Below are 139,038 nucleotides of genomic sequence, written 5' to 3'. Positions count from 1 at the left end.
GGGAACAGTGGCTGGCAGAGGGCTCTGGCAGGCAGCCCAATGTGGGGGGAGCAGCCTGGCCCGAGTGAAGGCTGGTTCTTACAACCTGTCCTGCCACCTTGGGCAAGGAGCGGACCAGCTTATCCGGGAGGCAGGCAGGGGGCCTGGCGCCCTGTGGGGACCTCAGCAATCCCTCCCTACCCTGGGCCTTAATGGCTCCATGTCACCCGCAGCCGCTGTCACTTGAGCTAAGTTCGCCGAGAATATAGAACCCTGAAAACCAAGGTCCTGTCCCTCGCTGCTGTGGCCTGAGGCAGTTCACAACCTTTCTGAGACACAGAATTCCACTTGGAAAATGGCGTCGACTTCCTTGGGCTTTAGTACTTGAAAGTATTTAGGATAGTTACCCTCACAGAGGAAGCCCTTGATGGAATAGTTTGCTAAAATTGGATAATGCTGGAGACGCAGGAGACAAGGGTTTGATCCCTGGGTGGGGAAGATCCCCTGGGCGGGGAGGGGGGGAATGGCAACCCACTCCAGTATTCTTGCTTCAAAAATCCCATGAGCAGAGGAGTCTAATGGGCTATGGTCAATGGGGTCATGAGTCAGACACGGCTGAGTGAGTGGGCACACACGTGTGCACACACACACAGGCACGCACGGAAAGCATTCAGGATAGTCACCCTCACAGAGGGAACCACTGATGGAACAGTTTGCTGTAATCACCACATTATAACAACATTTATATCAATATATCGAGGGCCTGCTGGGTGCCGGGAAGGCAGGCTTTATCACCCCCCTTTTACAGGTGAGGAAACTGAGATGTAGAACAAAGGGACACATCTGATATCAAGGAGCTTGGCCCCCCCAAGAGAACCCAGCTTCCCCCAGCAGGGAGGAGCCTGATGGGTGGACCCCGGGGGTTCCCTTTGCAGAGAAGAATGAGGGAGGGGGCAAGGGGGTCCTAGACACTCAGCTGCAGAACCCAGAGACCACGCTTGCTTCCCTTAGGACTCTCTTGGCGGAAAGCAGGCTAGACTGTGAGCCAAGGTGCTCAGTAAGGTTTGGGGGCAGGTCAGGGGAGAGATGTTTTCGCTCATTCAGCAAATATGGATGGAGGGAAAGACAGTCTGGTGCTGTTGCATGCGCCTCTGGAGCCAGACTGCCAGACTTTGCACTCAGACACTGTCACCTGTGAGATGAGTGTGGCCTGGTGACTTCTGGTTTTCCCATTGAAAGTGCCTTTGCGCCTGGGCAGACCAGGACTTTTGATCACCTGCCTGGAGGAGTTACTCCACCTCTTGCTGTCAACTGTAAAAGGGCACCAGTTCTCACCTCAAGTTGCTGTTTGAAGGCAAAATGAACATACAGCCCTGGGCTCACACTCCAGGCCCGATAAAGGGGAGCAGGGCTAGAGGCATTTCATCTCATCCTGGCAGAGGCTAAGCAAGAGGGAAGGGAGGTGTGATTATCCCCATGTTGCAGATGAAAGAGACTGAGGCTCTCATTGTGTCTAAGCACCATAAAGGTCTGGGCAGATATCTCTTTCATCCCAAAGCCTGCTTGTAGAAGGTGCTCAAAACGTGTTGGGTGGGCTACTTCAGAAAATGCAAACAAGGGTGGCACTGCAGGGGACCCCAGGGTGCTCCCAGGGGTCTTGTGGGAGGGCAACTGGGCAGGGTCTGCTGTGCGTCACCAGCGGCCCCTGCAGGATCAGAACCACCGGCAGCTGCCAGCCAGGCCACAGGGCAGATCAGGACCACGTGCTCCCTGGGCAAAAGCCAAGGTCCATTGGGAGCTGACTGGCCTGGCGGGGGCACCGCCTACCAGCCCAACCAACGCCAGGCCCAGGCCCTGCACTGTGTCAGGTCCTGGGAGGGGAGAGTGGAGGAGAAGGACAGTTAAGTACCCAGCAGGTGCTGACATGCAGGGTTCTTCCCTAAGACATGAGAAGGAGGGCCTGTGGGCATCCCCACTTCCTAGGTGGGGACACTGAGACTCAGAGGCAGTTTACCCAAGGTCACTCAGAGGGTGGGCGGAGGGATCAGTCACCACTGGGCTTCACTGCCTGACTTTAGAATTCAAGATACTGGTGGCCCACGCACAGTGAGGAAGGTTCCTCACTAGAGGACCTCCAGAGCCCCCAGGATCAAGGCCAGGGAAGGAACTTCTGTTCAGAGGAGGAAGCCGCGGGCTCCACCTGGAGCTGGGGCTCTCACCGCAATCTAGGCTCCCCCGGGGCCCCAAGATCCGGGCGAGAGCGGTCACTCCCATCCCCCCGTGCACCGCCCCGCTTGCTGTGCCCTGCTGGGCAGCTGCCTCAGTTTCCCCTCTGGCGCTAAGTAGAAGGGGAAATTGCTGGGAGAGGAAAAGTGACGCCGAGAGACAGGGCCCAGGCCGATCCTTTGCTAGACCCCCACCCCAGCAGAGAGCGAGAGGGAGGGGGCGGGGCGGGGAGAGGGCGGGGTTACATAACCAGTGGCGCGAGGCGGGGCGGGGCGAGCGTCAGCGCGGGGCGGGGCGAGCGCCATTGCAGGGCGGGGCAAGCGCCGGGGCGGGGCGGGGCGAACGTCAGGGCGGGGCGGGGCGAACGTCAGGGCGGGGCGGGGCGGGGCGGGGCGGGGCGGGGCGAGCGTCAGTGCTGGTGGGGAAGGGGAGCGGAGCCCCTGGAGGAAGAGCCCGGCTCTTCCGTCCTCTCCGCACCAGGGCAGCCCCCTCCGTGCCCCTCCACCTCTCCACCTCCCGCAACCCTGTCCTCGTCCCCCGAGAGCTGGGGGACCAGGCGGGCCTGATACCTGGGGAGACCAAGGCCCAAAGCAGAATCGGCGAAGTCGCCGAGGCTGGGGCTGGGCGTGCGGAGGGGTCGAGGCCGCTCACCGGGGCGGGGGGAACCCTGTACTGAGAGCCCCTCGCTGGCTCCCCAGTGCCCGGCCTTGGCGCCCCGCAGCCTCCTTTCCAGCGCCTGACCCGGCCTGGTCACTCCCCCAGCTTGGGCCTGGCTTGAAAGTTCGGCAGCGCCTCGGCCCCGCCTCGAGGCCCGGAGGTTCCCCCGCACCCCGCCCCCACAACCGTCCCTAAGGTCGCCCGGGACCCAAGGGAGCTCCCGGCCCTCTGGAGCGCCTCCGCCTCCCCCGCTCGCCGGCGGCGGATCCTGCCTCCCTGCTCGCACTTACTTCATCCGCCCGGCCTTGCTGTTATTTATAACCGCCTCTGTCTCCCCAGCACCGAGGGGAGGCGGCTGCAGGCCCGGCGCTGAGGCCTGCACACGTACCTGGCGCAGTAAATGCGGGCCTCTGGGCCCACCTTTGGCGTGTAGATGGAGGAAGCCCTGCGCCTAAGCCTGGCAACTACCATCGGAGGTCATCCCCAGCCCCAGGTCCCTCCTGGAGGTCACTGGCTCTCCCTCGCTGGTGGTCGTGGCATCCCAGGAAGCTCCAAAAGTAGGATTGTTGGGGCCACTGCTTCTTGCAGTGCGGGTTCTGGAGTTCTGCTCCAGGTCCCTTTGTGTGGGCCTTCCAGGAATGATGCCCGGGGTTCTGCATTTGAAGAACGTTCCCTAGGAGAATCCTGAACTTTCTAAGATTTGGGAACGATCTGTCCTGTGGTTGCTTTTGGGGAAGGGAGAAAGCAGACAGCAGGAGGGTGGCAGGTAGGAACTGCCCCTGCTTTGGTTTGATGGAGCAGGATGGAGAGGAGAGGTTCAGGTCAGTTCATTTGGTCAGTCGTGTCCAACTGTTTGTGACCCCATGAATGGCAGCACACCAGGCCTCCCTGTCCATCACCAACTCCCAGAGTCCACCCAAACCCATGTCCATCCAGTCGGTGATGCCACCCAACCATCTCATCCTCTGTCGTCCCCTTCTCCTCCTGCCCTCAATCTTTCCCAGCATCAGGGTCTTTTCCAATGAGTCAGCTCTTCACATCAGGTGGTCAAAGTATCGGAGTTTCAGCTTCAACATCAGTCCTTCCAATGAACACCCAGGACTGATCTCCTTTAGGATGGACTGGTTGGATCTCCTTGAGAGACCAAGGGACTCTCAAGAGTCTTCTCCAACACCACAGTTCAAAAGCATCAATTCTTCGGCGCTCAGCTTTCTTTATAATCCAACTCTCACATCCATACATGACCACTGGAAAAACCATAGCCTTGACTAGACGAACCTTTGTTGGCAAAGTAATGTCTCTGCTTTTTAAATGCTGTCTAGGTTGGTCATAACTTTCCTTCCAAGGAGTAAGCGTCTTTTTTTTTTTTTTTTTTTTTTTGAGTAAGCGTCTTTTAATTTCATGGCAGCAATCACTATCTGCAGTGATTTTGGAGCCCAGAAAAATAGTCAGCCACTGTTTCCACTGTTTCCTCGTCTATTTGCCATTAAGTGATGGGACCAGATGCCATGAGCTTAGTTTTCTGAATGTTGAGGTTTAAGCCAACTTTTTTACTCTTCTCTTTCACTTTCATCAAGAGGCTCTTTAGTTCTTCTTCACTTTCTGCCATGAGGGTGGTGTCATCTGCATATCTGAGGTTATTGATATTTCTCCGAGCAATCTTGATTCCAGCTTGTGCTTCCTCCAGCCCAGCGTTTCTCATGATATACTCTGCATGTAAGTTAAATAAGCAGGGTGACAATATACAGCCTTGACGTACTCCTTCTTCTATTTGGAACCAGTCTGCTATTCCATGTCCAGTTCTAACTGTTGCTTCCTGACCTGCATACAGGTTTCTCAAGAGGCAGGTCAGGTGGTCTGGTAGTCCCATCTTTTCCAGTTTATTATGATCCACACAGTCAAAGGCTTTGGCATAGTCAATAAAGCAGAAATAGATGTTTTTCTGGAACTCTCTTGCTTTTTCGATGATCCATTAGAGAGGTTAGGGCAGAGCAGTTAAGGGACTGGGGGGAGGGTAGCCTGGGGGACTTGGCCAGATAATGAGTTGTGGCCTTCATGCAACATTCCCAACCCCATCAGAAAAGCCAACTAAGGGATACAACAGATTCCACCATTCTGCAAAATTGGCCTTGCCCCCACCTTATAAGGCTCAATCTAATTTGCTCATCCAAGCCCTGGGTTTGGAGTAGTGCTCGGCCTTAAGACTTGCTAGTCCAGGCAGAGAGGCAGGTGGCAAACATAGCAATTACCGTCACAATGATAACTGTGATCCGATGGAGCAATGATGGCTCACAGCAGAGTTGTGAAGGATGAATACGAGTTCCCCACGAAGATATGATACAGGAGGGGGCATTCCAGCAGCGGGAACTTCTTGTTCAACTGCTCAGAGGCCTGAAATAGCAATCTCTGAAGGAATCTATGAGCAGTTCAGCAGGTCTGAGTGTCAGGAGTATGGTGAGAGATGAGGCTGGATGCTCAGGGAGACCCTTGGCCAGGCCGAGAGGACAGATGTGGTCCTGAGTGGGGGCTTGGAGCCCATGGAGGAGGGATGGGAGGGAGGCAGAACAGGACACCCTGACAGCAGCGGTGGCAGGGCTTCCCTCCCGCCTCTTCCCTGTATCCCCATGGCAGCCATTCATACCGCCCCCACCCAGCTTCAGAAGCTCAAACTGGGGACTGCCAGGAGAGACGGGACCCCATCCCCACCAGGGGTGATGTGCTGTGAGGCCTGGAGTAAGTAATTTTGTGCTCCTGCATTTCATTTTCCTCATCTGGAAAATGGGAGCAGCACTGATCCCCGCCAGCCCCTCCTCCAGATCAGAGCATGTTTGTTCTGAACAGTGTTGAGCACAGGCCTGGTCCTAGGCATTTGCTCACCTGGTGCCTCCTCCTGCCCTCGTCCAACTGAGCCTTCTCCCCAAATGGTTCCCCACCCCATGCTCACCAGACTTCAAGTGTCACTACTTGAGGGCCAGCACTGCTAGCTCCCAGTTCTGGAGCTGCCAAATTCCTCAAAGGAGGGGGCCTCAGGCAAGTCACAAGTTCCCTCCGGGCCTCAGTTTTCTCAAATGCAAAATGAAATACTCCTGAGTGTTGGGGGAGAAGGGGCCCCGGGCAGCCCCTCTGGATGGTGACAACCTAGGCTGGCTCTCCCCAAATGCAAACAGCACCCAGGTGCAGAAAGGGCAGATGAGGACCCCTCCGCCCGGCCGTGTCCCCACCTCCAGCCCCTGCCAGGGACATCCTGTCCCCCGGTGAAGTCACCAGGGCCTGAGAGCCGTGGCCGGCTGTGGCTGACAGCACTCAGGGTTTATTTTTAAACTCTCAGGGCTTAGTCAGCTCCTGCCCCCTCCGACCCCACCCCACCTCACCCTGCCTACCCTGTCTCCCACAGCCCTGCTGAGTTCGCAGCCCTTCCTTGAAAGTTCTCTCCACACATGCTCTGCTGTCTGACCGCATCCACCAGGCTTCTGAGGGCCACAGGGAGCCAGGCCCTTGGCCAAATATCTCTGACCACCAAATCCAGACCTGCCAGAGTAATCAGATGGGCCCCTGGAGGTGGATCACAGCCCCCTGTGCCTCCTGGAGCCCACAGAGGGTAAGGGGCTTGCCAGGGTCCCGCTGCCAGGGCTGGAGGGTCATTAGGCTCTATAGACACCTGAAATCCTTGACTGGGCCTTGGGGTTGTCACTGAGGATTGATTTGGATTCATTTTTAAAAACAGCTTGTTGCCTGCGGGCCTCGAGGCTTTCTGAATGCCGTGCAGCTCAGACAAGCTGCAGAAATAGACTGGGTGCTGGGGCAGTTCCCAGAGGCACCACGGCCCTCACCCACACCCTGGGCAGGGTGCGTGTCCATCACAGTTGTCACACACTCACCCTCTCAAGTGACTTTACACTGAGGACCTGTCAGCACCCTGAGCTTGGAAACATATGCTGATGAAACACCTCTTTTATCAGTTTCATATGCTGGCCTTCTGGAGAAGACTGTGGCTGAAAATGAGATTCTACTTGAAAGATCCATTTGAAAATGGCAGCCTTGATTCCTCACACTGTTCATAGGGTTCTCCAGGCAAGAATACTGCTTTGCCATTCCCTTCTCCAGTGGTGATGAACAGGGAAACCTAGTGTGCTGCAGTCCATGGGGTCGCAGAGAAATGGACACGACTGAGCGACTGAACTGAACTGACTCCTCACAGCTGGCCTGGAAGGCTGGGCAAGGGCTCACGTCCTCTTTGGGGCTTGTCAAAAAGTCAAACAGAAGATAGAGGAAGGTGGGATGCAAACCCTGGCTCGATGGGCAGACTCCCCAAAACTCCTTATCCCAGACACCTTGCTCTGGTTGAGCCCCCATTCTCTCCACCCCACCATCTCAGGCTTACACATCCACTCCCTCCCCAGAGAGAGCCTAGAAGTCCAGGCCCTGGGAGGCAGACAGCTTTCCCTTCCTTCCAAGACTCTTTGGATACCCCCAGACGGTGTCCGCCAGTAGCAGCTGGAGGGCAGGCTGGGCGGGGCCGGGGCAGCTGGTGCCTCTCAGCACTGCCTGGCACCAGAGGCCTTGCGAGGTTTGCTGAGAGGACAAATCTGGAGCCAGGACCAGAGACCAGCCAGAGACATGCCTGCAGCGCCACCTAGTGGTGAGAAAGGCAGTCCTGCTACACTGTCGCTGGTGAGGTCATCCTTTCCCTGTAGGTTCACCAGACGAGTTTAGTGAGCGGGTACTATGATGTATGGATGGCACCACCAACTCAATGGGCCAGGAGACAGTGAAGGACAGGGGAGCCTGGCGTGCTGCAGTCCGTGGGGTCACAAAGTCGGACACGACTTAGCAACGGAACAACTAGGTACCAAGCCCCAGGCGGGCCAGGCACTGAGAATGCGGTTGGGCTAAGAAGATCCAGGGGACAGCACTCCATGCAGACAGAATGCCAAGTGCAAAGGCTCTGAGATGGGAAGGGTTTGGCTGTGACCCAGGAGGAGCAAAAGTGTCAAAAAGGGGTGGAGGGGAGGGGAAGTACATGGGGTAGGTCGCCAGGTCTCAAGCGGGCTTTTAGGCCATGCTGACAAGTTTGAGTTTGTTTCTGAGCATGCTGGGAACCACGGGATATGATATGGTTGTAGGCAGCTGTGAGGAGGACAGGCTTCAGGGTGAAAACAGGCAAGCCAGAGGAGGCTGCTGGAATCCAGGCAGGACATATGATGGCTTATTCACCATGGGGTGTGTTTGGGGGTAGGAAGACGTGGCTGGATTCTAGAACTGACAAGAACGGTGGACAGATTGGATGGGGCTGTAAGATAAAGCAGGTGATCTAGGATGACCCCAAGGCTCTGTTATGAGCACCTGAGGGATGGTGGGGTCCTTTCTTTTGAAGGGAAGACTGAGGAGAAGCAGGTGTAGGGAGACCAGGAGCCTCTGGGCAAGTCAAGGTAGAGCTGCCAAGGGGGCAGGTAGAGGTACTGAGTCTGGAGCTCAGGGGAGAGGGTGAGGCCTAAGACACCGGTGGAAGTTACTGGGGTATGGATGGCGCTCCAGGCCTGGAGCTGAGCGAATGACCTGGGGAGCAAGGCACCTGCTGACCCTGGGGCTTTTGATATTTAGAGTTCAGGGGACAGGAGGAGCAGCCAGGGAGGAAGGTGAACCTGGAGCTGGTGTGGAGAGGGTTTCAAGAAGGCCGGAGTGGGCAACTGGACCGAATGCTGCTGGAAAGTCGAGAAAGATGAGCTTGAGACTGACCCAGGCTGATGTGGCCACACCAAGGGAGTCTTCAGGGTGACCCTGCGGAGGTGGCTTCAGTGGACGGTGGACGTCTGGGGGGCCCATGGAGGTTCACTATACAGCGAGCAGCTGAATGGTGGTAGCTGGGGAGCCATGGGACTCAGTTATTCAATTTTTAGGATGGAAGGTCTTATAGTATGCTTTGGGTTGACAGAATGATCTTGTGGAGAAGGACTGATGACCCAGGAGAGAGAGAATCTCAGGGGCATTTCCCAGGTGCATGGGGACAGGATGGGTACCCTCGGGGAGGGATTGGGTTACTGGAGGCAGGGAGGCTGAGAGAGAGGGCCCTGGAGTTGGACTGTCTGGGTCCAAATCTTGGCTATACCACTGACAAGATGTGGAATTAGAACAAGTCGTTTCTGCTCTCTGAACCTCGGCTTTCTCACCTGTAAGATACAGGTGGTGATGAGAGTAATAGCTGGCACCTATGGCAGCTGGCTTCCCTGGTGGTTCAGCTGGTAAAGAATCTGCCTGCAATGCGGGAGACCTGGGCTCGTTCCCTGGGTTGGGAAGATCCCCTGGAGAAGGGAAAGGTTACCTACTCCAGTATTCCGGCCTGGAGAATTCCATGGACTGTATAGCCCATGAGGTCACAAAGAGTGGACACACCTGAGCGACTTTCACTTCACTTTTCATGGCTGTTTGCTCCGTGCCAGGCACTGTCCTAAGCATTTCACAAGTTTTAACTCATAGTATCTTCACCTCAGGGTAAGGGAGGGACTGGGCCTAGCTGGGGGGACCTGCCAAAGAAGGTGTGGTGTGGGACCATGCAGAAGGAGCAACTGGTTCTCAGAAGTGCTGGTGAAGCCTTCCTGGTGGAGGTGACAGCTGACTGGGGCCTGGAGGGATGGAGAGGAGTTTGTGAGGCAGAGAAGAGAAGAAAGGTAAGGCTTGGCTTGCCCAAACACCTCAGGCAAAGGCCTCGGGTTTTCCCCAGTCTGGATATCAGTACTGAGATCCACAAGTCTGGTGTTCTGAGCTAGATGGGGAAACTGAGGCCCCAAGCAAGGAGGAGCCCAGCAAGTTTGGTGGGTTTGCCACTAGCTCCTGGCTCAAAACTATGACCCCAGCTTTGGGTACCACCACTTGCTCTAGCCACACCCAAGAGGCCTTGGAAGGCTTTAGGGTGGGCTCCTAGAGCTATCTGAGCTCCGTCTAGGAGTTCTTCAGAGACCTGGACTTGGGGGCATGCTCCAGTCTTCAGTAGACCTGGGTCAGGTTGGCCCTGCTGACTTCCAGCCCCTTCTGCTCCCCACAACTCTCAAGCCCCCGCCCCACCGGGACTTGGAGTCAGCCTGGAATATAGGCGGGAGTGGCTGCCCTCTCCCCAACTTGGAGACCCCTGCAGCCTGGGAGCTGAAGGAGGCTGAGCCTGGTGCACCGTGCAACAGCCCCTGCCCCTCTGGGTCCAGGCGTCGGCCGGCTTGGCTGGGAGGCTTTGCTGAAGTGAGAAGCTGAGGAGAGTGCAGGAAGGCCTGGCTGGGGGGCTGTGGGCACCCACCTTCAAACCTGTCTTCCATTTCCTCTGCTGCTCAGCCCCATCTCTGGCTGGCAGCTTTCCTGGATTAGGTGCTGATGTCAGGAGCTGCTAACTGGGCCCCCGTGGCGCGGCCACCGGGAGCTGTGTGGCGCTGTCTGGTCACTGGGTATAATCAAGCAAGGGGGCATGTGTCCAGCTTTGGGGGATTTGTCCTCCAGGCAGGCGCGCAGGAGGGAGCCCTGTGTCAGGCACTCGAACGTTATCTGTGCGGCACGTCCTCGCTGTACAGAGAGGGAAATAGCTCAGAGGGTGGGGCCTGGGAACGCTGGCTGCATCCCACACCATCCGGTGGACGCCCCCTCACCCCCACGCTGCCCGCTGTGCCATGGCTGACGGCCGTCAGGTCCTGAGGACTCAGTACCCTCTGCAGCATCGCCACAATGGCAGCTGCCACATGGGGAGCACCAGCTCTGTGCGAGCTGTCTGTGAGGCTGGGGCCCATTCTGATAAAAAAACCAGAAACCCAGACAGGGGAAGTGACTTGCCCAAGGTCACACCCCAAATTGGTGATGGAGGCAGACTTGAACCTGGGACTATCCCAAGCCTGTGTTCTTACCTGCCACATGCTCACCAGAGATCTCCCAGCTGTGACCTATTCCAAGTCCACAGCCCCTGTGCTTCTTGAGGCCGCAAGAATCTCCACTCTGGGTGAGAGCATCTGTACCCAGAGTAGAAAACACAGCCATCACAACATATCTTCTCCAGAAACCTCAAGGGCACAAATCTCAGGGAAGGGCCTCATAGGCCCGGCTGGGTCACATGTTCATTCCTTGACCAATCAGCTGTGCCCAGGGCTGCATGTGTACTTAGTTGCTAAGTTGTGTCTGACTCTTTGCAACCCTATGGGCCCAGGCTTCCCTGTCCATGGGATTCTCCAGGCAAGAATACTGGAGTGGGTTGCCATGCTCTCCTCCAGGGAATCTCCACCCAGAGATCTTAGGTCTGTCTCCTGCACTGGCAGGTGGATTCTTTACCACTAGCGCCACCTGGGTCAGCTAACCATGTAGGCAGGCCCTGGAGACCACAAGGGGGCTCAGGGGTGGGGCAGGCCTGCACAAGGCCTTTGCCTAAAGATGTGACCCCATGGGCCGAAGGATCTGTTTGAGTTACATCTGCCTCCCTGGGCCTCTTGGCATCCTATTCCCAAGCTCAGTGACAGGAGGCTGGAGTGTCAGGCTTTCATGCACCCTGGGCCTTCTTGTAATTGCTTTCCTGTGTCCACCGCTTCGGCCAGCTGGTTGGGTCACATCTGTCCGTGGAACTGAGGTGTATGGATGGGGTCAGAGGCTGCCGTGGACTTGGCTCTGTGCCCAACTTGTGTGGCAGCCTTGGGGGCAGGTCACATCCCTTTATCCTCTGGTCTTAGCTTAAATGCCACCCACAAAGAGATCCTCCCTGACCCTCCCATATAAATGGTTTCTCCCAGATTCCCCAGTCTTTTCAGCCACACCACTTAACACAATCCATCATTCTCTTCTTTCTTTCTGTGTAATGTTTGTCTTTCCAAGCAGATTGTGAAGGCTGGAGGTAGGGCTGACACAAAATAGACATTTAATAAATATTTGCTGAATGATGTCTCTCTAAACTTTGGTTTCCACATCTGTGCAGGGAGTGGGGGGTGGGGAACAACATGCCCGCTGTGAAGTTTAAATCAGATAGCGCCTCAAAGCTCCCAGCCCAGGCTCACAGTCCTGGGAGCAGGGAGGAGGGGACGGCTGAGCTGAAAGGCTCTGTAAGTCATCAGAAATGGGAAGACCCGAGGGTGCAGCTGGTGGAAGGATGGGAGTAAGTGACACTGGCCAAGGCCAGTCTAGGAAGCTGAATCTGAAAAGTTGAGACCTACTCTGGGCTTGAAGCTTGAACTTTAGCCCTGCTGCTTTGGTTCGGGGGCATATCACTTTGCTTTTCTGAGCTTCAGCGTTGCTTGTAAAATGGCTATTTAAAAAAAGTCCACCTTGCCGGCCCATCTCCAAACTCCAAATGCAGGTTTTATCCTCTTAGAAACAAAACAGTTACTGGTCCCTCAAACCACAGGCGCACCAACGGCCTGCAGCGTGGGCAGCAGGGGAGAACGGCCATGGCCGCACACAGGCAGCACCAGCTCCAGGCACGCACACCCGGACGGAGCCGACGCAGCATGCAGAGTGGGTGCAGATGCGGGAAGGGGTGGAGTTGGCAGCGGGCACGGCCAAGGGTGGGCCACCCCGTTCTGCCCCCACCCCAGGAGCCTGGGCCTGTCCTGAGCAGGGGGCCTGGGAGGCCAGTGCCGAGTGGCTCGGCCTGACAGTCCCGGTGCCCAGCAGACAGCTGCACCCTGTTTAACCTTGTCCTTTGACTGTGACGGTCTCATGGTGCAGACAGAAAATGTGGCAAAAGGAAAGAAGGAAAACCTCGAGAATCCCCCCGCGAGCACTGTTCACACGTGGCCGTTGAGGGTCCCTGTCTGGGGACACGTCTCATGAGCAGTTCCCCGGCGTTCCAACCAGCTGTGCTGCACTTTCATGTGTTCTAACTGCTGAGGACGACACTGGGGCCCGGTATGTGTCCCTTCTCACTGAGCACTGTGGTTAAGGGGGCAGGGATTACTTCCACCTGACACGTGAGGAACGGGCACAGACTGGGTAGGGTGGCTTGGCCCTGACGTGGGAAGGAGGACAGAAGAGACAGCCCCGCGATTCTCGTCTCAAAATATTTAATTTCGTTTGAAAAGGATACATTCCCGGCTCCCCTCCCGCCACGTCGCTCGGGCCCACCAGCAGTGGCACACTCGCACGCACACACGCACATAAGGCCAGTGGGCTACGCTCCGCATCTGCCCCCCGCCGGCTGGGGAGAAGGGGTTTGCGCCGTGCCTCCTTCCCCGGCATGGGTGAAGGAGAGAGGGGCCTGCTGGAATGCCAGCTCCCGGGGGAGGGCGCAGAGCCCCACACACTCTGTCACATCACATGCACTTAGAAAAATAAAACCAAGTGGTGCTCTGGCGTCCCCAACACTGTAAGACAGCAATATCCACCTGGAAGTCATCTTTGCCATTTTCTAGAAAAATTTATTGCACTTAATTAACAGATGTTAAAGGAGCTCTGGGGCGGTGGGGCTGTGCCATGAAAACCAGGGGGCTTTGAGCCCTTTGCTCCCAGGGTCGCGGATGGAGAGCTGCCCAGCACAGAGCGGCCCTTGTCAGCTGGCCCCCACGCCTGCTACCCCACCTCCGCCTGGAGAACTGCAGACGCTGCCTGCCAGCGCCAGGAGGTCCCCCCAACCAGGGCGACGCTTACCCAGGGTCAAGGGTCACTGCTACGTGCCTTCCCCAACCTCAGGCTCCAGACAGGCAAACCCTTTGCCTTGGGTCAAGGGTAAGTGTTACCGTCCTCCACAAGACTGCTGGCCACTGTGAAAGCTCTCCCTAAATATATATATATATTCTATGTCTAGATATATGCTTATTATATGCATATTCTTGCAACATTCCAGCTCATTCATGATTTGTCTGTTCAGAGGTTGCAACTGAGGCGAAAGGGGGCGCTCAGGAAGGGATGGCCCGTCCCAGCCCACTGCAAGCCCAGGGAAACCCACTTACACTGGCATCTCTCATCTCTGGTGCTTTGCAGAGGATGTCAAAGACATGAGGACAGGAGCCTCAGTCTTTGGCCGTCAGCCCTAAGATGGAGAGGGCCCGGCAGGGAGTCAAGGAGACTCCCAACTCCATGAAGGAAACTGAGGAGGCACCACTCTCCTGCAAGGACTAAGAAGACACGCTTACCTGAGCACCCTTTTCCCCAGCATGTCAAACTCCACAGACCTCTCCTTCCTGTCCCTGCCGGACTCCTGACTCAAAGGGGCTCTTCTAGAAGAGGCCAGCAGCCACGCTCGTTCCAAGTGAGCACTTTGGGAAGGAACCAGACACCCACTGCCTGGGGGGCGGGGGGGTGTTGGGGGCAGTGCAAGGGGTGGGCACCCAGACAGGCAGGAGGTGTGACAGAAGAGACAGCAGGCCATCACCCCACCTCCTGGGGTCAGAGAGTGGACGCCACCCAGAGACTAAATATCCATCCCTTGGAGGGGGGGGTGGGAACCGAGAAAACACAAACCATACACTTTCTGGCCAAAGAAAATGAAGAGCTTTTAAGCTGGTGGCTCTTCTCCCAATAACAAAATAAGAAGTGCCCTCTTGGTGAGTGGCCAGACCAGAGAGAGTGTGCCCGGGCGGACGAGCTGCCCAGGGCAGGACACGGACATGCTGGATGCAACTGCCCTGTTGTGGTTACAAGAGTGGAAAGTGTTAACATGGTTTTCATAGAACCACGAAGTCAAAGTCAAGGTGGGGGGGGAGGTGAGGGGCACCGACGTCCCTCGGCCTCAGGGACCCTTGTCAAGTCCCTGGAGAGGCGGGGGTGCAGGTCCCTGGAGGGCCGTGTGCTCCCCTGGGTGTGGTCCACGGCCAGTGGATGGCTTCCCCTGCTCTTAACATCTGTTATGAAAAGTCTTTAGGGGTCAAGGCCCAGGACGCGGAGCCACCACTTTAAATAAAACCAGTGGTGAACACGACAAATGTGTGCCTGTCACCTCTGACCCCTCCTTACCACAGGCTGCCCGCCCTGAGCAAATAAATACACCCATCTCCAGGTGCCCAGCTGACCACAGCGAGCAGAGGGTTCCACGGATGTCCGTAACTAGTCTTCTGGGCAGAGCCGAAGGACGAGTCCAGCCAGCCATGAAAGGAAGGAGCAGCTGCGAGGTGGACCCCTCCCCCACGCCTCGGCCGGGCCTGCATAGGTGGCCATCTCCTGGGACCCGGATCAAGGGGTTTCTAGCCTGTGTCCAAGTCCCAGGAGCCTGTTCTTCCGCGTGAGCTGGGTGGGACCCGGGGGCCCTGCCCAGGGACGCTCTCCAGGCCGCTCACACATGGGTGGATCCTGAAGCGAGAACCAGGAAGCCCTCTTCTGCTTTTCGGGGAGAGCGGGCTCGGGCATGGCCCGCACGAGAAAGCAGAGCAAGAAAGAACGGGAGCTTCTCGAGAAACATGCCCGGCTCTCCACCCACGGCACTGGGGGAGGGTGGGAGGGGGCTGTGGAGGCCAGTTATCTGAACACCATGCAGAAGGTGCATCCCGGCTCCAGGAAGTTAAGCTTCCAGGATGAGGGGACTTTTCTGTTAAAATCCAAGATCTGAGCTTGGTCACTGGGTGAAGAAAAACAGCAGGCCCAGAGGCCCAGTCTGGTGGGACAAAGGAGACTCAGGCAGCCTCCACGAGTGCCCCGGAGAAGAGTCGATGAGCACGGTGACCAGGGCGCGGAGACCACCGCTTTGGGAGTCTCTCCCAGCAGTGGATGGAACGCACAGGGAGCCCCTCACCAGTGCCTACACCTCCCAGGCCTCGAGCCACAGAGAAAAGGGGTGAGGGAGCCAGGAGCAGTTGGGTGACCTTCTGCTGTAGGCCCAGACGCAAAGGTCATCCCCGGCTGCGTAGAGACCACACCCCCATGGCCTGGTGCCCACACAGACGCTACAGAGGAGCTGGTGTGTCTTTCTACCTCTGAGGAAGATGGGAACAGAGGCTTCTCTCTCTAAGACTTTCTGGGGAGGATGACAGACCCACCCTGCCTGGAAATGCGCCCAGCTGCCTGAGAAGATGTAAGGGCGCCAGCCATCACCACTCATTCTGCAGAGACGGGCCTGGCCTGGCCCAGGCTGGAGAAGAGGGACAGTCAGGGAAGCCTGGGCCCCCTGGAGAGGAGAGCCCGCGCTCCAGAGGTCCCCTTCTGGGCCAGCTGCGACAGCCAAGGGCAGAGACGAAGGCTGATTCGCCGCCTCGTAGATTCTCTCAAGTCCTGCAGGGAGGAGGCCGGCCCCCAGGGAAGTTGCCCCACGGGTCGTGTGTGATAATGAAGCTTGAACGTGGGGGCTCCGGGGCAGGGGCGCCACCGTGCGCCCACGACGAGTCCTAAGTCCCCACGCAGGGGTGGGTTTCGGGGCCCCGGGCAGAGGTCCGAGGTGAGGCAGCGCGCCGGCGGGGCGCGGGTTACAAGGGCCCGTACTTGGTCTCATACTTGGACACGATGCTCTTGCACTTGCCCACCTCCTTGCGCAGCTCCGCCACCTCCGTCCGCAGGGCCGTGTTCTCCTTCTCCAGGAAGGCCGCCCGGATGGTGATCTGGTTCTCCTTCAGGCGCCGGGCGTCCCGGGACCGCTTGGCCGCCACGTTGTTCTTCTTGCGTCTCGTCCAGTACTTCTCATCCTGTGGGCAAGGGTTTTTGGTAGGTCTCTCCTCTTTCCCATGAGAGAACCCACCCCTCCCCTCCCGCCAGCACTCCACCCCACCCACACTGATTCCTCTTTTAACCCACATGGTGCAGCTGGGACCTGGGGACTCCCAGGGGCCCCGCCCTTACACCCAGGGAGCGTCATCCACAGACCCCACGGAATCCGACTGGGACCACTGGTGGAAGGACGGGCCTTCCTCTTACCAGTGGTTTCTCTCTGCTGCTCCGACATACAGCACTGTCTGTACTCCTGCCTCACTCAGGCTGTGGCTGAGGGTCTGCACCCTGGCTCCAGTCCCCGGAGTTCACATCTTGGCTCTGCCACTTTCTAGCAGTGGAACCAACTGAGTTCCTTAACCTCACAGTATCTCCCCACCTCGTCTTTGCAATGGGGGATAATTACAGTAACTACCTCACAGAGTTGCCTGAGAATTAGAAGAGTTAATATATACAAGGTGCTTACACCAATGCCTGGCTTACAGTAAGGATGCCATAAAGGTTTATCATTTTCATCATTACTATTCTAAAAGCCTCAGAAACCTCTCAAGAGACAGGTATGTTTATTTCCATTTTACAGATGAGGAACCTGAGGTCTGCCTGACTCCAAAGTTTAGGTGAAAAGTCCCTTTTCTGAGTTTTTCACAGTGGGGAAAGGAAAAACTACAAAATCCTCCTCTCCTCCCCAATCCAGTTGTGAAGAGCTGACTCAATGGAAAAGACCCTGATGCTGGGAAAGATCGAGGGCAGAGGAGAAGGGGACAACAGGATGAGATGGTTGGATGGCATCATCGACTCAAAGGACCTGAGTTTGAGCAAACTCCGGGAGTTGGTGAAGGATAGGGAAGCCTGGTGTCCATGGCGTTGCAACAAGTCAGACACGACTTAGTGACTGAACAACAACCCTCAGCCCAGCTCCTATCTATAAAACCATCAGCTTGAAGGCTGCTGGCTCATCCTGGGATGGCAATGTACAGCTATCTTTTGTCCTTCAAAGTGAGGGCTTGTTCCATCCCGGTTTCTGTGGCCGAGTGAGCTCTTGCCCAAGGGCTGGGCTGAAGCCAGGGAAGTGGGAGCATGGGCACAGCCGGGAACCAGAATGGAAAGAGAAGTTGCGGGGAGTCAAGCTGGGGCCACACGCCACCCGAATGCCTTTCTTTCAACCGCAGCGGGATGTGGCCCGAAGCTCTGAATGCACGCCTGTCTCGATGTGTCCCCAAGGAGGGTGGGTCCTCCTGGAGAAATCGAATGGAAATTGGGGAAAGCCCCTTGACCCCTGAGCCCATGGTGCAAATTCACTACTACAGATGTACCAAGTTACCTTCTGCTCATCGGGGACAAAGACCTTCTTGGCCTTTTTGATCATGGGCTGGGGCTTCAGGTCCTCCTCGGCAAACTTGTGCTTCCGAGGGTTGAAGAGCTCCCCGCCGGGCACACTCGAGAGGACCAGGTCAGCAGGGTCAGGATTGAAGTTCACGTCCACCTCCACGCAGTTGGGGTCAATGGGACTGGGGGTCTCCCTCTCCTTTTCCAGGGAGGATTCTGAAAGACAGAGAGGTGGTCCTGGAAAAGCCTAGACTCACTGAACAGTCAGGGCTCACGTCACACACCCAGACACCTACTTGACTTTCAAGATCGCACAAACTACTGCTGCTTGGAGGGAAGAAAAACTATAAGAGCACCTGCCCCCCACAAGCCAGACTGGCATGTGTGATTCAATTCAACAACGCAAACATGGAAAGAATTCTTCCCTTTAGGAACAGAATGCTCAAAAGGAAACAGGGGCCTTCGAAAAAGGCAAGATTTTCCGATTGTTTTTTCCCCCCAGAAATGTTAAGCAAAACATTAAATCATTATACCCCCTTAACTTCCTGTGGTTTCACGTTCTCAAGTAATGAGAAACAGCTGAATCTCACCAGGAACTATAATGGTTTAGGGACACAGACTGAATAACGAAATGGCTTCCATTGCTGAATCCCTTGAGACGAATCAGTGGCTGTGCTCATTCAGTCTCATGACAACTCTGAAAGGGAGATGGGTGTTAACCTTATTTTACAGATGAGGAAACGGAGGCTTGGAGAAATGACAAGGTTTTCCTAGGGTCACATGGATGGTAAACTAAAATTTAAGTCTGGCCAAAAAAACAAAAAGCAAAACCCTGTTCAAATTTTATGTGTTATTGGGGATAAGTTATTTTTTTTAAATCTACACCTTTGGCCTACTTGCTCAATGCTACTTATAAGAGGACACAAAATAATTATTCAGTCAATAGATACATTATTAAACACCTCCTATATGCCAAGGACTGTCCTGGCAAAGACAAAGCAGTGAATAAAACAAAAATCCTTGCCTTCATGGAAAGTTATCCTATGGGAAAGGATGACGTTACAGAAGATAAATTACAAATATCCATACACAAGTGTTGGATGCCATGTGGATATTTGGGAGAAGAACATTTCAGAAAGAGTGAACACCAAGTGCATGGTCTGTGCACAGGCAAGTACTGGGAGATGAGAAGAGCAGAGGCCATTGGGCTGGAGTGACTAAGAGGGAGGAGAAACAGGATGGGAACAGAAAGCACAGGACCTTTAATCCCAATAAAGCAGTGGTTTTCAGTCGGGAACAAGTTTGTTCTGCAGGGGACATGTGACCCTGTTAGGGTGGAGGGGCATCTAGTGGGTAGAGGCCAAGGATGCTGCTAAACATGCTGCAGTGCAAGGGCAGCCCTTTCCCCAAGCCCAGCAAAAACTATCTGGTCCGGATGTCAACAGTGCCACTGATTTTTACTTTCCCCTTGAGGTGAAAGAAGTCACTGGAGGGTTCTGAGCAGAGGTGTGACATGATCAGACATAGGTTTTAACTGTATCGTGCATGTAAACTACTTATATCCTATCAGACGGGTTAATTACAAACAGGGCTGAGTATCAGAGGAGTGAATGGCCAGGGATCAACATGGTAACTATAGGAATAAACAACCAATAGCCAAAGTACCAAAGCATGGCAACTAGACCTCCCCTGTCCTGCTGGTGGGAGTATAAATGGCAACAGCCACTTTGTATCCTATTTGGCAACATCTACAAAAAATTGACCTGGTGCAACTCAGCTTCCCTTCCAGGGAGTATTCTGAAAGACAGAGAGACAGGTGGTCCTGAAACAATCTAGAGTGAGTCTAGGTGCAAGTCAGAATCCTTCCCATCAAACACTGGGTATCCGATGACTCAGCTGCTCTACTCCTCGGAAAATGCCCAACAGAAAATGCATACAAAGACTCACAAAATAAGAATTTTTTAAAAAAGAAAAAAAATATGGAAAAAAAAAAAGACTCACACACAAATGTTCATGGCAGTGCTATTAGGCATAACCCCGACCTGGAAACATCTCGTGTCCATCTGCTGAAGAGTAGGTAAAAACTGTGGTGTGGTCATGCAATACAACTTGGAGGGACTTCCCTGGTGGTCCAGTGGTTAAGACTCTGTGCTTCCACTGCAGGGGGCACATGTTCAGTCCCTGGCGTGGAAACTAAGATCCCAAATGCCGCAGAGTGCAGCAAAATAAAACATGGAATACCATTCAGCAACAAAAAATGAACACAGCTCTGCTACAGGCAATAACATGGATGATTTTCACAAACAGAGTTGAGGAAAGAAGCTAGTCACAAAAGAATACATACTACTTATGTCCTTTCTATAGAGAAACTGAAAAATGAACTGTTTCATTTCTATCACAGGTATAACTCTTCAGTATAAATATTACTTTATTTGTATCATGGTTTTTCTGTCACAGAAGTAGTTCGTAAGTATGTTCCATAAATCTATTTTTAGTCACTGAGGCCCACATGATTTATATATTACTATAAAGCTAGCTATAGGAAGCTACTAATGTGGAAGTGTAAATGTAATTAACTTATAATTACTTAAAAAAGAAGAGAACATAATATACAGTTCCATTTACAGATGTTCATCTATAAACAAAATGAATCTCTGGTGATGGAAATATGGATGGTGATTACCTCTGGGGAGTGAGGACTGAGTGGGGTCAGGAGGAACTTCCAGAACACCGACAGTGTTCTCTGCCCTGATCGGGGGGTAGTTAGATGTGTGGGCTCACTCTGTAGATTCATTGAGCGGTACACCTATGATATGGGCACCTCTAGACACCATACTTCATTAAGAAGGTTTACTTAAATACAAAATCAGAGGGAAATTCCACCTAGGTGGCCTCAGTCAGGTATAAGAAGAGGGTTCATTTCCAGTTCTGTCCCCTACCCACACACAGAACCAGACTTTCAGGACAACCTGACCAGCATCAAAATGAGCTGCCTTCAAACCAGAATTCGGCTGGAATCAGCTGAAGCCTCTGAAGCTGAACCATTTACAGCAAAGAAATGAGGGACAGAGGAGAGTGTTAAAAGGCAATAGAGGGATATAACCAGAAAATCCAGCATGTGTGAAACTCTATAGGTCAAACAATTCAGCTTCCTCAACAAACAAACTGCAGAGAAATAAAAAGGAAGGAAGACCCCACAGACTACAAGAGATTTAAGACACATAACTAACTGAAATGTGTGGGTCTCATTTGGCTCCTGATTCAAGCAAACTGTAAAATAGTAACATTTATGAGACAACTCTTTGGAAATTTGAATGCTGGTGGATTTACTGTCAATTTCAAATGTAAAACTGGTATTTCTGTTCCGTTTCTTAAAAAAATCCTTATACTTTACATATACATTTGATTGAAAATAATCAGATTAGGGGAATGCAGGAGGTTATAGAAAACAAGACTGGTTATGAACTAATCACTACGGAATCAGAGTGATGGTTACTGGAGGTTCTTTATAGCAGCCCTTCACTTTCATATTTGAACATTTTTCTACAATAAAAGGAAAAAAAATAGAGCATGAGAATTTCTTGGGTGCAGGTTCCCTGGGTGCCACACCAGCTCCTGGGGTCTTTCCCAGGAGACATCAGCTTATACGCCTTGAACTGAGTCTGTGGAAAGCTTTGCAAAGCCCCTGAAACAGGGACCATGCCTCCTCTGATGGGTTCATGACCCAGGGGCATGAAAACCAACCAACTGGAGGTAAAACAGAAAAAGGACAAGAGGATAAAGCAGGAATCCCAAAGATGGTATTGGTCCTGGCAGTGAAAATGCCTTCTTCGTGGCAGTGCCTGAGAAATACCTGACTAAAAAGTCAGACATCCTGGGTTCAAGTGCTGCCTCCACTTCCCATCAGCTGTGTTACCCTGGGCAAGCGACCTAACCTCTGAGTTTCCTCACCTATACAATGGGGATATCAGGAGACCTCCCTGGTGGTCCAGTGGCTAAGACTCTTCACTGCCAATGCCTGGATTTGATCCCTGGTCCCGGAACTAGATCCCACACGCTGCAATTAAAAGTTCACATGCCACAACCAAGACCCAGTGCAGCTAAATAAATAAAATGGGGATAAAAGTATCAATCTCGTAAGGAGGTTTTGTGAGGATTGTGTGTTAGTGCCTGGCACAGAATACATGTTAAATAAATGTTTGCTGTTGCTATTATTATTGCCTGAGCTTCCTATGAATCGGAGGCAAAGTGCACATGGCAGTAGAGAGAAGTACTGTGGAAAGGCAGGATGCACTGCTATCCTGCGAAGCCTCCGACTGGGATTGCTCACTCCACTGGGCTGACCATCTGCAGCAATCAACCGACAGGAAGGCTCCGGCTGCCGCTGAGGGGATGGCTATTTTTATCTCCAGCCTTGGGGGACTGTGCTGAAAGGTGGGGGAGCAGAGGGCTTCTGCTCACAGTAGGTCCAATGGGACCACGCAGCCCCCTGGGAAGTGGATCTCCTTGGATGAGGCAGGTGGCCCTGCCCGAAGGTTCATCACCAACCTGTGCTGGACACGGTTTCCGAGGGCTGAAAGACGGCGGTGGAGGAGGATGGTGGGGACGCCGTGGAGGAGCTGGCTGACTCCTTCCCTTCTAGCTCAGCCACCGGCAGCAGCAGGTTCTGCACCAGGTGGGTGGGGCTGGCAGGGATGCCATTCTCCAGCAGGAACTCATCCAGGTCCATGTACTCCAGGTGGAAAGACTCGCCATCGTACGGGATGGTTTTGTCCCAGATGGGCGGCATGAGGGAGGCCGAGACGGCCATGGTGCTGGCTGCTGTGGCCTCGTCTTCCTCCAGCTTTTCCTTCCCCTTTTCCTTATCTGCAGACACAAAACCTGTGGTGAGACATCTCTTGAGAGAGTAACTCAACCCCAGGAGGCACGTGGTGAGCCTCGCAGGGTAGAGCCACCTCTCTCTGAGTCCTGTTCCATCCATGCATGCATTTACAAGAGCCCACACTATTCTCCAGTTATAACCTGGTGCTTGAACAAGGACCACTGGTCTCCTCTAGAGATGGCAGCACACCCTCATGCGCTGCACATCCATGCCTGGGCTTCCTAGGATGCTCGCCATTATCTCTGAGGCCTGATGTAGTCCCAGGGTTAATTCAGAATGGGCTGTAGGAATAGAATCTGCTGGAGAGAGGCTACCGGCAGGGATTGGGGGGTGGGGAACGGGGTTTCTGACCCTGCTACCTCAGGAAAGGGCTGACTCTTCAGGCCAAGCACTTGCTTTTTCTTCTGTCCTGTCCCCACCCTGCCTGCCACCCACTGCAGTGATGTGTGACCTTAGCAATGTCATTTAACCTCTCCCAGCTTCAGTGTCCTCCACTGTAAGTAAGGATAAAGCTCCCCTCTTCAGTGAAGACTAGAGGTAACATCTGAAAGTGCCTTGTAGAGCTCCTGGCACACCCCAGGCATTCATTATTACAGTGAGCTTGCGCAAGGAAGGGATTGTGTTTGATTCATTTCTACATTGTGGGGACCAATATAGGAGCAGGCAAGACAGCAGACCCCAGGAAGATGAGTATACTGAATGAAGAAGGCTGGGTTTGTAAATAGAGAGGGCCTGGAGCTGTCTTTTCAGGACCTTTTTCAGAGCAACCATTTCCAGAGACCATTTGCTTATCCCTCATTGAGCAGAGAAGACTTAAGGCAGGTTTTCTTGGAAGAAAGAGATGCATGGAGCTGTAGAAGAAAGCAAGCATGCTCCCATTCAAAGTAAAACTAATCAATCAGTGGGGACATGAACCCACCTAACTGTCTCAGCCCAAAAGTTATACACGTGGATGGATATCCAAGAAAGGGCAAATTGAGAAAAAAAAAAAAAAAAAAAAAAACAGAAAAATGTGACAAGGTTGGAAGAAAATCAGAGTGACAGGGAGGCAAATGAGGGAAGTGGGAGATAAGATCATGACAAGCTCAAAATGGGTTTTCAAATTGAGGGCGACAATTTTGAACTCTGGTTTCTGAAATGACACAGAAATCAAATACGATTATGTTGGAAGTAAACCAGTCATGTATGGACTCCGAGACCTCAGACAGCCAAAAAGCAGCCTGTTGGTTCAATAAAAATGGACACACCCAGTGAGTTAAGAAGGTGGAGGTTTTGACAAACAGAATTTGGTCATGGCTACTAATACAAAGTAACTCGAATTCTTGCAACTGCCTTCTGTACCAGGCTTTGGTTTAAAACCAAACGGGAAGTAAGAAAGCCAAGCTTTGGTGGGCTGGGTGGGCCAGATGGCTTCCCTGTTCTCCTTCCGTGAGACACTGACTCTACATTCTGTTCAGAAATGACTGAGATTTCTGTTAGGTGGGGGTCGTGGGGATTAAAGGAGGCAGAAGGGAGGAGACAGAAAGAGCCATACTGGAGGACTAGTACCAAGTTCCAGGGTTTGTCTGGCCTAAGCAATTAAGCACATTGTTAATCAGTGTTTTTATAAGATGAAATTTTAATTGTAGGAGATGTTCATCAGTGGTTACCAGTGATACAGTGTAAGGACTGGTGATGTGACCTTAAGGAAACATCCTCACCGCTCTGAGCCTCTGCTTTTTTTCATCAGAGAAGTGGGGTAATACCCTATACAACGACTGCAGAAGACTAAATAAGATTATGTCAAGGTGCTCTAGAAGAATTCTGCAAATGTAAGGTGGAACTATTATTATGGATGGTTATTATTTGGTGATCTGACAGAACCTGATAGATGTGCACACCTGTCCTGGGGCAGCTTGCCTCAGCCCCAGATTTGGAACAAAAATAAACAAAAGGGTCTGTGCATATGAGGTCCTGAAGCGGAAGGAGAGCGCCTGGCCTCACCTAATGTGCTGAAGCTATTTATAACCAGACCATGACAGCCATAGGGATGGGAGTCTCAGAACACACTCAAGAAAGGAAGAGAAATGGCATTTTTAAAAAGAAAATGAATTCCCCAAGAGCGGTAATTCACAGAAGGCCCATGCCTTCCCAAATCCCTGAACGACACGAATGGTTCTTGGAAAATCAAATCTCAGAAGATTGAAAGCATACCTCAGTGCACCTGAAACTCCACTATAGGTGGTATTCCTGCTGCTCCCTGAACCCCATGCTCTCAGACCAAAAACAAGGCCAAACTTGCTTTCCACAAAAACCCCAGGGATCTTTGTGGCCTAGGAAACAAGACAAGGGCTTCCCAGGTGGCCCAATAGTAAGAATCTGCCTGTCACTGCAGGAGACACTGGAGACCCGGTCCGATCCCTGGATCGAGAAGATCCCCTGGAGGAGGAAATGGCAACCCACTCCACTATTCTTGCCTGGAAAATCCCATGGACAGAGGAGCCTGGTGGGCTACAGTCCATGTGATTCCAAAGAGTGTTGACTTGACCCAGCACACATAACAGCAAACAGGACAAAGACCAGCCCTGTGGCCTCAAAGTCTAGGGTCAGCCCCAAACAACCAGGTAAAGGGCCTCGATGGCCTCTTTCTGACCCTCATCCCTCTACCTTCTTCCCAACCTGCCCCTCAGAAGGCACCTCCCGGCTCTTCTCCTGACACCCCTCTCCACCTCAGCAGCAGCCCTGAAACTCATTTCCAAGAAATCTCCAGTGAGGACCCAGAACCTGGGGATACTCACACGCAGGGAAGAAGGCAGGTCCTCCTCCCCGCTGGGAGGAGGACGGCCATAAACGAAAGCAGTTCGCTACGGTATATCAGGGCATCTCAAACTTTAGCGGACTGTGGAATCACGGAAGTGGGGTGGTGCCCCTTAAAATGCAGAGTCCTGTCTCTGAAGCCGCAGATCCAGTGAAGGGTGAAGGGTGGGGCCCAGAAATGGGCATTTTAAACAAGCATCCTAAGTGATTCTGATGCAGGGGTCCCCAGGGCAGGCGCCCTGGAGCGTCACTGAAGTAGCTGCTGCGACCCCCATCAGCCTCCTTCACATTGCGCGTGCTCCGGACCCTCCCCAATGAACCTCCTCCCCGCGACCCCCACCCGACTGCCTCCCTCCCTCCCCCACCCTTCCCCACCAACCCCCGTGTGACTCCGCCTCTCAGCTCATCCGCTACCCCTTCCTACCCGCTTTCGCCTCGCCCTCCGGTCCCCAATCCTTCCTGCCCCCATCCCCCAGGCTGGACCACTTCAACCAGACCTCCGACCTCCCCAGCCCCGCCCTCACAAGGCCCCGCCCTTGCAGAAACCCCGCCCCCAGAAGCGCGCGGACCCCCCAGCCCCACCCCACCCTACCCCACCCCCCGCTGCCTCCCCTCACCGAGGCGCGTCTCGCGTGGGGGGTTCTCCATCAGCTTCTTGAGGACCAGAGGGAAGGAGCCCGGCAGGCCCCTTTCCCCGGCTGCGCGCCCCGGCCCTGGGCCAGGCCCCGCCTGCGGCTCTACAGGCGGCTTCTTTCCGCCGCCCGCGTCGGACATCGTGCCCCGCGCTCGGCTCGCGCGCGCCTCGCCTCGCCTCGCCTCCCCCGCCCGCCTGCCCGCCCCCCGAGATGGGACGGAGCCGTGCGACCCGCCGCAGCTGCCGACACGGGCAGCTACTGCGCAAGCGCGCAGCGGCGCCCCCACCCCCCGCCTCCCTCCATCCATCCCTACCCCGCGGGCGGACAGGCTCTGGCTTATTAATTTTTCATAAGGCCAGGCCAGCTTCCCCGGATGGCGGCCTTGGATTGGCCCATACCGCGAGAGGGGGCGGGGACAGGCACAGCCTTCCGGATTATGATTGGCTAGGCCGCCCCTGCGTAAACGCCACACGTGCGGGGCCAGGTGAGAAGCAGGGCCACAGGCCCCGCCCCGTCCTCCTCGCTGTCACCTGATTGGCGCCTGCCGGGGCCTGGGTCTGGGGGGCCCTATCCGGCGACAGCTCCTGCCCCTCAACCCGCGCTTTCGCCTTCGCCGTAACCCCTGCCCTTCTCTTGGACCACTGTAACCGCTCTCCCCTCGCATCCCAGTCTCGCCACCTTCTGGACGCGCCACCTAGAGGAGGCGGGGCTGGCAGCGGCCATGCCGGCGGGGGTAGCCTATCAGAGAGACCCCTGGGGTCCTCGCGGCCGTTTCCCTCCTCCTCGCCGCGCCCCGCCCCGCGGGTCACGTGGAGCTGCAGCCGAGTCCCGCCGCGTGGGGAGTGGGGGAAGAGGAGGAAGGCGCGGAGCAGCCAATGGAGGGTTGGGGGCGGGGCCCTGGGCGGTGCACGAGGCGCAGCACGTGCGGGGCTGCGGCGGGGAGGGAAGGGGCGGGCCTTTCTGTTCTGGGGACTCTGCCCAGGGTCGTGGTACCGGGACTCACAGCGCAGCCTTCACCCGCCTCGCCCCCACCCAGCGACCTAGAGGTTGGCTGAGGGCAGGGTTGGGGACGGCGACCTGCCCGCCCGTAGGGACGGCTGGAGCAGGCTTGGCTGCCGCTGAAGATGGTGTCAGATTCTACCCCCTGATCCCGGGTTTCTGGTGCGGGCGTGGCGGCCAGATAAACACTAGCGTGGAAGGCGCATTCTTGAAGCCGCGGGTGGAGAGAGAGTGCCCGGGCCCCGAGCCAGGGCGGGAGTACGCGCTTCCGTCCCCGCGCTTAACTAGCCTGTGACCTTGGGAAAGTCCAGTTGTTTCACTCGAGCTTGTTTCCTCGTACATAAAATGTAGGAGTTGGGCTGGATAAATCTCAAGTCCTAAACAGCTCTGAAATTCTGTTTCTGTCTAGGATCGTCCCTTCTTTTTCCTAGGGTGAGAAAAACCAAAATTCCTCCCTCTCAACATAAATGCAAATACTTCCTAGGAGTTCATCAGGAAATGGCGCGTACAAATGTCAAACATGAGCGGGGGGTGGGGTTGGGGGGGGACACACATGCGGACTCCTTTTAGGAACCTGTTCCTACAGGTCACCCGAACTTTGTACCTCTTGATAGCAGGAATCATACCCTGCCTTGAACCCAAACAATACTAGGTATTCCCTGCCTGAGAGGGCAGGGACTTTGGCTTATTTGTCCCTATGAGACCAGTGACTCTTGCCTTCCAGGAGCGAGGCTGGGGGAATGCAAGGCACAGTCCTTGATTCATAGAGTAGGTGTGTGACCACGACACCCAACTAGCTGAAAGTTGTCAGGCTGATACAATCGGTACTGGGAGTTGAAGAAAGAGGCTGGGCGCCTGAGCAAACCTGGAAAGCAAAAGATTTGAAGGAACTCTGGATGGTGGCAGAGGACAGGTGATGGAGTCTGACTCCAAAATTCAAGTTCTCATAGCCGCACTCCTTAGACTATAATCACTTTCTGAGTCTGATATCTCCAGCCTATTGCTTCATCTCTCCAGGCTACCTTTCCTATTCTATGTCTGAGAGAGATGGGGAAGAACTGATCTTGTGAGGCTAGCATAAGCCAGTTCATGTAAAATACACAATTGTTTTTGTTTTGTTGTTTAGTGGCTAAGTGGTGACTCTTGTGACCCCATGGACTGTAGCCTGCCAGGCTCCTCTGTCCATGGGGTTTCCCAAGCAAGAATCCTTCTCCAGGGGATCTTCCCAATAAGGGGATTGAACACATGTCTCCTACATTGGCAGGTGGATTCTTTACCACTGAGTCACCAGGGAAGCCCTAAAATGCACAATTGCAAACCTGCAGTAAACAAGTCATTTTCATAGCTTTGCTACTGTTGATGGGTACAAATCCACTGCTTGATATATCCATTATTCTAGAGTCAGGTACAGTGCCCATGTCAGTCTCTATTTAGTGAAAGTACTAAATTATGTACAGAGTTGTTGCAGAATTGTTGCAGAGTTGTTGCAGAGTTATGTTGCAGTGTTTTTGCAAAGTTGTTGCAGAGTTGTTGCAGAGTTATGTTGCAGAGTTGTTATTAGTGGGAATTCTGTATGTGGCTAAGATATCTTTAGGATAAACTGACCTAGAGGTTTTTAGAAACAAATTTCAAAGGACAGTCCAGGGAAATTGATTAAAACATATTATGGGGGGGAAAATGTATGAGTTTAAAAAAGACAATAGCTAGTTTGGCCAGGGAGAGACTTACTGGATTACTGTTAAATGTATATTTTCATAGCTAATATGACATTATTGAAGGAAAAAAATTCTCAAGGTATTAGGGGAAGATTTATAGTAACAAAACAGTGGAAAGTTGTAACATTTGTTTATGACAAAGGTGGTATGTAGTATGAGATTTTAGATTTAGCTTTTTTTAAAGATTAAAAAAGGTTTAAAAAAATTTAAATCTACAATTATTCAAAACGGATAATAAACGCTTCGTTTACCACCCAGCCTGGAGCAACAGGCAAGTGGCACTGGTAAGCAGGTTAAGGAGCTGGGTAAACAGGTTAGGGCTTTAAAACTTTGTTCTGATTTAGTCCTCTGTTCATGTACTGACACTCCCCAAAGAGGGTTTTTTCCCCTGGATAACCGCAGGGTAAATGGTGTGTCACAGACACCGCAGGAACGTCATAAACATGTTCTCTCTCGTGCTTACTTGCAGGCTGGGGGGTTAGCCATGCTGCCGATTGGCAGCGTTCAACAGCACCATCCAGGAGGCGGGCGCCATTGTGTTCTCGTCTTCATTCTCTGGCGGATGGGAGAAGACCCACAGAGTCCTCTCTCTGCCTCTGTCTCTTATCAGTAAAATGGGAATAACATTGCAGCCCCTCCTCTTAGTGGAGGAAAACCTGTCAGAAGCAGTTAGCTAATTTCCACAGTGTTTCATAGTGTTCCATAGTGTAATTTCCATAGAGAGCCCTGACAAAGAAAGAAACTCTATGAAAAGAACATGTTGTTACATGGTTAAGACCTTAAAACTGTGAAGTAGCACCTTTGTATTCTAAAGTATTAGGGTTTCAATGCAGCAGCTTCTTGAGGGAGGTGGGGGTCCTTGAACAGCACTGACTGTCGGGGTGAGATGCAGGCCTGGGTAGATACTCTCCTCAGCAGCTGCCTAACCCCTCGTCCTTGGAAAAGTGACTTCTCCTGCCTAAGTCTCAGGTATTTTTCTCTTGGAAACAGAAATGGATCTGCCTACCTCACAGGGTGGTTATGAGGATTACGTGTGGGAAGCAATGTCAAGTGCCAGCCTGAACGGTGTATGGCATGGATTGCGTGAGCCTCCATGCTTCCCCTTCATTCAGGTTGTGTTGGGTGAGGAGTAGGATTTTTTGGGGTGGGTGGGGGGGACAAGGTGGGTTCTAGAGTCTAAGCTACAGCAGAGAAGGGATGTGAAATGTCCATTTTCCAGAGTTGGTCTGGCTTTAAATTCTACTCTTTAGTGTTCCAGAAACTTGCTGACCACCCCAAGTTAAAATTTTAATTCAATTGAACATATGCAGAACAAGGGCCTTTCATGAAGCTATTATACCAATTTGGGTTATTTAAACTTGAAGCTCAGAGGAGCTAAAACTCCAGCATGGGAGCCTTTGGCCCCATAATGACCTCTTTGGCGTCATAGTCAGTGTCTTGCAGGACGGTATGACCCTGTCTCCTGACTTACTGCAAAATGTGACATGAGCCTGGTGTCTGCAAGAGCAGGACAATGAGAAGGCTTCCACTGAGCACTGACAAAGCCCAGTTATCTGTGTGCTTTGCGATCTCAAATGCAGGAGAACACAAAGCTTTGTTCAGGGTAGTCACTCAGTAAATATTTGTTGGTTCACTTTGTTGTTGGTGCTGGTAGGAGGGCTAACAAAACTTTCCAGAGCTAGGTCATGCACATTTGGAACATTATTAACATTAAATAACACTCATGTTTAATTCACAATCAAACCTAGAATAGTAAATAAAGGCCACCCTTACGGCAAGTCCTCCACCGCTGGCCTTGCCAACGACCGCTCCTCTTGAGCCCACATACCTGTGGCTGCATAGTTCTGGGCTGCGGTTTGTACCTTGGTCTCAGTGTGTTCTGGGGAGAGGCGGTGGGTGGAGGCCCTTCACCAATTCTTGCCCATCTCTCAATACTCTCAAGAGTACTTAGTTTCCTGTTTGGCTTGCATTTTGTCCACTGCCCAGCTTAGAAATATAGAATGATATCCACCCCAAGAGTACTATTTCCAGAGAGAAGCCCTTACCTCCAGGCTCTGCAATGTCTCAACAGCCACTTTCTGAAAGCTAAGGGTTCTCCAGTGGAGGTGGTGTTGGTAGGGAGTGGGCTCTGGAGCTGGAACATGTAGGTTTGATTCCTGCTTGGACTACTTCCTGTATGACCTTGGGCAAGTTACTTAACCTCTCTGAGCCTGAGACAGAAGGGAGCAGTTCAGGCACACTGCTGAGAATAGCACTTGGGAGCATAACATGCACTCACCTGAAGTTTATCTCTTACTACAATCCCATGTTGGGTTGTCCTGGAAACACCCCATTCCTCCCAACTGGCCATTGCCCCAAGAATAGTTGGGGGGAGGGTGGGACCTTGTAGTCAGGGAGAAGATGGCCTCACTCTTCTTTATGACCTTCAAGGCCCTGCAGGCTTTCCCCTTGCGAGTCTCTCTAACCTCACTCTTCCTTCTTTCCGACTTATTCACCTTCTTCAGCCACAATGGCCTTTTATTCCTCAGACACGTATCATTCTTGACCCATTCAGGGCCTTGCAGGTGCTGTTCCCCCAGCCTGAAAGTTCTTGGTGTAACTGGCCCTTCCTCACCCTCCAGGCTTTGGCTCAAATGTCCCCCTCTCAGAGAGGCCGGCCCTGACCCTCCGGATTGCTGTCTCTCTCCCCAGGGGAATGCAAACAGCAGGCGAGCAGGGCAGTGTTTGTCTCACTCGCTCCTGTGCCACATGCTAGCAAGCACTCAGCATGATGAATGTTTAGATGATGGCAGAGGTACTGCCCTGAGACGTGGGTCTAGAAACCCCGGGGAAACCTGTGGGTAGGGAAGAGCCTGGAAGCAGGCCAAGCTGGGTTGGAGCCCCTCGACAACTGTGTGACTTTCCCATCTCTAAGAGTCAGTCTCCTGGTCTGTAGAATGGATAATCATACCTCTCTTGCAAAGTCGTTTCACAGATGGTAATGTAAAAGCACTGAGCATAGTTCCCAGCCACACCTGGGAAACAAGGGCCGTTAGAACCAGGATTCATTTCCTTAATAACCTAGCCTTGGGACAGGCCTGTTAGGATGCAAAAGCCATCTGGATTGCTGGCAGTGTCTGGCACTAGATGAGAATGAGTTTCTCACATTTCTCTGATTGGTGATGGGTGTTGGGTGGGGGGACAGGTAGAGAAGAAAGGTAAGCCCCTGACACAGGAGGTGAAGAAGCTGGCCTGCATACTGGCCCTGAGGGTAGCCTGAGTGTATTTCCTCACCATTAGGAGATGGTAGCGAGGATTAGAGGCTTCCCAAGTGGCGTGGTGGTAAAGAATCTGCCTGCCAATGTAGAAGACACAAGGGACATGGGTTTGATCCCTGGGTTGGGAAGATCCCCTGGGGAAAGAAATGGTGACCCATTCTGGCATTCTTGCCTGGAAAATTCCATGGACAGAGGAGCCTGTTGGGCTACAGTCCATCGGGTCGCCAAGGGTCAGAGGCGACTGAGCGACCGAGCACAGCACAGCAAAATGAGGATTAGGGATAACACGTGCAATGCATGTAAGGCCACTTCTGTCTCTTCTTCCATGGAAGCAAATTTTGTGACTTCTTGCTCTGGTTCCCCCAGGCTGGGAGTGGAGGCTACTGCATAGACCGTCACTGAGGCCAAGCTCAGGACAGCCCAGATTGCTCTGAGTCCACCCTCTCTTCTGCTCACCTCAATTCCCCAAGGGGAGGTTACCCAGACCCCTGTTTCTGCCCCAGCAGGTCCCACCGAGCCAGCTCAGCTGGGCTGTCCTGCTTGGCACAGGGCTGCTGGCACCCGTGACCCTAGGAGCCTCAGCACGTGTTTCCATGGAGACAGCCCTACGTGTGTGCCCACAGCCTTGCCACATCCACTTATTTCCAGGAGATTATCCACAGAAAGGAGGGAGCGAGGGTCAGACAGCAGATGTGATGTCCACGGAAGGAGCCTAACCAGGCCCAGCTGCTGTTTGTCTTTTGCAGAGAAAACAGCATGGCATTTCACAGTTTGCAAACACTTTCTGGGATGTGTCATTTAATCCTGGCCACAAGCCTGTGAAGCAGGTATTCTTTTCACAGAATGGGGATGGAGAGAGGCATGTCAGGGATACCTGCTGGGTAGCCCACAGTGATTGCAGTTAGGAGCTCCTGACCTGGGGACCCTACCTGCCCAGCTCAAAGTGAAGGCCTTGTTCCACATCTGCTGTGCTTTCACGCGCCATGGTTCCCTGAGAAGGAGGCCTGAGTGACCAAAGCTGGCAGAAAGATGAGGTGCCAACCTCTGAGCACAGCCAAGGAGTTGGGGACTAAAAGTGCTAACGATGTGGTTTGAGAAGCCGCATCTTTCTGGAAGCTGGAGAAGAAAGTGGAGGGTGAGCAGTCTGGAACGGAATGCCTCCTGGGAGAGGATCCACAGGAGAAAAGTCAGGCAGGAGAGCAGGAAGAACGGTCCTTCGGGATCAGGGCCCACAGATAGAGGGGAAACTGAGTCAAGGCTTGGAGCACAGACCCACTCTCTTGCTAGACAGAGATTTCTCTACCCACAAGAAAACTGGTTGCCTGGGTGGCCCAGAGTGAGGGGCTACCGGGTGTTGGTTGTAGCCTAAAGACAAGGAATCTGGAGTCTGGAGAAAGTCTGCTTCCCCAGGAAGTTGGAGAGGCGGTTTACACAGCCTTAGAAGGGAGGCCCGGGGGCAGCAGGAGCCAGAGGCCCCACAGTCGGGGTTCAAGGAGCATCATTGAACCAGAAAGCAGAGAGTCTGCAGGGAGAGCAGGATCTTGTGAGAGCATGGTCTCACCATCCTCAGGACTCTCCTTGGATGTCTCCTCCCGCTGGACCCCAGGTGTGCTTTGCACGTGACCCCTGACCCTCGTGTGAGCTGAAGCACAGGAGGCAACCAGACCGCTGTCATCCTCCTCCCCGGGGGATTGAAGCCAGAGTGAGGAACGCATGTGGGGAGAGAAGCCCCTTCATCAAGAACTTTTAAAGCACAGGTTGTTCCTCGAACAGCACAGGTTTGAACCATGCGGGTTCCACTTATACGTGGAGTTTTTTCACTGAACGCATACAGTACTACCCAATCTGTGGTTGACTGAATCTGAGGATGTGGAACCATGGATCTGGGGGCGACCATAAAGTTACAGGCAGGTTTTCAACTGCGAGGGGGGTTGGGCCCTAATCCCCGAGTTATGTCAGAGTCAAGTACACCTTTTCCATGCCGGCTGGGAATTCCTGCTTTGATGGCCTGTGCTCTGTCTTCACCAAGGTGCACTGCCTCCAGGTGCATACTTTCATGGAACATTTGGAGAGTCTGGGCACTTTGGAAAGTGGCGACGTCAGATGGAGGGCAGTATTAAGAGTGAGGTCTTTGTGGGGTGGACTGACTCCCTTGAGTCTCCAACCCTCACCCCCTCATTTTATCCACCTGTCGGCATCTCCCAATCTGTCAGGGTCTCATGCTTTGGACCCCCAGTGAGAGGCCACATAGAGAAGAGACAGGAGGTGGCCTGAGACTGGTCCGTCTCCCGTGGACCAGCCCAGAGGATCAGATCCACCATCTCTGTCAGTCTGCCAGTTCTTTTTTTTTTTTTTTTTTTAACTGCACAGGGTCTTAGTTGCGGCACATGAAATCTTTTAGCTGTGGCATGTGGGATCCTGTTTCCTGACCAGGGATCGAACCTGGGCCCCCTGCATTGAGAGCTCATAGTCTTAACCACTGGACCAGCAGGGAAGTCCCTAGTCTGCCAGTTCTTGACAAAGCTCTGCCTGAGACCCTGGTGGGGGGGCGGGTTTCCCCTATGCTGGGCCTGGAGTTTGCCATCCACAATGACTGACGGGGGCTTTTCACAGGGCTCTGGGGACCAGGTGGGAGCCAGCAACCAGCAGCTGCTGCCACACTTCATAAGCCTTGTTGCCCTGGTCTGAGGAGCTGCACCCTGAGTCGCCCCCAGGAACCCTTCCCTGCCCAGGTGGGAGCTGTCCCCGCAGACTCACCAGCAGCCCAGCTGCCCCCTGTGCCCACCCTGGGCCACAGGGCCACCCTGCCTTCTCTAGCGCTCAGACCAAGAAGGGAGCCCTTCACATCCAAACGTTCCGCCTCACCTCCCCACACGAGACATTCAGTGATGGCAAGAAAAAGTCAGCCGTGGTTCTTTTCCAGGCCAAGTTTCCAAAGGGGATGGGCTTCTCCCAGGGAGCATCCAGGACTGAGTGCCGGGAGGGCATGGACTGCCCACAGATGAGGTCCGAGGGGCCCAGAGCTCCATGAGAGAGAGCCCATCGGGGACCCTGCCATGAGCTCTGGGCGCTGACTTCCTCCCTCAGGCGGTGTCTCCATGCTCAGAGCCTGCCACCCTCCTTTCCTGAGCCCGGCTCCCTGAGAAGCATGTCCAGGCAGGGACTGTGGTGTGCGTCCTCAGGCTGCAGAATTTGGGAGTGGGCTAAGGGTCCCGTGGAAGGGGCTACCTGGTGATGGGGTGGATCAGGTACCACCCCAGGGGTAGTGAGGTGTGGGGAGGGAAGGGAGAGGCCTGAGAAAGTTCCCCTTAGGGGCCACCTGGCACTCAGGTCAGGCTCTGGCAGCCGGGGGGAGCTGGGCTTCATGAAAGGCACCCCTGGGGTTTGAGCAATGAGGACCTGACGTCTCAGAACAGAATAGATGTAGGGAAATATTTGTCGGGAGGGAGCGCCCCGAGCAGGCTGGCCCCCAGAGTTCTCGTGGCCCCAGGGTTTCTCAGGAGGGGCTCGGGAGACACCTGGTGCTGGCTGCCGGCTCTGCCCCTCGTCCACACCCTCCTCCACAGGCTCCTTCGCCCCGTGTTTGCCTGTGGTATCCTAGGAACCGGGGCTTTCAGCCTGTGGTCCTGTTACATAACAGCTTCCATCCCGTCGCCGGGTCCAGCATCTCCGGCGAGCAGGAGCTGAAGCAGGCGCCCGGAGGCCAGCCTCTCCCCGGGGACACAGGCGGCCGGCCGCCTGAACCCACAGCTTCTGCCGGTCCCCTGCACCCCGACACGCGGAGTGGGGAACGTAATAAGCTGTCAGCATCTGGTGCGTTCCTTCAGCAGGGCCCTCTGGTCCTGTCCCGGTCCCGCGTGAGCCCCTCACCTGTCAGTGGCCACATGCTGGCTGCAGCTTCCCAGGGCTAGCAGACCTGGGGGGGCAGCCCCGGAGAGGCAGAGGCCCTCCCCACCGTGACCCTCTCTGCACCCCGGCCCTTCCTCGCTCGGGGAAGAAGCCAAGGGCAGACCCCTGCTGAGGACCCTCCCTAGCCTGGAGATGCCTGTCCGGCCACAGTGCCCGCAGCGGCCCCCACCCCTCGGGCACCTGGGTGGCCGGCCATTGCAGGCCACCTCCGCTCCTACCTGTCCTCTTCTCTGGCCAAGGCAAAGAGTGCTCGAGCAGGGACTTGAGGACCTCCGGCATGTCCATGGCAGGGGCCACTCCGATCCGGTCACAGCTCGACATGGCCCGGCGGGAGGTGCTCACTGGGGGAGTTTAGAAGCAGCTGGAGAGGCAGGCTCGGGCCCAGGGAGAGCCGCAGGCTCTGGAGGCAGGCGGGGCGGGAGCCCAAGGCAGCCAATGGGCAGCACGGGCCCCGGCCCGCCCGTCCACCCCCGGCTCGGCCACCTGCCAGCTCCGGCTGCAGCCAGGCCTTCCCTTCCCGCTGCCTGGCAGGGCGGGCCTGGCCCAGTGCCAGCATCAGCACGTGGAGCCACAGCGCCAATCCTCTGACAGAGAGCCTGGTGTTATCTAACTTTGCAAAGGGAAGTTCTCCCCCAGGCTGGGAGCCAGAGCCGGGCCTGCCAGGTGAGAACAGTGAACTGGCTGCCCGCCCACAGCAAGCGTGCACCGCACACTCAGGCCCACTCGGCAGAGAAGCTCCAGAGGTCAGGCCCTGTGGGGACCCGCGACCCTGGCTGCAGGCAGCTGGGCACAGAGGATGTACTGTGTTGGCGAGCACAGGCCCATGAGTGGGCATCATGCACTTACCTGCAAGTTTGTGAGTCTCGAGGGGGTGTTGACGTGTTTCGATGCTGGTCTATAGGCTGTGTACATGTACACGTGCCCTGCAAGGCACATGGTATGCGTGTGGCATGGGTAATTGGGGCTTTACGCTATCTGCAGAGCCTGAAGCCTGCTTTTCTAAGGGGAGGGACAAACCTGCAGCCTGAGATCCCTTTGGCCTTCAGGGACGGAGGGGAGGGGGAGATGAGCCAGGTGCCCAGCAGACAGGTACTGGCAGGCAGGCAGAGTAGGCGCCACTGAAGGGGAGCGGCCCTGCAGACTGGCTCAGGCTCTTCCTGGGACACCGTCCTGCTTCTCAGCCTCTGCCCCAGCCTGGGGGCTTGGGCAGCAATTGGCTGTTTGCCCCAGCCCCCTCCCTGGCCCTCTCACCAGGACACTGGCCTCTGTGGTCCCTGGGCCACTTACTTGAATGTGAGGTTGAAGCCATGATTCCGTATGGCAGTCTCCACAAAGACCGACGCCAGCCTTGCCGGAGCAGGGGAGGTGGGGTGGGGGGTCATCGGGCTCCTCCCCTCCACACACTGATGTAGCATCTTGAACAAGCTGTGCTGCTGTTTGGAGTCTCGGCTCCAAAACCACCAAATGTGGCGACTTTCACGGCTCCTTTCAGCTCTGGTTCTGTCTCTGACACTCCGGTTTGGGTGCAATAAGCCTTTGGTTCCCTGAACTTGTAGCTGATTTCTATGTCATCTTTCCCCACTTTCCAAAATCCCATTTTGCCCAAACAGCAGATATGTCAGGATGCCTTTGAGCCTCTCCTTTTCCCAGCAGCCCCCAGCGTATTCCCCAATTACCCTGTTTTCCACCCCAACGTGTGTGTGCATGCGTGGTACTCATTTGTGTCCAACTCTCATGACTCCGTGGACTGTAATCTGCCAGGCTCCTCTGTCCATGAGATTTCCCAGGCAAAAATACTGGATTGGGTTGCCATTTCCTCCTCCAGGGGATCTTCCTGATCCAGCACGTCTCCTGTACTGGCGGATTCTTTACTGCTGAGCCACTGGGAAGCCCTTTCCACCCTAATAACCCTCCCCAAACCATTTGTTCCTTCCCCAAGTTAAAAATTAATTTCCATTATTGAATACGAAAAACAGTATGTGGCTCAAAGCTCAAAGCTTTTGATAAAGGTGCACTTCAGGAATCTCATTTCCATCCCTGTTCCCCTTCCTCATAACAGATTTAATTTCTTATTTATCCTCCCAGTTCCGGTTGCCTCTGTGACCCCGGAGGGGTGGGGGTGAAGAGTGTGGAGGACCTGGTGTGCAGGTTGCCTCAGTTTGACCTGTGACTCGCAGGCTGGGGCTGGGGCTAAGTCGGTGCATTAACCATCTCTTGGCCCACGAACACTTTCATGTGCCAGACTGGCTTTATTCCAACAGTGAGTGGGCAGGTGCCCACAGAGTGTGATTTGGGAAGCAGCGGGAAGTCCCTACGTGTCTCAAATGTGCCCGCCTGCTCCATGTTATTTCATTCTCGGAAGTTCGCTCCTGTCAGACCCCTTCCAATGCACGAATGTGTGAAGCCTCTAAGACTGTGAATGATTGCTCACTGCATACCTGGCACCAGCCTAGATCTTGTAAGGAATTCAGAGCTAAATAACAGACCGGGCCAGGCAAGGCCCTGCCCTTAGGGAATTTTCATGTCATGGAAAGTCAGTCCACGTGGCACCCCCACTCACAGCCAGGGTGTCCAGACGGCGGCATCACCCATGGCTCACACAGGGGCCACATCAGCAGGATGCTGGGTCAGGCGACTGGGGGGGGGGGGGGCAGAGGCAGGGGAGGGGCAGCACACGGAAACCTGGACACGAGGGGCCCGCATGGCAGGCACACTGGGATCTCCTGGGTCCTGGCATGCCTTGGGTCTCCTGGCTCAGAGGTCTGGTGGCTGTCCCGGTGGGGGCTGTATGTGCATGCCGTTTGGGCAGAGTCCCCTAGGTGCCCAGGCAGCCTCTCATAATCAGCTTCCCCGGAGGCAGGAAGGAGGAGTTGGGGAATCGCGGTGATGGCGGTACGCACGGTGGCCCCTAATCACAGGACCAAAGGCCAGAAATGGGACTACATTCAATATCTGGATTAGTTAGCTCAAGCCAGCTCGGGCACCTTGATGAATGAAGCCACTGACCATAAATATCTAGGTTACATCGGGCATTTCTAGGCTACATGTCACACGTGGAGATGCACGTGTGAAATGCAACCAAGAAAAGGGAAGATGCAGAGCAATAAGTACACATTGATTACGATGATCTAACATTTTTAAGGCTCAAGTCCAGGCTCACCTCCCCCCAGGAGCCCTCCCCAGCTCCCCAGCGTGGATGTGGTACCTTCCATGTCACCTGGTGTCTCCCACCACTGTGTCTGTCACATCATCCTACTCTCTTCCCTACAGGCCCATCTCTCCCCACAGACTGGTGTCACGGAAGGCCACATTTTGTCTATCATCTTATATCTGTAAGATCTGAGATGGGACAAGTGTTCAGTTAATATCTACCTGAGCTAAGAGAGAACTGGATGAGAATTTAGGGGAATTTATGAGAATTTAAGAATTTAGTCCACTAGGTTCACTGAAGTACTGCTTATCTTATTCTTTGACTTTCTAAGTTTAAGGGAGGTTCTGATGCACGTTAACGATCTCTTCAGCCTGAGGACGGGTCTGCTTTTCCTCCTGGGAGCTGGACCTTGCTATACCCCTCTGGTTTTTCACAGTGCAGCCAGGGGTCCTGAGAACCCCAGAACGCCAGTGCTGAAGGGACCTTGCTGATCACCCAGTTGCCACTGGTCCTCCGTTTTTTGGTCTCTTTTGTGAGGGTCCTTGAAAACCTTCATGGAACCTCTGTGAGCTGAGATGTGGACTCCAAATGTGGAGGTTGCTATAGAGACAGACTTGCTGTATCCACGGCGCCTGGCATGCAGAAGGTGCTCCATCAAGTCAGCTGCTCCTGTTATTCATCTGGTCATTTATCAAGCATCTGAGCCCCTCCTGAGTACTTAGCCCAGAAGATTCCTGACCTCATTGGATTCACGGACCTTCGACCTCTGTCCCTGGAGCCACTGCACCCTGTAGTTTGAAATTGTCTGGTGAGAGCTTACTCTCAATTGTATATAGCCGCTCCCGTCAGGACCCCTTCCGTCACCAGAAGCCACACACAACCCAGGAGATTCGCAAAAGGGCCTCAGGCAGATACAGGGGTCTCCGACTGAGAATCCCTGATCTGGTCTGCTGTCTCTTAAAGATGAGGAAGCTGGTCCCATGTGACTCAGACCTCCCTCAGGCCCCGAGGAGTCCAGGCTGCACACAGGCTCATGTCCCAAAGCGCGTGAGAGCCCCTTACCTTTCTGGAATAAGCCACCCCCAGAAAGGGCACAGAGATAGCACAGGGTAAAAGCAGGGAAGTGTGGGTACCGCTGGAGTCCCCACACAGAGGCCACGAGCAGACAGGCTGCAGAAGAGCCAGCAAAGGGTGGCCTGTGGGGTCACTTAAACTGAGCATAGTTTGTCCCCGCCAGCGAGGCTCTGTGTGAGCCGGGGTCAGCCGGGCTGCCCTGTTTGCACGAGGACACAGACCTTCTGCCCCTCACCCCTTGGAATGTCTGCCTTGGGTCATGCCCTGTGCCAGCCAGCCGGCCAGCTCCGCCCCACAAGGCCCCCCTGGCACAAGCCTAGGAAGGGAGGAACAGGAGTGACACCTTGGGGACAGAGGTCAAAGTGCATGTGTTTATTTTCTAGAACAAAGGCTAAAAGAAGCAAGTTTCTTTCATTTTATTTTAAGAAGGACAAAAATTGTTATTAAAACATCTACATTATTATCAAGATACTAGACCTTATGAATATTTAATATTAAAGTGTGGTATTCTTAAATTTTTAATACACAGACATTTTTAAAGGACCATTAAGTTGATTACTGCCCACCTGAGAAACGCAGCCTCCCTCCCGGCCCCATCCCTAAGGGACCCTCACATCAGGGGTGCCTGTCCCCGCTTTGCCATATCTGCCATGATATCTAGTCCCTGCCTGCCGGCGGGGGGGGACACAAGCCCGCTCCAACTCTCTGAGCCTCTCGGTCCGGTTCACAAGTGAAATAAACACACTCATCATTCAGAGTGTGTGCCTGTCTCCCACCCCCCACCTCCTGCTCCCTGCCTGCCTCTGGCTCACTTCCAACCCCGTGGGGGAATCCAGCTCTGGCCAGGCCAGGGTGCCCCCAACATCCCAGGGGCCTCTGCATGGATAACAGGTTGGAGAAGAAGAAAAATCTGGATTCTAATCTTATTCCTTCAGGTGGGAGACAGACACCAAGTCCTTTTCTTTCCCTGAGCATGCATGCTCCCTTGTCACTCAGCTGGGGTGGTCTGGAAGCTCTGAGGCAGAGCTGAGCCCAGGCAGGGACCACTTCTGCCCCTGCTGCCCAAATTACCTGCCCCCCTCACCCCGCTCCAGTCCCTCAGTCCTTGCAAAAGGCTTGCTGACCCTGAAAAGCCCTCATTATGCCAGGATGGCTGCGTTTTCTGGCCAAATGCTTTATCTTTAGCCCTCATTCTTTATCATTAGAAGTGATTCCTCGGATACCACACACATATATAATATTATATAGAGCGATATATTTAATACCTGTGTATATATGCATCACGGGGGCGACATATATACACACTAAAAACAAGGCTGGTGACGACAGACTGCAACGGCACGGATCAGGGAAAACAAGAGTCATCAACATTCACGGCCACGGCCCCCACCTCGGGTCTCTCCTCCCCCTCCAGCCGTGCCACCAGCACCCAGACTCCGCAGTGCTGGCCTGCCAGGGGGAGGGGTGGGGAGAGGAAAGATGCATGCCACAATTATCAGGAAGAGGTCGGGCATCGGCGGCGAGAACGGGGTTCTCCGCGGCCCAGGGTGCCCGTCATCATATCGTCGCACACTCGAAATTCTTGTTTGAGGGGAAATAAAGGGTATTCCGTTCTCTCTGTCTCACCCCCCACCCCCCACCACTGACTCCAGCCTTGGTCCTCGGCTCCTTCCGGGGGACCCCACCTCTTGTGCCAATGGTGTGGGGCGTTCTGGAATGTCTAGGGAACCGGGGGAGGCTGGGTCTACCCACAGAGGGGGTGGGATGGAGAGGAGGGGGTGCACGCAGACACATCAGACAGGAGGGATGGGAGAGGACTTGGTGGGGTGGGGGGCAGGTGGGAGTTGGGGGTCAGCTGGGGTCCCAGGCAGCTGGCAGGGGCAGGATCAGGGAGCGGCTGGGATGGACGGTCCTAACTGTATGTCTGGGTCAAGGGGAGAAGGTGGAAGGACTCTGCTGAGTCCCTAAGAAAGAGGGGCTGTGTCCGATCCTGCAGCAGCCCATGGTGCCCATGGTCAAGTCTTCCTTCTCCCCACATCCCATGACTTCCCACCCTCCTCGTCCTTTCCCCCCAGGACCTTCTGCAGAACCTGAGCCCACGTGCGCCCTGCCAGGTACCGCCTCTCTGGAGCAGGCCATAGGGAAGTGACCTTCACTGCTACAGTCCTTCCGACCATCCTCAGAGGGAACTGTCCCTCTACAGGGCGTGGACATGACCCACCCCTGGGTGGGGCTGCCTGGGATCCCAGCTGCTGATTCAGAGACTCACATCCCTGCCGAGAGCCTGGAGGCTCCAGCTGGTAACGGGCCCTGAGTCTTGTGACCACATGTGCTTCCCAGCTGTGCCATGCCGTGTGCTGGGGATGCTGGGCAGATCACTCCCCTCTCTGAGGCCTCAGTTTTTCTATCTGCAAAATGGGGGTTGAGGATGTGTTATCTCTGAAGGCTCCGATGATCTACAAACTACATTCGGTGGCCCACAGAGAAGTAGGGCTGAGAGGATGGCCTGAGCAGAGAGCCAGGCTCCCCAGTCAGGCTGCAGAGACCATGAAGTCCAGCAGCTCCCATTCTTCCAACCAGAGGGGAAACTGAGGCCCCAGAGGGTTAAGTGACCTGTGCAGTGTCTCCAGTCCTGTCCTGGGGCTGGGTTTTAAAGCTAGTTGGGGGCCTCCTGCCCTTGTTGTGTCCTGATCTGCCCCCAGGGCGGGGAGGGTGGGGTGGGAGTGGGGCAGGGAGAAGGACCCTCCTGCTGCAGATTCAAGTGGGGGACCCCAGGCTCCCCAGCCCTGAGCATTGGGCCCCCTTGAGGAGCAGACAGAAGTTAAAGCTGTAGACTGAAGCTGGAGGGGTCAGCCAGACCCCTCCCTCCACAACCAGGAGAGCTGGGGTCGGGGAAGGGAGGCACTGCCCAGGGAGAACCCTGGGACCGAGGGGGAGGGGGGCGGGCTGCAGCTCGTGCACCTGGGTATGCACTGGGGCAGTGGTGGGGGTGGGGGCAGGGAGGATGGATGGGGCCCCAGGGTGGGGGGCTGCCCAATGCCCCCCACCCCCAGCCCTGGCTGGCCCCAGTCCTCCTAACGGGCGCTCTGTTCCCACCCCTGGCCCCTGATCCTAGGACTTCACCCATGGTTGAGAGCTGGCCTAGTCCCCGGTGCCGGCGGCAGTGGCGGGGGCCTCCGGGGCGGCACCAGGGGTGTTCCCGTCCTCCTGCAGCAGGAAGTTGTATTTGCCAAAGTCGTCGTCCCGAGGGCACAGGAGCATGTCTTTGCGGGCCTTGGCCAGCTTCTGCTTCAGCACCTCACGCCGGTCCAGCCACTCGTTGAGCTCCTCCTGCCCGTGAGCGCAGCGGCACTTGTCCCCGTCTGGGCAGGCCTTGCCCTTCTGGAGCCTGCGGGCAGCAGGAGGCTCACTGCCCAAGCCCCGTGCCCTGGTCTCCACAGGCTGCCCAGCCTGGGGCTGGAAGTCCCCATTCCCCCGCCGCCCAGCAGGGTCAGCCCCAGGACAGTGGGCCTGGCCAAGCCTTCCTGAGGATCTCACACCGGGAGGAGCGGTCCCTGCCTCCAATGCCGCTGTGGTCCTCACGCCAGGAGCGGCTGTTTCTGGACATGCCACCCCCATCTGCCACCTCCCGGCCAAGCAGAATCAGAGCCGGCCACCCCACAGCCTGCCGGGTCCTGCCACCCCCGCTCCCTGGCCCAGCCCTTCCCTGGGGGGCACCTGTCGCAGAGCCGGAACTCGCCCATGGGGAAGCGGTAGGCCCAGCCGCTGGCGTCACTGTCGGACGTGAACACCTTTTCCTTATGCTTCTCGGACTGGATGTGCTGTTGCCACTGCTTCTTGCTGTTGCTGTTCTTGCCGCAGAGCCAGCAGTGGTACCCCATCTGGCAACACGGCCACCGTGGGTGCCCACTCCCTGCCCGTCTGCCCAGACCGCTTCCCCAGGGCGACTGAAGCCCTCCCCTTGGCCCTGCCAGGTCAGGCTGGGACCAGCCTGCAGGCGGGAGTTACCATGATGTCAGCATAGTCCGTGGGCATCTGTATCTGCTTCTCCCCTTCCCGTGAACCGACGGGCGTCCCTTCCCCTGGCTTCCCAGGGTTGTGTTTCTTCAGCCACATGTCATAGGTCTGCTGCATGTCCAGGACTGGTGGGCAATAGGGGACGGAGGGCCTGGTGAGCACGGATCCTGCCTCCACTCCGTCCCACGACCCCCGCAGGACCCCAGCTGTGGGGCTGACTGGTCCACTGGAGACCCAGAGAGGGCATGGCCCGGGGCAGGGTCCTGGCAGCAAAGTGAGGTTCAGTGGGTGCCCTGGGGCCTGCTGAGTGGGGGTGTCAGGGTCAGCCCCGCCGCCCCCACCCCGCGCACTCACTCTTGTTCTCCTTCATGAATGTCCACATGTCCCTCTCCTCTGGGCTGTGTGCGAAGGAGCAGTTCCCCACGTACTGGCACTTGCGGCCATTCTGTGCGTGGATGCAGAGCTGTAGGGGGGCGTGGGGAGAGTCTGCTGAGTCCTGCTGGATGGTGTCGTGGTCCCAGCCAGTGGGCAAGCCCTCCTGGGCCCCATGGCCCTGCATCCGAAGCCCCGATGCCACCCTGTACCCCGCCCTGGCACTCACATCGTATTGCTGTGGGAAGTTGCGAATGGATGGCAGCGGCCGCACCGACACCCACTTCCTCTTGGCCTTGGACATCACCAGGAGGACCCGCCGCTCCTTGGTCCAGCTGCAGGACACAGCGGGCTATGTGACCTCCACGGAGAGCCCGGCTTTCTCACCCGTGGTGCTGGCCCCCCGCACCGCCCATGCCCCTGCCTGGCGCCCAGCTCACCAGTGCCGCGCCTTGGCGCTGCAGTACTTGAGGTCCTTGTCGGGCTCCACCACCTGCCCGTTCCTCCAGCACTGGCCACACACAAACTTCATCTGCAGGTCAAAGGTGCTAGGCCCATGGGTCCGTGGGGCACCCTGCTGGCAAGAGGGGCTGGTGAAGCCACAGGACCAGGCTGAGGCCCTGGGGTCTGACACATAGGCTGCGTGGTGGAGCCTTGGAGTCAGCAGGTCCATTCCCACTTACTGGTGGGAAGTGAAAGAGGAATGAAAAAGCTGGCTTAAAACTCAACATTCAAAAAACTAAGATCACGGCATCCAGTCCCATCACTTCATGGCAAATAGATGGGGAAACGATGGAAACAGTGACAGACTTTAGTTTTGGGGGCTCCAAAATCACTGCAGATGATGAGTGCAGTTATGAAATTAAAAGACACTTGCTTCTTGGAAGAAAAGCTGTGACCAACCTAGACAGCATATTAAAAAGCAGAGACATTACTTTGCCGACAAAGGTCCATCTATTCAAAGTTATGGTTTTTCCAGTAGTCATCTATGGATGTGAGAGTTGGACCTTAAGGAAAGCTGAGTGCTGAAGAATTGATGCTTTTGAACTGGGGTGTTGGAGAAGACTCTTGAGAGTCCCTTGGACTGCAAGGAGATCAAACCAATCAATCCTAAAGGAAATCAGTCCTGAATATTCATTGGAAGGACTGATGCTGGAACTGAAGCTCCAATACTTTGGCCACCTGATACGAAGAACTGACTCATTGGAAAAGACCCTGATGCTGGGAAAGATTGAAGGCAGGAGGAGAAGGGGACGACAGGATGAGATGGCTGGATGGTATCACTGACAGGATGGACGTGAGTTTGAGCAAACTCTGGGAGTTGGTGATGGACAGGGAGGCCTGGCGTGCTGCAGTCCATGGGGTCGCCAAGAGTCAGACATGACTGAGTGACTGGACTGAACTGACCCCCTAACTCCAGCTCCACGGCCTCTCAGCCTGGGGGCCAGGCCTGGGACAGGGCTCTGGTCTCCCGAAGGAGTGCTTGTCGCCTTATCTGGCTAGTCCCCACGGGCCTGCTCTATGGAGCTGCTGGCATGTCCCTGGGCATGGCTTGCGACCTCTTAGCTTCCTACTTTTGCACATGCCTGGAATGCCCCTCTCTATCAGGCTTGTTCTGGAAACTTTTGAAATCCAGCTTAAACACCACCTCCTTCAGGAAGCCTTCCCTGAAGTTCTCCTAGGTGGCAGCTGGCCATCCTAGGGGCTGCCATAGTACCTGAACCACCTCATGTTGACTGCCTCATCTAGTTACGAGGGCCAGGCCTGGTGGAGAGCAGGGCCTAGAGGGTGGGGCTGGAGGAGGCTGCCAGCCTGTCTGTGGGACAGACTTCTGAGCTACCCTGGACTCTTTTTTTTTTAAATATTTATTTTTATTTGTTTGTGTCAGGTCTCAGTTGCGGCATGCAGGGCCATCAATCTTTGTTATGGCCTGCGAGATCTTTTAGTTACAGCATATGGGATCAAGTTCCCCAACCAGGGATTGAACCCAGGACCCCCTGAATTTGGAGCATGGAGTCTTAGCCACTGGAGCACTGGGAAGTCCCAGCCCTGGACTCTCTGAAGCCCCACCATGTTCCTTCCCATTCCCTGTCTCAGCCTTTCCTTTGCAGGCAGAAGGGCCTGCTCTTCTGCATTCCTGCCTGGGGCAGGGTCGGAGGGCGGGCAAGAGGTGGAAGGTGTGCTCACCAGCTTTGTCTCCTACCACCTGCAACACCTCGCCCAGCTGTGCTGGCCACCCTGCCTGCCCTCCTGTCAGCTAGACCTCCCCACGCTCCCTGGGGCCTCAGATGTGGGGTCACCCCTCCAGGCAGCCCTCTTCTCCTCTCCTGCCACGGGAGGACCCTCTGTCCCTGGCACTGCCTAGACCAGAGCCTCCCCTAAGCAGGAGGGGGCTCTCACTTTGTTGGATTTTTTTTTTCTTTTGGTCATGCCACCCAGTATTTGGGAGCCTAGTTCTCTGACCAGGGATTGAACCCATGTCTCCTATGTCAGAAGTGCAGAGTCTTAAGTGCCAGGTTGCCAAGAAAGTCCCTCCTGGGTGTTGACTGACCCGCTTGCTGGGAGACATGCTGCCTGGCCCAGCCCCAGGATAACACACATCCCAACAGCAAGGTAAAATCCTGCTTTTGTAACCTGGCTAAAGCTATGTGGCAAGCCCCTCTATCCCCACCCTCTAGGCCCTGCTCTCCATCAGGCCTGGCCCTCATAACTAGATGAGTCAGTCAACACGAGGTGGTTCAGATCCCACGGCCTGGCTATAGCTGGCAGGTTTACATGTCACCGGTGATTTCGAGACGTCCTACTGATTCCTCACAGAAGTGTGAGAGGGCCATCTCACAGGTGAGGTAAGTGGAGTCCAGGGGGTCCCGTGGCTTAGCCACTGCTCTAAGGAACAGCCACGCTGGCCCAGGGAGCTTCCTTTTGAGAACTGCAGACTCAGCAGCTTCTTGCAGCAGACCTGGGGGTAGGGGTCATTCCCACTGGACTGAGCGGAAGCAGAGGCTCAGAGCAGTCACTAACCCTGCCGGGGGTAAGTGGCCTGAAGACAGAGATCTGGTGTGAGGCAGGTGCCCCTGCTGCCCTGTACAGTGGCACAGCTGCACCGGAGGCACCAGGCCCGAGCAGCTTCTACCCTGGCATCCTGTCCTTGACCTCAAGCTGCCATCGGCCCCACCCGCTGATGACAAGCGAGACATCTCATGCCCGGGCCACAGCCAGGCCTGGCACAGAAGGCCTGTTCCTGAGCCAGGCCCGAGAGTGGCATCTCGGGTGGGCAGGATGCAGGGGGGTCAGGGGAACGGCAGTGGTGCAGACTCAGTGTTCTCTCTCTAGCAGATGACGCTGCAGGTCCAGCCTGAGTCCTGCACTGCTTCCCAGCCGGGCTCCTGCCCAGGAGCAAAAACAAACTGCGTGGCGGGTGGGGAAGAGGACCAAATGAGAGAGAGGTGGAGGACAGACAACTAGAAAGAGCAGAGAGAAAGAAAAAGGACCAGGAAAGAGCGGGTAGGCCAGAAGAGCGAAGGCCGAGAGGGTCAGCCAGCCTGGCCCAGGCAAACCCCACTGGCCAGCCTGCCCTGCTCCTGGCTCCCAGCCACACCCAGGCCGGCCTTAAGAGGGGCCTGGGGCCCAGGGTCCTCCCTAGGTGACCAGTGGGTGGGCCAGAAATGGTGACGGAGTCATCCCCCACGTGACTGCCTCCTGGGCCCTGGGACCACCCCTCTCCCCCCTCTATCAGATAGAGTTACAATGACCCCTGCCTCTTGGGGAGGGTGTGAGCTTCAGGGGTGATGGGGTCCCCACAGGGAGCAGGTACATGGTCAGCTCCTGTGAGCCTCACACTGGCCCTGGAGATGGCAGGCAGGGTTCCGATCCGCAGTTTATGAATGAGGGCCCCTCAGGCTGACGGGGATGGAGCGGCTGGGGAGGGAGCAGAGCGGACTCTAGACAAGCCGTCAGTGAACCGGAGACCACCTCTGCTCCTCCTCTGCTGCGTGTGCCCCGGGCAAGTCTCTAGCGTGTCCTGAGCCTCAGTTTCCCCTCCCGAAAACACCACCATGCCCCAGCTCATGGCGGGGGACCCGGGTGAGGATCCAGAGGAATAGGAAATGACATGAGCAGTGGGGGGAAAGGCTGAAGGACACCAGGACGTTTACATGGTCTCAGAGGACTTCCAGGAAGACAGTCATTCATTACAAAGGAGGAGAGATTAACTTCACAACAGAGAAAGCTTTCCAGTGGAGGCACCTTTAATCAAGTTATCGAGGAAGGGACAAATGGATGTGACATGTCTTCAATCAGACAATCCCAAACAGATGGGCCTTTTACAAAGTGTCTGGCTCTTCAAAAACGTCAATGTCAGGACTTCCTTGGTGGTGCAGTGGCTAAAGACCCTGTGCTCCCAATGCAGGGGACCTGGATCCCTAGTCAGGGAACTAGCTCCTATAACTAAAGCCATAACTAAACCCCCAGGTGCCATAACTAAAACCTGGCATAGCCAAATAAATAAAGAATAAATATTTTTTAAAAAGTCAATGTCATGAAAGACAAAGACTGAAGAACTGCTCTAGATTAAAGGCAATTAAAGACATACACACACACAGAAAGACAATGCAGAAATACAATGTGTTGCTGGCATCTGGGGAGGAGTCACAAAAATCTGAATAATAGTACATCACTGGAGGAGGAAACAGCAACCCACTCCAGTGTTCTTGCCTGGAGAATCCCATGGACAGAGGATCCTGGCGGGCTACAGTCCACGGGGTCACAAAGAGTCGGACATGACTGAGCAACTAAGCACACGTGTATGGTACAGCACAATCCGGGTAATCACCCCAATGTGAATGTGTTGATGTTGGTGACTGTACTGTGGTCATTATGGAAGACAGTGTCCTTATTTTTATACTGAAGTCTTTTGGGGTAACGGGGCATCATGTCTACAACTTACTCTCTAATGGTTCAGAAAAGTGTGTGTTTCTGTAAATAAATGCGTATGTGTGTATGTACACACACACACAGCACAAAGTGAGGGTGGACAGCTGTAAAATGTTAACACCTGGGGAATCTGAAAAAAGCTATACACAAATTCTTTGTGCTCTTCTTACAATTTTCTGTTAAATAAATGACGACTAGGTAAAGAGATGGGGGCTTCCCTGTTGGCTCAGATGGTAAAGAATCTGCCTGCAATGTGGGAGACCTGGGTTTGATCCCTGGGTCAGGAAGATCCCCCGGAGAAGGGAATGGCAACCCACTCCAGTATTCTTGCCTGGAGAATCCCATGGACAGGGAAGCCTGGCAGGCTCCAGTCCATGAGACTGCAGAGAGTCAGACTCTCCATTAAGTAAACCAAAGGGATGGGGAATGGGGGCTGCCCCTCGTGGGGGCTGACCGCACCCCGTATGCCAGCCCAGGGTCTTACCAAGCTGCTGCTGGCCTTCCCTGTGTGAGCCTCCATCTGCTGCCAGTATTTCTTGGATTCCTGGACGATGTCTTCGTGGGTCATGCCTGGGGAGGGGGGTGGGACAGACATGGCATCCCTGGAGCTCAGTGGGGAGAAAGGTGGGGGATCCAAGAGGAGTTGATGCCGCCCTAGGCCCAGGGAGGAGCCCCACTTCCCAGTTAGGCTGGGGAAAGACGAGGGGAGCAGGGACAGCCTGCACGCTCTCTAGGCCCGTTAGTTCATCTGCAGCTGGAGATGGAGGCCTGATTCCAGGCATTGTTCCAGGACCCACAGAGAACAAGATGCAGGAGCAAGATGTGGGCTCTGCAGGATGACGGAGGCCTCCCTGTCCCCATGCCAGTGTCCCTGTCCCTCCCCTGTCCCCTGCCTCCCTGGTGGGGGGGGGGGCCTCAAGTCTGACCCCTGCTCGGTGGCCTCTAGCCCGCAGGTTCTTAGGGCTTCATATCTGGCCCAGCCTGGCTGCCCAGTCACCAAGGGGCCAGGACTTCACTGCCAGTTGGCAAAGGGCAGATACCCAAGCCTGGTGGCCCAGACCCTCCCAATCTGACTGTGGACACAGCGCACCTCTGAGGGGCAGCTCACATCCTCTTCCACGAGGCCAGCCCTCCTCCCAACCCCGCTCCAGTCTTCTAGTTCCTTCTGCAGACCCACTTTATTTGCAGTCTGGCCCTGTGGATACTGCTTCCCCACGGCGGCTTGCCAGTAGGGGCTTACTCGGCCAGGCATCTGCTTGGCACCCACCTTCTCGCTGCTGGATGAATCTCCAGCCCAGAGCTCTCCTGGGACCTTTCAGACCCCCATATCTGGCTGCCTGCTCGACCTTTCCACCTGAAGTCCAACAGGCAGCTCAGACTGCCCCACATCCCAAATGAGCCTAGATGTGATCCCCTGACCTGCTCCTCCCCGTCTCGGCACTCGGCGTCCCCCTGGGGTCAACCTGATGGCCTTCTTTGTCTCCTACATCATGTCTGGTTCATCAGCTCCCGCTGGCTCCACCATCAAAATACCCAGAATCTGATCACTTCTACCACCTCTGCCGCTGCCACCTGGGTCTGAGCCACACCCCCGGGCCCCCTTCCATCTGCCCTTGGCTCCTCTGTTCTCCATCCAGTAGCTAGAGCGAAGTCTTAAAAACACTGATCAGGTCATACAACTCTACCCGCTCAACCCCTGACCCCCGACCCCTGCACATTATATTTAGAACAATCACAGGTGGCGCTAGTGGTAAAGAACCCACCTGCCAATGCAGGAAACATAAGAGACCGATGTTTAATCCCTGTTGGGAAGAGCCCCAAGAGGAAGGCATAACAACCCACTCCAGTATTCATGCCTGGAAGAACCCCACGGACAGAGGAGCCCGGCGGGTTACAGTCCATAGAGTCGCAGTCAGACATGACTAAAGCGACTTAGCATGCACACATGTACACAACTATTTCTATCTCTATTTATGATCTCTAAAGACTTTTTCACCTCTTAGGCCTCGTTTCTGACACTGCCCCACCCCCAGCACGAAGCTGCTCTGCCCTCAGACGTCCTTCCTTCTGTACCAAGCTTGGTCCTACTTCAGGGCTGCCAGCCTTGCTGTTCCCTCTGCCTGGAATGCTCTCTCTGCCCTTCCTTGCTCAAATGCCACCTACTCTGAGAAGCCCTCCCAGACTTCCTAATCCCAAATGCCCCATCCCGAGTCCTTCTCCGTCCTCCTGCTCTGCTTTTTCTCATGTTACTGATGTACATCTGAAACTCTATCACCCTATTCCATCAACTCTCAGAAAACAAGGCTTGTTAGATGCACCATTATTTTATGTTCCACACACACAACAAAAATGTTGTTAAGTGAACGATGACAGGCAGCAGGGGACAGTATGCCTCCTGGAGCAGAAGGATGGAGGGTCCCTTACCTCCCCGTTCGACTGTCTCCCTTGCTTTCATGTACATCCCAGGGCCCTGAGGCTGGGGCCCTCCACATGCTCACTCAGGACCCTGATGGAGTAGGTGCTCAAGGAATCCCATCAGGTGAGCCAGCGAGCAAGTGAATGGCTTTTAACCTCATGGCTGAGGCGGAGCTGACATCACCGCCTCACAGAGGAGCAGTGGGGCTCGGTGAGGGGCCGCTGGTGACCAGACCACCTGGGTGGCCCATGGAGCTCTGCCTCCTGGCTGCTGTGCACTGACTCCCTTGCAGTGCCACGCAGGGATAAACCCAGGGTCTTCTGGGCCTGGAAGCCCCCTAATGCAGAGCCTTGGAGTCCTGGGATGTCCAGGAAGTACTGGTTTCTCTGCAGCCCCCCACCACAACATCACTGCCCTCCTCTGAACCCTGCAGTCCTCTCCTTCACCTGAGCCCCCAACTGAGCCCTCACCTGAATCCTCACCTGAATCCTCACCTGAGCCCCCACCTGAGCCCTCACCTGAGCCCTCACCTGAGCCCTCACCTGAATCCTCACCTGAGCCCCCACCTGAGCCCTCACCTGAGCCCCCACCTGAGCCCCCACCTGAATCCTCACCTGAGCCCCCACCTGAATCCTCACCTGATCCCCCACCTGAGCCCTCACCTGAATCCTCACCTGAGCCCCCACCTGAGCCCCTACCTGAGCCCCCACCTGAGCCCCCACCTGAATCCTCACCTGAGCCCCCACCTGAATCCTCACGTGAGCCCCCACCTGAGCCCCCACCTGATTCCTCACCTGAGCCCCCATCTGAGCCCCCACCTGAATCCTCACCTGAGCCCTCATCTGAGGCCCCACCTGATCCCCCAGTTGAATCCTCACCTGAGCCCTCACCTGAACCCCCATCTGAGCCTCACCTGAGCCCCCACCTGAGCCCTCACCTGAATCCTCACCTGATCCCCCGCCTGACTCCTCACCTGAGCCCTCACCTGAATCCTCACCTGAGCCCCCGCCTGAATCCTTACCTGAGCCCTCACCTGAATCCTCACCTGATCCCCCGCCTGAATCCTCAACTGAGCCCCCACCTGAGCCCTCACCTGAATCCTCACCTGATCCCCCGCCTGAATCCTCACCTGAGCCCTCACCTGAATCCTCACCTGAGCCCCCACCTGAGCCCCCGCCTGAATCCTCACCTGAGCCCCCACCTGAGCCCTCACCTGAATCCTCACCTGAGTCCTCACCTGAGCCCCCACCTGAGCCCCCACCTGAGCCCTCACCTGAGTACTGCTGCAGGAGCCAGACCTTGAGCTCAATGAAGCTGTGGGCGAAGTGGCAGCTGTCCTCGCGCAGGCAGCCGTATCGCACCTCGTGGCGGCACACGTCGAACTGGAAGTGCTCCTGGAACTGGCGAACCTTGGAGTACTTGAGGGAGGTGGAGCGGACGATGTGCACCAGGCACCTGGCGGGCGGGGTGGGGGGGCATGATGCAGTCTGCAGCCCCCCATCCCTGGTCGAGGCCCCCTCCCTGGTATCCGTGCTGGACACCTGATGAGGGTCTCCTACCCGGGCGCCTCCCCCTATTCACCACTGGCAGGGGAGGGAAGGGGCGGGGGTCCTATGCTTGGGCAGGTCTGCTGCGAACCCCAGCGGTGTGCCCCTCTCCCAGTCTCACCCTGGAGACGGCTTAGGACAGAGCTGCCCCAGACGCCCAGAAAGGGCATCTCCCTGGGGTTCCCCAGCTTGATGCCCCAGAGCTGGTTCTGCACCCAGAGGGATGACGCCTGAGCATCTCCTCTGGGCTGGGAATTTTAACTACCTTCCCAGTAACCCTGGGAGATGGGGATCAACATCCGCTTTATAGATGAGGACATCAAGGGTCAGAGAGACCAGAGGATATAAAACAGACCAGTGTCCAAGCTGGGGTTTGGACCCAACTCTGATTCCATCAACCCAGACTGGGGCACAGCCAAGAGGAATCAGAGGGAGCATAGGTGGGTGCTGGACCCCACCAGCCTCTCTCACTCACTGTCCGATGCCTGTGTCAGGACGGTGGAGGGCGCTGGATGGGAGTCAGGGATGTGGCCCTCACCTGCTGTCTGAGTAAGCAGCTTCGGAGCCTCAGCTTTGTCAACTATGTATCAGACACACTCACTCCTCCACACAGGAGGACTTTAATGACTGCAGAGATCATTAAAATATGTAAGAAAATGCTTGGACTATAGTAGATGCTCAGTACATGTGATTCTGTCCTTTCCAGGTGTATGCTGGATCTGAGTCTCAAATCCTGCCCCTTGCCTTGACACCCTAGGCCCACCCTATGGCCACAACTGCTCCCTAGGCATCTAAGCTGCCCCAGGGGGGCTCTCCACCTGCCCCCCTCCCTGATCCAGGTCGTGGGTCTGGCTGTGGGCCTCACTCACTTGTTGTTGTAGAAGCTGTGCTTGGCAGCCAGGTTGGAGCAGACAGACGGAGAGTCCTTGGTGCCTTTGCTGATGATCCGGGGTTTACTGTCAAAGCAGATCTGCCCGGGGAGGGGGTGGGCTGGGACCCAGCATGGTCACCCCAGAGGGACAGACTGGGTCCCTGCAAGCTCTGCCCTGAGTCAGGGGGGTGAGGAAGGGAACCCCAGGGTCTGTGACCCCCGCCTCTCTGATCCCACCACTCCAAATGCCTAGGGCAGGGATTACTCCTTATCTCTGAGCCTTCATTTCCTCAGCTGTAACCCGGGGGAAAAACCACACCTGCTCTGTCCCACGGGTTCACTGTGAAGCCAAAGAAGGATCTAACGGAACTGCAGGTGTTTTGTGAAGTCTATGCAACCACTAGGCTGCGGACTGTGGTCCCCTGAAGGGAGCGGGAACCCCACCTGCTCTAAGAGTCAGAGGAAAGGGTTGGCTGTGTGAGGGATGGGGGCTGGCCGAACAGCACCACACTCTGCTGGCAACCCAGACCCAGGGCCCTCACTTCCCAGAGATGGAGCTTGTCCCTGCCCACATCACGTGATGCATGGTGGGGATGCAGGGGCCAGCAGGGTCTCCTGTGACAGCTCTGGGGAGGAAATGATCAGCTTGGTGGGGCTGCTGGCATCACCCTTAAGACTCAGAGGGTCCAAGACACAGAAACACAGAGAAGGTACCCCGGGGAGAGGGCCTGGCCTGGACACGGGCAGGGAAGTGGGCAGGAAGGCGCCATGGGCATTGACGCCAGCACAGCTGGATGAGGAAGTGTAGGGGGCTTAGCATGAGTTCCTAGGACAGCTGAGTTGGGCCTATGGTGGCCGGAAGTCAAGAGCCAGGTGTGGTTCCTTCTCTTTCTGGCCTCAGTTTCCAACTCGGCAAAATGAGGGGACTGGATAGGATATGGGCTCTAGTGCCATAGGGTCCTAGGGGCCTAACTTTCTGACAGTCCCAGGACCTACTCATTGTAAGGGCAGGCCTCCAAAACCCTCAGGTCCCTGGGCTCATCGCCCACTGTGGAGCCTCCCACGGTCTGTGCATGGGCTGGGGAGGGGCTGGTACCTCACAGAGGAAAGTGAAGATGCCCTGGTGCTCCTTGAGGAGCTTGGCGATGGTGAGGCTGCCGCGCTTGACGCCCCCCAGCGGGTCAAAGAGCAGGTCGCGGTTAAGGGTGCCCTTCCGCTCCTCCGTCCACACGTCGATCTCCTCCTGATGGTAGGCGAAGGTGCAGTTATCCCCGTACTTACAGTCCTGCTTGTTAATCATGTCTGCAAAGAGGCAACAGGACACACGTTCCGCCAGGCGGACGGCACCGCAGTGCCCTCGCGGCCACTGCCGCGACCGGACGGGCAGGCAGCCACCCAGCGGGGCTTGGGGGAGTTTGCGTTCATCCCCGCTCCTCCACTGCACAGAGCTGCTGTGTATGGGCCAGGAAGACGGCAGGCACCAGTGGGCTTTGTGGACATAGCGAAAGTGAAAGTGTTAGTCGCTCAGTTGTGTCCGACTCTTTGCAACCCCAAGGACTGTAGCCCACCAGGCTTCTCTGTCCATGGAATTCCCCAGGCAAGAATACTGGAGTGGGTTGCTATGCCCTTCCTCCAAGCGATCTTCCCAACCTAAGGATCGGGGTCTCTCACATTGCGGACAGATTCTTTACCGTCTGAACCACCAGGGAAGCCCAGACATATATAAGTCTCTAAATAAACATGGGAGGTTTTATTATTATTATTAGTCACTAGGAAAATACCACCGGTGACAGAAGGCACGGGCCTTGGGGTCTGGCAGATGTGAGCTGGGGATTCCCTGTTATTCCTGAGCCTGAGCTGTCCGTGAAACGAGAACACGGTTGTTGTAGGAATTAAGTGAAATAATACATAAAATAATAAGTGATGATAGTAAATAAAATAATAATAAACAAACTCCTGGGGCCAGGGAGCTGGGAAGGCAGCAGGTTTATAATCTGGAGACCAGCCATTCCCTGGGAGTGGGAACTGCTTTTCTTTCTTCGTCCCCCTCCCTCACACTCTTAAGTCGGCCCTGGCCCCCAGCCAGGCTTGCTGGCACACAGGGATGAGCAGGCCGGTGGCCGAGTGACCCCACAGACAGTGGGCTCTGCATCCAATGGGGAGCCCTAGGAGGGGTGGGTCCCCAGATCGGGCACTGCTTGAAGGAGGAGCAGAGGATGACCAGGTCCCAGGGTACAATGTGTGCAAGAGTCAGGGTTCAGTGTATATGGTGACTGTGAGGGCCAATGGGGGACCTGTAGGCCTCATGGAATCGGGACTCCATCCACACTGGCTGGGGCATGACTGGAGGAGACCTTCAAGCTCAGAAATGGCAAGTCTTTAAGATCCAGCTGGGGGACTTCCCTGGTGGTCCAGTGGCTAAGAATCCGCCTTTCAATGCAAGAGGCACAGGTTTGATCCCTGGTCAGGGAACTTAAGATCCCACATGTTGATGGAGCAACTGAACCTGTGGCTACAACTCGAAAGAAAAGCCCACATACTGCAAAGGAAGATCCCACAACCGACACAGCCAAAAATAAGTAAGTAAATATTAAAAAAAATAAAGCTAGCTCTTAAAAGATCCAGCCAGGAAGACGAGCTGATCCAGAAAGCCTGGGTGGGCTACCGCGACGGGCTGGGTTGGGGGACAAAGGCGGAGCCTGGGGCAGGCTCCCAAAGTCTCAGTTTTTTCACTCAGAGTTGTCGTGAGGATGTGTGATGGTGGGAACAAAAGGGTGACACTCTAAAGCTCTGAACACTATTAAGACTGTTCAGGTCTTGCACCCAGATGGCACCCAGACGCTTGGTTGGGAAGAAGAAGAAAGCAAATGAGGTACCTGTCAAATATCCACAACATGTCAACCCAACATGAGCCAGAAGGGAGGATGATGACAACACACGAATTTTTAAAAGCTAGGGTCTGTCCAGCCCTTCCTATGGTCCAGTCTCCAGTGCTTTACATGGTTTCTCTCCACATCCTTCCCATAGCCCTTTGGGGCCTAGCAGTGTATCAGAACCGTCTGACCCTCACACCCAGGAGCTGCTGAGGCCCCAGCTTGAGTGTGACGCACGGAGGCTCTCGTCTGTCTGCAGAGCTGGTCAGGACTGGAGCTGCTTGTCCTCACGTGGACTCCATCCTCTCTGGACCACCCCTGTCTGCCTGCCTGTCTGCCTGCGCCTCACCGCAGCGCCACAGCTGGCTGTCGGCAGCTGGGCCCTTGGCTGTGCCACCCGCCCCTGCGGCGGCCCACCCACCTTTGCACAGGTAGTAGGAGCCCACGAAGCTGGTCTTGGTGGGCCGGGGCCGGATCCGCTTCCACGTCTGGTCCTCAGCGCTCCGGAGCCGGCCGAGCAGCGTGTCCCTCTTGCACTTGTGCTCAAGGCCCTCGCGGTAGGTGTAGTCGCCCGCTCTGGGGCCTGTGGGGGCGGGGAGGACCAGGACTGTGGTTCCGGAGGCAGAACTGAAGGGCGACGGGGGACTGGCCACCCCACCCCCCTGCCGCCTAGAAGCCCACTTCCTTCCTCTGGGCCTCCTGCCAGCTCCTTGCCTGTGCTCCCTGTGGACAGGGTGTCGGGGCTGGCCGGAGAATACCCTCCGAGGAGCCCCTTCTCAGCGCCCACCCCCTTTCCACCACCGCCCTGACTCTCTAGTCAGAGAGCCTGACCATGCCAGTGTCTCCTTGGAACAAAGGATGAAGACAGCCGAGCAGAGAGCAGGCTCCGTCTGCTTCTTTTCCTGCCCCAGGAAGGTGCGGCCAGCCTTCCTTAGCCTCCCTCCCCTGCTCCTTTTCCTTTTTATCCTGGTCCTCCCAAATCTTCTGACCAAGGGACTCCCCTCCCACAACAACGGAGTAGGGAGAGTCTCCCCAAAGAGACCAGGAGAACCAAGATCTCTCGTGGGGACCCATGTGACGTGGCTGGCCAGCACTTGGTAGGCAAAAGCTCTGCTTTCCTAGCAGGGGGCTGCGGATCGGGCAGAAGATGCGCTCCGTACAAGGAAAAAACCTCCTTATGGGCACAGACACCCAGCTAGACGGTGTTCTGCCCCCTGGCCCCGCAGGGCCACGGGCTTCACAAGATGACTCTGGCAGTCACGACATGAATGTGACAGGGAGGGAGTGGACGACAGCAACAGAGGACCTCTGAGGTCCTGTCAACTCCAGCCCCTCTGAGATGGAGATTTCCAGGCTGGGAAGATTTGTAACCCTGAGATACCCAGAGAATATTATTCTGAAACATCAGGACCGTGGAATTCTAGAAGATGAAATGATGTGAGTCTAGAAATCTGAAATTCTAGGTGTGTTGAAAATTGTTTACCAATGCCAGGCACCTATCTGGAATTGCTCCTACAGTCTCCTTTGGGTTTGGGGGTGGGGAGCCCAGGAAATAACCTTTTCCAAGCTCCTCTGTCCCCTAGATTCTAGGCAAGGTTTGAATTCACCCAGTGAGAGGTGGATGGAGAGGTAAATGTGGACAGGGATGCAGACTGCACTTTCTCAGTAGATATGTTTGCAGCAGCTAGCTAGACCCTGCCTTCCACAGCCAGGAGCCAGCCTCTGGGCTGTGGGGTAGCCGTGATACTGGCCGGCAGCCCCCTGAGAGAAGAGCTCTGTGTGAGCAGCATACCCCACTTCTGGGCCTCAGCTTGTGGAAAAGTAGCCCACAGGTCCGATGGTGTCTCCTGGCTTCCACTCCTCCAGCCTTTCTGGCAGTTTTGAAAGTCTTGCCCCCCCTGACATCCTGAGCTGCTCTAAATAGCCAGCAGGGCTTCTGTCTTCCCAGACTTCTCTCTGACGGGTGCACTGGGCTTCTGTCATTCTGGGATTCTATGCTCCTGAGATCCCTGGCACCTCTGGGCAGAGGGGCGGAGCACAGAGGTGTGGCCTTACCTGTTTTGGGGTAGCAGAGCTGACAGGCCTGCTTAAACTCGTGGGTGGCAGCCAAGGGGTTCTTGATGAGCAAGGCGGTGTTGGGCATGGAAGGCTCTGGCTGTAACAGGAGGAGGTTGACCATTTTAGGTGCTGGACGGTGGCCAGAGCCACCAGGGCCAGCCTGGGCACCAGAAGTGTGACACTACCCCCCAACCACACCCAAGTGCCGAACCGCAGCCCGCGACTCTCCTTCTTCCCCCAGCCCCCCAGATGGGGAGGTCCTTGTTACATGATCCAAGAATCCAACAGGGCTACTTCAGCCTAGCCGAGGTGCCTGGTGACAGTGACCTTGGCCCAGAACCTTTCCTTGAGTCAAAGTCCAACGTGAAAGGAGTGAAACAGGAGTGGCCCTGACTGGGGCCTAAGGACAGCCCGCCACCCCCCACCCAACCCATCCTCTCTCCCAAGCCCCCACGGCCTCATTAGATGGGAGGAAGGCAAAACTCAAGAGAGGTTGGGTGGCTTCCCCAGGGCCATATAGCTACTGTCTTGGCTGAGGCCAGAGTCCAGGTCACTTAAGACCTGGACAGATGCTCTCCTCAACTCACACCTGTCTGAATCCTGAGATCAGGGATGTTAAAGACCCTGGAGAGATCACTCAACCCTCTGAACCTCGATGCCCTCTTCTGGTCAGAAAAGCAAGGGCCAAGCCCTCTACTTGCTCCCAGCATGCCACCAGGCCAGGAAGGGTCTGGAAGGGCTGGGAAGAAACTGTCTCTGGCCAGCCTGCTCGAGAGATGCTGTACCTTATCCCACGTTGAGGGCTCACCCCCAATCTGGAGCCCACAGCGCTTTGCCTCCACCCCCCAGAGAACACGAGGTACCTGGGCACCCATCCTCGCCAAGTCACTCACCGAGGGGGCTGGCTTCTGAGTACCGCTCGGGGGACGATGGTCCTGTGAGTTGGCGTCCTCTGGGCGAGAAGACGCAGGGGTCACCTGCCCTGAGGGGTGTAAGGGGCCCTCTGTATTTCTGTATTTCTTGTCTGTATTTCTAACTTGGAGAAGCCATTCAGGCCACACATGCTCTCCTGTGTGGGCCATCGCCCACCCGGGGACAGAGAAGCTTCCCCGCTCGGGCACGTCCACCCCCTGCTTACACCTTCTATGCCCTGATGGCCCCCCGGGAGAAAGCCTGAGCTCCTCAGCTTGGCTCATGGTCCTCTGAGACCAGCCTCAGGCCTTCAAGGCCCCCTAACCTGCCCACCCTATGGCCAACTCCTCTGCTCATCCAACAGACCCTCCAACACCAGGCCCGTGTAGCATCACTCCCTTGGCTGGCAGGGGATCCTGCTAGCTGTCATCTCCTCCAGGAAGTCTCCATAAAGCCCATCTGTACCCCCCGGGGATCCCCATCAACAGTGAGCACTCTAGGCTAGGTCTGTTGGAAAACCGGTCCCAGAGAGGCCCAGGCAAGTCTGTTTCCTTGCAGGGTCCAAGGTCAGAGTGGTGCTGGAGGAGCCCATGGCCTTACATCCTGCCCCCAGCCCAGGACTGTCCTCCCACCAGTCTAGCGACCCCAGGGTCCCAGGAGGCTGGGCAGAGAGCACCAGACTATATCCCAGCCCTGCTCTTGATCTTAAACAAGTCCCTGAGGTCTCGGGCCCACGCTGTGGTGAGCATCACAGGAGATGCAAAGCCGGGGGCCCCAGACCAGGAGAGAGTTGCCATCCTAGCTGCACTCTCCGGAGACTAGAGACAGTCGGCACTTGGCCAGCTTTCAGGGGGTAGCGGGAGGCCTCACCCAGGAAGGAGCTGGGCTTGTCCAGGGAACCACGGGACGACCCGAAGCTGTCAAGGGCGTCCAATCGGGTCTCCGAATACGGCAGCAGGTCCAGAGAGTCCAGCCCTGAGCCCGGGGGCTCCAGGGCATCCAGCACGGAGGCTGCCAGCTTCTTGGAGGGGTCCACGACGAGGCCGAAGGAGGCAGGGGGCAGCGGGCTGGACACGGGGATGGAGCCCCCCACCACGGGGGGCAGTAGCGGGGTCCCACCGGGGAACACGGGGATCAGCTGGGGCAGCTCGCTGGGCACACCGCCGCCAGGCAGGCCACCTTGCACCAGGGACTGCGAGGTGGGAACAGAGGGAGGGGTTGGAGGAGAACATGAGTGAGGACCTGAGTGCCCAGGCCTGTTCCACAGGGTGGAGCCAGGGTCCTTCAGTCTCCCTCCTGGACGCATGTTCTGTACTTTTCATGTTCCATCCAGCTCAAGCTGCCCTCCCCGAGGCCTCAGTCTCCCCACTGCAACACAGATGTGGGGCCTTCCCTCCACCTCACCTGGGATGTGAGGATGTGATGGGGTCCCAGCGGGGAGGGGGGTGAGGGATTCCAGGAACAAAAAGGGATAGCCTTGCTCACCAGCGAGTCCAGGAGGGTATCCAGCTCCGGACCAAAGACGTCCCCGTCGGAGAAGTCATCCAGGCTCTCGGTGCCGGGGAGGGCCCTGCTGCTGCTGTCCAGGGGGGCCAGCAGGTCCAGAACGTGAGGGAAGAGGGGCATCGTGGGGGTGGAGGGGAGGGGGGCCGGGGAGCCTCGCAGGTCCACGTAGCAGTCTGTGGATGGGGGTAGGCTCAGTAGCTGCAGGGGGTCCCATCTGGTGGGAATGGGGGAGCTGGCCCGGGGCCCAGGGCTCCTCACCCACCACCTGTCCTCCTCTCCTGCCTCCCCGGAGCCTGGAGCCCTGCCTGCCCTGTGGCCTGACCCCACGGGGAGGCTCAGCTGGAGTGAAGGCAGGCCCCGCAGGCCAGGGGAGGGGCCTTCAGTCCTGCAGCGTCTCCAGACGGGCCAGGTCAGTACCCACCTCTGGGGTATGCAACACCCCCTCTCAAGGACACTGTGTAATTGTGACCCCCTCGTGGAAGCCAGTGAGGAAGAGAAAAGGAGAGGAGGACTTCGAAAAGGTGGAGCCCCAGCTGAGTCCTATGGAGGTGGCCTCGTACCTCCCAGGCTGGAGACTCGCCCTGCAGGGGAGCCTGTTTTCCTGCACCCACTCTTTTCTTCCATGCTTCAGGCAGTCCCCAGGGCAGGGAGCCCCCAGGAGCCCTGTCTGCAGGGCCAGGGATCTGCAGGAGCTTGACCCAGCTGACCTCCTGAGGTCGTGGCGAGGGAGGGGCTGAGTTCTGCCCAGGGCGCATCTCCACCCCAACATCTGGCATCAGGGACACTACCTGTTTCGATGTCATCTATGGACCCCAATCCATTGGAAGTTCCCTGTAGAGAGGGGGGACGGGGTGGGTCAGACAGACACGGGCTGGGAGGGCCCCCTCCCTGAGTGACCACCGCTGGTGTTAACCACCAGGCCGGCTGGGCAGGGGCCTCATGTCTGCCTCTCACCGGAGTGTCCTCGGGGGGAGGGGACACAACCTCTGAGCCGGTTCCTTGCCCGTCACAGGGGGGTGTTTTACCAAGCCCTCCATGTTCATGCCAGGTGTGGACAGGTCACAGCTCAAAGCCAAAAGCACCAGTCTCCTGATTGACCAGCGTCCCCTTGCCCAGTTACAGCCCCAGGCCCAACCAGGCCAGGTGGGACTGCCCTGCCACCTGCGGATCTCCCACTGGAGGAAAAGCTGGGCCCAAGCCTGCCCTGTGGGCTTGGCCAAGTCCCCGCCCTCTCTGGGCCACCTTCCTCATCTGTAAAACGAGGACAGCACAGTCACCCTCCTCCCCGGGCTGTTAAAAGGATGAGATCACTTGACGTTTGTACAGAGCTTAGAACAGAGCCTGACAAACAGGAAGTGCTGCATGTGTCTGTCGAATGTGAAACATCAACTTTTAAATCCAGGCCACCAGGAGGTTAGCCCGGGGAAGCTGGCGTTCTCGTTCACCGGCCTCCACGACTGGCCCAAATGGACTCGCCTGGCTCGCGTCCAGCTCTGGGCCATGGCCTGCCTTTCCCCACCTGCCTCCAGGCCCTCAAGCGAGCGGCTCCCTCCTCTCCACCTGCCCACATCCCGCAGCCTGGCTGCTCTGCGAAGTCCAAGGTGAGCAGGAGGCCAAGGCTGCCTCAGGCTCTGTCTGGTCCTGGGTCTCACAGTCCTCCTTGCGTCTGGCTCCCCATGCTGCCAAGAGTGCCCCGGGGCCTCGCTGTCTCCAGAGCATGGGGAGTGCCCTGTGGGCACAGCTCGTGCCATCTCTGCTCCCAGGCACGCGGGGGATGACTGCCTGGCTGGCACCTCCACACTGGAGAATCTGGTGGGGAGCCCAGCGGCCAGGCTCAGATGCAGCATCTGAGTCGGACCTCCAGAAGGTCAAGGTCAAGGGATCCGGCTGGGACTCTCCCCCTGTCCTCCCATCCCACGTGTGTCCGCAGGCCACTGTGTGGTGGTGGTATGTGGGTGTGGGAGTGTGTGGTGGATGTGGGGGGGGGGTGTGCACATGTGTACGCACACATGGCCCCATGCTACCACAGTGAGGCAGGGTCTGACCTGGTCCTCTCCACCGTGGAGTCCTCTCTGCCTGGGCTTCTTAAAGACTCCCATCCCTGTGACCAACATGTAGTGGGGGATCCATAAGGTTGCAGGGATGGGTGGCTGGCTTGGCAGGGGCTGGGGTGCCCACTGCCCCACACAGTACCATTTGTGGCCTCCCGGCTGCAGACTCAGTGGACACCGAGGGTTGGCCCTTGTGGAGCTGGGCATCCCACCCGTATCTGCTGTGACCCTTTGGCCATGATCATTCAGTCATTCAACAAATGTCTTCTCAGCACCTGCTGTGCCTGCCCTGTGCTGCTCTGCCTGCTGTGATGAGCAGACACATCCCCTCATGGGCCCCGAGGACCTGCAGGGGCTCCCCAACCCTGCCCTGGACAGACCCGCAAGGCCCAGCCCTACCCCGGGCACTGCACTCCTTTATGCCAGCCACACACCCACCCGGGGACCTGGGCGCCAGTGTCTTCTCCATTTTACAGAGGGAACCTAAGGCCAGGACATGATGCCATTTCCTCTAGGTCATGCCACCCGTGACAGCAGCAGACCCTCCAGTCTCCAAAACTATGAGCAATAAGTTTCTTATTTGTAAGTCACCCAGTACCTGGCCTTTTTTTAAATTTTGTCATACCACGTGGCATGTAGGATCTTAGTTCCCTGACCAGGGATGGAACCTGGGGCCCCAGCAATAAGACTGCTAAGTCCTAGCCAGCGGACCACCAGGAAATTCCCAGCATTCTGTTGCAGCGGCCTGAACAGACTAGGACATTCCCTTAATTTAATTGCTTTTAAGGACCCAGTATGCACCAGGCCTAGCAATTGTGATTGCAAACCATCCCGAGTGCTACACAGGCAGGTCCACATGTGCCTTGCTTGCAGCCTGGCAGGCCCCCAAGGGCGAGGACACGCCTGACTCAGCTCTGGCCCAGCGGCAGTCCAGGGCCAAGAAGGGGTTCCCTGGGAGTCTGTGGAGTGAATGAGTGAATGAGCTGTCCTACTGTGTGATGCTGGCCAAGTCCCCTCGTCACTCTTGTGCTCACTTTCCCCCTTGTGTACAACAAGGAGGCGGGACGCCAGCCATGGTCAGCTCTTCCAGCCCATCCCCCTCCCCAAGCCCTCCTGAGTAGTGCCTGTGTGGTGGGTGGTGGGGGGTCTGATGTGTGCAGGGCCCTACCATGCCCCCTAGACAAGGCCTGGTGGTCTGATCTCAACTGCCTTTCTTTCTCAGTCCTACTCCCACTCTTCCTGTTGCCATTGGCTTCTTTCTCGGGGTCCACGAGTGAGGGTACCCCCGATGGTCCCCCTGCAGTGACCTAAACCTGACTCTAAGGTGCAGGGACCACTCGCAGCACCGGAGTCACACTCCACCCCCCTACTCTGCCCCTTTGGTCCCAGGAGGCCCCTCCTGGAAGGGGGAGGTGCTCTGAGTCTCTGGGCTACTCTCAAGAGCCTGGTTCAGGCCCAAGCTGTCATCACCCCTCGTCAAGAGGCAGGAGACTGGCTGCAGTGTGAGAATGGGGACAGATTGAGCCCAACCCTTCAGTGTGATGCCTCTGGCTCTGCTGCTTGAGGTCGTTTATATCCGAGAACAAACCCAAACCTCTTACGATAGATGAACCAAGATAGGCTGGTCCTGGGCAGGGGGTGGGGTGAGGGGCGGTGGTATAGGTTGGGGGGATCTGCTCGGGGTCCTGCCCCATCCTACCTGATCTGCCACACCAGCCGCAGTGCCATTACTGAGCAGAGAAAAGGTTTCCAATTCCTGCCAGAGATTGGAGAGAGATGGGAAGAGATGGTGATTCTGCAAAGGTACCCAGGGTTCCACCAGCTGGGGCTGCAAAGGAGCCCCAACCAGGCAGGTGGGGTCTGCAGTGCCCCCCCCCCCCAAGCTCCCTGCCCCCAGGCTTGCAGGGAGTCACCTGCCCTATCTCTCTGAGTCCCATTTGGGTGTTTTCTTCCTGCAACCACGACCAGGGCAGAGGACTTCTAGGTACACACTTCTGTGGGTGCCCGGCACAGTCTCAAATACTCTCTCCTTGTGATCCTCCCATGAGTCCTCTATTGTTGTTGTTGTTGTTTACTTGCTAAGTTGTATCTGACTCTTTGTGACCCCATGGACTGCAGCACACCAGGCTTCCCTGCCCTTCACTATCTCCCAGAGTTTGCTCAAACTTGAGTCCAATGAGTTGGTAATGCCATCCAACCATCTCATCCTCTGTCACCCTCTTCTCCTCCTGCCCCCGATCTCTCCCAGCATCGGGTCTTTCCAAGGAGTCGGCACTTCGCATCAGGTGGCCAAAGTTCTGGAGTCAGCTTCAGCATCACTGAGCCCTCTGAGAGGGGATACGATTATCCCCACATCCCAGATGTGGAAAAGACGGGGGAGAGAGGAACTAACTTGCTCCAGGTCACAGCAGAGACTCTAGAGCTGTACCCTCTGCTGCATGTGGTTTCCTGGCCCAAAGTAGGAGCCAAATGAATACACATGGATGTGAACGAGCCAAACAGATATCGACAATTCAAACATGCACCACATGGGGGTTATCTGAGAACAGGTGGCTGAAGGACGCCAGTGTCAGCTGAGGCCATCTCTGGGGTGTTAAGGTCATCCAGGGCAGGGGACGGAGTGGGCTTTAACAGCTGGTGTCTAAGGCGAGCTGGGAGCTTTGGCTGTTCTTTCCTCTTCCAAGAGGCTCTGGAAGTTGTCCCAGGGCTTTCAGCCAACAGACAGGGAAGATCACCTGCTGTCACCCCCTCTGTCCTGGCCTGGCCCCAGCCCCCCTCACCTACATCTCTCAAAGGTGCCTGGCCCCCTCCACACGTCTCCCCAACCCCAGCCCCACCCAAGCCCCAGTGCCCAGAGCCCACCTACCTGGGGCCTCTTATATGCCTTCCGAACTCGAAGCCCAAGCTTCTGAGCCAGCTCCTGACCAAGCTGAGTTACACTTTCATCCTGAGAAGGCAAGACACAGGGTAAGGGTGGGTTAGTTGTTGTGCTCCAAATGCTTGTGCAGCCCAGCAAGGGGGGACAGGGTCCCCATTATCCAAGGTTATGGATAAGGAAGCGAGATCCTGGGAGGGGACGCTAGCTGCCCAGGTCACATGGCCAGCGTGTGGGGGGCTGGGGCCAGGAACCCGTGCTTCTACTGTTCCCTTTATTGTGGGGAGTAGAAAGGAATACGTTTTGGGTTTCATTTCAATGTTATCTTTTTGTTTCCACAATTCATCAAGTAACAGTCACTGCAGAAAGCAGAAATGTCAGAGAGGGAGCAAGGACTCCCCTGGACCATCACCCTAGACTCCCACCCCACCCAGAGGGAGCTTAGCCAACATGGGTGCTGTGTGTCCCTACAGATCTCAGCTAGGGACTCACACACACGTGGATGACAAAGGATGTTTAGTTTCGCTTTGTGGGGATTTTCTCTTTCTTTTTGTATATAAGTGAGATTATATTATACCTATCGCTTGTTCTACAATGGGCTTCTTTTATCAAACAGTGTCTTGGAACTCTGCAAGTGAGGACAAACAGATGGAGCACGGACACCAAGGAATGAGGCTGGGTGAAGTCTAGAAGGCGCCTGGCCCATGGTTGTGCTCAGTAATGGCACCCAGCACTCCTTCCACCCTCCCAGTCTGTACCACTGTCTGTGTGCCAAGCACAAGCTGGAGGCCAGGGACACCAGTCACAGAGCAGGCGGGGTCCAGGCCTCCCAGAGGCTCCAGTCCAGTGGGGAGACCAGTCAGGAAACAGAGAAACAGCGTCAGACGGGCAGTGGAGACACTGTGTGTCCCCCACCCCCCCACCTCACTGACAACTCCTAGAGCCCAAGGTCTGGGTCACCTCTGGTCCTGACGCCCAGTGCAGAGCAGGGCCTGGTCAGTGTTTGCCTGGGAAAACGGGGGAATTCTCTGACTCAAAGGCAGAAGTCCTTGTGTGGGTACGTCCCTCCGGGGAGCTGCCAGCCCTCACAGGTCTGGCTCCCTGGCCTGTACAGAGAGGTGAGAGCCACCCTCTCCTCTTGTAAGAGGGCAGGCCCGGGACCCAGATGTGGACCTGCTGCAGATGCTGAAGAACTCGGTGGAGGTCGGGGACTAGGTCATAAGAGAGCTTCTCAATGGTAGAGTAAACTGAATTGGAGAAGCAAGAATAATAAACAGAAAGTGTAACAACAGTGAATGTTCTGAACTCTTACTGTGTCCAGCCACTGTGCCCATGCCCTGTATGACTTTCTGATTCCATCCTCAGTATGGCCCCATGGTGCATGGTATACCATCACCCCCACTTCATGTCATTGCCCCCACTTTACAGGGGTGCAAACCAAGACTCAGAGGGGCTAAGCCCTGTGTCCGATGGCACAGAGCTTGTAGATAGGAGACCCAAGATTAGAACCCAAACCCAGACCAGTTATCTGGCACTGACATTCCTGATCACCCTGCCTATAGCCTCGTCTCTGCTCTGCCCACTCAAATCTTTCTTGCTTCTTCCAGCCTCAATCAAGCCCTACCTCCTCCAGGGAGCCCTCCAGGATCTTGACCACTCCTGAGAGCTCTCTCAGTCCTTCCTGGGCAGCTTTTACCCTTTTCCAAGCCCTTTCACACCCGTGGTTCCAGAGACAAAGTGGGAAGGGCACTATATGGACAAGGGGCTGAACTGCAGAGAGGGGAGGAGGGGCTTTGCCAGGATCATGGCTCCGTGCAGCCAGGCCTAGACCTCAAGGCTGTCTCCATGTGTCTCCCTCCAGACTGTGGGTCCCTGAAAGGCACAGATCTGGACACTCTGTGGGCGCTTTGTAAACATTTGTTAAGTTGATGGATAAATGGGGAGGGGACATATGCCTAGCTGTGCATGAGCTGGGGCAAGCAAGACCTTAGACTGGATTTTCCCATTGACCTTCCCCACCTAATGATACCCCAGACGTCAGGATCGCACACATGGCACCCCATTAGGTGCTCCCTGCAGCCCTGGACTCTCAGAGATGGGTGGAGATTAACAGTCAGATTGCTCAGGCTTCCCTGGTAGCTCAGTGCCAATGCAGGAGACGTGGGTTCAATCCCTGATCCGGGAAGATCTGACATGCCCGGGGGCAGCTGAGCCCATGAGCCACAACTGCTGAGCCTGTGCTCTAGGGCCTGTGCTCCCAGCTTGAGTAGCCCCAACTCGCCGCAACTAGAGAAAGCCGACTCAGCAGCGAAGACCCAGCACAGCCAAAAGCAAATAAAAGTGAAAGTGAGTCGCTCAGTCCTGTCTGAGTCTTTGCGACCCCAGGAACTCTACAGTCCTTGGAATTCTCCAGGCCAGAATACTGGAGTGGTTGCCGTTCCCTCCTCCAGGGGATCCTCCCAACCCAGGGATTGAACCCAGGTCTCCGGCATTGCAGGCGGGTTCTTTACCAGCTGAGCCACAAGGGAAGCCTCCCAAAATTACATATATATATATATACAAAAGAAATCAGACTACTGGGTTCAAGTCTTGACCCTCCCACCCCTCATTGGGATCTTCAGCAAGTTCCCTCCTCTCCATTCCTCTGTCTCCTCATCTTTAAAATGGGGATAATGATAGTGTCTATCTCACAGGACTCTCTCAAGGGTTAGGTAAGTTAATCCACGGTGTATGTTTAGCAGTGCCTGGTGTTAGTATCAGCATCTCAGCAGAGGAAAGCAAGGCTCAGAGGGGTGAGGCGCTTGGGCCCAGAGAGGACGGGGAGCCTGGCCTCCGCGAGCGAGGCGGCACTCACGTGGGGCAGGGCCAGGGAGCAGCGGCTGCTGCACGCGTAGGCCTCCTTGTGGCGCCCCAGCTCGGTCAGGGCCCGCGCCTTGCGGAACAGCGCCCGGATGTTCTCGCTGTCCAAGCCCAGGGCCTTCTCGCTGTCCTCCAGCGCCTTCTCGTACAGGCCCTGCCAGAGAGGAGCAGGGGCCTCCCGTCAGCCTGAGACCCTCCCTCCCCCAGCCTCCTGCCTGCACCGGGACAGAGGACCAACCTCCTCCCTTCCTCGCAGACGGGGCGGGGGCGAGGGCTCCAGGAAACAGCGCTGGTGTTCAGTCCCAATCAAGGACGTTTGTGTGTCCAGCCAAGGAGCACTGGCAGGACATGGAGGGGAAGGGCCTTCGAATTCTACAGTCATGAGCCTGGCCACTCAGAAGATCAAAGACTGTGAGTAACAAAGACACCTCCAGAAGAGGCAACACCAAGAAGGCGGCTCAGCACACAGAACATAATGTGAACAGACATCTGGTAGACCCGTTCATCCAGACCCAACTCCCCTAACCATGACCCTTGGCAGAGCCCACTGCAGAGCGCCATAGGTTCTGGGGAATGACTGAAGCCCTGAGCGAGGACAGGGAAGAGGAGAAGGCTGGAGCTGCAAGAATGAGGGAAAGGCAGAACCTGAAGTCTGGAGAAAGGAGGAAGGTGGTGGAGGATGAAGAGGGGGTTTGTAGAAAGAGACGATGATAAGGGCAGCGGTCCTCAGCCCTGAGGGTCCACAGACTTCTGCCAGGGCCCAGGCCATCCCAAGAACCTAACTTAACTCATCTGGGGCAGGGCTTGGGCTCCATATCATGACAACACTTTTTAATAAGAATTAGTCCTTTAAAAGCTCTCCAGGTGAGTCCATTGTGTGCTGGGGTTGAGAGCCCTGGGAGCAGAGGGTGGGGGCGAGGGGCATGGAGGCGGAGGGGGCATTGGGGCGGAGGGGCCATGGGGGCGTCTGGGTGGGACCAGGCGGTGGGGGAGCTCACCATGGTGAAGTAGCAGGCGGCCCGGTTGACGTGGAGCCTACACAGCAGTTCCCGGGGCAGGGCCACCTGGTCGGAGGCAGCGTAGTCGGCCACGTTCAGCCCCTCCATGTACTGCACCAGCGCCTGCTTGTAGTCCTTCTCCCGGAACAGGTCATTGCCCTCAGCGAACAGGTTCTGCACCAGCTTGAGCAGAAAGGCCTGCCGGGGCAGGGTGTGGGGATGGGGGTACTCAGGGGGTCTTTTGCACCCAGCTCTGGCCCTGCCACCCAAGCCCCGTGTCCCCCACCAGGAACACCCTGCCCTTTGCCTTTCCCGAGCCCAGCCCCTGATGCTCACCTCATATTCTTCTTGCTTTAAGGGTAGGGTCGACCTACGGGAAAAGGAGAAGGACACAAGGTCTGGGTGGGCCCAGGGTTCTCAGCCTCCCGGAGGCCCAGGAGCCAGAGCCACAGGTTAGAGGCTGTGCCTGGGAGCTGGTTCCCCCAGCTCAGACCTCAGACGTCACCTTGTGGACTGGGATGAGGGGACAGCAGTTTTGGGTTTTTTCCCCTAAATCAACACCATGCTGGCCCTCTCTTTCCTACAAAAGGATGATGGAAGGTCCTGCTTTTGCCCCAGGGCCCACCAGCCAGGCTTTTCCAGGTGCTGCTGCTGTTGTTCCATTGCTAAGTTTTGTATGACTCTTTGGTAACCCCATGGACTGTAGCACACCAGGCTTCTCTGTCGTCCTCTATCTCCCCACACTTGCTCAAATTCATGTCCACTGAATCGATGATGCTATCTAATCATCTCATCTGCTGCCACCCCCTTCTCCTGTTGCCTTCACTCTTTCTCAGTATCAGGGTCTTTCCCAGTGAGTCGGCTCTTCGCATCAGGTGGCCAAAGTATTGGAGCTTCGGCTTCAGCATCCGTCCTTCCAATGAATAGTCAGGACTGATTTCCTTTAGGATTGACTGGTTAGATCTCCTTGCAGTCCAAGGGACTCACAAGAGTCTTCTTCAGCACCACAGTTTGAAAGCATTAATTCTTTGGCACTCAGCCTTCTTTATGGTCCAATTCTCACATTTACACATGACTACTGGAAAAACCATAACTTTGACTGTACAGATCTTTCCGGATGCACATTTCTGAGAAGGAGCTCTGGCTGGCTGTCCTCTGCCTAAGAAACCAGTCCTTGGAAATGGTCCCTGGGACCATGTCCCCCCAAACCAAACTTGCAACTTCAGATTCACGGGCAGCACCCAAAGTCTACCTCGGGGGCCATTTGTTTGGGAGTCTCTGCACTTTTTCTGTCCCTGCCCACAAGACACACATAACCCCAGCCAATGCCCAGCATGTAGAACCTAACCCTTCCTGCCAGACTCAGCAAAGTAGGTGGGTCCTTAGGCATGCTCTCCTGTCTGTGAGCCGTGGAAACAATGCCAGCTCAGAACAGCTGAGCCCAGAAGAAAGTGCGAAAGAAAGGAAGGGAGAGGAAGGGCCCTCAGGGAGAAAGGAGAACGAAAGCGTGAGCCCAAGGCACATTTGTGAGGCTACACGGCAGCACTGGAAGGGAAGCTGGGGTTTGTCTTCTGGTCTCTCATGTCACAGAGGGGAAATCAGACATTCAGAGAGGGGCAGCGACAGGCCCAAGGTCACACAGCAGGTCCAAGCCAGGGGCAGAGAGCAAGGCTGGGGCTCGTTCTATTGCATGGAGCCACTGTGAATACCTAGGCAAAAAAGAACAGCTTAGGGACTTCCCTGGTGGCTCAGATGGTAAAGGATCCGCCTGCTAATGCAGGAGATGTGGGTTTGAACCCTGGGTTGGAAAGATCCCCTGGAGAAGGAAATAGCAACCCACTCCAATATTCTTGCCTAGAGAAATCCATGGACAGAGAAGCCTGATGGCCTACAGTCATGGGGTCACAAAGAGTTGGACACGACTGAGGGACTAACACAGAGACCTCCTTGATAGTCCAGTGGTTAAGACTCTGTGTTTCCAATGCAGGGGGCACGGGTTCAATTCCTGGTTGGGCAAGTATGTCATATGTCATGGAGCAGTCAAAAAAAAAAAAGGCAGCCTAAGCTGGTGAGTGACAAGTGATGACCCGGAGGTCCCCTGAGGAGGGGGAGGTGTCCCTGACTGTGACGGTGGGGCCGGCCACCCACCCTCCCACTCGCCACCCACCATCAGAAACCAGGGCCTGTCCCTCCTCGCTCAGCCCTGGCCGCCCGCCGCTCTCCTCCTAACTCATCTTCCACCTCCAGCCTCTCTTCCTCCAGCCTCAGCTTCATCTTCAATAGGTCACACCCTGTCCTCAAGGTCACCTTATCCTGGTGTTTAAGGCTCTACACAAGCCCGTCACCCACCTGTCCGCATCACCTCACGGCTCCTGCGGTGCTCGGCGCCCAGCTAAGCACACGAAGTCGGCACGCGAGGAAACAGCCATTTTCAAAGGAGCAGGCCTGACTGTATATCCTGGAGTCCCTCAGGAGACCAAGGTGTGGTTTCCTGGGAGGGTGTCCCACTGCTAAACCTCCTCAGAGCTCTCCTTCGGGAAGGGGAAGGAGGACACACAGCCAACATTCACCCCCAAGTGCGATGATCCAGAGGGGGAAGGGGCATTCTCTCCGTTTCACAGACACTGACCACAGGAAGCAGGGGCACCGGGATGGGGGTTAAAATCTGGAGCTTGGAGGTCCAGTTCCACAGGAATCAGTGACTAGAAGATAGATTCTTACGAGACAGGATTCCCAAGGCCTGTCTTGCTCTCCAGAATGGCCTCTGAGCAAAACTGGGGCATCTGACCAAGATCAACGCTCTCCTCCAGATGGAAGACGAGCCCCCTGTGAAAAAGGGTGAGGCCACAGCTCTGAGCAGGCAGAAGCCAGGAAAAGTGGCCGTTTTGCAAGTTGAGGAAGGAGAACGTGTTGTGAGAATATAAACACACAGCAGATCATGTGTGTGTGTGTGTGTGTGTGTGTGTGTGTGGAAAAACACCCAGCCTGTGCTGAAAAGGCAGGTCGTATTTTGCAGGTCTGCGTGAGCACAAAATCAGGGAGTATATAAGGATTTGTGGGGCTTTTCCGGTGGCTCAGGGGTAAAGAATCTGCCTGCAGTGCAGGAGACACAGGAGACACAAGTTTGAGCCCTGGGTCAGGAAGATCCTCTGGAAGAAGAAATGGCAACCCATTCCAGTATTCTTGCCTGGAATATTCTATGGACAGAGGAACCTGACAGACTAACAGTCCATGGGGTCACAAGAGTCAGACACACCTGAGCTACTAAACAACAACAGCAATGAGGGTTTGTATGTGCAAACTCCAATTTTATAGGGAGTCATATTTAAGAACACAAAATGAGACACAAAGAACTGCTAGACAGTCTGTCAGGGTTTGGAAAAAACTCTTGCAAATGAGGGGCTGGAGCTTATGCTTCATCAGAGTCATGATAAACGTGCCTGTGAGGGTCCATTTCAGAGAGAGAAGAGTTAATAAAAATATTTTGTGTGTAAAGAAAAAGATGAAAAAACCAACATGGCTTATGGGTACCAGGGGCAAATAATGGAAAGAAATTTGGGTTTTGGAGTCCACGAGACCTAGGTTAGAATTCCGTCGCTTAGCAGCTGTGTGACTGTAAACCAGTTTCTTAACCTCTCTGAGCCTCAGCTTTCTCATCTGCAAAATGGAGATAAAACCACCTGCTTAATTGAGCCGTTGTGAAGATGAGAGAGACGACGGATGTGAAGGGCCCAGCATGGAATGGAAAGACGTGCTCAGCAAGCAAAGACTACTGACTTATTATGGGATGTGCACAGACAAGCAAGAGAATTAACAGGGAGCGTAGGAGCATGCGGGGAGGGGGAAGGTAAAATGATACGCTGGACGAGACTAGCGGGTGGCCAGGGTCAGGTCAGGAAGCGTGTGTGTGCCTGAAGATCACGGCTCAGGGTTAGGAGCACCCCTGGCCCCTGCCCCGCCAGCCCTTCCTTCTCACTCCCAACACACAGGGCAGCCTGAACAGCAAAAGCTCAGTAAGCGAGGAAAGGGAACCCTGGAGAAGACATGCTCTGGGATGTCCCAGAGGACCGCACCCTGCCACCCCCCGACCCCCGCCGCCCCAAACACACACTCACTGAATGAACTGCAGCCCCTTCTCGATGTCCGCCTTCCGCCTCTGCCTCTCCATCAGTCTCTGCGGAGAGAACGCCGTCCATCAGGAAGTCAGCGGGGCCGGTCGCCGTCCACACCCACCTCCCTACCGTGCGTTCCCTCACTCCTGGCTCACCCCATCTCACGGGGTGTCGGGGTGTCCCTGAGGGCGGTGACCTGTCTCGAGGCCCACACAGACCTCCAGCACACAGCTCTCCCTCCACACCTGCACCCCCACTGGACCCTAAGTTTGGACAGCACCTTCGATGGGCAGGGGGGTTCGTGAAGGCCACCCGCCCTTCCCCACACATGGCTGGGGCTGCCAAACTGCACAGGACACCCTCAAGTTCAAGGGAAAATTCTTGCTTTACCAGCAAGCACAGTTTAGGGAGGAGAAGCACAGAAAATGCCAGCATGGCCCTGACTATAGCGACAACGCAGCCTCACACGTGGGCCAGGCACACTGGATCAGGCTCTCGCTGAATCTGCCAGGAGGTGGGTATCTATTTTTTCTTTTTTTTGCAGTATCATGTGCCATATGGGATCTTAGTTCCCTGACCAGGGATCAAACTTATGACCCCTGCATTGGAAGTACGGAGTCTTAACCACCGGACCACTAGGGAAGTCTTGAGGTGGGTGTCATTTTGTCCCCGTTTTACCAGGAAACTGAAGCTCAGGGGGCCCCCATCATAAGCTGGCTGGCCTCCACCACACCAGGCCATGGTGGCCTGGTACCCGCACCATCTCGGCGAGGTGGCCTGAATTCCCCACATTATGGATGAGGGGAGACCAAGGCTCAGGGGTGGTCCGAGGCCGCACAGCAAGTGAATGGCGCTGAATTCATGCAGGGATCTGCTCCAGAGATGAAGAGAGTGAAAACGGAAGGCGGGGGTGCTTCAGGAGAAGGGAGGCGCAGGCAGAGCAGCTAGGGGTCTGGTACCTCCAGAGTAAGGCCCCCCCCAACCCCCAGAAGCTGGAAGCTCCTGGCCAGATCCAAACAGCCCGCCGGGCTCCTCCTCCATGCCACCTCGGAGCTCAGCTGATCCCGCCCAGTGACAGCCCCGAGGGGGCCGGGCCTACCCCGGGGAGACGGAGTCTGGGGCACTCACTGCCCCGCTGGCCAGCACTTTCCACCCCAGCCGCTCCCAGGCTCTTTCCAGGTTCTGCCCATCAAACCATTACTGTGAGAGGATTCAGGCAAGGCTGGGGGATGGGACAGCCAGGGACCGCTGGACCCCTCCGGCTTCATATCTCAGCCCCGCACAACATCTTCAGAGGGCTGATATGCAGCCACAGGGAGAGAGTCCTCACTACCTCACTGGCAAAGAGGTCTAAGAAAGTATAAAAAACACCTAACTACTTTGGAGAGGCAGCAAGTGTACCAAATTGATACTTTCTAAAAATTCTCTGCTTCCTTGTTCTTTATTCCCCATCCTGGGTTTGACCACCTTGTCCTCACATAAGGTAAGTGGGCAGGGGGTCACTATCCCCATTTTCCAGATTAGAAAAATGGGACACAAAGAAATGAAATCTCTTCCCAAAGTCACTTAACCACCGAGCGGGCAAACCAGGCTGAAACCCAGATTGTCAGAGGCCATAGCCCTCGCCACACCCCGAGCCGTGAGATGCCATGCGGCCCAGGTCGGGCAGGGTGGCCCTGAGGCTCCAAGGAAAGGGGTGGGAGTATTAAGAACGAGGGGCTCAGCCCACGGGAACCTCGCTCCTCCCGCCAGTCCTTCCCAGGAGGGCTGGAGCCATGCCGCATCTTCAGGCTCCCAGAGCAGCACTGCTCACGCCCGTTCCCCACCCCAGGCAGGACCGGGGCCACGGGCAAGCATTCACTATGCGTCTGCTGGCCCTGCCAGGGCCTTGGGCCAGCACTCTGGACTCAGACCCGGGTGTGAGGGCCAGCATTTGCACACCACGTGACTCTGGATCTTGGTCATGTGCCTGATGGATGGGGAAAGTGGGGCTGATGGCACTCCCGATGCGCTGTCATGGGTTCAGAAGATGACACGTGCGGAAGGCCTGGCTCGGAACGACAGTCCAACAACCGTGCGAGTGTGTGCCATCCACTCCCTCTTGCCAAAGATGCTGCACGTGTTTGCTGGGATGGACCCAACCGCTGAGACCCTGTTCTCTTTCAGGAGGCAGGCAGCAGTGGCCCCAGACTGCCCGCGCCTCCCCCAGCCGGCCTCCTGGTCGGTCTCCTGGCCCTCGGCGTCCCTGTCTGTGATACAAGTGCTCATCCTCCTTAATACCCACGCCCCACATCAGGGCTCCAGCCAGACGGCCTGGGGGGTTTCCCGCCTCCAGGCTTTTACCTTTGCTTTTCCTTCCGCCTATGCTGCCATGCTTCTCCATCCATCCTTGTTAATGAAACGCCATCCATCCTTCCAAGTCCGGTTCCTCCCTGGAGCCGCTCCTACTCTCTCCAACAGCACCATCACACACTCAGTTACCCTGTTTCCTGGGAGCCTGGGGTCAGACCCTACCTTGCCCTGGAAGAGAGGCTCATTGGGTGGAAAGACAGCAGCACAGCCCAGCGCTGGCCAGGGAGCTGGGGGAGAGTGTGGGGTGGGAGGGAAGAAGGACCCGGCAGGCCTGGACCACCAGCAACCCAGGTGTGGCCAGAGTGACTACCCCCAACGCTGCCACGCCCACGGCCACCGCACCCACGGTCTCCCCATCCGTCCCTCCCCGCCACCTGGGGTGTTGTCTGCCCCCACTTCCTCAGTGCCATCACAGGGCTCTCTCAAACTACAAATCAGACCCCGTCCTCCCCAGCCGAGAGCCTCTCTTGACCTTTGCTGGTCAATTTCCCCACACCAGTGCATGCCTCATGGGAACACAAGCCCTAGTGCTCCCCCACGCCGACCCCCCTGGGCCCCATTCAGCCCACGGTCTCCTCAGAAAACCTCGGGGGTCACAGACGCGTCTCTGAGTCTGTTCTCTAGGCCCTGAGGTCTGAACAGACTTAACAGAAACAAATGCTGCCTGTAAGCATACTGTGGTAATTCCTGACAAATCTGAACCTCATGCCAGGGAGTAAACATTCTCTTTATTCTCTGCCCCAGGCAGTATGAAGGCTCCACAGCCGGTGGGCATGAATGTGTTTCTCTGACCACCAAAATCCCAAAGCAGCAGTGCAGCCACACACATAGGCTGTGCAGAGGGGTTCCGATCCCCTCTAAGCGGCAGTTTCCTGCCATGTAAATCGGAGATTACAACTACTGCCCACCTACAGGATTTAATACATAGAAGGCACTCATTTCAGGGCCTGGTACACAGCAGACAATAAATGACGACTGTTAGATCAGAATTCCTATGCTGAATATTCAAGTCAACACGTGCTGTATGTCCATTATGTGCAGATGAGAAGAGGAGCTTTTGAAGAGCCACCAGCCACCTGTGATCAGCTGGAGAATTGCCATCCTGTTGCAGGCCTGTTGAGGATTCAGCAATGAACAAAGGTGACAAAGTCTCCCCTCCTTTATAGAGCACATGTTCTGGGGGAGGAAGGACACAACGTTTCGATTTAGGGGGCTTGGTGGTCCAGTGGCTAAGACTTCCAACGCAGGGGCCCTGGTTCAATCCCTGGGCAGGGAACTAGATTCCACATGCTACAACGAAGATCGAAGATCCTGCGTGCCGTACACAACGAAAGACCCAGTTCAGTTCAGTTCAGTCACTCAGTCGTGTCTGACTCTTTGCGACCCCATGAATCGCAGCATGCCAGGCCCCCCTGTCCATCACAAACTCCCGGAGTTTACTGAAAGACTCGGTGCACCCAAATAAATTAATAACTAAATATTTTTTAAAAATCAAAGGAACAAATAGATTTAAATTGTAATAACGGACAGAATAAGGAGATAGGGTGACAGGATGCTATAATTCCATAGGGGACTCGGGAACAGAGACCTCAATGACCAGAGGATACAAATCATTGTGAATGTTTGGGGAAAAGTGCTGAGGCAAAAGGAACAGTGAGTGCAAAGATCCTGAAATAGAGACTGGTTGGCATATTTGAGGAGGAACAGGAAGGCCAGTGTGGATGGACTGGGGTGGGTATTAGGGAGCATGGTGAGTAGGAAGGCTCTCCCCTACATGAAAACGTGTTGTCATTAAACAAATGAGATTTACTTAAATTTCACTACGGCCCCATCAGGCAGGAAAATAGTGCTTCCCAGAGGCTAGGGAAGTTGTTCATGACCATGTAGGGATGGTGGGGTCTGGGTCAAAAGGCCTGGAGAGATGGGCCTCAGACAGCCTCCATAACAAATGCCAGGTGAGCAAAGACACACACTGCCCGCCCCCCCCCCCCCCCCCCAGCCCCAGGAGGCACCGAATGCCCCACATGCCTCCCATTTCCCTCCCTTGGGAAGAACATTTTTACAGGTGGTTGTTATGAATTAAATGTTTGTGTCCCCGGGCAAATGCATATGTTGAAGCCCTAAGTGTGACTGTATTTGGAGATGCAGCCTCTGAGGAAGGAATTCAGGTTTCATGTAGTCACGAGCAGAGGGTTCTGATCCAGTGTTTTGTTCTGGCAGACTGTCTAGACGAATATAGATTTTGGTACTGTGAAGTGGGGTGTTGCTATAACAAACACTAAACATATGGACGCGGCTTTGGAGCCGGATGATGAGTAGAGACTGAAAAGGTTTTGAGGTACATGCTACAAAAACCCCTAGACTGCCATGAAAGGACTGCTGGTAAAAATGTGTATCTGCTCAGTCGTTCAGTTGTGTCCGACTCTTTACAACCCCGTGGACTGTAGCCCACCAGGCTCCTCTGTCCATGGGATTCTCCATGCAAGAATACTGGAGTGGGTTGCCATGCCCTCTTCCAGGGGATCTTCCCGACCCAGGGATCGAACCATAGTCTCCTGCCTCTCCAGTGGTAAAAAACATGGACACTAAAGGTAATTCTGGTAAGATCTCAGGTGAAAATGAAGGATAAGTTACCTAAAACTGAAGGAAAGGTGATCCTTGTTAAAAAGTGACAAAGTACTTGGCTGAACTGTGTTCTAGTGTTTGGTGGAGGGTAAACTTTGCAAGCGATGAAACTGGGTATTCAGCAGAGGAGTACAGAAGCAGTGGCCTGGGTCTAAGCCGAGTCTAAGCCGAGTATAGACGTGTTGGCACGGGTCCTCCTTACTGCTTTTGCTAAAATGCAGAGAAGAGAGATGAATTGAAGAAGGGATTGTTTAACAAAAGGAATCAGAAGTATCCATATCTATATCCATAATGTATCCATATTGCAAAAAAAATGAGGAGTGTTCTGAAAAGCACACTAGAACAACTGTTTGGTGTGTGGCTGAACAACTGTTTGGTAAGGAGATTAGTACGGATCAAACCAGCCATCAGCAGAAATCAGAAACAGAGATGGGATTATAGCAGCAGAAATAATGCCAGTCTGAACTGAAGGGCACAGAGAAAACTGAACGACAGAATGAAGGAAGGCCGTCATTAAAAAGAAGGAAACAATTCCATTTGCAGCAACATGGACGGACCTAGAGACTGTCATCCTGAGTGGAGTAAGTCAGACAGAGAAGGAGAAACATTGTATGACATCCCTTATATGTGGGATCTAAAAAGAAATGATACAAATGAACTCACAAAACAGAAAGAGACTCAGAAAAGGAACTTATGGTTGCCAGAGGGGAAGGGATAGTTAGGGACCTCGGCAAGGTCATGTACATACTGCTATATTTAAAATGGATCACCAGCAGGGACCTACTGTATAGCACATGGAACTCTGCTCAATGTTATGTACCAGCCTGGATGGGAGGGGATTTGGGGGAGAATGGATACATGTGTGTGTGTGTGGTTGAGTGCCTTCACTGTTCACTGAAACTACAACATTGTTAATAGGCTATACCCCAATACAAAATAAAAAGCTTAATGTTTGGGAGAAAAAAAGATCATTTTTCTTCTTGAGCTTAAAAGAAAAAAAAGAGTAAAGAGAAGGCTGTAGGACTTCCGAAGTTCTACAGGACAGGACAACAGAGCTACTTGGCTACAAACGTGCTCTATCCTTTAAGAAAAAGGAAATACAACCCTAAGGTGATTCAGGGATCATCAGGGCCGCCTGCTCCATTCCAAAGGGCGGGGCCACTGCTTCCTTTTCTACAAACCCAGAGTCTTGGGAGGCAAAGTGCTGGCAGAGCTGTGGGGGTGATGCTGCACCCCAGAGGCCCAGGAAGGAGGAACATCAAACCAAAGAAGATGCTTCTCAGGCTTTAAAATCGAATGGAATTTGCCCACTGGGCTTTGTACATACTCAGAACCTGTGACCTCTTCTTTCCCATGAATCCCTTTGAGAAGGAGACTGTGTCCCATGTCCATCCCACCACTGTGCTTTGAAAGCTTGTAACTTGTCTGGTTTCACAGGTTCACAGCTGGAGAGGAATTCTGCTTCAGGATGAATCATCCCTCTCCTCTCAACCATATCTGATTCAGATGAGACTCTGGACTTGAGAGTTGATGCAGGAACGAGTTGATAGTTTGGGGGTTACTGCGATGGAATGAATCTATTTTGCATGTGATGAGACCATGAATTTTGGGGGAGTGGGAAGAGTAGAATCTATAGACTGAATGTTTGTGTCCCCCACAAACCACATGTTGGAAGCCCTAACCACCAATGTGACTGTTAGGAAATAGGGCCTCGAAGGAGGTCATTAAGGTTAAATGAGACTATAAGGATAGGGTCCTGATCTGATAGGATTGATTTCTTTATTAGAAGAGACACCATACAGTTCTCCCTTCCTCTCCCTACAGGCAGGCATCACCAAGAAAAGGCCAGATGAGGCCAGTGAGAAGGCAGCTAGCCGTCTATAAAAAGGAAGAGAGCTCTCAGTAGAAACCAAATCTGCCAGCACCTTGATCTGGGTCATCTACGCTCCAGAACTGTGAGAAAATAAATGTCTGCTGTTTAAGCTGCCCAGTCTGTAATATTTTGTTATAGCAGCCAGAGCAGACTAGACAGTGGTTAAAAGGTTCTCAGCTAAAGAGGGAAGTGAGCTCCTCCACGGTGAGGGTCAGGCACAGCTCGCAGAGGGCACTTGGTGGAAGAGCAAGGAGCACATAAGCCAAATAAATCTTGTTTCTTTCTAAAGAAAAAAGCCCACGGAGAAAACCAAGGCCCCAATCCCCCCGGAATCCCACCACCAGACAGGGTGGTCCCCTCCCTGGTGAGGGTCCAAATTCTTGTAATTTAGGAATTCCAAGCGGGACCTGACTCAAATGAGCTCGTCTGAGAAATACAGCTGTGAATTAAAAGAGCCAACAGAAAATTATTCCATCAATATGTCAGCATGGTATGTGACCTCACACCCAGGGGCATGCTGGTTCAAATCCAAGATCTGCTCCCTATTAACTGCATATGAGCTGCTCAATTTCTCAGTGTCTCACTTCCCTCGTCCCTAAAACAGGAATAGTATCTACTGTCAGGGGTTGTTGTGCAAGTTCAATGAGATGTTTGACACAAGATACGCATTTAATATCAACTATTTTCATTCTATAATCATTATGATTACTTGAAAAGAGGAGCAAAGAACATAAAACAGGAAATTCACAGGAAACATAACTCATTAAGGAAAGATACTCAGGGGACTTTCCTGGTGGTCCAGTGGTTAAGAATCCATCAGTCCATGCAGGGGACACAGGTTTGATCCCTGATCCGGCAAGATTCCAGATTCCTCGGGGCAGCTAAACCCATGTGCCACAACTATTGAGCCTGTGCTCTAGAGTCAGGGAACCACAACTACTGAAGCCCAAGCGCCCTAACGCTCAGCAATAAGAGAAGCCATCACAATGATAAGCCTGCACACTGCAACTACAGAGTCATGACTAGAGAAAAGCCCTCGCAGCAACAAAGACCCAGCACAATCAAAAATAAATAAATAAATAAGAGTATTACAAGATAATAAAAAAAATCAGACAGGCAAAGAATATAAACAGGAAATTCACAGGAACACAACTCATCAAGAAAGGATACTCAGAGAACTTCCCTAGTGGTTCAGTGGTTAAGAATCCACCTGCCAATGTAGAAGACACGGGTTCTATTCATGGTCTGAGAAGATTCCACATGCCCCGGGACAACTAAGCCCATGCACCATAATTATTGAGCCCTAGAGCCCTGTGCGGAGAAGGCAATGGCAACCCACTCCAGTACTCTTGCCTGGAAAATCCCATGGACTGAGGAGCCTGGTGGGCTGCCAATCTATGGGGTCGCACAGAGTCAGACACGACTGAAGCGACTTAGCAGCAGCAGCAGCAGCAGCAGAGCCCTGCGCTCCACAAGAGAAGCCACTGCAATGAGAAGACTGTTCTCTGCAACTAGAGAAAGCCCATGCACTGCAGTGAAGACTCAGCACAGTCAAAATAAATAAATATAATTTAAAGAAAAAAAAAAACACATTAAAACAAGACAACTCGGAGAAGGAAGTGGCAGCCCACTCCAGTACTATTGCCTGGAAAATCCCATGGACAAAGGAGCCCGGTAGGCTGCAGTCCATGGGGTAGCAAAGAGTTGGACACGACTAAGCAATTCCACTTTCTGGACATAACCATTAATCTCATAACCCTACAAAGCAGGAAGCATTGTCCCCATTTAATAGATGGCTCAGAGGCCTAAAGGGACTCTCCTAAACCCACACCCACTGATAAGGGGCTCCTGTGGGCCTTGAACCAGGTCTACTGTATCGTGCTTCTCATAGAGGACCCAGCGGCAGGTAAAGCAGGTAGAGTGTATACAAGCATGAACACAGACCGCAAGTCCAGTAGGTGAGGTCTGTAGCAGATCCGCAGGTGAGCTTGTCTTGTCATGAGAAGCAGATGGGGCGCCCATTGGATGACTGTCAGCGCTTAGTGGGACCACGAGTTGATGAAGATGAATGGCCTCGTGTTTCCTTTCTGACTAAAGGAGAGAGTCACGACAGACCAAGACAGACAGAGCAACCAGAGGAGGCTCAGCTGGTGTACGGATTTGAGGCTAGGATGGAAACATAGGAAACAGTGATTTGGTTTAGTGACAGCCTGGGTGAGTGAGGGAGGGAGGCCCCCAGAGCCATGAAATACGGTGCTTGAGGGTCCACACTTAGGACGTACAAGCATGAATCTTTGCAACCACTGTCTCTTCCTGTGGAAACTGAATGGGCTTCCTTTCAGCGGCTGCTTCTTTAAGCTGTTTTCCTATCACACACACAAAAAAATAATAAAATAAAATAAAATAAAATAAAATAAAACAAGACAACTCTTTTCACCTATAAAGCTAATGAAAGAAGAGAGCCTGGTCAATGAGGTGGAGGAAAGAGCACTCTCCAACACTGTCAACACACTCAGCCTGTAAACTGGTGAGGTCTCTGTGAAGCAACACCTATCAAAATGAGCAGGCTGCCTACCCAGCAGCCAGCATCACTTCCTCTGTCTGCACACAGCCGCAGGTGAACCTGCACTGGGCTAAACCAATCATAACGGTTCTTTCCCTTACCAGTGATTGGCTTGGGCAAGGGCATGTGACATCATCCCGACCAATAGGAAGGAGGGGAAATCAGCCAAGGGGCTTTTGGGAAAGATTTCCTTCACACTTAAAATGGGACTGCACCTAGAGGGGAGGGAGATGGGAGGGAGATGGGAGTGGGGGTTCAAAAAGGAGGGGATATATGTATACCTATGGCTGATTCATGTTGAGGTTTGACGGAAAACAAAATTCTGTAAAGCAATTAACCTTCAATTAAAAAAATTAAAAAAAAATTAAAATGGGACTGCAGTGATAATCCCCTTTTCTGGTGCTGTATACCAGAGTGTAGTTACAAAGATGGCAGAGCAGAAAGACAGACTGAAGGTGTTTGATGACATGTCTGACAATAAACTAACTGACCTTAGAACTGCTCCACCTCATTTGTCACTTGAGATAATAATAAACTCCATTTTGAGGAAAAAATTGTTACTTGCAGTCAAACCCCTTCCAAATGATAAAATGTCCTTTCCTTTCCACCCAGAAATTTCTCTTCCAAGAATTTAACCTACCAAAATCCTTCTTCAGTTCAGTTCAGTCACTTAGTCATGTCCGACTCTTTGCAACCCCATGAATCACAGCTCACCAGGCCTCCCTATCCATCACCAACTCCGGGAGTTTTTTCAAACTCATGTCCATCGAGTTGGTGATGCCATCTAGCCATCTCATCCTCTGTCGTCCCCTTCTCCTCCTGCCCCCAATCCCTCCCAGCATCAGGGTCTTTTCAAATGAGTCAGTTCTTCATATCAGGTGGCCAAAGTATTGGAGTTTCAGCTTCAGCATCAGTCCTTCCAATGAACATCCAGGACTGATCTCCTTTAGGATAGACTGGTTGGATCTCCTTGCAGTTCAAGGGACTCTCAAGAGTCTTCTCCAGCACCACAGTTCAAAAGCATCAATTCTTCGGCACTCAGCTTTTTTTATAGTCCAACTCTCACATCCATACATGACCACTGGAAAAACCATAACCTTGACTAGACGGACCTTTGTTGGCAAAGTAATGTCTCTGCTTTTTAATATGCTATCTAGGTTGGTCATAACTTTCCTTCCAAGGAGTAAGCATCTTTCAATTTCATTGCTGCAACCACCATCTGCAGTGATTTTAGACCCCCCCAAAATAAAGTCTGACACTGTTTCCACTGTTTCCCCATCTATTTCCCATGAAGTGATGGGACCAGATGCCATGATCTTAGTTTTCTGAATGTTGAGTTTTAAGCCAACTTTTTCACTCTCCTCTTTCACTTTCATCAAGAGGCTTTTTAGTTCCTCTTCACTTTCTGCCATAAGGGTGGTGTCATCTGCATATCTGAGGTTATCAATATTTCTCCCAGCAATCTTGATTCTAGCCTGTGCTTCCTCCAGCCCAGGGTTTCTCATGATGTACTCTGCATATAAGTTAAATAAGCAGGGTGACAATATACAGCCTTGATGTACTCCTTCTCCTATTTAGAACCAGTCTGTTGTTCCATGTCCAGTTCTAACTGTTGCTTCCTGACCTGCATACAGGTATCTCAAGAGGCAGGTCAGGTGGTCTAGTATTCCCATCTCTTTGAGAATTTTCCACAGTTTATTGTGATCCACACAGTCCTTGTAAAAGCCCGCAAATTATATTTGTATAGGGATATACTTTTTTAAAGAGTAAAAAACTAGAAGCAACCTTAATGTCCATCAGTAAAGAACTGGCTTAATCAAACCACTACATTATGGAATACAAGCAGCTATTTAATCTATAGATACTGTCATGGAGATGCCTCTGTACATGGTTGAGAAGGGAAAGAAAGAAACAGATTTCAGAACATTTGGGTTTGTATGATTACATCTGTGTGTAATGTGTGTTTATATAAAGAAGGCGTTTGAGAGAATATTCTCCAGTTTCACTGGTTCTTTCTGGGAACTAGGATCTGCCAAGAGGCAGGAGCACACAACCACGTTCCCTTCTGCTTTAAATGCCTCCGCGGGCTTTGGATGTTCTGCAGGGAGAAAGCATTTGCCTTGTAATCTAAAATACAAACTGAGATGACTGACTTGAGGCCAGCAGTAGGACAGGGGCCAAATGGGAACCAGTAGCCTGATTTTAAACCCAGTGCTCTGGGACTGCCAAAATGTCCACGGACATTTTTCCTAAGAAAAAGACCAAACCATTGACCTGGGAACCACAAAGGAAACACGATATTTTCTCACTTTGGAGAAGGGTTTGACGATGACAGAATTTTAGAGACTCAGATCTTCATCAGACCAGGCAGGGACTATGTCAGGTTCTCCAAAATCTCAACGTCTGGCCCATGTTTGACATACAGCAAGTGTTCAGGAAATGGTGGTTTGGATGAAAAAGAAATGGATGAATGAGTATCAATTCATTCAATCCAAGCATTACACAGATAAGAATGAATGAGTGTTGAATCGCTTCTCGGCCTTTTGGCTAAGATCAAGTGAGGAATGAATGTGTGTTGAATAAATGAGTGAAAAAACTGATACCAAGATAAATTCACAATCAGGTAATAATATTAATATTTCCTGAGTGATTACAATGCTCCAGGGACTGTCACGATCCCTATACACATAATATCTTTCTCTTTTTTTGGTTTTTTTTTTAATATTTATTTTTAATTGGAGGATAATTGCTTTAAAATATTGTGTTGGTTTCTGCCATCCATCAGCATGAATCAGTCATAGGTATACATATGTCCCCTTGCTGTTGAGTCTCCCTCCCACCCTCCCTTGTAGCTCAGTCAGTAAAGAATCTGCCTGCAGTGCAGGAGACCCAGGTTTGATCCCTGGGTTGGGAAGATTCCCTGGAGAAGGAAATGGCAACCCACTCCAGTATCCTTGCCTGGAAAATGTCATGGACAGAGGAGCCTGGTGGGCTGCAGTCCATGGAGTCACAAAGAATCGGGCACGACTGAGCGACTAACACTTACTTACCCACCTCCCACCCCACATAATACCTTTCTTAAGACTTGCATAATCCTATGACATCGGGACTACTATCGTTCCCAATTTGTGGAGGAGCAGGGGGCACAGAGAAGTTAAGTGACTTACCCAAGGTCACACAGCTGGAACTAGGCAGAGCTGGGATTCAAACCCTAGCAGCCTGGCCCCCAAGCCCACGCACGTGGCCATTACCTTTAGTGTCACCCATTAAGCAAAGAGACCTAGCTCCAGGAGCCTCCGTCTGTCATCACGCTCAAGTCTTCCCCACCCCTCAAAATAATTCCCTCCTCAGATCCCGAATCCCCTTCTGGCGAGCACAACCTTGATTCCCTTTCTTGGTCACATTCTGTGAAAGAGTTGTCTATGCTGTCTCCACGTCCACACTTCCCACTCCACTCCCCAACTCACGACAAGCCCACGCTCACTCCACTGAGGGTGCTTGCCAAGGGGCCTCCCATCCCAGGGACCTCCTACCTGCTGAGTCCAGGAGGGGCCAGTTTCTTCCTGGCCTTTTCTAGGACTGCTGGCTGCATCTGCTGGTCCTTGTCCTCCTCTGCCCAGGTCTTCCGCTTCAGGGACAGTGCTCTTGGTCTCCTCACTCCACCTGCTCCCCCCAGATGAGCTCTTGCATTTCATGATCTCATGAGTCATGTCGATGACTCACAAATCTATTCCTCCCACCAGGCTCACCCCCTCCCCAATATTTCAGATTCACATATTTTACCTTGTGGGAAATGCTACCCAGATGCCCAATACCCAGGCTGTTTATGACCTCTGTACCTTTCCTAATCCCAAACTCTCTACCTGAAACGCCCTACCCCTCCCCACCTGCATCCCCAGCCAACTGCCCACTCATTCTTTAAGGCCTCCAGTATGGATGCCTCCGTGTCCAGAAAATCCTCCTTGGTGCCCATTTCAGTTGAGCTGAGTGTCCTTCTGACTCAATACATTCCAGACGTAACTCAGCAGCTTCTCCCCTAATCCTGCCCCTCCTCCATCATTCTCCAACTCTAGTCATAGATCCAACCATCATCCTGCTCTCGGTCAATCTCCAATTCCAGCTTTACCACTGAAATGTGTGTCCATGCTTCTCCCATCATCTCCACAAGCAGGCCCTCCATCACCTCTGACCACTGTGTGCCCTGCAATCTGCTGCCATTTGCTGGTCAGGGATCTCTGTCTAACTCACATGTCAGCATCACTCCCTTGCTCAAAACCCAGAAGCGTGCACACACCCACATGAATGTAGGTTTAAAAAAAGATGAGGATGTCCCTGGTGATCCAGTGGCTAGCATTCGACCCTCCCAATGCAGGGGGCCCAGGTTCAATCCCTGGTCAGGGAACTAGATCCTATATGCCACAACTAAGAGTTTGCATGTCACAGTGAAGCTCTTGAGCACCCAGCGACATACAACTAAGACCCAGCGCGGCCAAATAAATAATAAATTAATTTTTTTTTAAAAAGGTGAAACGTGAATAAACTCTGTGGTCCAGTAATGTACCAATGTCATTTTTCTGGTTTTGATTTTGGCTGTATATCACCATCAAGGGAAGCAGGGTAAAGGGAACCCTTTGTTACCATTTTTGCAACTTCCTGTGAATAAAAAGTTAAAAACAAACAAAACCTTCCATGACACCCACTGCCAGGAGGACAAAGGCCAGGCTGTTCATCAGGGCACACAGTGCCCGTGGCCCGGTATGGAATGTGACATTCCAGCAACTCTGGACCATGCAGCTTCCTGTTCAAGCTGCCCGCTCTTTCTAGAACAACCCTGATTAATGTCCAGTGTTTCTTAAAGCTCAGCTGAGGTGGCTTTTTTACCAGGAAGGCTGCCTGCCACAAAGTCCACCCTAGCACAGCCCCCCAAGCTCACAAGCACAGCAGCGATCCTAGTTAACTGAAAGTGTGTGTTCATATTCCCATTCTATCCCTAAACTAGGTGTTCCTTGAAGGAAGAAGCTGTATCTGCTTTATCTCTGAGCAGCACAGAAAAATACACTCTGAGTAAGTACAGTCTCATGAAACCTGGAATAAAAGTGAAGATGCAGGGACATCCCTGGCAGTCCAGTGGTTAAGACTTTGCTCTCCAGTGCAGGGGGCGCAGGTTCAATCCCTGGTCGGGGAGCTAAAAACCCACATGCCTGGCGGCTAAAAACCAAAACATGAAACGGAAACAGTATTGTAACAAATTCAATAAAGACTAAAAGTGGTTCACATAAAAAAAAAAAAAATCTTTAAGATTAAAAAAAAAAAAAAAAGGGAAGATGCAGAGTTCAGTCATCAGTTATTGAGCACTTTCTCTTACCAGATATTATTCTGAGTTGTTTGTTCAGTTGCTAAGTCCTGTCTGACTCCTTAGCAACCCCATGAGTTGGAGCCTGCCAGGCTCCTCTGTCCATGGGTTTTCCCAGGCAAGAATACTGGATGGGTTGCCATTTCCTTCTCCAAGGAATCTTCCCTTCCGACCCAGGGATTGAACCTGCATCTCCTGTATTGGCAGGGGGATTCTTTACCACTGAGCCACCAGGGAAGCCCTGGTGAGCTTTAACTATAATGCTATACTAAGATACTATCCAATTAAAATAAATTAATTTAAAAAAAGATACTATATACCAATAGAGTAAGATACTATATATAACAAGATACTGTATATAGCTTTAAGTATAATGCTTAATCCTTATAACACTCCTTAGGAAAGTACCACTATCACCCTCATTTTACAGATGAGGAAACCAAGGCACAAAGAGATGAAGTGACCTGCCAAGGTTAGTTACTAAGTGACGGAACTGGGCTTTGAACTCTGGCTTGTCTAAGGCCACACTGCCCCCCGGGAAGCAGGCTGCAGGTGGGTTCTGGGGCCCAGACAGTGTCACCTCCCAACTCAAAAGTGCTACCCACCCCTGCAGGCTGCCTTCAGCCTAGACCTGCACTCCACTTGCCCCCCACAACCCTGGCACTCACCCCCCAACTGCGGTGTGCAGACAGGTCACACACCACACGAACACTATCCGAGCTTATGTCATCTCCACGCCTGGCACTTCTCCCGACTCACCAGGCCCTCGACGGCTACCCAGAGAGACTGGGAAGGCTTTAATTCCATGGTCTCTGACCTCACTCGTCAGCTCTCCAGGTCTGCATTTATCCCTTCCCCTCATCCTCATCCATCCCCCATCTGTCCACTGGACAACCCTCTGCTTCAGGGAAGTCATTTCTGGAGGTCACCTGCTGGTTGTCCAGTCACTTCTATGGCAGGAGTTTTGAACCTGGGTCCCAAGGAGAGAATTTAGGGGTCTGTGACCTTTTTTCAGGAGTCTGGGAAAACACAACTTTTTCCACAAACTTCTACCTGATAATGACCAATCCCCCCAATTAGGAAGATAGGCAAAACACCCCAGGAGCACCACACACAGAAATCACAGCTTTTTCCCTGCTTTTTCAGCTGCTGCAGACACAACAAAATCTTGGTTCACGCTCAACCCAACTTCAAAATTATTGTAGTTACATAGACTCACTGCTAGTTCTTATTTTTTAGTGCATTGATTTAAAAAAGAGCCAAACTGTAGTTCAAGAGCATTGATTTCCTTTGTAATCCTGTGTGTTTTTACTGTATACATCTAGAAAGAATATTCTGAGAAGGCATTCATGGACATCCCCAGGCTGCCAACAGGTCTGTGGTAAAAAAAGGGGCTTAAGAAGTCCTGCTCTCAGAATCATGTTATTTATCCCTACAATAATCTCAAAAATAGGTGCTATGATCCCCACTTTCCACCCAGAAGCGAGGCCTACAAAAGTAAAGTCTTTTTATAAAAAAATAAAGAGGCTTGGGGACTTCCCTATGGTCCAATGGTTAAGATTCTGTGTTTCCAATGCAGGGTGTGCAGGTTCGAACCTGGACCAGGGAACTAAGATCCCATGTGCAGCGTGGAGCGGCCAAAAAACAAAAAATGAGGCTTGGAGGGCTCTATGACTTGTCTAAGGCCACACTGCCCCCCGGGAAGCAGGCTGCAGGTGTGTTCAGGAATGGACATGCAATGATACCCACAGGCCTCAGCAGCCTGCAGTTTGTTTCTTTTAATTGGCCACTGTGAACAGAAACCAAGGTTCAAGAAACTTGCCCCAGGCCTCCCCTGGCGCCCCACCATAAGCCAAAGTAAAAGCAAGCGTCAGCAGCGAGGCCTAATCCCCGCCCTCCCGCAGCACCCTGGCTCCGAAAGGCTTTGATTCAGTACTTTCTTCACCTGTCTTTCTCCTTCCCAGCAACCTACGGCCCAACTGCACAGAAGGGCTCAAACCTACATCTCTCTCCAGGGGACCCACGCTCTACTCCTGCTTCTCCATCAAGACCCACCTGCTATGCTGCTAAAGTGAGACATTTGAACAATAACTCTTTTTTTTCTTTTTTTAATAGAAAGGTAACAGCAGCTTACTCTTGGGAGTTATGGGCATGCACACATTAAAAAAACAAAACAGAACTCACCCGGGGTCCCAGAGCTCCGACTGACTGCTTACTATTCTTTTTTTATTTTTTTGAGCAATTTGAAGTCACTGCTCTTGTTCATGGGAGAAGAAATCCTTGTGGTCCTAACACCTGAGCACCAAGAGTTTCATGAGCTGCTCTGCCTGCGTCATGGGCTGAAGAGAGGCCAGAGCAGTGCAAAGGGCCCTGAGCTGAGTTCCTGTCATAGCCCTGGCCCATGCCAGCTTTCACAGAATCAGTCTGAACCTCTGTTTGTCCGTTAAAGGAAGGAGCTAATGATATCCACCTTGCAAGACTAATGATGACACCTGTGTGCTCGGTCGTGTCTGACTCCGAGAGCCTAAGGACTGTAGCCCACCAGGCTTCTCTGTCCATGGGATTCTCCAGGCAAGAATACTGGAGTGGGTTGCCATTTCCTCCTCCAGGGAATCTTCCCAACCCACAGATCGAACTCGTGTCTCTTGCATTGGCAGGAGGGTTCTTTACCACTGAGCCACCAGGGAAGCCCTACTTTCTGTCTAGGCCACTCTTTTTGGGCAAGGGCTGTTCTGGACCACTCTGCTACTATTGTTCATTTACTCAACAAATAACCACAGAACACCTTTGTGTGCAGTGGGCTCTGCCAGAGCCGAGGGAATGAGATTAATGAAGTCCCTGGCCTTGGGGAGCTTGTGGTTCAAGCGTGGAAAAACAAATAAAAAGGTCAGTGTTAAATGCACAAGACAAGCAGAGATACAGATAAGAGTTACACAGAAACTAAAATAGGAAACGTGGCAGGGAGTGATGGGGGTGCGGGCGACTGGGAGCTTAGGGAAGGCCCGTCCTAGGAGGTGGCATTTAAGAGACAAGGAGCCAGTCACGGGGACACAGGAGGTGGGGAAGGGCGCACCTGGCCAGGGTGCAGCTCAGGGAATGGTCCTGAGGTGGGAACAGGCTTAGAATGTTCAAGGAAGAGACAGAAGGCCAGCTGAGGCTGCAGGACTGGAATGAGAGCAGGCCAAGCAGGAAGCAAGGGGCAGGCGACAGGCTGAGGCTGGTCAGAGAGCGACACGCGGGTCACTCTGTGCGAGAGCCAGCTCTGTGCTCCACGTGCGCTGGGAAACCACTGGAAGGTTTTCAGCAGAGGAGTGACAATCTCATCTATTTTAAAAAATATTTATTATTATTATTATTTTATATATTGGCTGTGTGGCATGCAGGATCTTAATTCCCTGACCAGGGATCGAACCTGTGCCCCCTGCAGTGGAAGTGCAAGTCTTAACTACTGGACCACCAGGAATCTTGAGAAGACCCCTTGGCTGCCGCCTTGGGGGTGGGTCCTAAGAGGCAAAGATGGAAGGTTAGTTAGGAGGCTGCCTGCTGTGGTGGTCAAGGCCCAGATCAAGGCGGGCAGTGAAGAAGATTCAGGAACATTCAGGAGGTTATTCAGTATTTATGGCCATCACACTGGGTGGTCTTTATAACTTTCAAAGTTCCTTCATTTAAGTTTCAGAGCAAACCTGAGGCAGATGGCACTGAATCAGCAAGGCCATTTCACAGACCAGAAGATTGAGGCCAAGACTGAGGAGGTGCTGGTGCCCCCCTCACGCAGCTAGTGTGTGCTGGAGTGGGGAATGAAAGCCAGGACTTTGGACTCCTCTGCCTGCAGAGGGACAGGGTATGACATGGAATGCTCCAGAGCTTAGAGGAGCCTCTCAAAAGGGTCACAGTCTCGACCTTTGCCTGCAGCCCTCAGGGAAGTGCTTGATGGATACTCACCGGCTGACCCTAGTTCTTGGTTTCAGGGAATCTGACGCCTGGTTGTTTCCCTCTCTGAGTCACGGTGTGGACAGAGCAGGAAGAATTGGAGGGTGGGTCGATCCTTGGCTTCTTTTGAGTAACAGAGATTTCTCGTATCATGAAGGATTATCATGAGGATGAATGAGAGACTAGACACAAATGTTAGATAACTAGGGTTTCCAGGCAGGTAAGAAAAGAGCTTAAGGGACTTTACTAGTGGTCCAGTGGTTGAGAATCCACCGTGCAATGCAAGGGACACAGGTTCGATCCCTGGTTAGGGAACTAAGATCCCACGTGCTGCGGGGCAACCAGGACCGCACGCTCAGGAGCCTGTGTGCCGCAACTAGCGAGCCTGCGTGCTGCAAGGAAAGATTCCATGTGACACAGTGAAGATCTCGCGGCTAAAACCCCACGAAGCCACATCGATAAATATTTTAAAAAGAAAAAGCAAAGAGCTCCCTGGAAACTGAAACAGCTTGACAGCAACTCCCTGGGAGGGCAGCTAAGATCTCAGACTCGGGCTCCCTCTGACCCTCCTGCTCTACCTCAGTCGTATGATCTGGGAACCTTAGTCTTCTCATCTGCAAAATGGGGCTGCTAACAGTGGTTGCTGCCTCAAAGAGTCTTTAAGTGGATTTGGTAATGGCAGGCACACAGCCGCGTCCAGCTGTGGTGGCTGCTGGCGCTGTGGCCGCTGTGCCCATCAAGCTTGAATCTCAGGCTCTGATCCGGAGCTCAGGAACTGCTGCTGAACTGAAGTCGACTCTAGACAGCTCCTGGATGCAGAAAGGCTGCCTCCCCTTCCCTCTAGGCCTCCAAGGCCTGATGGTGAAATGGCGCTAACACACCTGCAGAAGCCATCAGGGCGCTTGCAAAGAAACAGACTTACTAGGAGAAATAAATAAGGTGGGAAGGAGACCCATAGCTGGTGATGACAGAGAAAAGGAAAATGAGCCCGTTTTCTATGGACCATTAAATGTGATGAAAGGAGCTGGCTTCTGTGGAGGCTCCAGGGAGCTGACACATAGCTGTCACTTCATCAACCCCAGCTGAAGTTGTGGTCAGACTTCCTCAGAGGACACCTCCACCCTCTGCTGTCTCAATTGTACCACCACCAGCCCCACGAGTCTCCTGCCTCCCTCCCGCCTAGCCTCACCTGGGTCCCCCAATGGGCCAAATCAAGAGCCAGACTGCCCCAGTTTGCCCTCCAGCTCTGCCACTTACAGGATGACATTCAACCTTTCTGTGCCACAGTTTCTCCATCTGTAAAATGGAGATAATTGTAGCACCCACCTATACACGGCTATTATAAAGATTCAATAAGCTCATCCAGGAGAAAGGACTCACAACAGCTGGCCACTAGCTAGTCATTGGATTGGTGTTTGTGAAGTTACTAAAAAATTTTAAACTCCCCTAGTTCTCTCATAAAGAAAGCTGAGCACTGAAGAATTGATGCTTTCGAACTATGGGGCTAGAGAAGACTTTTGAGAGTCCCTTGGACAGCAGGGAGATCAAATCAGTCCATCCTAAAGGAAATCAGTCCTGAATATTCATTGGAAGGACTGATGCTGAAGCTCCAATACTTTGGCCACCTAATGCGAAGAGCCAACTCATTGGAAAAGACCCTGATGCTGGGAAAGACTGAGGGCAGGGAGATGGTTGGATGAGGGTGACAGAGGACGAGATGGTTGGATGGCATCACTGACTCAATGGACATGAGTTTGAGCAAACTCCAGGAGACAGTGAAGGATGGGGAAGCCTGGCATGCTGCAGTCCATGGGGTCGCAAAGAGTCACACACGACTGGGTCACTGAACAACAAAGTTCTTCTCATATGAGTCTCCTGTCCCAATCCCTGGGCACTGGGCTTCTCCCAGAGGTTACCATAAAACATCAACTCTCAGGGTTCCTTTTCAGAAAAGGAAACTTGGGCCCGGAGAACCCAAGGGGCCATGGTGGCAGAGCCTCACTTGAACCTGAACTCACACCTGCCACCTGCACTGTGGACTGTTCCAGACAACCCGCCTGTCCTGACTTTACACGCCCCTGCCTTTGTCCGGCTCAGCGCCTCTCCTCAGAATGCCCTTTCTCAACCCATCTTTTCAATGCATTATTCTTTTTTTTCCCTTTCCAATGTTTTAAATGGCACTTCTTCTTGGAAGACCTTCCAACCCCCAGGGCAAAATAAATCTTCTTCCTCTACACTGGGACATAATTCAATTTGACAAGACAATGGTTGATCGTGTCTTCCTGGCACCTCCACCGGGGCCTGGGACACAGAGGGTAAATCAGAACTGGTTTCTGTCCTTAGGAGACTCGGGTTAATCATCCGTATCCTTCTCCTTTCCAAGCTACAAGCTCCTCGGCAGTATCAAATCAGGCGCTGGCAGGGACCGGGCACTGAGCTCGGATCTCCATGCTCGGGACCCAGTCTTCTCCTTCCATCATCAGTCTGCCTTCTGAAGTCAGGCTTCCAGCAGCGGCCCAAGAGGTCTCGCACTGGGCCAGCCCCATGAGGCCATGGGACACAAGGCTGGTTCAGTGAAACTCTCTGGCCCTGGGGAGCCTGCCGACCTTTCAGCTTTGGGTCCCCACCCCTAGAGCATTTGCCAGTTCAGACTGTCTGGGTCCCTGTTGTTGCTCTCCATATTTGGGATGGAGGTGATCCAATTCTGACACCATGCAGCCCACTCAACTGTCACACAGGACTGGCTTCAAATCCAGCCAGGTGACCTTGGGTGACCAGCCACATAAATCCTGTGTTCCTCAGTTTCTTCATCTGTGAAATGGAGATAATAATGCCTACCCCTCACAGAGCCACTGGAAGAATCAGAGGGAATGTACATCAATGGCCTGGCACAGAAGCAGTGGTGCGGAGTCTATAATCCCCTACTTTTCTCCACGCCAGCCACACCTCCTCATTCTTTCAGGTTCAAGATCTACCTGCTGGAGGAAAGCTTCCCTAACTTTTCCAGGTTACCCTGAGAGCTTTCTATTCTCTCCATTCCCACCTCATGGACCCCAGTATTGATCATCTTCTTGTTCGCTCATTGGTTGACTAGAGTTAACTTTTCTCTTTCCAGCCAGCCTGTAAGTGGCAAATTCAACCCAACCCTACTCCACAGCATCACACTATATACACCATAAGAGGCTCTTGAAGACTAATTTGCTAAGGCAGGCAGGACTCTGGGAGAAGGTAAAGATTTGGAGGCAGAAAATGAGGCAGGAATCCTAACTCTGTTGTATGACTTTCCAGGAAGACCTTCAACTCTCTAAGCTTCAGATATCTGATCTGGAAAATTAAGATGGAAAAATGTCGAGCTGACATGGTTGCTATGGAGGACAGATGAGAGAACATATGTGGAAGCCCTTTTGTTATAAACTAAAAAGTGCTATTTAAGGGATTATTATGTTTGGATTCTCAAATCCAAACCTACTGATGCCTCAACTGTCCTATACTTAAGATTCAAGAGCCCAGATCATCCCACAGAGCTTCTCAGCCCCAAATAACCCACCAAAACCCACATTCTTAATTGTTCATCCTAAACAAAAAGCCAGCAGTCATTCACAGTATCCATGGAACCTCATCCCAGTACAAACGTGCATGCATGCCCAGTCGTGTCCGACTCTTTTCGACCCTGTGGATTGCAGCCCACCAGGCTCCTCTGTCCATGGGCTTCTCCAGGCAAGAATACTGGAGTGGGTTGCCATGCCCTCCTCCAGGAGATCTTTCTGATCCAGGGATTGAACCCACAACTCCTGCATTGCAGGCAGATTCTTTACTGCTGAGCTACTGGGGAAGCCCTCATCCCAGCTCAGGGATCACAAAAGTTCTCTCCCATCCTCAGATCTCAACCCTTCTGGAACAGGCTTCTCCTTCCCAGCTTAAGGAAGCCCACACCTCAAACCTGCTCTAATTGTGATCTGCTGGGCATCATTTCTAGCTTGCAGTCCAATTTCCAAAGGAAGTAAAAATGGGGAAAGACAACCAAGGTGGGTATAGTTGTATTTGCGGAGAGGGGAGAGGAATACTTAGTAGCAGAATGAAAGATTCTGCTGGAATTTTGTGTCCAACAGTTGCTAAACGTACTATAATTATCGCATTTGTGTGAGGATTCAAGGATCTGCATTCTGCTATTTTCATGGAACTTGATAAACTGCAAGCTCTGAGGGAAAATGCTAAGAAATTGGGGTTCAAAGTCTTGTACCCAGGACCAAAGTCCCATTAAGCAGCCCCAGGGAAATGAAATCCCTGACAAAGCTGCTGGGGGCCCCCAGTCCCCCACTCTGGGCTCAGCCCCCTTCTCCAGCCCCTACTTTTCCCCACTGATGGCATGTAGGCATCACACCCATCAGAGTCCATCAGAGTGAGTCCCGATTTTTTTTTCTCCTGGGAATACTGCTTTGTCTCTGGGAAAGACCCCCAAATCAGGCACCTTATAAACGTCCTAGCCGGTCAGATTTTAAGGGTAAATCAGGGGAAGAAAGGGGCAGGCCGGGAAGGGCCCTGGGGCCCGCGGAGGGTAGTAGAGGGGTCGGAGGCCGCCGTGGTGGGTGGCTCCCGGGTACCCATATTCAGGGGGCGCCCCCCAGGCGCTGGAGCTGTCCCCTGCAGCCCCTGCGCGCGCCTGGTCAGACGACGGAATCCTCGCAGGCCTCCGAGTCCTGGGACCCATGCCACGACCGGAAATGCCCCCCTACCGAGACCGCACCCCCCTTTCCTGCCGCCCTCTCCCCCGGGCCGGGCCGCAGGCCCCGGATCCCCGGGCTCGCGTGGCCGCCGCAGCCCGCAGGGGCGGCCCGTTGGCGGCCGCTGTCCTCCGCCCGCGCTGCGGTCCCTCCAACTCCCGGCGCTGCGGGGCCAAGGCGCACACAAAAGGAAGGGGCGCGCTGCCAGCGACGCCCCCGCCAATCGCCAATCCCCTCGAACCCCATCGCGGGGACCCGCAAAGCCTCCGCGCACCCCAAAGCTCCGGACGCCCAAGAGAGAGCCCCCCACGCAAGAAATTCCGAGACACCTCCCGGGGGCTTGCAGAGGCGGCCAAATCACCCAGCGGCAGGTGCCCCCGGCCGCACAATAACTTTGAAACTTTGGGGCTGGGCGCGGGGGCCGGGAGGGGGAGCCCCAAAAAGAAGGAAAGGGGGATTGCGGAGGGGGAGGAAGCTGTGTCTTTATTTTTGCAACATGCACTCTCCGGGCGTCCCCAGTGCAGCTCCGGCCGGGCCAGGGGTCTCCGCGCCTCCGCCCGGCCCGGCGCGGCCCCCGGGTCCCCCGAGCCCTTCCCGCGCCGACCGCCCGTCCGCGGTCGGGCCCCCGGCCTCTGCCCCACGGGGCTCGGGCCGCGCGCTGCACTCACCTCGGCCGGGCTGCGCTCCCCGCGGGCCTGCGCCGAGCCCGATAAATGGTATGCTATGACTAGAGGTATGATTACGTTATTATTATTAGTAATAATAAGAGTAAATGCTATTTAATTACGGGCAGCCGCATCCTGCTCCCGGCGCCGCCGCCCCGGCAGCTCCGTCCATGTGGCTCCGGAGCGCTTTACTTTCATTTCCAGCCCCCCCGGCCGGCCGCTCGCGGCAGCGCCCGCTGGAGGCTCGGTCGCCCCGCAGTCCCTCCTCCTCGGGTCCTAGAGCGCGGCTTCCCTCGCCGGGCGCCGGGGGTGGGCGGCGCGGGCCGCGCACCTGGGGGCGGAGGGGGCGGGGAAGTCCCCCTTCCTCGCCGACTGCTCATGCCTGGAATTCACCTTTATTTTCTTTGCAAGCGTCCTGCCCTCTTGGGGCTTTTCTCTTGGCGATTCTGCATTTCTGGGAGGGTGCTGGTCTCCCTGAGCGCCTCCGCCCTTCCTCCACCCCCGAGTTTCAGTTGCTTTCAGTGTAGACTCCCCCCCAAACCCTAGGAGCCTTGCGCCCTTTTTAAGAGTGGGGGCCCAAGGTTGTTGTTTGTCTAGGATCTTTCCCTAACGGATGTGAGGCCGCTTAGAAGACCCAGTGAATGGGGTGGCAAAGAGTGGGACACGACTTCACGACTGAACAAAGAAGACCCAAAAGTTAAGGGGAGATCACCGGAAGAAGAAATCAGCTGTCAGAGGCCCTGGCGCTGCCTCAGAGCTGGCCAGGTCCATGTTGGATTTGAATCTAGAGCTTCAGATCCAAACACTGTGTCATCCATCCCATCCTACCATTGCTTCCTAGAGTTCTCTTCCCTCTTCATTTTAAACACATGTATGTATATGCACATAAATTTCTTTATGGAGGGGGGACTTCCTTGGCGGTCCAGTGGTTAAGATTCTGCACTTCCAATGCAGGGAGTGCAAGTTTGATCCTTTTTAGGGAACTAAGGGGCTTCCTCTGTGACTCAGAGGTAAAGAATACACCTGCAGTGAAGGAGATGCGGGTTCAGTCCCTGGGGCAGGAAGATCTCCTGGAGGAGGAAATGGCACCCCACTCCAGTATTCTTGGAGTGGAAAATCCTGGAAAATCCCATAGACAGAGGAGCCTAGCGGGCTACAGTCTTCCGGGTCACAAAGAGTCGAACACGACTGAGCACTTGTCCCAACAGATCAGTGGTAAAGAATCCGCCTGCAATGCAGGAGACACAGGAGATGTGGGTTCTATCTCTAAGTTGGGAAGATCCCCTAGAGTAGGAAATGGCAACCCACTCCAGTATTCCTGTGGGGAAAATCCCATGCACAGATGAGCCTGGTGGGCTACAGTCCATAGGGTCTCAGAGAGACAGATACCACTGAGATCCACGCACACAGGGAACTAAGATCTCACACGCTGTGCAGTGTGGTCAAAAAAGAAAATTATTTAGTGAGGATCAATTGTGAGATTTGTAAAGATTTTATCTTTATAAATGGATCGTTTCCACATTTGTGCCATACAGTCTTAGGAACTGGAGGTACATCGCTGAGATGAATTTTAAACATGTGGCAAATGTTGGGAGGCACAGGAAACTTAAACAGTTTACCCATTTCTCACCATAATTCTGGAAGATTGGGTTTAGCACACTCATTTTACAAATGGAAAACTGAGTCAGTTCAGTCGCTCAGTCGTGTCTGACTCTTTGTGACCCCATGAATCGCAGCACGCCAGGCCTCCCTGTCCATCACCAACTCCTGAAGTTTACCCAAACTCATGTCCATTGAGTTGGTGATGCCATCCAACCATCTCATCCTCTGTCGTCCCCTTCTCCTCCTGCCCTCAATCTTTCCCAGCACCAGGGTCTTTTCAAATGAGTCGGCTCTTCGCATCAGGTGGCCAAAGTATTGGAGTTTCAGCTTCAACATCAGTCCTTCCAATGAACACCCAGGACTGATCTCCTTTAGGATGGACTGGTTGGATCTCCTTGCAGTTCAAGGGACTCTCAAGAGTCTTCTCCAGCACCACAGTTCAAAAGCATCAATTCTTCAGCACTCAGCTTTTTTTATAGTCCAACTCTCATATCCATGCATGACCACTGGAAAAACCATAACCTTGACTAGACGGACCTTTGTTGGCAAAGTAATGTTTATGCTTTTTAATATGCTATCTAGGTTGGTCATAACTTTCCTTCCAAGGAGTAAGCGTCTTTTACTTTCATGGTTGCAGTCACCATCTTCAGTGATTTTGGAGCCCCAAAAAATAAAGTCTGCCACTGTTTTCCCATCTATTTTTCATGAAATGATGGGACCAGATGCCATGATCTTAGTTTTCTGAATGTTGAGCTTTAAGCCAACTTTTTCACTCTCCTCTTTCACTTTCATTAAGAGGCTCCTTAGTTCTTCTTCACTTTCTGCCATAAGGGTGGTTTCACCTGCATATCTGAGGTTATTGATATTTCTCCCAGCAATCTTGATTCCAGCTTGAGCTTCATCCAGCCCAGCGTTTCTCATGATGTACTCTGCATATAAGTTAAATAAGCAGGGTGACAATATACAGCCTTGACGTACTCCTTTTCCTATTTGGAACCAATCTATTGTTCCATGGCCAATTCTAACTGTTACTTCCTAATCTGCATACAGGTTTCTCAAGAGGCCGGTCAGGTGGTCTGGTATTTCCATCTCTTTCAGAATTTTCCATAGTTTGTTGTGATCCACACAGTCAAAGGCTTTGGAATAGTCAATAAAGTGGAAATAGATGTTTTCCTGGAACTCTCTTGCTTTTTCAATGATCCAGCGGATGTTGACAATTTGATCTCTGGTTCCTCTGCCTTTTCTAAAACCAGCTTGAACATCTGGAAGTTCACGGTTCATGTGTTGCTGAAGCCTGGCTTGGAGAATTTTGAACATTACTTTACTAGCGTGTGAGATGAGTGCAATTGTGCAATAGTTTGAGCCCTCTTTGGCATTGCCTTTCTTTGGGGTTGGAATGAAAACTGACCTTTTCCAGTCCTGTGGCCACTGCTGAGTTTTCCAAATTTGCTGGCATATTGAGTGCAGCACTTTCACAGCACCATCTTGTAGGATTTGAAATAGCTCAACTGGAATTCCATCACCTCCACTAGCTTTGTTCGTAGTGATGCTTCCTAAGGCCCACTTGACTTCACATTCCAGGATGTCTGGCTCTAGGTGAGTGATCACACCATCGTGATTATCTGGGTCATGAAGATCTTTTTTGTACAGTTCTTCTGTGTATTCTTGCTACCTCTTCTTAATATCATCTGCTTCTGTTAGGTCCCTACCATTTTTGTCCTTTATTGAGCCCAGCTTTGCATGAAATGTTCCCTTGGTATCTCTAATTTTCTTGAAGAGATCTCTAGTCTTTCCCATTCTATTGTTTTCCTCTATTTGTTTGCATTGATCACTGAGGAAGGCTTTCTTATCTCTCCTTGCTATTCTCTGGAACTCTGCATTCAAATGGGTATATCTTTCCTTTTCTCCTTTGCTTACCTTTCCCTTCTTTTCACAGCAATTTGTAACGCCTCTTCAGATGGCCATTTTGCTTTTTTGCATTTCTTTTTCTTGGGGATGGTCTTGATCCCTGTGTCCTGTACAATGTCACGAACCTCCGTCCATTGTTCATCAGGCACTCTATCAGTCTAGTCCCTTAAGGATTAAGTGACTTGTCCAAGGCGGCAAGTCTGACTGCAGTCTGTATGCTTTAGATGGCCTCCTGTGCTTTTCACTATCTACCTTAAGGGAGCCTTGAAAAGGGGTGGGGGAAGTACACCTGCACCATCAGAATTTCTCAAGCTCTTCCTTCTGTGGATGCCATCGCTCCCCTCACTCCTCTAAGATTGACAACACCAGAAAGGCAGTCTCTGGCGTGAGAGGGATGTCCAGAAAGGAGAAGCCACGTCCACGCAGGCTCACTGTGGTGGGGTAGAGGAGGGTTGTGGCTCGTTTAAAATGAAGACTTCTGGGGAATTCCCTGGCGGTCCAGTGGTTAGGACTCCACACTTTCACTGCAGGAGGCTCGAGTTTATTCCCACAAGCTGCATGGCCAAAAATAAAAAATTAAATGAAGTAAAATGGAGACCTCTAATCACCCCCACCTCACCGCTACCTCAGAGATTCTTTTTTTTTTTTTTTTTTTTTTTTTTTTTGCGGGGTGGAGGTCTGGGCCCGGGGACTGTGCTGGAGCTGTGGGGAAAGGGTCTTACTTACAGTCCCAGGAGTGAGGCCTGGCAGTGAATGTTTTTGAGTGAGTAAATGAACACTGTATAAATGGTTGCAATTAAGGCTGTCCTGTAAGAACTTCTCTGGTGTGATCTAGTGGTTAGGAATCTACCTTCCACTGCAGGGGATGCAGGTTTAATCCCTGGTTGGAGAACCAAGATCCCGCATGCCACAGGGCAACTAAGCCTCTGTGCCAGAACTGGGGAAGCCAGTCGTGGTGGTGGTTTATTTGCTAAGTTGTGTCCGACTCTTGTAACCCCATGGACAGAGGAGCCTGGCAGGCTACAGTCCATGGGATTCTCCAGGCAAGAATACTGGAGTGAGTTGCCATTTCCTTCTCCAGGGGATCTTCCTGACCCAGGAATCAAACCCGGGTCTCCTGCATTGAAGGCAGATTCTTTACCAACAAGCTACAAGGGAAGCTCCCAGAGAAGCCAGTGGGTGACTGCAAAGATCCAGCACAGAGTGGAAAAAAAGAAAAAGACTGCCATGCACTGAGAGTCTTCCCAGAAAGGGATCTTAGCTTGGGGTTTAGGGAAAGACCTTGAAGATAAAGTGCACAATTTTAGGCTTAGTTTGAGGATAATGAGTACATTCCCCATAGGGTTACTATGAAGATTGAGTTCCTGCATGCAAAGTACTGTGTGATTAAATAAATAACACATTCTTCTGGGAAATAGTCCATAGAATTCCAGTTCTCAGAAGTGAGGATGAACCCATGAACCTAGAAGCTGAGATAGGTTATATCATAGTGAATGAAATTCAGGTGATAAAGCACGCTCACAGTTGTCCCCAGTATGCTTGAAAATGATCAAGCATACGGAAAACTGACGGAACGAGATCGCCCTGTATTATGCTATTTGTGCTCAGTCGCTTCAGTTGTTTCCGACTCGGCGACCCCCTAGGCTGTAGCCTTCCAGGCTCCTCTGTCCATGGGATTCTCCCAGCAAGAATACTGGAGTGGGTTTCCGTGCTGTCTTCCAGGGAGTCTTCCCAACTCAGGGATGCAGTCCATGTCTCCTGCATTGAAGGCAGACTCTTTACTGTTGAGCCACCAGGGAAGCCCATATTATGCTATGACTGTTAAACTTTTTCTGTATTTGCTTTATCATATATTCATCCCTCCATCCACACATCAGTCTACGTAATATTTTTGTTAAAAACAAAATAGGTAATTTTTAACTTTCTTCTCTGTGCTCTTTTACATTTATACTAATTTTTAAAATTGCTGTCAGTTTTCATTTTAAAAATGAAATAATTTCCATTTTAAAACAAAAGAACTATTAAAAGGGAATATAATCTACTAAAAGGATTTGATACCAGGAAACCCTTTATACACATTAGACCCAAATTTAAGTTCCTCCCCAGACAGTGTTTTCCATCTTACTCAACACTGGATTCTGGAATAATGCCTTGCACATAGTAGATAACTATTTGTGGAGTGAATGAGTTCTTTTGAGTATCGTTTTTTATTGAGGTTAAAAAGAAATCATTAAGGGAGCCCTGGGCTAGAACCCGGGGAGAACCTGGTTTAAGTTATCTTTAACAAATAATGTAGCAATCCCTCCCACTGGGGGAGGGAGGCAGCTCTCCAGCAATGTGGGTAAACCAGCCCCCCTCGCCTCTCTCCAGGAGGAACCCAAGGCCAGCACCCAGTCGGTTCTTGGGACTTTCTCGCTGCATTCCTCACGTGTCTGACATAGTTCAGGCATTTGTTTTTGATCTGACTAAATGGCAAGTCTGCAGCCTTGGTAGCTCTTCAAGAAACCAGAATAAATATTGTTATTTATTCCACTCAAAATTGGCAATTAAGTTTGTTTTCAGGCACCAGAATGGAATTTAAAACATTCAGTTCAAGTAAACCAAACTAATCAGAGGCAGTCTGCTTTTCTCTTCAAAACATTAAAAAAAGGGGGGGGGGGGGAGAAAGAAAGAAGGCAGACAATAAAAACTGCTGCACAATAGAGAAAGGGGTCTGGAACATCCACTCTCCTCTTATTCCCACCTCACACTCAAAAGGTGACTTGTTCTGCATGTGTAATGAAAAGAACCCTGCCCCCCAAAAAGAAAAGAACCCCAGAGATCTGTCTTCCACTATTTCTTGTCTAAATTACTGTGTAATTCAGGCAGGTTATTTGACCTCTGGGCTTTAGTTCTCCGTTTGCTGAAAAGAGAACAGGGGGGCTTCCCTGGTTGTCCGGTTGCTAAGACGCTGTGCTCCCAATTCAGGGGGCCCAGGTTCAATCCCTGGTCAACGAACTGAGAATTTGCATGTGGAAACTAAAAGTTCGCATTGCCACAACTAAAGTTCTTGCATGCTGCAATTAAGACCCGGTGCAAAAAAAAAAAAGACCCGGTGCAGCCAAATAAATATTAAAAAAAGAAGAAGAAAAGAGGTGAGCAACGGCTTAAGATGGTTCCATCTGCCCATTCCATTTCTTTTCTCAGGGTCAGGCAAACAGACTAGTCTCTCTGAAAGAGAGGGTTGGAGAAAGTCAGGGGGAGAGAGAAAGAAGATGACAGATGAGTTGTTGGAAACACTGATGTTTCAGGACTCTGTGTTGCAGGAAGTGGGACCCCTCCCAGGGCCTGAGAATGGGCTCTTGTTTAACACTTGAAAATGAATTGTCCAAGGAGACACATGCCCTGACAAAGCAAGAGATTTTATTGGGAAGGGGCACCCAGGCAGAGCGCAGTAGGTAAGGGAATCCAGGAGAACTGCTCTGCCAACGTGGCTTGAAGTCTCGGGTTGTATGGTGATGGGATTAGTTTTCGGGTTGTCTTTAGTCAATGGTTCTGACTCAGAGTCCTTCCTGATGGCACCCTCATTGCATCGATCAGCCAAGACGGATGCCAGCGAGAAGGATTCTGGGAGGTGTCTCCTTTTGACCTTTCCAGAACTCTTTCCATTGGCGGTGGCCTATTCGTTCCGTGTTCTTTACCAGGAGCTCCTGTCTTAAAACAACTCATGCAAATGGTTACTCAGGTGCCTGGCCAGGGTGGGCGATTTCAGTCAACTCAGTGTGCAAACCCCCTTCTCCCTTTTAAATCGTAGCCTCCCCCTTTTAACGGGGTTTGAGATAGAATCTAGATTCAGGAGTAACAAACAGAATCTGTGTTGCTGAGGACCTGGATTTGTGATTTTTAGCTTTGAATGTGAACCCCTTCAGGCAGAACACCTACCCACTGGGTCTCCACAGGCCCCATGGGACCCTGTTACTTCCCTGGGCTTTGAAGGCCATTGAGTTTCTGCTAAGAAACTTGCAGTTATAAAAACCCTGTGATCCATCACCCAAACAACGAGGAAGGGAAGATTACCTCAGATGTTCTGCCACCCACTTCCTTCTTCCCTTCAGGAGGTCCCCATCAGAAGAAAGTCTCAGAAAGTAAAACTAGAAGAGGGAGGCTTAGGGTCACCCTAAGGAAAATTCAGACTGATTTGATCAGGCTTAGCCAGAATCAGCTCAGGAATAACATCAGGCCTAGTTGGAAGCTTCTCAGCCTTTTCAGATGATGATTCATTTTAAGGAAACATCCCACGACCCTGACTGAAATCCAGTTCAAATGAGGAAACCTGTGGGCTGGAAGAAGCACAAGCTGGAATCAAGATTGCGGGGAGAAATATCAATAACCTCAGATGTGCAGATGACACCACCCTTACGGGAGAAAGTGAAAAAGAACTAAAGAGCCTCTTCATGAAAGTGAAAGCTGCTGGTGCTAAGTTGCTTCAGTCGTGTCCAACTCTGTGCGACCTCATAGACGGCAGCCCACCAGGCTCCGCCGCCCCTGGGATTCTCCAGGCAAGAACACTGGAGTGGGTTGCCATTTCCTTCTCCAATGCATGAAAGTGAAAAGTGAAAGTGAATTCGCTCAGTCGTGTCTGACTCTTCGTGACCCCATAGACTGCGACCTACCAGGCTCCTCCGTCCATGGGATTTTCCAGGCAAGAGTATTGGAGTGCATTGCCATTGCCTTCTCAGGAAAATGAAAGAGGAGAGTGAAAAAGTTGGCTTAAATAACATTCAGAAGACTAAGATCATGGCATCCGGTCCCATCACTTCATGGCAAATAGAAGGGCAAACAGTGGAAACAGTGGCTGACTTTATTTTTCTGGGCTCCAAAATCACTGCAGATGGTGATTGTAGCCATGAAATTAAAAGACGCTTGCAAAAAAATAAATAAATAAAAGATGCTTGCTCCTTGGAAGGAAAGTTATGACCAACCTAGATAGCATATTAAAAAGCAGAGACATTACTTTGTCAACAAAAGTCCGTCTAGTCAAGGATATGGGTTTTCCAGTGGTCATGTATGGATGTGAGAGTTGGACTATAAAGAAAGCTGAGTGCCGAAGAATTGATGCTTTTGAACTGTGGTGTTGGGGAAGACTCTTGAGAGTCCCTTGAATTGCAAGGAGATCCAACCAGTCCATCCTAAAGATCAGTCCTGGGTGTTCATTGGAAGGACTGATGTTGAAGCTGAAACTCCAATACTTTGGCCACCTGATGCGAAGAGCTGACTCATTTGAAAAGACCCTGATGCTTGGAAAAATTGAGGGCAGGAGGAAAAGGGGACGACAGAGGATGAGATGGTTGGATGGCATCACCTACTTAATGGACATGAGTTTGGGTAAACTTCAGGAGTTGGTGATGGGTAGGGAGGCCTGGCGTGCTGTGGTTCACGGGGTCTCAAAGAGTCGGACACGACTGAGCAACTGAATTGAACTGAGGTACCTATGACAGGCCAGGAGCCCAAAGAATGCTGCCCAGCTAGAAACAGTACCTTTCTAGAGGCTCTTCAGGTGAAGGAGGAAGCTGCCAAGTAGAATGTTAACTCTGTGAAAAAGCTGTCAGACCCACTGCTGTGAGGGGTCTAAAGCTTGCTGGAGGGCCCACAGGAAGTTGACTCATTCAGGTTGGAGTCACCAGGGCAAGGAAAGCCTCTGGGAGGAGGTGACATATAATATGGGCTTTGCAGGCAGAAGAGGAAAGGGAGAATGGAGAGGATCCACAACTCAGTAGTAGTGCGGACTAGAGTCTGGAGCTTCTGTTTTCTCATCTCTGCTGGGAAGGGTAACAATGATGCCCTTTTCCTTTGTGGTTGTAAAGATTAAATTAGTTGTATGTGGAAGAATCTGGCACATACTACATTTAACTCTGAATTGCAGGTAAAGCAAAAGCATAAGTGGGTGTGTGGGCTGAGTTGTGAGAGGTAACTTTGGAAAAGAAGTCTGCTTGTGTTGACAGTGCTGATCTCCGGGAACTAGAGTTTCTTGGGTAATGTTCACTTTTCTGTTACTATCCTGTTAGATGTTGGTTGAAGTGTTTATAATAAACACCTTATTTATATAATGGTTAAAAAGTTCTTTGTGAAAAGAAAAAAAGCTACTTGTGTTCTGTTACTTAAAGAATTCAAACCTAGTTAAAAGTAGCAAAAATGTTCAAAGAAATCCCACAGACCCTTCACCCAGATTCACTTGTTAACATTTTGCTATACTTGCACTCCCTCTCGCTACGTATGAATGCATACATTTTTTGAGCCATTCCAGAGTAGGTTGCAAACATGCCTGTAATTATTTCAGCATATATTTCCCAAGAACAAGGGCAGTGTCTTACATAATCAGGTACAATTTAAAAGAAACAACAGGTTTAACATGGAAACAATGCTATTATCTTTTTTTTTTTTTACAATGTTATTATCTAACATACAAATTTTTCTGTCTCAATATTGCCCTTTATAGAAATTCTCTGTACCCCAAGATCCAATCCAGGACCACGTGTTGCATTTAATTATCGTGTCTTTTTAGTCACGTTTAATCTGCAACAGTTCCTCAGCTTTTCTGTCTTTCACGACACAGACATTTTTGGAAGTGTACAGATACGTTATTCCGTAATGTGTTCCTTAGTTGGGTACGTCCGATGGCTCCTCACGATCAGATTAATTTTATGCGTTGCGGGGACTGGATGGTGATGCTGTGTCCTTCTCAGCACAGCACTGCGGGAGGTGTGCGATGAATGTCAGAGTCTTGTTATCGACGTTAACGTGAACGTTAATGTGGTTAAGGGTGGTGTGGCAGAGTTTCTTTGCTACAGTTACTATTCGCCCCCTCCTTTTAATTATCAAGGAATTTGTGGCTATTTTGGGGAAAGTCCTCGAATGTCCTTCCAATTTCATGGGACAAAAAAAACGGAAGTTTTCTCTTTAGGAAATAGACACCTCTTAGCTTGCGGAACAGATCCAGCTTCGAGTCTCCGTCAGCACCAGCCTTTGTCAATAAAGTTACGTGAACGTGAACGTTTCCGGAAGGGCGGAGCCGGCTCGGCCGCACGGCATTTAGGGAATTGTAGTCGCCCTGGAAGTTCGCGGCTCAACACCGCCCAGCGGTCTCGGGGAGAAAGAGCCAGAAGCCGCAAAAGGGAGGGCACAGAGGGACCTAGCGGAGGTGCCCTGGGACACCGCGCGAGTATTTTGGGAATGGTAGTTCGCGGGCGCGACTCTGCGGCGTCCAGCCGCGCCCCGCGCAGGATAAGCGGACCACTATACCCGACAGGCCGCGCGCGCGCGGGGGCAGGGGAAGCCGGACCGGGCCTCCGACAAATCAAATCGAAGGAAAGAAACTGCCGGCTTTCAAAATCCACCTCCCTCCGCCATCATCTGCCGCCGGGCGGGGAGCAGGTGGTGTCTGAGGTGCGAGCAGCGAGAAGCCCTTGGGCAAAGCTGACGGACGTCTCCCGGTAGGGCTGAGCATCTGGAGCGCCGGACCGGAGGCGGCGACCCCGACCTGACCTGACCTGACCTGACCCGGACCCTAAATCCGTCCCCGCCCGCCGGACGCACGCGCGCACTCCGGTCGCCCCACGCGGCGGCACAGCCTGTGTACGGTAGGGTCGGGGATCCCTTTCCTTTTCTTGTCACCTGCCTGGGGATGCAGGCGGGGGTGGCGCGGCCCTGGAACCGGACGAGGAAGGTGTGGCGCTTTCTGCGTGCCCCCCTCCGCCTTCATCCCCTGTGCCCTCGACCGCCGAGCGGGTGGGAGTTTGGGAAGCCAGGAGGGGCGCTGTCCCTTTTCCCAAGCGGCGAGACTGAGGCTTAAGAGAGGGCGTCAGGCCCACCCGGCTCGCCCAGACGGCTGCGGCGTCCCTTGTTCGCGTCGGTGTCAATCCGAGGGCGGTGCACGTTCGCCTGGGATCCCGGATGGGGCTCCGGTGCGGCCCCGCCTGTCATTCTCGGATCGAACTCGCGCGTCGCTCTCCCGCCGTCGCCTCCCAAGAGGCCAACACCCGCCGAGGACCTGGGCTGGTGCCGCCGCAGCCCCGGGGACCCGCGTGAGTCACTGCCGACGCTGGGCAGGAGCGGTGGATGTGCACGGAGGCAAATGTGCCAGACTCCTGCTCGGAAGGGGGAGGAGATGTTTGTGTTTGCTTCGCCGCGGGCCCTTTGCAGACCTTGGACTAATCAGTTCACCTCTCTGTGGTCCAGTTACCTAGACTTTATAGTGAACGGTGTGTGTGTTGCCTAGTCTTTATAGTGGATAGGATGGGAGTGTGTGTGTGTACGTACTGGACTTCTCTTCCAGCTGAGAAGTTCTGTGTTCCTATTTCATCTGGACGCCTCACCACCGTTTTTCTAGCCTTAAATTGTCCCAAACCAGATTTACAAGGAGTGGGGTGGTTGTGGTGTCAGGCTAATTTATGTTGAATTTCATCCCCTCATTCATTCTTGAAGCAGCTTTGAGATTCCCTGCCTCTCGCAGCAGATAGAGTGATCCTGTCAGAATATGTCAGAATATGCGTCACATCACAGTTCCTCTTCTGCTAGAAACCCTCCAGTGGCTCCCTTTGTCATTCAGAGTAAAAGCTTTAGTTCTTAAAATGGCCTTTGTGGCTGGAGCCTCTTGTTAATTCTCTTTCTTTATCTCTTACCTCTTTTCTCCTCCCTCTCTGTGTTCCAGCCCCACTGGCCTCCTTGCACTTCCTCTGCCCCCCCCTCCCCTTCCCCCACAAGACCCTTTGCAAGAATGTTCTTCCCCCAGATATCTGCGTGGGTCAGTCCCCAGTATCCTTCAAGTCTTTGTTTCTTTCTTGATAATACCTTCTCTAAGACTCTTAAGAGTCCCCGTGGATTGCAAGGAGATCAAACCAGTCAATCCTAAAGGACATCAGTCCTGAATATTCATTGGAAAGGCTGAAGCTGAAGCCCCAGTACTTTGGCCACCTGAGGCGAAGAACTGACTCCTTGGAAAAGACCCCGATGCTGGGAAATATTGAAGGCAGGAGAAGGGGACGACAGAGGATGAGATGGTTGGATGGCATCACTGACTCAATGGACATGAGTTTGACCAAGCTGCAGGAGATGGTGAAGGACAGGGAACCCTGGCGTGCTGCAGTCCATGGGGTTGCAAACAGTTGGACACGACTAAGCAACTGAACAACCACCACCACTCTATTTTAGATTAAATCCATCCCCCGCCAAGAAAAAAGGAAAACAGCAAAGCTCCTTACCCCTTTTCCTGTTTATTTTTTTTCTTATTACTGTCTGAGACACTAAATAACCTTGTTCTTCCTGATCACCCATTCCTCTTTGGGGAAATGTAGTGGTCCTTTCTGCCAGTCTGCTGAACTACAGGCTAGAAGCTCCTTTTTTTCAGTAACTCTGTCATCAGTCTATTGTGATGGTGGTGGTTGTGATGTAGAGACCTCTGGTCTCCTAGGACCCCCGAGGTCTGGCTGCCATGGGCTGCCCAGTCTCCTGGCCAAGGTTGAAACCAGCTGTGCAGTGGGCTGACCCCTGTGCCCTACCCCCAGAGTCATGCCAGCGAGGGCAGTGGGGCATTCTTTGGGATGGATAACCTGGATCCCATAGCCATCCGTGCCCTGTTTGAGGAATGGGACCCTCAAACAGAGAGCGCCCGACGTGATCAGGCAGGTGTGTGTTCTGGGGAGACTCTTCATAGCCGTCAGACTGGAGCTCGACTGCCGTTCCCTAGGGACCCAGTGGCTTTGCTTGGCACCCCAGCTGGGGCAGTTGGGCAGAGGAGGGCTTGTAGTGAGATGGTAACTCTGTAGAGGTTGAAACCTTTGCCTTTTTAGAACTCTTTCTTCCTCAGTGTTGTTTTTTTTCTCCCAGTGGTTTAGCGCTTGGGATTTCCTTATCCTGGGAGGTGGGCTCAGGCAGCTGAAATGGTCCTACCCGGCCCTCCCCAACCTGGAGATGCCCAGAGAGCCTCTCTTAATGCACTTTGACCCCCTCAGTCTGCAGATTCCCAGGGGAGCCCACCGACGCAGCCGCCATGGCCTCTGAAGATATTGCCAAACTAGCAGAGACGCTCGCCAAGACCCAGGTGGCCGGGGGACAGCTGAGTTTCAAGGGCAAGAGCCTCAAACTCAACACTGCAGACGATGGTGAGTCCTCGTGTGGACTGGCCCCAGAGGGACAGGCAGCAAGCGAGAGAGCACCTCCTCGTCCCACTTGTCAGGCCCGGTTAGCTTCATGATCACACTTGTCCTAGCCCAGTGAGGCTTGACGATGTTTTGTCCATGAGCATATGGTGGGCATCCCTGCCAGTGGCAGCTCAGGCCGGCAGGTGGGAAGGACCTCTTGGGGGAAATGGTCAGCAGTGAGGGACCACAGTGAGCAGCAGTCCCAGGATCCAGCCCTGCTTTCTTACTTCAGATCCACCCCCACATTCACCCCACGATCCAGAGCTGGTCTGGGAATAGTTGTTGCCTTCCTGAGAGTGGGAATGTTCTGAGCACTGCACCCCCGAGAGCAGTGAGGCTGCATGAAAACGACAGTCCAGGGGTTTCCCTGGCGGTCCAGTGGTTAAGACTCTGCACTTCCACTGCAGGGGCCATAGGTTCAATCCCTGGTCAGGGAACTAACATCCCACATGCTGTGCAGCGCAGGCCAGAAAAAAAAGAGAGAGACTCTGGGCCCTCTTGGGAGTGTGGTACACGCAGTGAATGCCCCTGAGGGGAGGGATGGATGCACCTGTCTGAACAGGCATCAGGACTGGACAGAACTAGAAGCAGAATGCAGACCCTGTCTTTGCTTCTGTGGCCAGAGCGTGGCTGGCACGGATCCACCCCAAATCCCAGGCACCTGGCAGTGAAGGCGCCTGCATCGGGGCCTCTTGAGGTTCCAGCCCAACCAGAGAAACTGGTCTGGACCTGCCTGGTTGTCCTGGTGTACAGGCAGGTTGGCTCCCATCCTCCAGGTCAGATACCGCTTGAGTCCTTGCACATTCCTAACGTCCCTGGAGGGCCTTAACCTTTAGAATTCCTCCCTGTGCATTATTACTTTTGATCCTTGCATCATCCCTGGGAAAGGGAGGTAAACATGTTGCCATTTTATAAATGAGGAGTAAAGGACTTGGGAGCCTTCAGTAACTTACTGGTCTTCAGTAACTTACTCAAGGTGGTGTAGCCCAGAATAGCAGAGCCAGGATTCCGTCGGAGGTCCAGCTGCGTCCCTGGTCTGGTGCGTCTCAGTGTACATTCAGCCCAGCTCAGTAAGTGTGAATTTGCTATTAAATGCTGGTCGTTAACACTGTGTCAGTTAGTCTTCAGTGCTGTACAAAGAGTGTCTCAGTTTATCCCCCCAAAAAGTCTGGAGGTAGGTTTCACCCCATTGTGCAGATTGGGAAGTTGAGGCCTAGGGAGGTGATAGGACTTTCCTAAGGCCCAGCTCTAAGCAGTGGAGCTGGGAAGAAAATTCAGGGTTGTCTGCTCCTAAAATCCACGCACACAACCGCTTCATTGGCTCAGGCTGGATGTGCCGCCTCCCGTCTTGGTGGTCACCAGGGGTGGGCAGCTTAGAGCCCAAACCTCTGAGGAGCTCCTGACCTGGAGTAGGAACGAGGTCCTCAGACTGCCAACAGGAGAGATGAAACACGCTCTCAGAGACATGGAAGAGCTCTGGGAAGTAAGGTTGGGGAAAGGATCACTTGTTTTCCACTTAGGGAGGGGTTAGGAGGGCTCCGAAAATCCCCGAGGATGAGCAGATAGTCGAAGGAGAGTGGGCACTGCAGGCAGGAGGACCACGTGAGTTGGCCCAGGAGCTGGGACACACAGGGTGGGCTTGAGAGAAAAGAAGTCAGAAATCCGGAAGGAGCCTTGAGCTGAGGCCCTTGAGTGCTGTATCGAGGGGCCTGGTGGTCTGATTGTGAGCCCAGAAAGGGCCTGTCTTGGCTGGGGGTGAGCAGGTGAGGTCCAGGCAAGGCCATGAAGCTGTTGATTAGAACTCGGCCCCAAAAAGTGGAAAACAAAACAGAGAACTAGGTCCTTTTCTCTGCTCACTGAGTCATGTAAGGACCAAAGTAAGGCCTTGCTGCTTTATGTAGCAGAGTCCCTGGGACTTGTTCCTTTGTGAGGCAGTCGAGGCCGAAAAGGGAAGCCCCTTCCGCACAGCCTGGTGACGGTTGGTGGTCAGTCAGGGACAGCTGGGGCCCATCCCTGGCCTGTGTTTAAGTTCTGCGTAAAGTAGCTCTGGGTTGCCGGTCAAGCGAGAGAGGCAGCCCGGCCGTGGACCCAGCCTCTCCCGTCCCTGCTCTCTGCACGTGGGTGCTCTTCCTCACACGCTCACTCTGTGACTCCCCGGCTAAGCTCGTGGCAAGCTCAGAGCTTCCCAGATCTGAACCTGTATCACTTACACGGCTTCCCCCGGGGCCCTGGCATCTCTGTCGCCTCGCTTCCAAGGGCGGTGTAAACATTCCTGTGAGCAGCCACCTTCCCTCCTGGCGAGCTGGCCTTTCCCTGGATGTTAGGGGGACGCCCTGTTGGAGCAGGTCTCCCAGAGGGCTGAGAGGCCCCTCCAGCCCTGGCCCTGAGTGCCAGCTGCAGAAGAGGCCTGGACCCCCGGCGCTCTGGAGTTGCAGCTCCAAAGGGGGAGAGGGGTCCAGGGGTTTCTCTGCCGGGGCCCTCCTGTGTGAAGTCCACGGTTGTGCACAGAAGCAAGGCTTTGGGGAGCAGCACATACGTTCTTTTTGGGAAAACCAGTCTGAAGCTCAGCATTGCCGTTTTCCCTGAACTCCTGGGCAGAGTGGCTTCGTTCTTTGAAGCCTCAGTGTACCTTCCTAGGAAATGGGAGGCTCGTATCTGTCCAGCCTTTCTCGTCATGAAGTGAATGCTGGTCACTACTGTCTAGCTGTGTGACCTTCGCAGGCACTTCCTTACCTCAGGTCACTCAGCTGGAGACCAGAGCTGTCAGTGACGACCTTAGGAGGTGTGGCGGCAGTGAGCAGTGGCAAAGTGAGACAAGGAAAGGCCCTTCACAAACTCGTGAGCCAGTGAGGAAGCCGGCATGAGGAAAGTCTCTGCATAATGATCGAGTAGCCATTCAGGGACCTCCCTGGCGGTCTAGGGGTTAAGTTCATCCCAGCTAAGATCCAGCATACCGCACACCAGGGCCGAGAGAAGAACTGACCTGGTTGGAGGTAGCAAGGGTTTCTGAGGAGGTGCTGCTGTTTTGGGGGGGGGGAGAAGACAGGTGCATGGGGAGACCCCCAGCTCTCCCCCAGCTCTGACAGCTTCTCAGGGAGCCCCTTAGAGGCTGCAGGTCACGAACTTTCTCTTTTAAAAATGCTTGTTTGTTTGGCTGCACTGGGTCTTCTTGCGGCCTGTGGGATATAGTTCCCCGACCAGGGTTTGAACCCAGGCCCCCTGCATTGGGAGTTTCTTATTCACTGGACCACCAGGGAAGTCCTGGCATTTCACAGACTTTCTGACAACCCCTCTGTGGTTGTCGTAGCCTAGAAGGTCATGTTCCCCTCTTCTCTGTCACACTCTTCTCCATCTCTTCCCCACCATGTTACCCCGATCCATGCTGTGCCAGCCAGACTAGATTTGTCTTTCACGTAACCTGTGTGATTTTTCAGATTGTAAAATTAATACATGCTCATTGTAGCATACAGAAGCATTGAAAGAAGGGGGAAAAAAACATAATCTTCATTATAACACAGCCCAGGGATGTAACTACTGTTAATTTTGATGCATTTTTTTTTTCAAGTTTTGTGTTTTTTTCCCCAAAACATATAGTTGAGTTCCTCTTTTTTTTTTTTTTTTTAAGTAATTGGGATCATAATTACAGATACTTAAAAAGCTGCTTTGTAACCAGACACATTGAGAGTACATTGAACAGACGTGGGGAAAACACAGATTTAGCCAGAATCCCACCACCTGGTGATAACTGCTTTAACGTCTGGTTTTTAAAACTTTGTGTGTATGTGTGTGTGTAGGAGAATTCATACACCGTTTTAAAAGTGGTCAGACGAAACAGCATTGGATAACCTCATTTTTCACTTATTACTGTAAGATGATTATTTTCCAAGTCAGGTAAACACCTCTGTGGCCATTCATTCATAGTGACATCAGTGTAACTGTTTATATCATGCGCCCCAGTGAATTAACCTGCCCTCTGTTGATTGGCATTTAGAGTGTATGGGATTTTTCATCACACCAGCCTGAGTCACTTCACCCTCGATGCGTGCGTGCTGCCTCCCTGCCCTGCCGGTGTTCTCCCCACACCACCCACAAGGTGCCCCGGGCACCTTCTTCACCTGCACCAACCAGTTCCTCCTTTTCCTGGTTCCCAAGTCTCTCATACATTACTTAACACTCATTAGAGAGGAATTGTAGCTCAGATGGTAAAGAATCTGCCTGCAATGCAGGAGACCCAGGTTTGATCCCTGGGTCAGGAAGATCCCCTGGAGAAGGGAATGGCTACCCACTCCAGTGTTCTTGCCTGGAGAATCCCATGGACAGAGGAGCCTGGTGGGCCACAGTCCATGGGGGTGCAAAGAGTCAGACAGGACTGAGCGACTAACTGCCAACGACTACAGAGGAACTGTCCGAGTAGCCACGTCCCCTGCTATACTGTGAGCCTGTCCGAGTCCCTTTGGTGAGCCGGGGCCTGGCACCCAGGAGGTGCACCGGGGCCCTTGGAGTCGTGAGGGACGAGGTGTTCACTGGGCCTCAGCTCCTGCATCTGTGGCTCATGACTCCAGAAGTCTAAGATTCTGATTTTTTTGGTCCCTGGGCAGCCAAAGACGTGATTAAGGAGATTGAAGACTTTGACGGCTTAGAGGCCCTGCGCCTGGAGGGCAACACGGTGGGCGTGGAGGCGGCCAGGGTCATCGCCAAGGCCTTGGAGAAGAAGTCGGAGCTGAAGGTGAGGTCGGGGGCGAGCAGGCCCAGCCTGGTTGGGGACAGGCCTCTGCTCACACGCCCACCCTCCCCCGGCAGGTACCTGTGTCCAGTCCCTCCTGGGCCTGGGGGGGTCACCTCGGACAGCCCCTCTTGCTCTGGGCTCCCCAGAGCACAGCGCTGGCCAGTGCCCCTCTCCCCGTGTGATGAGTCTGAGGCCGGCGGTCACAGACCTGGAGAAGGTGTCAGGAGTGTGAGAGGTTTACCGGGCCACGCGTGAGGAAGGAGCAGAGCTGGAGAGAGCCTGCAGTTCGTGACGCAGATCTGGGAGCTGTTCTGACAGGTGCTCAGCCCAGCCCGCGGCTCCTGAGCAAAGACTGCCCTCGGAGGAGGCGCGTTTGGGAAAGAAATGGCCGCACCTCAGCTCAGGTGCTGGTGGCTGGAAGGCTACTCCCTGGGGGCCTTCTAGAGGCCCTTCTCACAGCTGAATGGCTGGTCCTTTCTTGAAGGTTAGATGCAAGCAGTGCCCCTCCTCGGCCAACCCAGAGATTCTTCTGTTCTGGTGTTTCTCAGAGCAGGTTCCTCTGAATGTTGGTCCTTCAGCATGCTCTGAGAGAAGTGCTGTCATAAAGCTGTGTCTCCATCTTGTGAGTCAAGGGAATAGGCTCAGGGCGGCTGAGTCAGCCTCCCCAGATCCTGCTGCTGGTCAGAGGCTGAGCTGTGCTCACATTTCCAAGTCCAGCACACGTTCTGTGGCCCCGAGGGCTTTCTGAAAGGGAAGGCGGACGAGGCCAGGGCCGTGAGAGGAAGCGGAGGGCCCTGAGCTGGTCGACGGTGTGGCCCCTGATGTTCATGTCCTCAGGAGGATCACAGTCAGGTTAACAGACAGCCAAGGCAGGGCTGCTTCTGCTTCCTGCCCAGGGCTGTCCTTTTCCGGCGCATGAGCTGGGACGTTTTCCTGTGAAGGAACTCGGCTCTCCCGGGTGATTCCTGAAGGACAGGGACAGAGGAGACGTGCCTGGTCCTGGAGGCTGCAGCAGCTGAGCTTAGGCATCTGAGGGCCTGGGTTGGAGCCCCAGTGCCACCACCTCATTGGCTGCACTGCCTGGCCTCACATGGCGCCTGGGCTCCTTGATGCAGAGAGTTTTGCCTCCCTGGGTGGTTGCCATGGTGACCACAGGCCGGCTGGAGTGAGCGCGCTTGAGTTGCGGGAGTAGGGCCTGTTTCACATCCCCCTGTGCAGACCCAGGGCCTTGAGTCACCCCGCCGCAGTGTCTCAAGCTAGCCTGTCTGCAGGAAGGAGCTGGGGGTGTTGGAGCAGCGGCCAGGGCAGAGGTGCCCGTGACACCGGTGCCCTTGTGGGCACAGCGCTGAGGCGAGATAAGATGGTAGTTCCCCTCCTGCAGCACTTCACACGTTAGGTCTTGCCAGGTGAGCAGAGTGTGGCCCAGACTTGGACCCCAGACAGCACCCCAGCCTCTCGACTGCTGTGCTGCCCGCGTGGAGATGAGTGAGGCCTAAAGACTGTTTCAGACATAAGACACCAGGGGTCAGAATCAGGGAGTAGCAGGCCTGGGTCAGCTGAGCCAGAACTAGAAGGAAACCACGTGCCCTGGAGCCCCACGCTGACCTCAGCCCATCCGAGCTGGGCTGGGGAAGCTTCCAGATGAGAACACTGTCTATAGGGAGGAGCTTAGGCTGGAGCTGCCAGTTCTGAACCCACACACCTGCGTACAGATGTAACTTCCCGAGCCGACCCGTGTAGAATGTCTGCAGGGTTGTTAGTGATTTGCTTTATTGGAGGATGTGAAAGTTCTTCTGTCAACACCAACTTCTCTAGTACTTAAGGTTGGGTCTAGTTCATGTGTTGAGGCCTGAGTTTCAGGGGAGAGTTGCTTCTCCTGTGTCCGTTTTTCCGAGGGTTGGCCAGGAAAGGCCAGAGCTGCCAGAGGTGATATTTTAGGCGGACACAGACCCAGCGTTAGAGGTGGGGGTGTGTGCCTGGAGCCTCAGTTCTGCTCCCCAGCATGGTACGTGACCCAGTCACGTGGCCACTGCTTTTGTGATATTTATCTGGTATTGCCTTTAAATCAGCCCACTTGGAAGTAATTTAAAAGCAAATATGATCTCTGCTCTAACTGGAAAATCACATCCCTTACTGTAAAGGAAATCAGAGTGTTATTAAATTCTAGTTCAAGGTTGCTGCCATCTAAAGGGTCTGAACCTGAGCCCTTCTCTCCCTTTGTTGAAAAGGCAGATGAGCTGGAAGTGGAGGCGTGGGTGAGACCACCAACCCCAAACCAAACCTGTCTCCTGGAGGTGGTTAGGAGGGTTGAAAAGAGACTTGAAAAGACAGTAACTTCTTCACTGCTGGGTTCTATATTGTCTCCTTTCCATTTCTCCACTCCAAGATCACATCCCATGTCGCTATGGCCCACACCATGGGGGAAAATTGCAGTCTGGTGTCTTGGTCCTGGTCCTTCCACTGCCTTGCCAGGGGGCCTGGGGCCAGTCCCCTCCTTCCCTCTCAGCCTGATTTTTTTTTTCTCTGAGAAACAGAGGGTTGGACAGGTGGAGGGTTTTCCTGACACTGCTGCTGATCCCCACAGTCCTTTCCTCTGGGGCCTCCAGGTCCTGTCAGCGTCCATCAGAGCTGGTCCCTGGTCCATGGGGGTGAGGGCTGCCTGAAGGCCACCTCCGAAGGTTTCAGCTAACTCTCTTCTTCTTCCAAAGCGATGCCACTGGAGCGACATGTTCACGGGGAGGCTGCGGTCGGAGATCCCTCCCGCCCTGGTGAGTGAAGGTGGCCTCTGCCTGCGCCCTGGACCGCAGAGACCTCTTTAGCACCTCCTGGGACTTTCCCCCACAGCCTCCTCTTTGTGCAGACTGAGAGTGCCCTGGGGGTGGCCGAGATGCTGCTGTGGAAGCCAGGCGAGCTCAGTCTCTGTCTGTGTCCTGACAAGCAGGTGGTCATGGGGAGCCGGAAGTGAGGACTCAGGGGGCCCTGGGAGACTGGGCGGCCCAGTGACAGGAAGTACAGCAGAGACCTGAGCGCAGAGGTTTCGCCCACAAGCAGCGTGGGTCTCCTCCCCAGATGATTACCCCCTCATCCCAGCCCCTCCTCTGCGTCCTGTGGTCCCTCTCGACTTCAGTCTGCACACAGGCTGCCCTGTCTTCCTCTGGCCCCTCTCTCTCTGATACCACTCTTTCTGCTTTGGTTCTCGTCTTGGGTGGCTTCTCTCTGCCTGTTTTCCATTTCCCCATTCCTGGGGCTCAGCTTGGCTTGGGTGGAGCTCCCGGCCTGTGCACATGTGTGGGAGGCGTTGGAGGGTCACTGGACCCAACGTGGCTTGCCTGGGGCTCAAGGGGAGGGGGCGGGGCTGGCAGCCTCCCAGCACGGGCTGGGCAAGGTTCCTGGTCCGTCTGTGTTGTGCTGGTGCTATCTTCTCAGGCCTCCGATCAGCCAGCTCTGGCTTTCCTGAGATGCTGGCGCTAGCCTCATCTCTCAAGCACCTCTGGCCAGCAGACAGCTAAGGGTCATCCAGGATGGGACATGTGACCCCATGGGGACGCTGGAGGGCGGGCTCCCTGGGTGGGAGGTTGATGGAGCCCCAGCAGAGTTGCTCAAGCTGGATACCAGCCCCAGAGGGTGGACACGAACCAGGTGCGGCTAGGATTCAGAGCGCAGGTTAAGTGAGTTGATATAAATGTGTGTAAAAGGATTTCAAGTTGGAAAAGTTGGAGACTTACTTACGAGATCCTAGCTGTGGGCCTCTGCGCTGTTGTTTTACCTACATTTTAGCATTTAATCTTCTCAAGTTCTGCAGGAGGTATGATCTCCATACTAAACTTACGGTGAGAGCAAGTCTTAGAAACAGGCATACGAATTCGGGGTCAGGGAATGCCGTGAAATGCAGGGAGGGTGGAGTGGCGTAGAGGGAGGGCTTGAGCCTCTGACTGCTTAAGGGCTGAGGTCAGCTGTGGCCCGATCACTGGGGCAGGGCTTTCTTCAGCAGGCGGGGGAACCAGAGAATGGCCCTTCATTGTTAATCTGGGGTTGGGGGTCATGGAAACTGCCTCAGCTGCCCTGTCCATTGCCGGGTCAAGGGCAGTGTCTCCGTCACGCCTCTCACCTTGAACCCCTGCCCCCTCCATGCCCAGCCCTGGCAGAGCCGCCTCTCCCTGCCCACTGTCCTGGGCAACTTAGGTGTCCCAGCCTGGTAGGTTCCTGGGAGCGTTCAGCACCTTCTGGTCACATCAGGTCCTGGGCTGAGGCAGGAAATTGGGCACCCACCCTAGGTGCTCAGTCACTGCCGGAAACACTGGGGCATCAGTGTTACCTCCTTCCCTCCCCGTCCAGTGAACCCCAGTCTCTGCAGGTCCCCCCTCCCTCTGTGAGAACCCCACCGAGACTCAGTCTCCCCTCCAGCACCTCTCATCACACTGGCCCCCGCAGCCCCTTCTGTTGCCTGGAACCCTGTCTCACATCCCAGGTGGGGCTCAGCCTCCAGCCTGCTTCCGCCTGTCTGTCTGCCGTCCCCAGGTTTGGGGCTGTGTCTTCTGTACCCCTCATGCTCCTCCAAGCCCATTGAGCTCAGGCCCAAGTTCACAGTTCTTGGCCTGGTGCCTGCCTGAGTTGACCCCTGCCTCTCCTGGAGGCTCGTCCGCAGACACACAGCTTGCTGCTTCTTGCTGTGTCCCTCTGCTCGTGGGTTTACTACTGGCTGGAATCTCCTCACATTCCATGATTGGCTGCTGCTCATCCAGACTGAGTTCAGATGCAGCCCCCTGGAGGAAGCTTTACTGGATGACCGTACTGAGCCCCAGGCCTCAGCTGAATTAAGAGTCCTCTGCAGGGTTTTCAGTCCGATGTAACATGGTCAGCTCTGTACTGAAATGGCCTGTGTCTGCCGGGTCCCCAACTGCCTAATGCCCCCCGAGGGCAGGGAGGGCCTGGCACAGAAGTAGCACCTGGTCCCTGTCTATGAAACTGACATGAGCTCCTCTGTGCCCAGATCTCTCTCGGGGAGGGACTCATCACGGCCGGGGCCCAGCTGGTGGAGCTGGACCTGAGTGACAACGCCTTCGGGCCTGACGGCGTGCGAGGCTTCGAGGCCCTGCTCAAGAGTTCCGCCTGCTTCACGCTGCACGAACTCAAGCTCAACAACTGTGGCATGGGCATTGGTGGTGGCAAGGTGGGTGCGGCCACTCCCTCCCCACATCCCTGTGTCCTCCGCCTTCCTCCCTGCCCCGTCCCCTGGTACATATGCATACGCCTGGAGTATGTGCCCTTGGCCACGCACCATCTGATATGATTCGCCTCTTGTTTTTCTCTTCAAAGGACAAAGGCCTCAAAGGCAGCAGTCTATGGCCAGCGGGGAGAGGAGATGGATCTGTGAGGGTGGGGTTGCCAAGCAACCATCCTCAGTTCTATGTTGCCTTGGCAACCCACAGGCAGTACTGCAGACATGCTCCAACCTGCTGGCTCTGCAGAGCGCAGGGTTTGGGCATCACCAGACCCGCTGTGCTCTCGGAACGGCTGCCAGAGCCACGTGAGGCCTGGCGTGTGCACGTGGTGGGGGGAGCCCAGAGAGAGGGACCACTCAGGGAGGCCCGGGTACAGCTCACCTTTGTCCCTGGCCAGGGCCCTGCCCAGGGTGCCTCCCCTGTCCTGCCAGCAATCAGGCAGGTCAGGGCAGATGGGCTAGGAGAGGGCAGCCCTGATTATTCTTTTCTTGGCCCATTCTGGCTGCTTCTGGCCCAACTTCTAGAAAGGCCAAACGCCAGTCTGCGTTCCCATTCTCTTTCCCTCACAGTCTGACCAAAAGGAGCAAAGGGCCAGGGCGTAGGAACTGACAGCGAACAGGGACGTCTTCTCTTTGGAGACATGTCACCTTAATTCCCCCCCCTTACTGAAAGGTGGGTGACACTGTCCCTGCCTTTTCAGAGAACGGCACTTGAGCTTAGAGCTCTTGGGTCGTGCGCCTCCGGTAACGTAGCTAGCGAGGGATGGATGTGGGGTTTGAACCGGCATCCCCGTGGCCGGTCGGAGCAGCAGGAGGTGCCAGTGTATGCTCAAGGTAGCCCAGGCTGAGGAGCCGCGGTGGCCTGCCCTGCACGTGGCCTGTCGCCTCCCGCCCTGTGGGAGGGCGGGCGGCTCACGCTGGGCCATCTCAGCCGCACGCCTCCGGTCTAGGGTCAGTAAGCTGTGTGTTAAGACAACAGTATTTGCCTCATTACAGGAGACCAGTCCAGCCCAACCTGGAGTAGAGCCACCTCTGCAGATCCCTCAGGCTGGCCTACAGCAGGAATCGGTGGTCTCTGCCCTGAGCACATGCCCGACCCCTGCCATTGTGGGGTTAGGCTGGCGGCGTCCTGGGTCCTGTATGTGCCCCAGAGTAGAGCTGTGTGCAGCCACGCTGACCCAGCTGCCTCGTTGTAGAGCAAGACTAATACCTTCTGCCTCCCGGCCTGGTTTTGAGGTCGAACAAGGTGTGAAAGTGCCTTGGCCAGGAGTGCTCAGGGCCTAGCAGATGTGTGTAAATGTCTCTCCTGCTGCACTGCCCGAGAACCATTTACATCTTCTGTACTGCGGTCTCTTCATTTCCAACCCACCAGCCAACCAGTATTTGTAACCTCTTGCTCTGTTGGTGTCACTAGATAGAGGTCACCTCCTGGCACCACCCCAGGGTCAGGGCAAACCAGGTTTTAGGTTTTTACTTCCAGCAGCTGAGCCCCCTCTGTGTGGCTGGTCGGAGCCTGGGCAGGTGTCAGATGGGTCATGGTGGGGGGAGCCCTGCCCTCCTTGGCCGGCTCCCCTGAGGCCTTGTGGAGCGTGGAGGAGATGCCAGAAGGTTCGGGTTCTGTCCAGGGTGTGCCGCTTGCATGGTGTCTGTAGGAAAGTTTCTGTCGCTTTCTCAGCCCGAGTTTCTTCAGCCGAAGCGTGGGAGTCGTGATGGTGCCCACCTGACAGAGGGTCCTGACACTAAGGGGGCCGACCATGAAGCCCCTGGCCCACGTCACTCGGTGTTGGTGCCTCCCTCTCCCCGTCCCTACCGTGGGGCTAAGCCCCACAGGCTGACGGGACAGGCGGACACAGAGGTGGATGTCAAAGCCCATGTTCCTGCAAGGTTGGGCCCAGCTGAGGTCCTTGCTGCTGAGCAGCTCTCAGCCCGTGTCCACCCGGGCCGTGGCTGGTGCAGCACGTTGAAGACCAGGACCTCCTGCCTCCCCCAGATCCTGGCAGCAGCTCTGACCGAGTGTCATCGGAAGTCTAGTGCCCAAGGCAAACCGCTGGCACTGAAGGTCTTCGTGGCCGGCAGAAACCGTCTGGAGAATGACGGAGCCACCGCCCTGGCAGAAGCTTTTGGGGTGAGTGGTTTTTGCCCTGCCTGCCCTGGGGCCGGCTGAGCGTGGCAGGCCGACTCTAGAACTTGGCCAAGAGACCTCGGGCAGCTTGCCTCCCTCTCCGAGGCTGCTAGCTCACCCTCTCGGGACAGGATCCCCATCACTCGGGTCTGAAAGGTGGCGTGATCTGCCTCCTGGGGGTGAGTTGTCAGTGCTGTTTGTGACCTACCAGGCTGGGAAACGGGCGGAGGTGCCTCAGCAGCGTGAGTACCGACCCCGGCTTGTAGGGTCGCAGTCCCTGGCTCCAGTGAGCAGGGCGCTGGGATGGAACTCACCAAACCTGCCCATGAGCCGGGGAGGAGGGCAGGAGCTGCAGCTGAAGGGGGTGCTCTCAGGTGTCCTTCGGGGCAGGGTGTCTTAACTCGGGTCCGTGGACTTCCCAGGTGGTTCAGTGGTAAAGACTCAGTGGTAAAGACTCAGGAGACTCGGTTCGATCCCTGGGTCAGGAAGATCCCCTTTAGTGGGAAATGGCAACCTGCGCCAATATTCTTGCCTGAAAAATTCCATGGACAGAGGAGCCTGGTGGCTACGGTTCATGGCGTTGCATAGAGTTGGACACAACCGAGCACACACGCTGTGGGATCCCACTGGTCTGTGGATAGAGTTCAGGGACATTTTGAATGTGGGCGAGGCGGAGGGCGGGGGGGGGGGGGGGGGGATATTGCATGATTGTTTTCACTACCAGAGCTAATAAAATGCAGCATTTACCTTCTATAGTGAATGTGGACAGTAAACCTCAGCTTTAGAAATTTCTGTGGCTTTGTTACCAGGAGGAATCACAGGTATTTTCATATCAAATGATAGCTGTTGTGAATAGACAAAAGTATTTGTTTCTCATACATTAAGGTTAATGGTACACCAAGGTCGTCTTATTTGTTGGCCTAAGAGGTATATGTATGACTACAGCAAACATTTAAGCAGTTTTCTAAACATTTTGATAGTTGTCTTTCAGTTGAATTGATTTGTTATTCTGTATAATTTAGCTTAAAATTTAAAAGCATCCAGAGGGGGAGCCCTGGGTTTTACCAGATTGCCCGGTGTTCTGTGTCACAGAAAACATTAAGAGCCCTGACTTGGAATGAGCCTCAGTTGGGCTGCCTGCGTTCATTTGTGAATTCCCACGCTGTGCTGGGCGCCCAGAGACATTAAGGTTTCTGGGTACAGAGTTAGGCCAGGCCTGTCCTCAGTCCCCCCAGGGTGGTGATGGAGACTGGGACATTGGCCTCTCCTTGAGATCTTGGGGGCTGTTGGGATGCAGACAGGAAGGTAGCTTTGACATTTCAGAGGGATGAACACCGTGAGAGGGGAAGGATGAGGTGCTCTGGGGGCAGAGAGGAAGAGTGCTGGGGGGGGGTTGGGGGAGGGTAATCCGGGCAGTCTTCCTGGGGGAGGAGGCATCTAAAATGAGAGCTATTGAACGCATGAGGAGTCAGCCTGTCAAGAAAATGCCAGCAAAAGGAGGAGACAGAGTGTTCCAGGCAGAGAAAAGGAGGTGTGGGAAGGCTGGAGTGAGAGGGTTCGCTAGGTTCAGGAAGCTCCCTCATCCCCAGAAAAGGATGCGGAACGTGGGCTGCCACTCGTACTGTGTCAATAAGGCAGCAGGACCCCCGGAAAGAAAGACCAAGTGGCTCTGCATTATACAGAGCAGGCCTGGGCTGACTGGGCCAGAGCCCAGGGTCCCCGCAGTGCAGAGGTGCCAGACAGACACCAGTGCTCAGAGCTATGTGGCCCTGGGCAAGTTACTTAGCCCCTCTGATCCCAGTCATCTCTCTGGTGACGGTCCTAATCCCAAGTACGCCTCCCACGTGAGACTGGAGAGGATCAGGTGCTTTGCCATCTGTTTATGGACAAGCCCCTCCCATGCCTGGTGGGTGGTGCTGCCCTCCTGCCCGCAGGGTGTCCCCTGGCTCCGCCCCTGGCCTCAGGGCCCACTGCTCTCCCTCCTGCCCCCCCACAGATCATCGGGACTCTGGAGGAGGTCCACATGCCCCAGAACGGAATCAACCACCCCGGCGTCACTGCCCTGGCCCAGGCCTTCGCCATCAACCCCCTGCTGCGGGTCATCAACCTGAACGACAACACCTTCACCGAGAAGGGCGCCGTGGCCATGGCCAAGGTGAGAGGGGCACAGCAGGGCCAGGTGGGCCACGGAGGCCGGCACTGGTGGTTGTCTTTGCTGTGGACCCGTCGGCAGGTGGCTGCTCTTCCCCCGGCCTGCCCACCTGGCATGTATCCCGTGGCTTCAGCCACGTGCACGCGTCCAGAATGGGGCATCTGTCACCCGGGGGCCTGGGCCCTGGGGGCAGCCCTGCGTGTCCGCGCTGCCCTATCCTGAGCGGCCTCCGTGCCACAGCCCCAGCTGTCGTGCTGGCTTCAGGGGCCACATAGAGGCTGCTGCAGCCTGTCAGCCTCGTCGACTGTGTCGTTAGCTGTTACTGAGCCCCATCTAGCGCCCAGTGCTCTGCCAAGTGCAGGCCTCACAGCGGAGTCCAGGACTCTGCCTTCAGGGAGCCCCGAGGGTGAGGAGGGGAGGAAGGAGCCAGCTGGCCAGGAGCACAGTGGCTGCTAGGCGTCAGGGCCGCTGGGTGGGAGACGCCGCCGCTCCCGTCAACCTCACAAGCCTGCTGTGGGGTCTTAACAGAGACGTGTGCAAGTATTGGGGAGCACACAGGGAGTTCTAGCCAGACGCAGGGCAGGCTTCCTGAAAGAGGCCACGTGGTGGCCAAGTTCTCCAGGACAAGTGAACTTTGTGTGGACAGGGAGGGCAGGAAGGGTGTTTCGGGCAACGGGGTCAACAGCCCGCGGGGAGGCCAGAGACGGGAGTGACCCTTGCTCCATTGGGCCTGGTGTGACCAGGCCGGGGGTCAAGGTGTGTCTGAGGGCTGGGGGTTGGAGGGGGGCCTTGCTGACTTCTTGAGACCTTCTCCCGTGAGTAATAGGGAGCCCTGGAAGGGACTTAGCCAGAGGCTGGGAGGCCTCCCTGGGGCAACAGGAAGAGCTGATGAGGCGACTGGACTGGATGCAGAGGGACAGGGTGTGGTGGGGTGTGACGCTGGCTCAAGGAGGGCCTCACCCTGGTCCCCACCTCCTCCCACAGACGCTGACGACCCTGCGGCAGGTGGAGGTGATCAACTTCGGCGATTGCCTGGTGCGCTCCAAGGGTGCCGTCGCCATCGCAGACGCCATCCGCGGGGGCCTGCCGAAGCTGAAGGTGCTGGCCGACCCCCTGCCTGCTCCCCGTGGGGTCCCGGCTCCCCCGCGCTCAGGGTGACAGCTGTGCAGGGGCAGGGTTCAGGCCTTTCCGGGCAGGTGGGCCTGGGTTCACAGCCCAGCCCGTCCACATCCTCCTTCCCTGAGGACTCTGCAAGTCTCTTCACCCCTCCAAGCTAGGGTTTCTGACTTTTCAAAGAGAAGAAGAGTGACTCGGGTCATTGCAGTTTAGTGGGAGTGAACATTCAGAACCTGTCCTGTCGTTGGGTGAACAGCGTTCTTTTTGTCATGGCGGTGCTGTGTATGGCCAGACAGAGTTCATCTCAGACCTTCACCTGGGGGAGTGGATGCTCCTGTCCCCGTGTCTCTGTTCCCGTCTCTCCTGGTCCCCGTGTCTCTCCTGGTCCCTGTGTCTCTCCTTGTCCCCGTGTCTCTCCTGGTCCCCCGTGTCTCCTGGTGCCCCGTGTCTCCTGGTCCCCGTGTCTCCTGGTCCCCCGTCTCTCCTGTCCCCGTGTCTCCTGGTCCCCATCTCTTCTGGTCCCCGTGTCTCCTGTCCCCGTGTCTCTGTCCCCGTCTCTCCTGTCCCCCGTCTCTCCTGTCCCCTGTGTCTCCTGTCCCCGTGTCTCCTGTCCCCCGTGTCTCCTGTCCCCCGTGTCTCCTGGTCCCCGTCTCTCCTGTCCCCGTGTCTCTCCTGGTCCCTGTGTCTCCTGGTCCCTGTGTCTCTGTCCCCGTGTCTCCTGGTCCCCGTGTCTCCTGTCCCCTGTGTCTCCTGTCCCCGTGTCTCTGTCCCCCGTGTCTCCTGTCCCCGTGTCTCCTGTCCCCGTGTCTCCTGTCCCCGTCTCTCCTGTCCCCCGTGTCTCCTGTCCCCGTGTCTCTGTCCCCGTGTCTCCTGGTCCCCGTGTCTCTGTTCCCGTCTCTCCTGTCCCATTGTCTCTGTCCCCGTCTCTCCTGGTCCCCGTGTCTCTCCTGGTCCCTGTGTCTCTCCTTGTCCCCGTGTCTCTCCTGGTCCCCCGTGTCTCCTGGTGCCCCGTGTCTCCTGGTCCCCGTGTCTCCTGGTCCCCCGTCTCTCCTGTCCCCGTGTCTCCTGGTCCCCATCTCTTCTGGTCCCCGTGTCTCCTGTCCCCGTGTCTCCTGTCCCCGTGTCTCTGTCCCCGTCTCTCCTGTCCCCCGTCTCTCCTGTCCCCTGTGTCTCCTGTCCCCGTGTCTCCTGTCCCCCGTGTCTCCTGTCCCCCGTGTCTCCTGGTCCCCGTCTCTCCTGTCCCCGTGTCTCTCCTGGTCCCTGTGTCTCCTGGTCCCTGTGTCTCTGTCCCCGTGTCTCCTGGTCCCCGTGTCTCCTGTCCCCTGTGTCTCCTGTCCCCGTGTCTCTGTCCCCCGTGTCTCCTGTCCCCGTGTCTCCTGTCCCCGTGTCTCTGTCCCCGTCTCTCCTGTCCCCCGTGTCTCCTGTCCCCGTGTCTCTGTCCCCGTGTCTCCTGGTCCCCGTGTCTCTGTCCCCGTGTCTCCTGGTCCCCGTGTCTCCTGGTCCCCGTGTCTCCTGTCCCCTGTGTCTCCTGTCCCCTGTGTCTCCTGTCCCCGTGTCTCCTGTCCCCGTGTCTCTGTCCCCGTGTCTCTGTCCCCGTGTCTCCTGGTCCCCGTGTCTCCTGGTCCCCGTGTCTCTGTCCCCCGTGTCTCCTGGTCCCCGTCTCTCCTGTCCCCTGTGTCTCTGTCCCCGTGTCTCCTGGTCCCCGTGTCTCCTGGTCCCCCGTGTCTCCTGGTCCCCCGTGTCTCTGTCCCCGTCTCTCCTGGTCCCCCGTCTCTCCTGGTCCCCCGTCTCTCCTGGTCCCCCGTCTCTCCTGGTCCCCGTGTCTCCGGTCCCCGTGTCTCCTGGTCCCCCGTGTCTCTGTCCCCGTCTCTCCTGTCCCCCGTCTCTCCTGTCCCCCGTCTCTCCTGTCCCCCGTCTCTCCTGTCCCCGTCTCTCCTGTCCCCGTCTCTCTGTCCCCGTGTCTCCTGTCCCCCGTGTCTCCTGTCCCCCGTGTCTCCTGTCCCCCGTGTCTCTGTCCCCGTGTCTCTGTCCCCGTGTCTCCTGGTCCCCCGTGTCTCCTGGTCCCCCGTCTCTCCCGGTCCCCGTCTCTCCCGGTCCCCGTGTCTCCCGGTCCCCTGGTCCCCGTGTCTCTGTCCCCGTGTGTCCTGGCCCCCATGTCTCTGTCCCCATGTGTCCTGGCCCCCGTGTCTCTGTCCCCGTGTCTCCTGTCCCCGTGTCTCCTGGTTCCCCGTGTCTCCTGGTCCCCCGTGTCTCCTGTCCCCGTGTCTCCTGTCCCCCGTGTCTCCTGTCCCCGTGTCTCCTGGTCCCCATCTCTTCTGGTCCCCATGTCTCCTGTCCCCGTGTCTCTGTCCCCGTGTCTCCTGTCCCCCGTCTCTCCTGTCCCGTGTCTCCTGTCCCCTGTGTCTCTGTCCCCGTGTCTCTGTCCCCGTGTCTCCTGGTCCCCGTGTCTCCTGGTCCCCGTGTCTCCTGGTCCCCGTGTCTCTGTCCCCGTGTCTCTGTCCCCCGTGTCTCCTGGTCCCCGTCTCTCTTGGTCCCCTGTGTCTCTCCTGTCCCCCGTGTCTCCTGTCCCCGTGTCTCCTGTCCCCGTGTCTCCTGGTCCCTGTGTCTCCTGGTCCCTGTGTCTCTGTCCCCGTGTCTCCTGGTCCCCGTGTCTCCTGTCCCCTGTGTCTCCTGTCCCCGTGTCTCTGTCCCCCGTGTCTCCTGTCCCCGTGTCTCCTGTCCCCGTGTCTCTGTCCCCGTCTCTCCTGGTCCCCGTGTCTCTGTCCCCGTGTCTCTGTCCCCTGTGTCTCCTGGTCCCCGTCTCTCCTGTCCCCGTCTCTCCTGGTCCCCCGTGTCTCCTGTCCCCCGTGTCTCTGTCCCCGTGTCTCTGTCCCCATCTCCTGGCTCCTGTGTCTGCTTGCCTCTAACCCTTCCCGTTATCTTTTAGGAGCTGAACTTGTCATTCGGTGAGATCAAGAGAGAGGCTGCTCTGTCCGTTGCTGAGGCCGTGGCAGACAAGGCGGAACTGGAGAAATTGGACCTCAATGGTAGGAGTGGGGTGGCCTCGGTCCCGGCCTGCCGGGAGGGCCCCGCCCTGTGCTGACCCCCGGCCCTCACCCGCGAGCAGGCAACATGCTGGGAGAAGAAGGCTGTGAGCAGCTGCAGGAAGTGCTGGAAGGCTTCAACATGGCCGCAGTGCTGGCGTCCCTCAGGTAGGGGTCTGGGGACTGGATCCTTTGTTCCTCCCTTTATTCATTCAGAAAACATGGGCTGAGTCCCTGTGGTGTGCCAGGCACCATGCTGGGCGTTAGGGGATCGACAGCAAGACAGTCAGGACCTTGTTGCCATGGGCGACGGATCGAGGAATGAGACAAGGATAATCAAGTGATCGCGTGTAAATATCACGGGACATAGAGGGGGCTGAGAACACTCACCCTGTGGAGCGGGAGGGTCGGGGAGGCCTCCCAAGGCATGCGCTTTGATCTGAAGTGAAGTATGCAGGGCAGCAGTGACGTGGGGTGCAGTGGCCGTGGGATGGGCCCGGGCTGTTCCTGAGACCAGTCTTGGAGGTCGACTAGAGAAGGAAGAGGTTGATGCAGGAGGAGGAGGTCTTCCTGGGTTTGAGGGTGCGGGGGGCTGCCTCCTCCGTCTGGATGGGAGTTGGCCGTCAGCAGCCATCTCCGCCTGCCTGTCTGATCTCTAGATGGGCGTCATTCCCGTGTCAGGTCCTCGGTCATGTCCCTGCAGGCCCAGGCCCCATGCTGCTGCAGGAACTAGGCCGAGATGGGCTCGAGGGGCCCCCAGTTCAGGGGGAAGTGGAACAGCCTTCCTCAGAGGCAGGGCGGCCCCCTCACTCCCCCTTAACCGTAGTTTCCTGTGGTCAGCAAGACGGGGGTGGCGCCGTCCTGGGCATCTCAGCCTGGGCAGTGTTCCCGCCAGGCGCTGGACCCAGCTGCGACAGGGTGTGCTTCCTTTCCTCCATCTCCCCCGTGGGACTGTGGGTTCTTTGGGACAAACAAGATGGAGCTCTTCTTGTCCGCAGCACAGGCATCCCTGTGGGCCGGGCCTCCTGGCGACTCCCGTGTCCCGAGTCCAGGGCAGCTGCAACCCGGCCCTCCCTGCCCGGCTGGGGTCTGTGGGTTCTCGGGCCAACGTGGGCCACCAGGCAGGGAGGGGCCTGCTTCAGCCAGGCCTCCCTCCGCAGTGATGACGAGGGTGAGGACGACGAGGACGAGGACGAGGAGGAGGAGGAGGAGGAGGAGGAAGGAGAAGAGGACGAGGATGAGGAGGAGGAGGATGAAGATGAGGAGGAGGAGGAGGAGCCACAGCAGGAAGAGCAGGGCGAGGAGTCGAGCACACCTTCAAGGAAGGTCCCGGGCCCGAACAGTGGGGTGAGTCCTGCAGGCCAGAGCCCCACCCCGGGTCCTGGGGCCCTGAGACGGCTCTCCGGGGGGGTGGGGGTGGGGGTGCCTTGGGCACAGAACCTCAGACTCACTCTGCTGTGCACTGCCTTGTGGAAGAGAGTAATCATCCCAGCACAGCTGCATTTGTCTGTCCCTAACCCCAGTGCAGACGTGTCTGTCCATTTATAAGTTATCACACGTACAACGCCGCCACGTCACGTGCAGCAGACCGCTGAAGAGCACGGGTGTGCCCTGGGCGAGCCCGCTTGTGTGTGGGTGTCTGCAGTAACTGGACTGCAGCGCGGCTCCGTGATCTGCAGTTGGTTGAATCTGCGGGTGTAGAACCTCAGATCCAGAGAGCAACTGTAAAGTCATACCTGGGTTTTCAGTTGTGCTGGAGGCATATAAGTGCTTCTAAAAGAGTAGGGTAAAAAACAGGCAAAAATGGAAATTCGTTTTTCTCCTCATCTTGGTGACCCCTAGGGATGGCCCCCGTTCTGGAGACGGTGGCCGGGCCATGAGCCAGCTTGGATACTTGGTGTTCCTTTCCTGGCGGGGAGGCATGTCTGTTCCCTCAGAGGTTCCCAAGTAAAGCTTCTGGGGACTTGGGGTTGGGCACGGAGGGCCACGCTGTGTTGAATGTGGCTGACTGTCCAGTTTGATGGCCAGGTGCCTCTGGCGCCTGCCAGCAACAGTCATCCCGGCTGCGACTCCAGCTCCCGGCCGGGCCCCTTGAGTCCTGGAGTCATTGTGCAGTACCCCATGTCATCACAAGGGTCCCCTTGGCCGCACCAGGCTCTTGGAGTCTGAGGGAAGTGCTTGCCCACACCTCAGAGGCTCCTACACGAGGAGCTGACCAGGGCCAGCCTCTGCAGGCCCCTCACCCTTGGGGAACCTGGGGAAATTCTGGACTCAGAGCCTTGAGCGGCCCAAGTGAGGGGCGTCCCTCTGGGCAAGGAGTCTGAACGTGGACCTCTCCAGAGCCACCTGTGCCGCCCGTCCCCCAGGAACCAGCTCCTGTCCTGTCCTCCCCGCCTCCTGCAGACGTCTCCACCTTCCTGGCCTTCCCCTCCCCGGAGAAGCTGCTGCGCCTCGGGCCCAAGAGTTCCGTGCTGATAGCCCAGCAGGTAAAAGCGCCACTGACGCCAGCCCTGCTCAGGCCTCGGCTGCTAGAGCTGCCGGAGTGGAGGTTCCAGCTCAGCTCGGGGCTGGCTAGGGGCAGGGCTGCCAAGCATTGTTGTATCTAATGCAAACTTGTGTAAATGGGTGTGACCAGTGGTCGCACAGGTGTGCGCACACTGTGAACACAACTTGGGCCGCAAGGACGGGCAGGCCTGGGGCATCTCTGATAACTGGGGTTGGGGAATTTTTGCAGTACTGTCATGGGAGCACACGGTTAGGCCTCCCCCTGCACGTTCTGTAGGACCAGCCGCTTCTGGAACAGCTCTCCTGCCCCCGGCCCCCCAGCAGGTCCCTGGCCACTTCTGTCCTTGCTCACTTGCTCACTGTTGGGTGGCTGACCCGTTCTTCCTGGGATGATCATCAGTCACCCTGAGCTCAGGAGTGTACAGTGCCTGTCTGCTCCCCCCGCTCTGGGTACTTGGATGTCATTGTAACCTTCGTGGCACCTCGGAATGTAGACCCTCTACTCTCATCTGACAGATGAGAAAGCTGAGGCTGCATGTGTTTTTTTTACACAAATGGAAGGTTTGTGGCAGCCGTGGTGAGCAAGTCTGTTGATGCCGTGGTCCCAGCTGCATTTGCTTGCTCGGTGTCTCTGTCACATTTTGGTATTTCTCACAGTGTTTGATAGCCTCCACCAACAAAAGATCATGACTTTCTGAAGGCTCAGACAACAGCGTGTTCTAGTAAGAACGTGTTTTTGAGTTAATGTACCTGTTTTTTTAGACATGCTACTGCACACTTCATAGACTAACACGCAGGGCAATCTGAAGTTCACGTGACTGGCTCTACTGTGGTATTTGCTTTATTGCTGTGGTCTGGAATCAAGCCCACAGTATCTCTGAGGTGTGTCTGTAAGAAATAAAAGGGGCCACTCGCAGAGCTGGCTTGATATTGTGGCTTTTTATCTCCCTTTTATGTCTCTCTGTAATCTGTGTGTGTGTGATTTGTTTCCCCCGTGGTAAATGAGACCGTGCGATGCTGACCTTCGTGCGGCCGCCCTTTGCCTGAACACCAGTCACGTTCTCTGTGTCACGACAGCTCTTCTCATGCCCTTGTGTCAGTGAGCAGATGTAGCACTTAAACCATCCACAGTTTCTGGGGATCCGCAGTATTTCCGCTTTTCCTCTGTTGTTGGTTAAGCTGAGGCACGTTTCCTTTCGTGTGAACATCGTTTGCGTTCTGGATTATTTCATCAAGTTAGACTGCAAGAGGGGATCCCTGGAGACAGTGGTTTTTAACATAAGTACACTTTCCGTGGGTGCTATGCACCTGTGGTGGCCGGGCCCCTGCTGGCTCTGGGGGGACAGTGTGTCCCTGCCCAGCGAAGGCCCGTGTCCTGCCAAGGCCGCCTCTAGCCACAGGCAGGTGCCCACGTCTGCCAAGGCCCCTGGCCCCTGGTGACCAGCCCATCGTCTCCTGTGTCCTCAGACTGACACGTCTGACCCGGAGAAGGTGGTCTCCGCCTTCCTGAAGGTGTCCTCCGTGTTCAAGGACGAAGCCTCGGTGCGGACGGCTGTGCAGGACGCAGTAGGTGCGTGCGGGGGCGTCCCGGACAGCTCCGGCCTCTTCACTGCCCCGGCTCCGCTCAGAGCTGCCCTCCCATCTGCTTCGTCGGGTTCTCGCGTAGCTTGGGCGGGGTGCTCGCCTCTCTGTTTTTTGCAGATGGGGAGCCTGAGGCCCTTCCCAAAGCCATACAGTTCTATACGGTGAGAGCTCGGGCCAGGTGGCGCCCTCTGCAGGAAGGTCAGACCTCTCCGAGGAGGGGTGATGAGAGCTGAACCCTTGTCCCCACCTCCGAGCCACTGCACCCACCGTCCCCTCCACCCGCACGCAGGTCCCCAGGCCTTCCCCAGGCTTCCGAGGGGGTCTCATCCTGTCGGGACCCTCTCCACCCCATCCTCTCAGTTACTCTCCTCACAGCACCTCGCACCTTCCACCTTGCCAGTGTTTGAGCCTCCAGACTGGGCCAGGCAGGGAGGGGAGGACAGGCTGGAAGCGATGGGAGAAGCGGGTGACACTTGGTGGGCTGGTGGAGGGGTGGCTGGGAGGGGCGGGAAGGGCCAGGCGGGGGTCTCCGTGTCTGTTCCCTGAGGCCCAGCCCTGCCCCTCTTGGGGCATTTGTGGGGACAAGTTGCCTGAATTCTGTTTCCCAGAATAGCCTCACACGGGAGCAATGCCTTGGCCACACCTCCTCCTGCTCCCCCATTCATTCCCCAACCCCCCACCTCCACAGACTAGCTGAAACCGCCCCAGGGTGACCTGCCTCACCTCATCTCTGCCCACGCCTGTTCTACCTGAGGCCAGGCCGGGCCCAGGTGTCACTGTGGCGGGGCAGGGGGTGAGCCCTTCCCCTGGTGCTGGCTGTTCCCTCTGTCTGGCTGCCGTGGCCAAGTCCACCTCCTGAGGAGACAGGAGCAGGGCCAGCCTGTGTGCCCGGGGGCCACATGACCTTAGTCCTCTCAACTGCTTCTGCCTTGCAGATGCTTTGATGAAGAAGGCCTTCAGCTCGTCCGCCTTCAACTCCAACGCCTTCCTCACCCAGCTCCTCATCCACATGGGGCTGCTCAAGGTGTGCCAGAAGGAGCATGGGCCCAGGCGGGGGGGTGCACCCCCACATCCAGCACCTCGAGTCTCGCTGGGGCTGCTCGCCCACTGTCCCAGGCCTGGGCCTGCTTAAGCAGGCTCGGCCTTCGTGATGGGATGCGGGATTCAGCATGACCTCGGCCGTGGGGCGCGCTCAGCGGGGGCTGGGTTGGGGACCTGGTGTCCCCCGGGTGACCTTGACGCTCACCTGGCCTGCTGCTGTGCGTCCGTCTGGCAGAGTGAAGACAAGGTCAAGGCCATCACCAACCTGTACGGCCCGCTGATGACGCTGAACCACGTGGTGCAGCAGGACTACTTCCCCAAGGCCCTGGCCCCCCTGCTGCTGGCGTTCGTGACCAAGTGAGTGCCCGCCGGCTCACGCGGCCAGCGTCCCTGTCCCCAGCCTGGCCACGCGGGCCTCCCAGGCTCTCGGCATCCGCGTCCGCGTCTCACCAGGCCTGTGCCAGCTGAGGGCACAGTGTCCTTCTCTGAGAGTGGGGACACGGCAGTGAACACCACGCTGTGCTGCCGATCCAGGCTCCATGCCCAGCAGCATCCTAGGAGCAGTTCTGTGTCCATTCCCTCAGCAGCCTGGGCCAAGGGGGCCTGCTCGCCCGGCCCTCCACAGCCACAGGCCCCTCTCCTGGGGATGCCATGGGCCCAGACATGTGCGGGCCCAGGCCTTGTCCTGGAGGGTCCTGGCCTGGTAGGGTGGTGGCCACAGTCGAGGAACAAGGAGCCTCCCGACCTCAGGGCCCAGCAGGGGTGGGGTGGGGTGGGAGCTCATCCCAGTCCTCACTGAGGCCCCGTGTGGCCCCCAGCCAAGCCCCTGCCTTCCCCAGGCCGCAGTCTCCCCGTCTGCCAAACTGAGGGGTGGGTGAGGTTGTCTCCGAGGCTCTGACCACCACACTTCTGGTGAAGCCAGGGCCTTGGGGGAACGTGGGAGGGGGCCAAGGGGAAAGGAGGGGTCTCCGGCCATCAGTGCGGGTGCTTGGAGCCCGCCCCTGCCACCACACCGGGCCCCCCGCCCCACCCCAGACCTCCCCTCGTGCAGCTGCTGCTCCGCTGAAGCCCAGGGCGAGTCCCAGCCCCGGGCGTGGATCTCACGCGGGCCGCAGCCCGGCCTCCCTCCGCCAGGCTGAGGTGCACCCCCCGCACATGGTCCTGCCGCAGGAGCCGTTGCCGCAGGCTGTCCAGAGTGTCCCCACACCGTGTCCCCATGCGGCCACCCCCGGCTGCCCGTGTCTCCTTCCAGCCCTTGGTTGGGACTGCTGTCTCTGTTCTCCTGTTGTTCCTGTCTGGCCCTTGAGCTGGGCATGGACCCCGAACCCCTAGAAGACACCCTTGCCCGGCTGGTCAGTGACAGACTGCCTCCCCCCAGCTTGTTGCCGGCCCTCTGGTGCAGGCCTCAGTGTACTCCACTTGAGAAGAGGGGGGCTCGGGGCTGACGTGACTGTGGGGTCACGTGTGCTTCCTTCCCTCAGCTCCAGCCCGGGGGTCCAGGGTCCAGGCTTAGCCTGCACCAGGCCAGGCGTCCGTGGCTTCCGGTCCTGCTGCTCCCCAGGCTCCCTGCCACGCCCTGAGCACCTCACCAGTTCTTTCTTGGCGGTAGAACTAACGATCTCGCTGGCTACCTGTGGTTCTCAGGGGCCCAGCTGGGACTCCCATGGGGACCAGTGGCTGCGGAAGGCTCCCTGGCTCTGTACCCGCTGGAGAGGCCCGGAGAGCCTGTCTGGCAGAGCAGAGGCCGGGTCCCCAGCTCTGTGCCAACTCTGGGCCATGTGGCCTCGGGTGCCTTCCCCAACCCCACCTACAAAGGCAGGAGCTGACACCCCCCCTTGCAAAGTCAGGAAAATTAGAAAACCCAAGTGTGGTGTGTGTTCTGGGTAGCATCACAGCTGGGAAGCTGGCGCCACGCAGCCAGAGCTTCCTGGGTCCAGAGGGAACTGCCCGCTGACCCTTCTCTCCCCGCAGACCCAACGGCGCCCTGGAATCCTGCTCCTTTGCCCGCCACAATCTACTGCAGACGCTGTACAAGGTCTAGACGCCAAGCCGGCCTCTGCCCGTCCCTCGCCTGGTCCATGACTTGGGAAGGGACTCAGCTGAAGGACTCTGGCCGTGGCAGGGACGGGCTTGTCTCACGTGTCGTGTCTCCTGAGTGTGTGTCGGTGTGGCGTATGTGCAGGCGTGTGCTTCTGGTCGGGGTTTGAGTTTTTCCTGTCTCCTTGCTGGACTGGCTCTGGTCCCGCTGGAGCGGAGCTGACGGCCCCCGGGCGCCAGGGCCGCAGGCTGCTGTGCCATTAAAGCTGCCGCCATCTGAGGACACTCTGCTCTCTGTGCGGGCGCCAGGCCCTGGCAGCCGTCCCTGCCCACCCGCCTTCCTTGCCCCTGGTGTGGGCACACCAGGCCTGGGGCGCTACTGGCCGGGTGTGTCCTGTCCTGCCTGGGGCTGATCGCTCAGGGCTGCTCAGCTTCCTGTCACCAGGCCCAGCTCCTCTGGCCACCCCTGCCCCTACCATCCATCCCGCTCTGTGCGACCCCTCAGCCTGAGGGGCCGGGGCGGCTCTGGTTGGGGCCACGGGGTGGGGGTGGCCACTCACACCTGTGTGGACAGGAAGGGAAGCCGGGGGTCTGGGAGCCGGACTTGCTGGGACAGTGCTGCCTCTGCACCCCGTGGGGCCTCCTCGAGCCGCCGAGGTGTCTGGGCGCAGCCTGGGAGCCCCGCCGGAGAGGTGGGGGGTCTGGGCAGGCCCACACCTGTTCTCCAGCTGTGCGGGCAGGGACAGGGCCTGCTCGGGCCTGAGGACCTGGGGCCGGGGCGAGGTCAGGGCTGGGCTGGGCCAGAGGGACCCTGGGACACTCTGTGCTTTCCCCATGTGCTGTATGTGTGTCTGGGCTGTGCCCGGGGCTTCACAAATAAAGTGTGGCAGCAGTGAACACTGAGAATGTCTCCGCTAAAGTGGGCTGTTCTCAGGCCTTGGTTCCTGGGATTCTGCCTCACAGGGCCATGGTGACACCCCTCCCTCCCCCAATCTAGGTCTGTAGGGGGTGGTCTGCCCCTCCCTCCCCCAATCTAGGTCTGTAAGGGGCGGTCTGCCTTGCCCAAGAGCTGCCAGGTCAGCCTGTATCATCACCGGGGGGGGCAGCCCTCTCCCTCTGTGGTGGGCCTGCCAGCCCCCCTCGCACAGCTGGGTGGGTGGT

At 54.7% G+C, this 139,038-nt stretch overlaps 3 protein-coding genes and 1 non-coding gene across 11 annotated transcripts; 2 read left to right on the top strand and 2 right to left on the bottom strand.

Annotated features, from left to right (window-relative positions):
* Positions 1 to 16,066: 16,066 nt before the first annotated feature.
* TEF (TEF transcription factor, PAR bZIP family member) lies at positions 16,067 to 36,352 on the bottom strand. 3 transcript variants are annotated; one of them, XM_065944657.1, is made up of 4 exons: positions 36,178 to 36,352; positions 22,315 to 22,647; positions 17,762 to 17,982; positions 16,067 to 16,418 (listed from the first exon to the last, which is right to left on the bottom strand). In XM_065944657.1, the coding sequence occupies exons 1-4, from the start codon at positions 36,278 to 36,280 to the stop codon at positions 16,203 to 16,205; spliced, it is 873 nt and encodes a 290-aa protein (XP_065800729.1). In that variant the 5' UTR covers positions 36,281 to 36,352; the 3' UTR covers positions 16,067 to 16,202. The 3 variants fall into 3 exon arrangements, with proteins under 3 accessions (XP_065800729.1, XP_065800737.1, XP_065800723.1); XM_065944665.1 differs by having other exon boundaries at positions 22,315 to 22,632; positions 36,178 to 36,351; XM_065944651.1 differs by lacking the exon at positions 36,178 to 36,352 and adding an exon at positions 26,062 to 26,330 and having other exon boundaries at positions 22,315 to 22,632.
* A 4,232-nt stretch (positions 36,353 to 40,584) lies between these two features.
* On the bottom strand, positions 40,585 to 98,947 carry ZC3H7B (zinc finger CCCH-type containing 7B). 5 transcript variants are annotated; one of them, XM_065944617.1, is made up of 23 exons: positions 98,669 to 98,947; positions 74,587 to 74,645; positions 70,808 to 70,841; positions 70,472 to 70,669; positions 69,469 to 69,627; positions 66,606 to 66,686; positions 65,439 to 65,495; positions 62,477 to 62,519; positions 61,668 to 61,861; positions 61,053 to 61,374; positions 60,164 to 60,252; positions 59,268 to 59,367; positions 57,634 to 57,795; positions 55,436 to 55,641; positions 54,338 to 54,438; positions 53,195 to 53,376; positions 49,990 to 50,075; positions 45,014 to 45,150; positions 44,803 to 44,908; positions 44,556 to 44,664; positions 44,193 to 44,326; positions 43,902 to 44,065; positions 40,585 to 43,572 (listed from the first exon to the last, which is right to left on the bottom strand). In XM_065944617.1, the coding sequence occupies exons 2-23, from the start codon at positions 74,637 to 74,639 to the stop codon at positions 43,326 to 43,328; spliced, it is 2,964 nt and encodes a 987-aa protein (XP_065800689.1). In that variant the 5' UTR covers positions 74,640 to 74,645; positions 98,669 to 98,947; the 3' UTR covers positions 40,585 to 43,325. The 5 variants fall into 5 exon arrangements, with proteins under 5 accessions (XP_065800689.1, XP_065800698.1, XP_065800706.1 ...); XM_065944626.1 differs by having other exon boundaries at positions 45,014 to 45,147; XM_065944634.1 differs by having other exon boundaries at positions 60,164 to 60,222.
* A 10,560-nt stretch (positions 98,948 to 109,507) lies between these two features.
* Positions 109,508 to 138,783, top strand: RANGAP1 (Ran GTPase activating protein 1). Of its 2 annotated transcripts, none has more exons than XM_065944594.1 (16): positions 109,508 to 109,791; positions 112,162 to 112,311; positions 116,949 to 117,076; positions 119,785 to 119,844; positions 122,067 to 122,246; positions 124,288 to 124,422; positions 126,416 to 126,574; positions 127,556 to 127,669; positions 130,614 to 130,713; positions 130,794 to 130,878; positions 131,871 to 132,057; positions 133,077 to 133,196; positions 134,683 to 134,785; positions 135,735 to 135,823; positions 136,076 to 136,197; positions 137,812 to 138,783. In XM_065944594.1, the coding sequence occupies exons 2-16, from the start codon at positions 112,200 to 112,202 to the stop codon at positions 137,879 to 137,881; spliced, it is 1,764 nt and encodes a 587-aa protein (XP_065800666.1). In that variant the 5' UTR covers positions 109,508 to 109,791; positions 112,162 to 112,199; the 3' UTR covers positions 137,882 to 138,783. The 2 variants fall into 2 exon arrangements, with proteins under 2 accessions (XP_065800666.1, XP_065800675.1); XM_065944603.1 differs by lacking the exon at positions 109,508 to 109,791 and adding an exon at positions 109,878 to 110,235.
* Positions 112,715 to 112,787, top strand: TRNAG-UCC (transfer RNA glycine (anticodon UCC)). The gene has a single exon. It is a non-coding gene; the product is annotated as a tRNA-Gly (tRNA).
* Positions 138,784 to 139,038: the final 255 nt, after the last annotated feature.

This window comes from Muntiacus reevesi, chromosome 1 (assembly GCF_963930625.1).
Source record: "Muntiacus reevesi chromosome 1, mMunRee1.1, whole genome shotgun sequence".
Classification (NCBI taxonomy): Eukaryota; Metazoa; Chordata; class Mammalia; order Artiodactyla; family Cervidae; genus Muntiacus; species Muntiacus reevesi.
This window is presented reverse-complemented; position numbering and strand designations above follow the sequence as displayed.

Coding starts and splice junctions, on each gene's coding strand:
- RANGAP1 (XM_065944594.1), top strand. CDS start 112,200: ATGGCCTCTGAAGATATTGCCAAACTAGCAGAGACGCTCGCCAAGACC. Junction 133,197..134,682: donor CCGTGCTGATAGCCCAGCAG/GTAAAAGCGCCA, acceptor CTGTGTCCTCAG/ACTGACACGTCTGACCCGGA. Junction 134,786..135,734: donor GGCTGTGCAGGACGCAGTAG/GTGCGTGCGGGG, acceptor TCTGCCTTGCAG/ATGCTTTGATGAAGAAGGCC.
- TEF (XM_065944651.1), bottom strand. CDS start 26,218: ATGTCCGACGCGGGCGGCGGAAAGAAGCCGCCTGTAGAGCCGCAGGCG. Junction 22,633..26,061: donor CCCACGCGAGACGCGCCTCG/GTGAGGGGAGGC, acceptor TTGTGTCTGCAG/ATAAGGAAAAGGGGAAGGAA. Junction 17,983..22,314: donor GGAAACCGTGTCCAGCACAG/GTTGGTGATGAA, acceptor TCTGTCTTTCAG/AATCCTCCCTGGAAAAGGAG.
- ZC3H7B (XM_065944617.1), bottom strand. CDS start 74,639: ATGGAGAGGCAGAGGCGGAAGGCGGACATCGAGAAGGGGCTGCAGTTC. Junction 70,670..70,807: donor TAAAGCAAGAAGAATATGAG/GTGAGCATCAGG, acceptor CTGCCCCGGCAG/GCCTTTCTGCTCAAGCTGGT. Junction 54,439..55,435: donor TCTTCACTTTCCTCTGTGAG/GTACCAGCCCCT, acceptor CTCCCCGGGCAG/ATCTGCTTTGACAGTAAACC.